The following is a 144,179-nucleotide window of genomic DNA, read 5'->3' on the forward strand; positions in this document are numbered from 1 at the left end:
TTGAAACTATGGAGAAAGAATGTACAACAGCAGTATTCTTTGATCTTTCATGCTTCCACAATCTGTATGCCATACTGCAGGTATGACAGCCAAAATTGACTTCCAACTTGCTGTGGACCTTGAGACACTTGGATTGCTTGCAGCCACATTTGTAGGTTGTGGGTTTGTTTTTGTATCAGAAAATTCGTAGTCTGCTCACAAGTTGGAAGATTAGTTGGGTGGGCTTAGTCAATTAAAGCTTCCTCCACTTTGTTCCAGTTCTTAATGGTACTCAAAAATTACAGTCTCTTTCAGCACACACCTCAGCAGTAACACTAAGTAGGAGTTGTTATTGTTGTTGTTGTGCTTTTTATTGTATATTTTATATAATTAATAAAACAGTGCTTGTATAAAAGCTCACACAAAGTTGAGAGAGAACACAAAATTTCCAAAAATTTCCTGGGTTTGTGGTACATTCAGTTTTCTAAGGGAGCACTCAAATCAATTTGACAGGCAGACAAGATGTGATCTCTCATTGCCTTTGGGAAAACTATTCTTGTTATTTACTCCTCACAGTAGTCACTCTGATATCCACTTTGTGTAGGGTCTGCTCTTCCTAGAATATCAGATGTTAAGATTGGATCTACAAGAGGCAAGGAACCCCCACAGTGATGACAGCCCCTGGGCCTTCCCTCCCACTTCAGAATGACTGAGTGACCTCCATCCTGGGATCTTCAGGTCCCTCTGGAGGAGACAAGAAGCAATGGCTGGGGAAATGGTATAAACTGAGGCAATGTCTACAAGAGTCCAAGTGACCACACTGTGATATGATCAGGCCAAATCCAGTTTCCACTAAGCAGATAGCAGTGTTTGGAAGATGATTGCAACAGATATGAACCACTCACCCTGTAACTTAAAAGAAAAAGAAGGTTTGGGGCTCAACATTGAAGGAGAAGGGCGCTGAGCACTAATGATACTAGACACTTATTCCAACAAATGTTTGCCATCAAACATACATGGCCATATGAAATAAAGCAGGATTCGAACACTGTACATTCAATACTATTTTCATACATTCTTTAACAACTTAAAAACAGAGGATAACAAAACCAATATCACCTACTGTAACATATTATTATAGGGGAAATCAGAATGTTGGGGCTAGTTTTAGTCTTCTGGATACAAGGCAAAATAATCCAAAACACAAAGAATTTAGACAAGGAACAAGGAAAGCAGTTGCCAAACAGATTTCATGAAAGACATTAAATTCTAAAAAAAAAAAGTATGTTATATTTACATTACTTTATGAAAAAAGATGCACCAATTACCTATATGGATGGTTATGCAAGGATACCCTTACAATCCAGTAGGGGCAGGAAACAGGTTACAGAGTGTACAGCTCTTTTCACTGAAAGGAACAATGGTGTTGCAGGTAGGGATGACCAGAATCCCTACATAGTTAATGTATTCAGGAAAGCAAAATACAGGTTCCAAGAAGTTAATACACTCTACATTACAAAAAGCCCTGCTTAGTTCCTAGAATCCACCATTTCTATCATGTAAGTAGATAGGACTTCTGAAAATCCAGTGAACAATTGTTTTTCTGATATTGCAAGGCCACACTCTATTCTCTAGAAAGCAGAACAATTTTCACATGGCTTAGAATCCTCTTGGTTACATCCTCAAACCTAGAAGAAATGCCATGGAATTCTTTCAGACAAGTAGAAGCAGTGACTGTGTGTGTGTGTGTGTGTGTGTGTGTGTGTGTGTGTGTGTGTGCGCATGTGTATGTGTGTGTGTGTGTATGTGTGTGTGTATGTATGTGTGTGTGTGTGTGTGTGTGTGTGTGTGCGTGTGCATGTGACTAAGACATTATAGAAAGGTTAAGTGAGGGAACCAGGAGTCTTCTGGCTGCCACCATTACCTTCTTTCTGGTTACAAGAAGATGGTCTTGTTGTGTGTAGAGACCTTGATCTCACTTTTTAGTAAAGAAATATGTTTGTAGGTTTAGGCATGTGACAGAGTACTATAAAAATCTCTGTGAACTTCTCAATAATTTAGGTTTACAATTACAGCAAAAATAATCAGAAAATGACAATGAATAGAAGCTTTCTAAAATTCAAAATTGTTATTTTTTTAAAATAATCTAGTACAGGCAAAATTCGATCATGTTATCTGCTAGAACTAAAGTTCTTGTATATATTAGAAAATTCATATTTTATTTATATCATTTCTTTGTGTTAAAGTAGCAAAATATCAAGCCATTAAATTATTACATCTGTAATGTGTAAAACCCACAAGGATTACCCTGGACATCTCAATTAATCTTCTAGGTCAATTATGTGATGGATTCAGTTTGGGAAATACTGTTTTCTTTTCTTATTAGGCATCCTACCCCAGTGCAGAAGAGAAAGTGATGCACACCTCCATGCTAAGGGTGGGTCAGGGTAGGATGGCAGAACTTACTGGAAGTTTTGAAGGAAAAGATTTGAGTTGGGCTGGGAAGGTGCATGAGTGCTCCATTTAAGATGGTTTGAGTCCTTCCAACATCTGTAAAATAGACCTATACTTGGGCATTGGAGGTTCAAGACCATGCTTTTCATGGTAGGAGCTAACACTGAGATCTGGAGTTATTGACTCTGTGCAAATGCATGGATATTAAACAATTCTTTATGAACCCAAAAGCAACTCACCCATAAATTACAGGAAAAAAATGCCCCTACATATTGTGTTACAATGTGTCTGTTCATCTAAGCCAGCATCTGTGTATGGAGATAAAATAGAGCTGTGGCTCACATGACAGCCATAAAAATCTATGTCTGCACATCTATCTATACTAATATCATCTTTCCTTGTTCTCATCTACACAGTGAGCACCACATGGAATGACAGGCAGACTGAGCTACAGGAAGCCTTTCTGGAGGCCACAGAGGAAGGGAATCTCATGTATAGTAAGAAGGGCCTAGACAATACTTATACTTCATCCCATCTGTTTAATCTATGGAGCCTTTAGACTCTTCAAAATTCAGATGTCAAACACAAGGTTAGTAAAACTGGATACTATGCTACCTGAAGCCAGAGTTACACAAACTGCCTAATATCCCATTTCAAAAAGAAAAAAGGAAAAAAAAAAAAAGGAAAGAAAGAAAGAAGGAAGGGAGGACGGAAAAGTAAAAGAAAAAAAAAAGAAGAGAAAAAAGCATATCTATCTAAAGTCATCTTGAAGAGTCTGAGCAACTGAAAGCAACTGAGGTAATCTCAAATATTTTAAGTCTTTTACCTAAATAAAATGGCTTCCAAAGAGCCTAATCATTTTCTTTAAATTTTTTTTATTTTAGTTACAAAAAATAAAGATAAAACTTCAAGTTGTAAAATATGGAGGGAGAAATGAGTTGCTAAGTTTTCAATCTGTTGTTTATGAGAGACAGGTCTCATTATTCAGTCCTGAGTAGCTTGGAATTTGCTATGTAGACTAGGCTGGCCTCAAACTCCTTCGCCCTCTGCCTAGAGGTGTGGACAGCCACAACTAAACTAAACTTGAATTTTGAACTTTCTAGGTCCCAGCACTTGGGGCCATGCACATGAGTCTTGTGTTGCTGCTGGTATGAGCCCCATGGGTGCTCTTAGTCCCTGCGCCGACAGCACTAGCCCAGCTTGCCCATGACCTCCAGAGTTCATATGTGGTAGTTTTTCGCTCAAGTATAAAACAGTTGCAGACAGTGGTGGATCAGCCTGATGCGGGCAGGGTCCAGCTGCTTCTTCCCCAGGGTGCTGTTGTAGCAGTACTACTTGTACAGGTTTTCATGGGTGAATTGTTCTGGGATCAGGTGCTGCAGCAGATGGGAGGCAAAGTTGACAATGGACAGGCTGATCTCATAGATGCTGGGCAGCAGCTTCTTGCTCATAAAGCAGTCTGAACTTGGTACCTCAAAGTCAAACTGGAATCTCCAGCTTGCCAAAGTTAATGGGCACCAGCCAAATCTTGGAGTGCTAGCCAGGCCACTAACTTTCCTGCTGCACTGCTGCAAGGTAGAAGTTGTTCTCTACCTTGACAACTGAGATGTCCTCTGGAAGTTTAGAGGAGCTGTGGCACTTTTCCTGAGGTGCCTCACTGCCTCCCTCTAGGGGCAGACCCTCCAGCTCATCACTGATGCCTGGGAACACTTCTGCAGTCAGAACTCCTCCTATTCCAGATCGGGAAAGTAGATGTCTATGTAGTTAGGGATGATCTGCAACCTCTGGGGATCCAGCTCCTGCTTACTGCCATTGACATAACAGCTGTACTTTCTGTGGTTGAGCAGCTCCGGGAAGAGCCAATGCAGCAGGAAGACAGTGAACTCACCTGAAGAACTCGGAGAGGTCCTGGTGTCCACCACATGCTTCAAGGCAATGGTGTTACTGAGGTTCAGAGACAGCTTCTTCTTGGTTCTTGTACAAAAAGTGACCTACATCCACTTAGTTGGCTTCAAAGTTTTGGCCTGGCCATCTGTCTGTCTGTCTGTCTGTCTGTCTTCCATTTCCCTCTGGGCCCAGAAGCATCTGAAGAACTCATTCATCTGTTTCAACCACTCAGCCTGCCACACAGCTCTGTCCTTAACAGAGAGATAATAGACCTGCACATAGTTGCAGATTAGCTATAGGGGCAATGACACTAGCTTCCACTTGATGGAAAAGCCACAGGCATGGCAGACACAGTAGAAATACATGTTGCTAAAAAGATCTGGGAATAGCTTCAACAAGTAGTCAAGAGGCTAGGTCATCCTAGGACAGGATCTGCTTCATGATCTACTTGCTCCAGCTCTGCAGTAGTGATCTAATTCTCAGAGAGAAGCTAGGCCTTGGCCACTGGCACAGAACGGCTCTCTGGCTTCTTGATACTGAGATAGCTGTCCACCTGGGTATGAAGCTGGGACGTGGTAGATGTGAGTGTGTTGAGCATATGAAACATCTTCAGGATCAGGAAGTACATTTTGGTGTTCCCCAAAAATGGGAACTCCAGCATCACATTCCTGTTTCTGAGACTTTTTCAGCATACTAAGAGGAGATAAGCGTGTTACTGGACCCCCGCCCCCTTTGCAAAGAGCTAGTAGGGGCTGAGCAGGTCTTCAAAGGAAGGCTTCTTCTTCTCTATGATCTTGTGAGAGATGACCTACAGAGACTTTGTTGGAAGGAGTGGTGACCTCAGTGGATGGCTCCTCTTCTGCAGGCCACAAACAGCTCTCAATCCCAAGCCTGCCCTTCACGAATATCCAAGGTACAGACCAGGAGAGAATGCATTCCCCTGCCTTTGAGAGTCAGAATTAGATATTACTTTTATGTTGTTACATATTCACAAACACCCCAGATCTTGTAAGACTGAGATGGTATGAAAAATTTTGTATACTTGTGGCAAAAATATCTGTTTTGGACATGATTTGTACTCCATCTTTAACCACAATTAGTATTTTTTAGAGACTTTACATAAATGCACTGAAATGCATTGATATCAATGTTTATTAGGATAGCTAGACTTAAACGAAATCAGATACTAATAAATATGGATATGCATCATAGAAATTGTTTTAATAATTCAGAATGTGTCTGTCATAATCTGTTTTGTACTTTTTAAATAAAATGCCACAGAAAAAGCAATACATAGAGAATATAACTGTGTTGTCTCAGGGCTCTAAAGATTGAGAATTCAAGGATCGGGCATCTTGGGATGTTCTTCTAAATGTCCTTTTAAAAGAATAAGTCAGAGTTCAAAACAGAGAGTATGAGAGTAGAGAAGCAAAATCGATGGAGAACCCACACCCTACCCATGAACTTCTCCCAAACACCATTTCATTTGTCTGTTTATGAGTGTGGACAGAGTTTTGTACTGAATATGAAATTTATGAAACAAATTTAGCGAGAACTAATCCAGTAAATTCACACCATATTACCTGATCACTAGACAATAGCTCTCAAGATTTCTTTCATATCTCCCACAAATGCTCAGTAAGAAAGATGATGATCCAATCTCCATGTTTATTACTAATCAGAGAGGCAGAGGCAGGGGCAGGATCACAACTCAGACTTTTGTATGTAGTTGAGATTTCATGTCAATGTTCAGGAGTATACATAGCATGTGGGAGTTTACTTGTAGGGGCCAAACGACAAATTTGTGTGTCATTCTTTAAGTGCCTTCTACCTTTGAGACAGGCTTTTTCATGGGCCTGGAGTTTCACTAAGCAGGATACACAAGCATACCAGTGATCTGCCAGGGATATTCTGCTTCCATTTTCCCTCCTCCCATTGCTGGAGTTATTAGTATGAACCCATATGGCCAAATATATTAGAGGGCTCTAGAGATGATCTAAACCAGATCTTCCCACTTGAAAGGAAAACAATTTTCTAATTAAGCTACCTCTCCTGCTCTTAACTTAAGTGTTTTAATAAGATTTTTAAGACAAGATTATTTTCATAGTTTCTTAAAACTATTAAAGAAAATTTGTTCCTCAAGCCCTCACCAAAATGTTGGATCTCTATTCTTAGGAGAAAAGTATGCCTACAGTTCATCTTATATAAAAACAAGTGCTATGTTTGCAATATTCTTTTATCTGTTGTGGATTTATATATTTTATGATATTTATATATTTTATAGATACTTTATGGCCCATATTTAGTGATGTATTTATATGATCAGAGACTTTTAGGAATGAACTTCATTATGCATTTAAGCAACTCAGGAATGTAAGGAGTCCAGTGTATATACCATTCATTCTTGTTGTAAGCCTTTAACTACAATGCCAATGTAAACAAAGAAATCTTTTTTATTTTTTAATTGTCAAAAACCTTCTTCAATCGTCTTTATTTTACAGCAAGAGGAAATTTTATTCTTTTTTATGTATGCACTGTAGCCATCTTCAGATCCACCAGATGAGAACATTGGATCCCATTACAGATAGTTGTGAGCCACCATGTGGTTGCTGGGAATTGACCCTAGGATCACTGGAAGAGCAGTCAGTGCTCTTAACTGCTGAGCCACTTCTCCAGTGCAATATGTATATATTCTGATATATTATTTGTATTTATTTATTTTAAGCTCCAGATATTATTCCCATCTCAGTCAACAGTCCAAATGTTCCACATACCATACCTCCTCCCTAACTCCCTGTCTCCACAAGGATGTCCCCACATTCCTCCCCAATACCACCAGACCTCTAAACTCCCTGGGGCCTCCAGTCTGCTCAGAGTTAGGTGCATCTTCTTTTACTAAACCAAGACCTGGCAGTCCTCTGCTGTATATGTGTCAGGGCATTATATCAGCTGGCATTATATCATATTATATATTATGCTGCCTGATTGGTGTTCCAGTGTCTGAGAGATCTCTGGGGGTCTAGGTTAATTGAGACTGCTGGTATCCCTACAGGATTGCACTTCTCCTCAGTGTCTTTCAGCCTTCTCTAGTTTAATAACAGGGGTCAGCTGATTCTGTCCATTGGTTAGGTGCAAATATCTGCATCTAACTCTTTCAGCTGCTTGTTGGGTCTTCCAGAGGGTAGTCATGATAGATCCCTTTTTGTGAGTGCCCCATATCCTCAGTAATAGTGTCAGGATTTGGGACCTCCCCTTGATCTGGATCCCACTTTGGGCCTGTCACTGGACCTTCTTTTTCTCAGGCTCCTCTCCATGTCCATCCCAGCAGTTCTTCCCAACAGGAAGAATTATAGGTCAGAGTTTTGCCTGTGGGATGGCAACCCCATTCCTCACTTGATGCCCTGTCTTTCTATTGCAGCTGGGCTCTACAAGTTCCTTCTCCCCAACATAGGGCATTTTATCTAAGGTCCCTCCATTTGAGTCCTGTGAGTCTCTCACCTCCCAGGTCTCTGGTACATTCTGTAGTTTCCCCCTAACCTCCTACCTCCTGAGGTTGCATGTTTCCATTCTTTCTGCTGGCACTCAGGAATTTCAGTCATTTTCCCCCACCCAATACCTGATCATGGTCCCCTCTTTGTCCCAGCCCAATCCCCTTTTCTTCTCAGGTCCCTCCCTTCCCCCTTGTGGTTGCTTTATTCTCCCTCTCAAGTGGGACTGAGGCAACCTAAGTTCAGCTTGTTGAACTTTTTGAGTTCTATGGACTGTATATTGGGTATTCGCCCCCCCCCTTTGGCTAATATTCACTTATTAGTGAGTACATATCATACATGTCCTTTTGTGTCTGAGTTGTCTCCCTCAAGATGATATTTTCTAGTTCCACCCATTTGCCTTAAAAACTCAGAATGTCATCATTTTTAAGATTTGAGTAGTATTCCATTGTGTAAATGAGGCACATTTTCTGTATTCATTCTTCTGTCATGGGACATCTGGGTTGTTTCCTGCTTCTGACTATCACAGACAAGACTGCAATGAACATAGTGGAACATGTGGCCCTGTGGCATGGTGGGGCATCTTTTGGGTATATTCCTAAGAGTGGTATTGCTGGGTCTTCAGGTAAATCTATTTCCAATATTCTGAGCAACATCCAGATTGATTTCCAGACTGGTTGTACCATTTTGCAATCCCACCAGCAATGGGGGAGTGTTTCTCTTTCTCTACATCCTAGCCAACATGTGCTGTGGCTTGAGGTTTTTGATCTTAGCCATTCTGATTCATATAAGGGTCTTTTTGATTTACATTTCTCTGATCACTAAGGACTTTGAACATTTCTTTTGGTGTTTCCCAGGCATTCAAGAATCCTTGGCTATGAATTCTTGGTTTACTTCTATACCCCATTTTTTGATTGGGTTGTTCAGTGATTTTGATTGGTTATTTTTTGGTGATTAGCTTCTTGAACTCTTTGCATATTTTGGATATTAGCCCTCAATCAGATGTGGGGTTTGTGAAGACTTTTTCCAAATCTGTTGGGTGCTGATTTGCCTTATTGGCTATGTCCTTTGCCTGACAGAAGCTTTCAGTTTCATGAGGTCCCATTTATCAACTCTCAACCTTACAGGATAAAGGTCTGTTCTGGAGTTCTGTTTAGGAAATTTCCCCCTGTGTCAATGATTTCAAGGCTCTTTCAAATGGCTGGCCTTGAACTCAGAAAACAGCCTGCCTCTGCCTCCCAATTTTCTCTTTCATTACATTCAGTGTATCAGGTTTTATCATGAAGTTCTTGATGCACTTGGACCTGAGATTTGTGCAAGTGACAAATACGGATCTATTTTCATTTTTCTACATATAAAAAGCCACTTAGATGAGCACCATTTGCTGAAGATGCTTTCTTTTTTTCCATTATATATGTTTGGCTTCTTTGTCAAAGGTCAAGTGCTGGTAAGTCTGTGGTTTTATATCTAGGTCTTCAATTCTAGTCCATTGATCAAGGTGTCTGTCTCTGTACTAATACCATGAAGTTTTTATCACTATTGCTTTCTAGTAAAACTTGAGGTTAGGAATGGTGATTCCCCCAGCCATTCTTTTATTGTTAAGTACTGTTTTCTGTTTTCACTATTCTGTTGGGTTGTTGTTGTGATTGTTGTTGTTGTCCTTTCCAGATGAATTTGAAAATTGCTCTTACCATGTCTTTGAAGAATTTTATAGGGATTTTCATGTGGTGCATTGAATCTGTAGATTGCCTTTTGTAGTATGGCCATTTTCACTATGTTAACTCTGCCAATCCAGCAGCATGGGAGATCTCTCCATTTTCTGAGACCTTCGATTTTCTTTCTTGAGGGACTTGAAGTTATTGTCATACAGGTCTTTCACTTGTTTGGTTCCATTTACCCCAAGATACTTTGTATTTTTTATGGCTATTGTGAAGGAAGTTCTTCCCTTAATTTCTTTCTCAACCTGTTTAACCTTTGTATAAAGGAAGGATACTTATTTATTTGTGTTAATTTTATATCAAGCCACTTTACTGACATTGTTTATCAGCTGGGCAAGTTCTCTGATAGAGTTTTTTTTGTCCCTTATGTATACTATCATATAATCTGAAAATAGTGATACCTTTATTTCTTCTTTGTCAAATTTTATTTCCTTGATCTTATTTTGTTGTCATACTGTTCTAGCTAATACTTCGAGTAGTATATTGAATAGATATGGGGAGATTGGGCATCCTTGTCTTGTCCCCACCTTCAATGGGATTGTTTCAAGTATGTCTCCATTTAATTTGATATTGGCTGATTGTTTGCAGTAAATTGCTTTTATTATATTTAAGTACGGGCCTTGAATTTCTGATCTCACCAATACTTTTAACATGAAGGGGTGTTGTATTTTGTCAAATGCTTTTTCTGCATCTAAGGAGATGATCATATATCTTCTTTTTTCCTTTGAGTTTGTTTGTATAGTGGATTACATTAATAGGTTTTCATACATTGAACCAACCTTGCATCCCTAGGATGAAGCCTACCTGATCATGGTGAATGAGAGTATTAATGTGTTCTTGGATTCAGTTTGCAAGAATTTTATTGAGTATTTTGCATAAATATTCATACACAAGTTTGGTCTGAAGTTCTCTTATTTTGGTTGGGTCCTTGTGTGTTTTAGGTATCAGAGTAACTGGGGCTTCATATAATGAATTAGGTAGTGTTACTTCTGTTTCTACTTTATGGAATAGTAATATTGGTATCAGGTCTTCTTTGAATGTCTGGTAGAATTCTGCACTAAATCCATCTGGCCCTGGGCTTATTTTGATTAGATTTTTAATGACTTCTATTTCCTTATGAGATATGGGCCTGTCTAGATAATTTACCTGCTCTTGATTTAGCTTTGATATGTTATATCTGTCTAGAAAACCATCCATTTCATCTAGATTTTCCAGTTTTTTTGCATGTAGGCTTTTGTAGTAGGATCTGATGATTTTTTGAATTACCACTGTTTCTGTTGTTATGTCTCCCTTTTCATTTCTGATTTTGTTAATTTGAATACTGCCTGGGGGCCCTTTAGTTACTTCGGCTAGGGGCATCTATCTTTTTTATTGTCCCAATAACAACCTTTTAGTTTTGTTGATTCTTTGTACTGTTCTCTTTGTTTCTATTTGGGGGATTTCAGGCCTAAGTTTGACTATATCCTGCCTTCTAGTCCTCTTAGGTGTGTTTTCTTCTTTTTGTTCTAGATCTCTCAGGTGTGCTGTTAAGTTGATAGTGTAAGATCTCTCCAGTTTCTTTACCAAAGTGCTTAGTACTTTGAATTTCCTTTTTAGAAACACTTTCATTTTGTCCCCTAATTTTGGGTATGATGTGTCAACATTTTCATTAAATTCCAAGAAGTCTTTAATTTCTTTTTTTATTTCTTCCCTGACCCAGTTATCACTGAGTAGAGAGTTGTTTAGTATTCACATATATGTGAGCTTTCTGTAGCTTTTGCTGTTATTGAAGACCAACCTTAGGCCATGTAAATCTAATAGGATGCATGGAATTATTTCAATCTTCTTCTATTGGTTGAAGGTTGTTTTGTGATCAATTATATGGTCGATTTTAGAGAAGGTACTATGAGGTGCTGAGAATAAGGTATATTCTTTGGTTTTAGAGTGAAATGTTTTGTAGATATCTGTTAAATGCATTTGGTTAAAAACCCCTCTTAGTTTCACTGTGTCTTTACTTAGTTCCTGTTTCAATGACCTGTCCATTTGTGAAAGTGCGGTATTGAAGTCTCCCACCATTATTGTGTGGGGATCAATGTGTGTTTTGAGTTTTAATAAACTTGCTTTTATGAATGTGTTTTCCCCTTACATTTGGGCCATAGATGTTCAGAATTGAGACGTTCTCTTGGTGGATTTTCCCTTTCATGAATATGTAGTATCTTTCTTCATCATGCTTGATTAACGATTGGTTGAAAGTCTATTTTATTAGACATTAGGATGACAACTCCAGCTTTTTTCCTTGGACCATTTGCTTGTAAGACCTCTTTCCATCCTTTTACTCTGAGATAGTGTCTGTCTTTGTTATTGACCTCTGCTTCTTGTATGCAGCAAAATGCTGTATCTTGTTTGCTCTCCAGTCTGTTAGCTTATGTCTTTTTATGGGTGAGTTTAGTCCATTAATATTGAGAGATATTAAGATATTAAGACAGATGACTATTGGTTTTTGATATGTGTGTTTTGGTAGGTGGTAGTATGTGTTTGTGGTTCACTCCTTTTGGCTCCTGTTGAAGTTACCGATCCATAGCCCCCACAGGAGAGGCACATGGCTATCAGTCATGTAGAAACAGCACCAAGACTTCCCCCTTGCAAATAAGGTTTCCCCCAAACTCTCAGTCCAAGCCAATGAGAGGTACCTGCTGTTGAACCCTGAATCACCCCAGAACTGTATATAAATTGATTCAGAGAATTAAAGGTGCATGAGAACTATTCCTTCCTTCGTCTGAGTCTTTTTTTTTTTTCCCAAGAGCTGTATGTAACACTTGGGAAGAGATCTTCTCTCCCAAAGAGCCACCTGAGGTCTGGCTGCACTCCACACTGGATAGTCAGCTTCCTCTTGGCCCAGCCCTATCTGACCCAGTTCAGAGAGGCTTGGAATTACCAAGAGATCTGGAAGACACAGCTCCCTGCCTGCACTCACTTCCCTTTGCTGGAACCCTCCCATCTGGCCTGGACAGAGATCTCCGTGAAAAACCTCTGGTACCCAGGCCCATATTTGACTCCCCAGAGTGGGGCTTGATCAGACATGATCACATTGAACGGATACTGCGGGAAGGTGAGCCCCCACACTTCTAGAAACAATCTGTCTTTTCCTACTGTGCTTTCATTCAGCAACATCAGGTGGATTTTGACAAGCTAAATGGGCAACTGAAACCTCCTGGCCAGAGCTACTCTCTTGTCTTGGCCGAAGGTCCCTCTGGCCTCTCTCTAAATCCTGACAGCCTGCAACTGTGTTGGCAAAGACTCTTTTTCTGGAGGAGCTAGAGAAAGTACTCAAGAAGCTAATGGGGTCTGCAACCCTATAGGCAGAACAACAATATGAACTAACCAGTACCCCCAGAGCTCGTGTCTCTAGCTGCATATGTAGGAGAAGATGGCCTATTTGGCCATCATTGGGAAGAGAGGCCCCTTGGTATTGCAAACTTGATATGCCTCAGTACAGGGGAATGGGAACGCAAGGACCAAGAAGTGGGATTGGGTGGGTAAAGGAGTTGGTGGGGGAGGGGATGGGGGACTTTTGGGATAGCATTTGAAATATAAATGAAGAAAATAGCTAATTAAAAATATATTAAAAACCAACCAAACAAAAACAAAAAACAAAAAACAAAAACAAAAAACAAAAACAAAACCTGGTAATGCAGCAGCCACTTAAGAACCACAGGGCGGCTACCAGTTCTTAAATCTTCGGGAAGGCTTAGCATTTTGGACCTCTGTGGAATCCCCCAAGCCAAATAGGCCAAGGGATCATTCCAATTGGACAAGTGCTTCTCCTCTTTTCAATCGAGTGCAACACACCATTACATTAAAAAAAAAAAAAATCACTCCAAGCTAGGGAAATACGTGCCCTACTAAAACACCGAGGAATAAAGGTAGCTAAAAACCAAGCCTCCTCATTTTGGGAGGAAGTCCTTCAGATAGCACTATGCATGATGGATCAGAGTAGCTTCTCTCATCAAAAACAAAGATACCCGAGAGGAAAAAACACCCTCCTGTGATTTTTTTGCCAATCTTAACCACAATTAGGTAGTGCATAGGGCTATCTAAATAGGACAGACTGATAGCAACACAGCTGCTGAGTGCCTTCAGTCAGATAAACCCAAAGATCAAGGTTCTTAAAACCACTCCATTTCAGATCTCACAGCCCTTACCCAATTAATAAGAGAAATAAAATCCATCTACCCACCCCTGCCTCCTTATGCCTCAGAGGAAAAACTAATTAAACCATCTGCTTCTCTGGCCCCTATGTCTCTCACTCAAAGGTAAAGCTCCATTATAAAACAAACGAGCTACCACCTTCACCCCCCCCCCAGAGAGAGGTGTCTCTCCTCCCCCTTCTCCAAGCTGTAAAATCTAAATACCTTCAAAACTCATAGAGGAAGCCCCACCTAACTCCATAGTCCCTTACCCTCAACCATCTACTATCCAACAACTTTGTAATATTTGAGACTCTCTTTGCAAAAACTAACCTCGCCTCTCAAGCTACTCAGGAGTCCAATACAAAACTAAAATCCTGCGGGGTACCACCAGGATTCAAGACCTAAGCTCAACGGGAGACAAGGCTGTCTGTGCTTAGTCTGTTGCCCCACAGATCTACCTTGTATGTTTTAGCCCTTTTCTCTTGCAGCTTTTAATAATCTTTCTTTGTTCTATGTGTTTAGTGTTTTAAATACTATATGAACAGAGGATTTTTATTTTCTGATCCCATTTATTTGGTTTTCTGTAGGCTTCTTGTACTTTTGTGGTCATCTCCTTCTTTATGTTGGGGTAGTTTTTGGTCTATGATTTTGTTGAAGACATTTTCATGTCCTTTGACCTGGGAATCTTTGTTCTCCTCTATTCTGATTATTCTTAAATTTGGTGATTTCATTGAGTCCTGAATTTCCTGGATGCTTTGGGTTAAGATTTTCTATATTTTGAATTTTTTTTGACAATTGTGGCAATCTCTTCTAAGGTATCTTCTATACCTGAGATTCTCTCCTCTGTATCTTGTATTCTGTTGGTGATACTTAACATCTGTAATACTTTACTTCTTATTTAGATTTTTCCATTTCCAGGTTTTCTTCCATTTGCGTTTTCTTTGTTGTTTCTACTTCTACTTTTAGGTCTTGGACTGCTTTATTCAATTCTTTCACATGTTTAATGGTGTTATCCACTATTTCTTTCTGTGAGTCATTTATATCCTCCTTAAAGGACTTTATTATTTCATGAAAGATTATTTTAGGTCAGCTTTCTAATTTTCAAATGTGTTGGTGTACTCAGGGCTTGCAGTGGTGTAAGAACTGGGTTCTGATGTTGCCCACATGTATTGGCTTCTGTTGCTTATGATCTTGTGCTTGCCTCTTACCTTCTGGTTGTCCCTGGTGTTTGCTGGTCTGGGTGACTCTGTCTGGAGTTTGCCCCTTTCATCCCTGGGTTGCTTAAGGTCTCCTAGTAGTCTTGTGATTCTTGATATGGCAGACCACCTGTGGACCCTTCTAACTGGGAACACTTCAGAGGGCAGATAATCTGTTTATCTGTTGCCCTGGCTGCAGTATATCTCCTGGGAGGCCTCCAGACTGTTTGGTCTTCAGAAGAGCAGTCTGGCTGTTGTCCTGTTTGAAGATGTTCTCCAAAGGGGTCTACTGATTGTGGTTTCTGTTTCTCTGTGTGCAGCAGAATTCCAGGTAGGCTTTCAGTCTTTTGGGTCAGTTGTTCTGCATGCCACAGAGCTCCCAGCAGGTCTTTAGACTGTGTTGTCTGTTGCACAGTTGCCCTGTGTAAAGAGGAGCTCTTGGATGCTTTCAAGCTGTGGCGCCTTCATGGAAGCAAACAAGCTGGTGATCTGTTGATGTTGCCTTGTGTGTATCAGATCTCCTGGGATGCCAGTTGCCTTGTGTGCAGCCGATCTTCATAGATGTCTCAGGCTGTACTCTCAGTTGCTCTGAATGCAGTGGATCTTCTGGGCTGGCTCAGGATGTGGTGTCTCCAGTGGGCAGACTCTCTAACAGTCTGTCCCAGAAGAAAGAACAGTGAAGAAAGGGTGGAATTTTACTCTTAATGTATAGAATTGAAAGAAAAAAATTACATGTAGCCTTTAAAAGATGCCCTTTTAACAGTTATTAATACGAATGTGAAATAAGACCCCCAAATACCAATTTAATAATGGTTTACATACAGCTGTAATTTATTCTGAAATGTTCATTTAGTTTGGGATAAAACTCATGTCTCAATAATAAAAGAGCAGCCATCTCATCTCAAATTCCATGATATATAACAGTTATAGCGTAGCAAAAATTCTACCTCCTTTTGATAAAATATAGCTCAAATAAAATAGTTAAATTCCATGCTTTACAGTGACACAGATTTGAGTACAAAATTGTGTGAACTGTTACACTGTAGCTATCTCTATGCACACCAGGTGACCATAACGTCATTAATCACTACTTCTGAAATTGAACCATCAGATTCATTCATGCAGCAAAGCAAAGCAGGCTGGGTAAATATATTCATTGGAAACCACATTACTGTGAATTTCACAGCCACATGATTAATTATGACATTAGATTGATTCACAAGGACTAATTTTTTGCATTAATTTCCAATTTCTCCCTGATGTAAGTTTATTTGATAATCTAAAAATGATTGATAGCAGCAATATATCATATAGTTTCTATCTGTATTGTCATTTTAAGACAGGCAATAATTATACAACAATGGAATGGATGTTACAAAATACATGTAAAACACACTGTACAAGTATACTTGGTTTTACCATTTTTCCTACCTATCAGGAGTGTTTCCCAAAATGACCAGTGAGGACAAAGTGTACTACCAAATATGGTTACCAGAACATAACCCCTCTAACAAGAACCAAACCTATTTACAAAAATTTTCAACCGAACAAAGAAATGTTAATATGACTATTCTAGAGACTTCAAAACAATCTTCACTTCAATTATACATGAAGTTTCAGAAATGAATTCACAACTTTATTTCAGGTTGTAGTGGAATTCAATTATTTCATAAAGTGTAGCCATGCAGCAAATTCTGTGCTCATTTTAGAATAATTTGCACATTGATACTGCTTGTGTAGTTAAAAGGAAATGTTTAAATTTCCCCATTGTAAGCAATTTTTGAAGGGTCACTCTGTTCTCTAAAGTGAGAATTTTTTCATTCCAAAGGAAGCTATTAGCTCTATCTTCCCTGGATTTAATTTTCCTCCTCTTATACTTGAATTAAAAACACTAATGCCTATTTTGACAAGTCTTAATCACAGGCCTGGAGGAAGTGAAGGCTCCTCCATGGATTTGTTTAAATGATTCATTTATTGCAAGTTCCTCCTTCTAGGTCTTTTGAATAATTAAGGATGAGCTAAAGAAATGTAAAATCTGTTACTTATATGTCTTCAGTTAACATGCTCACCAAAATTGGGCATTCTCACATGCCTTTTCACAAACTATAAAAGAAAAGAGATGCCTGTGGAATGGGAATGAACTAGCATTTGCAGTTTCTGAGGCACTAGATGGACTTCCAATTTCATTTTTAAAAATGTATTTTAACTTTAATACTTTTTAAAATATTTTTATAAACATACAATAAAATGTATGTGTTTAAAGGTACCCACCAGGGCCAAAAGATGGCATCAGAACAACAAACTCAATGGGAAAATCACAGTTCATTTCACAAAATTTCCAGGTTGTGTAGAGAGTATTAGAAAAAGTAACAGGTGAAATATTCTGCTTTGAAGAAATAATAATCCAGGGTGATACATGGTTTTCCTGAAAAAGAACATAAAACAAACAAACAAAATTATACTAAAATAGAGGGATAGCTCATGGGAATCTAGACAATCTACAATCACTGCTGCATTTTGTTGCTAAGATCCAGTAAAGTGATTTCTGCTATAAATTACCTTAACCTGTGAGAAAAACCTTCACAAAGAACATTTTGCTATATGACACCATACTGAACACAAGAAAAAAAAAAAAACACGAGGAAAAATGTATGTGATTAGTTTTGAGCAATCACTTACTGATAGTCAGATTAAGTCCAAATCTTTGTTAGGTTTGGATAATAAACTCTGAGGATAACTTAGAGATCTTTGACTTTACAGGTCAGTAAGAGTTAGCCAAAGAAAATCTGTGTATCCTTCACAATAGATGATACTGTCACATCTGCATCTAGGGAGGAATTTGCTACAAGTAGAAATTTCTTTGTTCACTCCTGTAAACAAAGATCCTACCCCCCCAAATAGGTCATCAATATTTGTTAAAGGAAGAAGTTTAACTGGGCTATGTTTAGGGAAGACATAGAACAAACATTTGGAAAAGGAAAGAACAGACTGTGTGCAGGTTTCAAGGTGGCAATCATCTAAATGAAATTCAGAGACAGTCAATTAAGGTTAGTTAGGTGGTAAAGAACTGCTGTGAAGTGCCAGCAGCAAAGAGTCTTGGAATTTTTTAGTGGAACAGAACATGCCTCCACTTTTTCCTGTAGCTTTTCCTACCCTACCTAAGCTCTGGAACAAACTATGCTACCAGACCCTACCCAGAGAATATTGGCACATTTAATAGGCAATATTTGTCTTCTACCTAGAGCAGCATGCTGTTATCAATACTCTTAGCTCCACAACTCTCTGCCTGCACTTAACATCAGTTCTCAGTTACATTGTGTCCCAGCTCAACTACTCCATCCAACCACCTGTAGAAGTGAACCAAGGTCAATATGCCCAAGATCTCCTATGGCTTCTTGGTTTTTCTCTCTCCAAAGCATTGCAAATTCTCCATTTATTTCTTTCCTAAGTCTATCTCTTCTTGTGGGGACCAAAATAGCCTACCTATTCCTTCTGTCCAGCAATTGGCCCGTGGCTTCTTTACTGATAGGTCAAAAATCAATAGGGGAACAGGACCTTAGCATGAGAACCAACTCAATACTCCATGTCTGTGGGGTAAGTAATATGGCAAGCACAAAAACTAGACAAAGGAAACAAATTCAGATAAACAGTGTCTGATATTGTAGTGCAATAAGATGCATGTATTTGCTTTTGTCCCTCCTTCTTGGTACAGAAATTCAAATGCCTTTGGAATTCTGTGAGTGATAGGGCATGAGGAGCAGTCCCCCGCCCCCACCTCTCTCTCTCTCTCTCTCTCTCTCTCTCTCTCTGTGTGTGTGTGTGTGTGTGTGTGTGTGTGTGTGTGTGTGTGTGTTTAACAATCTTTTCCAAAACAAATGAATTTCGGCCAATAGAGAGACAAAGAGACAGATGGTGGGTTCTGAATAGCTTTAGGATAGACTGGCCATCAGAAGAAAAATGGTGGTTAGATAATGAGAATATTCTACTCTATCTGTCACCCTCCAATGACAGATCCAATGATTAATTATCCATGGCCAACATAATCCTGTGATGAAATATCTGTAAAACAACAAAACAATTGAGTGTAGAGCATTACTCTTGGTGAAAATACTACAGTGTTTCAAGTGCAGATTACCTAGCAGTGTGGAAGTTTGTTGTGTATCCTCAAAGTTTTTATCTTTTATAATACATGCAATAGAAGACTGCCTTTTTTAGTTCCATGTAATATTCTAAAGAAAATTTTAGTACTCAAGATGTAGGTTATGGAATTCTCTCATTTATAACCAGGGAGTCAGATTAATGGAAGAACTAGAAGTTGTAAGTGAAACCTAAGGTAAAGACAGACTTAGGAGACTGAACCTTTAACCTTTGGGCTTTCTCGAAAGATAGTGTCATAATTGAGTAGACATATACCCACTTAATGCTGGTGATTTAGAGAATTGGTTGTTGTTCAGAGTACAACACACATATTTGTTTTCAGATGTATCTAGTGAATAGAAACAAAATAACTATTTTAAAATAAATATTATGTATCTGTATGCAAAATATTTTTGTACAGTATTTAAAATTCACCCATGTGTTATTCAAATGCTGATTTCTTTACCCTCTTGTTTTAATCAAGACAAGATTATAATGCTTGTACCAAGAATCTCCTGTCTCAAGTTTGTGGAACACTTCTTACTATTTATTCTCTGACTACCGAATGGCTGGGCAGAAGAGAGAATAGGTCAGGATGTTCAGCAGCCAGAAGAAGGAGAGAGAGATAGAGTCGGAGATTCAGAATAGTAAGGAGGATGAACATTTTGGCAGCATGAGGAAAGGGTCTAAAGAGTGATCATGAAAATGCACCTAAATCCCAAGGAGCCAGATCAATAACAATACACAAGTATCATGGGATGTAGCTGGGAGGTAGCCAGATTAGAATAAAAAGGACAGCTCATTTAACTGCTCACCTATTAATGTACAGTTTTATTTATTTATTTATTTATTTATTTATTTATTTATTTATTTATTTATTTATTTATTTATTGAGACAGAGTTTCTCTGTGTAGCCCTGGCTGTTCTGGAACTCACTCTGTAGACCAGGTTGGCCTTGAACTCAGAAATCCACCTGTCTATGCCTCCCAAGTTCTGCCAATCTCAACAATTTTAAAAGTCCAAAGTTCAAAGTCTCTTCTGAGATCCATCCAATCACTTAACTGTAATCCTCAAAGCAAGACAGGAAACCAGCTGGGATAACTCTGCATCTTCCATGTCTGATGTCAAAGCAGTCTTCAGATCTCCAACTCCCTCTACAACTTTGTTGAATGCAACAAACTTTTTTTCTGCTGTGCTGATTCCACTCCCTTTTATCAGCTTTCCTCAGCAGATAGCCCATGGCTCTGCCATCTTGAGTATCTTGAGGTCTCCATGGCAACTTCAAAGTTATAGCTTTTTTTTTTTTTTTTTATGAGACAGGGTTTCTCTGTAGAGCCCTTGATGTCCTGGAACTCACTGGACATCACCTGGACCATTTGCTTGAAATTTATTTTTTAGCCTTTTACTCTGAGGTAGTGTCAGTCTTTGTAACTGAAGTGTGTTTCCTCTATGCAGCAAAATGCTGTGTCTTACTTACATATCCGGTCTGCAAGTGATGGCTCCTTTTACAGAAGATCCTAGTTCAATTCCCAACACATATACTAAATAATCCAAAACCTTCAAGTGCCGTCCCTGGGAACCAGTTGCAATTCTCTGGTGCATAAAGGTATCCTCATCCACATTGCAGGCACACATGGCAACAGCCAAGTGTTTGCATGAGTGCACACACACACACAGAAAGAGAGAGAGAGAGAGAGAGAGAGAGAGAGAGAGAGCGATACAGTAAAAAATTAAATCTTGATGAAGAAACCTGAAAGAAATAACTTCACAAAGAAATTTACATCATTGTACAAGATCCACTATTAATGTCAAATTTTCCACCAGTTATATTTTATTTCTGGAACTTTCTGGATGTCTGTGGCGAAGAAGTTTTATCTTCAAATGTCAGTGAAATCTCTGAACAGACACATGCTCATATTGTAGTTCATTTTTTCATATTCTTCTATGCAAGCTAAATCTCTAAACCACAATTCAAGAAATAGTTTTCTATTTTCCACACTCACTGGAAACTATGTGCAAAAATTACTGAGTGTGGATATTTACCCAATCCTACCTTGTTGAAATCCCATCATTATGCTGAAGTTTAAGTCTAGTAGTGTTCTTTCAGTAGTTACTTCTGTGGTTTGTGGGATAAATTTTTTAAATCCATAAATGTCTCCACTCTTGACTTCTATGAAATGTTATATCACTCAATGGAAGTTCTTAATATAGTGATCTAAATTATAAGTAAACTGAGATCCGGGCACCTTCCCTGCCAGAGGATAGGTGTCCTAGCGGCCCAGGAGGAAATTGCCAGAGCATCTGCTGGAGACATCTTGGTTCCCAGACTCCACCAAGACTAGTCTGCACAGGTGAGAGTGTGGACTACAGAAGCTAACAAGTTCTGGGGCAGGTCCTGTTTCGGGCCTTCATCTTCTGCCAGTAGGCAAGTCGAATGCCAGATATCTGTGCACCTTCCCTGAAAAAGGAGAGCCTGCCTGCAGAGAGTGCTCTGACCACTGAAATCAGGAGAGAGCTAGTCTCCCAGGTCTGCTGGTAGAGAATAACAGAATCATGAGAGGAACAAACTCTAACCAGAGACAACTATAAGAACTGACTACAGAGTTTACCAGATGTCAAACAGCAGACATAAGTTACTAATAGAAACCAAGATCACTTACTATTATCAGAACTGAACACTCCCACCTCAGTGAGTCCAGGGCACCCCAACACACCGGAAAAACTAGACCCGGATTTAAAGGCATATCTCATAATGATAGTAGAGGACATCAAGAGGTCTTTAAAACTCACTTAAAGAAATACAGGAGAACACTGCTAAAGACTAGTAAGTCCTTATAGAATAAGAGAAAAACACATCAAAACTGGTGAGGGAAATGGACAAAGCCATACTAGACCTAAAAAGGGAAGTAGACACAATACAGAAAACACAAAGTGAGGCAACGCTGGAGATAGAAACCCTAGGAAAGAAATCCGGAACCATAGATGCCAGCATCAGCAACAGAATAGAAGTGATGGAAGATAGAAACTCAGGTGCAGATGATTCCATAGAGAACATCAGCACAACAATCAAAGAAAATGCAAAATGCAAAAAGATCCTAACTCAAAACATCCAGGACACAATGAGAAGACCAAACCTACAGATAATAGGAGTAGATGAGAATGAAGATTTTCAACTGAAAGGGCCAGCAAATATTTTCAACAAAATTATTGAAGAAAACTTCCCAAACCTAAAGAAAGAGATACAAGAAGCCTACAGAACACCAAATAGACTGGACCAGAAAAGAAATTCCTCCTGACACATAATAATCAGAAGAACTAATGCACTAAATAAAGATAGAAGATTAAAAGCAGTAAGGGGAAAAGGTCAAGTAACTTAGAAAGGCAAGCCTATCATTATTACACCAGATTTTTCACCAGAGACTATGAAAGCCAGAAGATCCTGGACAGATGTTATACAGACACTAAGAGAACACAAATGCCAGCACAGGCTACTATACCCAACCAAACCTTCAATTACCATAGGTGGAGAAACCAAAGTATTCCACAACAAAACCAAATTCACACATTATCTTTCCACAAATCCAGGCCTACAAAGGATAAAACAGAAAACAAAAACAAAAACAATACAAGGACAGAAACCACATCCTAGAAAAAGCAAGAAAGTAATCCTTCAACAAACCTAAAAGAAGACAGCCACAAGAACAGAAAGCCAACTCTAAAAACAAAAATAATAGGAAGCAACAATTACTTTTCCTTGATATCTCTTAATATCAATGGACTCAACTCCCCAATAAAAAGGCATAGACTAACAGACTGGCTACACAAACATTTTGCTGCTTACAGGAAACCCATCTCAGAAAAAAGACAGATACTACCTCAGAATGAAAGGCTAGAAAACAATTTTCCAAGTACATGGTCTGAAGAAACAAGCTGGAGTAGCCATTCTAATATCGAATATAATTGACTTCCAACCCAAAGTCAACAAAAAAGACAAGGAGGGGCACTTCATACTCATGAAAGGTAAAATCTTCCAAGAGGAACTCTCAATTCTGAATATCTATGCTCCAAATACAAGGGGAGCCACATTCATTGTAGAAACTTTAGTAAAGCTCAAAGCACACATTGCATCTCACACAATAATAGTGAGAGACTTCAACACACCAATTTCACCAATGGACAGATCATAGAAACAGAAACTAAGCAGGGACACAGTGAAAGTAACAGAAGTTATGAAAAAAAAATGGATCTAACAGATAAGTACAGAACATTTTATCCTAAAACGAAAGGATATACCTTCTCAGCACCTCATGGTACCTTCTCCAAAATTGACAACATAATTGGTCACAAAACAAGCCTCAACAGATACAAAAATATTGAAATTGTCCCATGCATCCTATCAGATCACCATGGACTAAGGCTGAACTTAAATAACAATGTAAATAACAGAAAGCCAACAATCAGGTGGAAACTGAACAACACTCTTCTCAATTATACCTTGGTCAAGGAAGGAATAAAGAAAGAAATTAAGGATTTTTTTAGAGTTTAATGAAAATGAATCCACAACATACCTAAACTTATGGGACTCAATGAAAGCATTTCTAAGAGGAAAACTTATAGCTCTGACTCCCTCCAAAAAGAAACTAAAGAGAGCACCCACTAGCAGCTTGACAACACACCTAAAAACTCTAGACCAAAGGAAGAAATTTCAACCAAGAGGAGTAGATGGCAGGAACTAGTCAAACTCAGAGGCGAAATCAACCAAGTGGAAACAAGAACTCAAAGGATTAACAAAATGACAAGCTGGTTCTTTGAGAAAATCAACAAGATAGATAAACACTTAGCCAGACTCACTAGAGGGCACAGGGAAAGCATCCTAATTAATAAAATCAGAAATAAAATGGGAGACATAACAACAGATCCTGAAGAAATCCAATACACCAACAGATCCTTCTACAAAAAACTATACTCAACAAAATTGGAGAACCTGGACAAAATGGACAAGTTTCTAGACACTTAACAAGTACAAAAGTTAAATCAAGGTCAGGTTAATGATCTAAACAGTCCTATATCCCCTAAAGAAATAGAAGCAGTCATTAATAGTCTACCAAACAAAAAAACCCAGGACCAGATGGGTTTAGTGCAGAGTTTTATCAGACCTTCAAAGAAGATCTAATTCCAGTTCTTCATAAACTTTTCCACAAAATAGAAGCGGAAGGTACCCTACCCAATTCATTCTATGAAGCCACAATTACTCTGATACCTTAAGTACAGGAAATCTCAACAAAGATAGAGAATTTCAGACCAGTTTCCCTTATGAATATTGATGCAAAAATACTGAATAAAATTCTTGTTAAAGAATCCAAGAACCCATCAAAACAATCATCCACCCTGACCAAGTAGGTTTCATTCCAGGGATGCAGGGATGGTTGAATATACAGAAATCCATCAAAGTAATCCATTATATAAACAAACTGAAAGACAAAGAACACATTATCATCTCCTTAGCTGCAAAGAAAGCATGTGACAAAATCTAACACCCATTCATGATAAAAGTCTTGGAAAAATCAGGAATTCAAGGCCTATAACTAAACATGATAAAAAGCAGTCTCCTGCAAACCAGTAGCCAACATCAAAGTAAATGGTGAGAAGTTGGAAGAAATCCCACTAAAATCAGGGAACAGACAAGGCTGCCCACTTTCTCCCAACCTATTCAACATTGTACTTGAATTACTAGCCAGAGCAATGTGACAACCAAAGGAGACCAAGGGGACACAAATTGGAAAGGAAGAAGTCAAACTATCACTTTTTGCAGATGATATGATAGTATATATAAGTAACGCTAAAAATTCCACCAGAGAACTCCTAAACTTGATAAACAGCTTCAATGAAGTAGCTGGATATAAAATTAACTCAAACAAATCAATGGCCTTTCTATACACAAAGGATAAACAGGCTGAGAACATAATTAGGGAAACAACACCTTTCTCAATAGTCACAAATAATATAAAATTCCTTGGCATGACTCTAACTAAGGAAGTGTAAGATCTGTATGATAAGACTTCAAGTCTCTGAAGAAAGAAATTAAAGAAGATCTCAGAAGATGGAAAGATCTCCCATGCTCATGGATTTGCAGGATCAATATAGTAAAAATTACTATCTTGCCAAAAGTAATCTACAGATTCAATGCAATCCCCATCAAAATTCCAACACAATTCTTCAACGAATTAGAAAGGGAAATCTGCAAATTCATCTGGAATAACAAAAAACCTAGGATAGCAAAAACTTTTCTCAAGGATAAAAGAACCTGTGGTGGAATCAACATGTCTGACCTAAAGTTGTACTACAGAGCAATTGTGATAAAAACAGCATGGTACTGGTATAGTGACAGACAAGTAGACCAATGGAATAGAATTGAAGACCCAGAAATGAACCCACACACCTATGGTCACTTGATCTATGACAAGGGAGCAAAACCATCCAGTGGAAAAAAAACAGCATCTTCAACAAATGTTGCTGGCACAACTGGAGGGTATCATGTGGAAGAATGCAAATTGATCCATTCCTATCTACTTGTACTAAGGTCAAATCTAAGAGAATTAAGGAACTCCACATAAAACCAGAGACACTGATACTTACTTATAGAGGGGAAAGTAGGGAAAAGTCTCGAAGATATGGGTACAGGGGTAAAATTCCTGAATATAACAGCAATGACTTGTGCTGTAAGATCGAGAATCAACAAATGGGACATCATAAAATTGCAAAGCTTCTGCAAGACAAAAGATACTGTCAATAAGACAAAAAGGCCACCAACAGATTGGGAAAGGATGTTTACCTATCCTAAATCAGAAAGGGGACTAATATCCAATATATATAAAGAAAACAAGAAGGTGGATTCTAGAAAATCAAATAACCCCATTAAAAATGGGGCTCAAAAACACCCATGGAAAGAGTTACAGAGATAAAGTTTGGAGCCGTGACGAAAGGATGGACCATCTAAAGACTGCCATATCCAGGGATCCATCCCATAATCAGATTCCAAACGCTGACACCATTGCATACACTAGCAAGATTTTGCTGAAAGGACCCAGATATAGCTGTCTCTTGTGAGACAATGCCGGGGCCTAGCAAACACAGAAGTGGATGCTCACAGTCAGCTATTGGATGGATCACAGGGCCCCCAATGGAGGAGCTAGAAAAAGTACCCAAGGAGCTAAAGGGATCTGCAACCCTATAGGTGGAACAACATTATAAACTAACCAGTACCCCAGAGCTCTTGACTCTAGCTGCATATGTATCAAAAGATGGCCTAGTCGGCCATCACTGGAAAGAGAGGCCGGTTGGACTTGCAGACTTTATATGCCCCAGTACAGGGGAAAGCCAGAGCCAAAAAGTGGGAGTGGGTGGGTAGCGGAGTGGCAGGGGAGTGTATTGGGGACTTTTTGATTAGCATTGGAAATGTAAATGAGGAAAATATCTATTAAAAAATATAAAAAATAATGGGGCTCAGATCTAAACAAAGAATTCTTACCTGAGGAATAGCGAATGGCTGAGAAGCACTTGAAAAAATGTTCAACACCCTTAATCATCAGGGAAATTCAAATCAAAACAACCCTGAGATTCCACCTCACACCAGTCAGAATGGCTAAGATCAAAAATTCATGTGACAGCAGATGCTGGCAAGGATGTAGAGAATGAGGAACACTCCTCCATTGTTGGTGGGATTGCAAGCTTGTACAACCACTCTGGAAATCAGTCTGTAGTTCCCTCAGAAAATTGGACATATTACTAAGGGAGGATCCTGAAATACCTCTCCTGGACATATATCCAGAAGATGACCCAACCGGTAAGAAGGACACATGCTCCGTTATGTTCATAGCAGCCTTATTTATAATAGCCAGAAGCTGGAAAGAACCCAGATGCCCCTCAACAGAGGATAGGATACAGAAAATGTGGTACATTTACACAATGGAGTACTACCAAGTTATTAAAAAGAATGAATTTATGAAATTCCTAGGCAAATGGATGGACCTAGAGGGCATCATCTTGAGTGAGGTAAGCCAATCACAAAGGAACTCACACAATATGTACTCACTCATAAGTGGATATTAGCCCAGAAACTTAGGATACCCAAGATAGAAGAGACAATTTGTTAAACACATGAAACTCAAGAAGAACGAAGACCAAAGTGTGGACACTCTGCCCCTTCTTAGAATTGGGAACAAAACACCCATGGAGGGAGTTATGGAGACACAATTTTGAGCTGAGATGAAAGAGTGGACCATCTAGAGACTGCCATATCCGGGGATCCATCCCATAATCAGCCTCCAAACACTGACACCATTGCATACACTAGCAAGATTTTGCTGAAAGGACCCAGATATAGCTGTCTCTTGTTTCTATGCCGGGGCCTAACAAACACAGAAGTGGATGCTCACAGTCAGCTATTGGATGGACCACCGGGCCCCCAATGGAGGAGTTAGAGAAAGTAACCAAGAAGCTAATGGGATCTGCAACCCTATAAGTGGAACAACAATATGAACTAACCAGTATCCCCTGGAGCTCGTGTCTCTAGCTGCATATGTATCAGAAGATGGCCTAGTTGGCCATCACTGTATAGAAAGCCCATTGGTCGTGCAAACTTTATATGCCTCAGTATAGTGGAACCCCAGGGGCAAGAAGTGGGAATTGGTGGTTTGAGGAGTGGGTGGGGGAACATGTGGGGGACTTTTGGGATAGCATTGAAAATGTAAATGAAATAAATACCTAAAAAAAAAAAAGAAAAAAGAACGAAAAAATTTTATTGGTCTTGTTATATCTGAGTATTTTTAATTTTTCATTTTCTAATTTACCTGATTAATGCTTTCTGTCTGCTTATGTCTGCAGCCCTCTGTCTGTGTTCGCAGCTCTAGAATTCTGGTTATGAAGTCAAGGCTGGGCTTGGTTTTTTGATCCTCATGTTTAACCTCCTGTGTGCTGGGATTAGGTACACACTTGGCAGTCTCAGTTTTGACACATATATCATCTCAAACTCTCTTAGGGCCCCGCTCCTGCTGTCATATATTGCTAACTGTGAACTTTTGGCCTTTGTATCTTTTGGTCTCTGGACTTTATTAATAGAAAGCTGAATGTGTGGCATAGTTAATTACCCAGGAAAATAATATGATCAGTGTCTTATTTAGTCATCATTAAAAATATAAGTAAACTAAACTTCAACAGTTGAATTATACTATTATAAATCTCTCAAACATTCACCAGGAAGGCTAATCACTTCTGAAAAACAGTCCTATGACAGGCTTCCACACCTGGAATATATTCCTCTCCACGGTAACTTTCCACCATTTTATTTTAAGTTATGATAACTTAAAATTAAAACATTTTACGCATTTTAATAAATAAAAAACATAAATAGTTCTGATGACTACATTTACCTTCTACTCCTTTATATTTGGACTTATATGCCATGTCCATCTTATAGCTACCAAGAGTTAACTTGAAGAAATTGCAATTCTATTTCATCAGTATCAAGGTATTACTACGTTTAGCCCATAGTCCTTTGCTTTTCACACAGTAGCTTTCTTTGTTGTGCTAAGTCACATATTATGATCCCTACAGTCTTATTTTCAGGGGTAAAAGTTCTTTATTCCCCTTATTTTCATCAGGTATTTTGTACAGGCTTAGATATGCTTCAAGGCCACATTCAGGCCATCTGATAAGATAGTACTCATTGGCCATTATCTTTGTTAAATTCCCATTAAGTGTCTTATTAACATTGATATTGTTGATGGAGTATTGATACATCTCTGACTATTTAAAGCCAACAGTCACTCAAGTAAATGACATGGCAGCCTTTCATTAATTATAAAAGCTTGAATTTAGCTGGCTTTCTCCCAACTACTTCACATAACTTAAATTGAGTTGTTTATACAAATCTATATTCTGTTTCATTGCTTATTACCTCTCCATTCACAGTACAAGCACTTGTTTCTTCTTCAGTGTCTGGCTGGCAAATTCCCTCTGCCTGATTCTTTTCCTTAGTTCCTTTGTTAACCTGGAAGTCCTACTTATCCTTTCTGCCTTGCTATATGCCATCATCTCTTTAAAAACAAAACAGAAGTGTTGGAGGAAGTGTCTACAAAATATGATGCAACAAAACAAACAAACAAAAAAAGAATAGCGATAACCAACGTCTGGGCTCTAATCAGATATCTGCCAGTACAGAAACTACCATTTGACTAATATAAAGACCACATTTACACTGTGTGCAAAAGCTACCCCAACATTTGTTTATTTATCCATATTTCTAAATCATTCAGAGAAATGCTCATTTAACACATGAACACATAGGTTTTCTTTTTTTCTTTTTTTTTTTTTTTTTGGTGGGGGGTTCAAAGCCAGGCTTTATAGTCATTTGCTATTGATAAAACAGATATTACTATATTTCTACGGCCAAATTTGATTTGAAAGTATCTTCTACTAAATATCCTAGAGTGAAGATGATGTGAACTCTGTGCCCCCAAACTCCAAAACATTTTATATTCATCCAATGGCTTCTATCTTTATTAATAACATGTTCCAAGTTCTGGAATTCTTGAATTCCCTTCATTTCTTTGCCCTTTTGATATATAAAAGACCATAAGAAAGGATTGTAGCACATATTATTCACAAACAAATAAATGTACAAGATGAAGTTGAAAAACAATATGAGCTACAGACCAAGAGTTATGCATAAAAATGTTTACAGAGCCTTAAGTACTTTGAACATCATTAGAAATCAATGTCTTTCAAAAGGAACATTAGTCATGTAACCCTTTTGAGTATTTATTTCCACAGAAAAACAGGCAACTGAGAATTTGCATTTATCAGAGTTTAATGATGTCGGAAAATGGATTATATATAATACAACCAAACAGAATGAGATATAAAGTTATTTTATCTGAATTTTAATCCTCTGTAAATGAAAAATTATAAATATATTGGAGAGAATTGTCAGAAGATGGAAATCTGTGTTCATGTCTTCTTCTGCTCCTTCCAAAATTCCCTTGGAACTGACACTAACCAAATGAATGCCACAGTACATCGTGGCAGCTTGGGGACAAACCAGGTATTCACAGAGACCTCACCTGGTAAAGGGGCAATAGTAAATTTTCCTAACATGGGCTTTTTTCACTCAGAAATGTATCTTAAACAGGTATTGCATTTACATAAGAATTTCTTGTATGTATATGCATGTGTATGCATGCTGTCCTTGGTTACTTTATTATATCTAAGATGCCATGACCAAGGCAGATTATGTACAAAACAGTTTATTTGAAGCTCAGTTTCAGAGGGCTAGAGTTTATAACTTTAGTAGTGTAAACCATGGCAGCTGGCAGGAAGGCATAGTGTTGGAGCAGTAACTAAGAGCTTACTTCTTGATTGACAAGCATGAGGCAGACATGGGTAGCTAACCTGAAACTGTGTGGTCTTTTGAAACCTCAAAGCCAACTCCCAGTGACAAACCTCCTTCAACTAGATTAGACCTCCTTATCCTTCCCAAATAGTTCGAACAACTAGGGAATCAAGGATTCAATATATGAGCCTGTGGTGGTCATTGTCATTCAAACCACTATATATGGTATATGCATGTGTGTGTGTGTGTGTGTGTGTGTGTAAAGGTATATGGGTAGATGAGATATATGTGCTCACATATATGGATACAAATTATGGTTACTTACATCATAAATAGTTACATATGATGGTTAGTTTTAGCTGTCAGTTGATACAGTCTATAATCACTTGGGAAAAGTGTCACAGTAGACACTATTTAACTTAGGTTTGCTTCTGGGCATGTGTGGAGAGGATTGTCTTGATTACATTAATTGATATGGAAAGGTTATGGGTGACCCACTTTGGGAGTTGTCTCATGAACTCTAAAAGAGTATGGAAAGTGAGATAATTGCTAGGGACATGCATGCATTTACTCTCCATGCTCTTTTCTATTCATGTGATCTAGTTAGATGTTTTAAAGTACCTACTTCCTTGACAACTCTGTTATAATGGAGTGTAAACTGGGATTGTGATCTAGAATAAACCCAATTGCTTTTCAACATTTTATTTTATCACAACAAAATGAAATTTGTATAAAGTTACTATGTCTATTCTCAGCTACTCTTCACCTTACTTTTTGAGGCATTCATATTTAAACATGGGGATCAGGCATTATGCACTGGTGGGTAAGGTCCATGGATCACCCTGTCTGAATTCTCAGCACTGACACACATCACTACATATATATTTTGATATGAGTGCTAGAGAGTTCGACTAAAAATCCTCACAGTTGCATGACAAGTACTTCATCCACTGGCCCATCTCTTTAGACCAGGATCATGTTTTTCTAACAGGGATAAAGCAGATACATGTGGTAGTTCTAGTCTTGTAACTTCCTGAGTTGACCAGAAAGATTTGAATTATAGGTATTTCATGGCTCATATGACATAATAAGAATTGATTGATTAAAATAAGAAAGACTTGCTTTTTCTGTACAGTGTGGCTGACACCAAAAGACACAGTTCATTTTTGTTCATTGACATAAAATAGCATCATCAAATAGAAAAGTAAAAATTAATAAATAATCTGACCATTTTATACTAATCATATACTTAAGCATAGGATACAACCATTTTTCGATAGCATAGGAGAAAATATTACCTAATGTATAGCATTTGTGTCTTATGATGCATTAATTTTATTATTAAGTAATTACCTTAGAGAAATTAACCATTGGAACAAAACAATAGTCTTTTCAAAATTCTTCTGCTCAAATAGAATAGAAATAGTTATAATTTCAGTTCATTGATTTAAAACTGTAAACACATGAATTAGATCTGTATGCATTACCTATGAGATATTTTATATGAAGATTTACTAAAGAATAGAGTAGTAGAGGAAGCAACATATATATGAACCTCAATCAAATAATTACTTTGTGGAGGGAAATATTAAGAATGAATCAAATTATATCTTTAAACATACCCCAAACTTTATGCCTATAAATAGAAATGGCCTTAAACAGATACAACAAAATTCACAATTTTTCCTCCCTCTTGTCTCTTCATAACACCCCACTCTTTCTTTTCTTCTACTTTTTTCTCTCTCTTCATCTCCTACTTTTCTTACTCTTGTGTGTTGGTCTCCCTCTTACTGTGATTCCCTCCATTTCTGTCTGCATTTCTCCAGCCTCTATCACATTTCCGTCCTGCTTTTCTTTCTTTTGCAGTACTGCTAATAAAGCCTAGACTCTTGTACACGCAAGTGAGTACTTTTTCACTGAATTATATTGTTTTGTAGCCAACAAAGGAACATGTATATGAGTGTGTCTATAAATGCTCTTCCTGAGAGTGTTAAATGGAGAGATAAGATTATCATGGGTGGTACCAAAAGAGATAGAAGTAGGAGAAATACTAGGTGCTGCTTATTTTTTATTTCATTTGCTTCTCTTTGGTAAGTGTATCTACCTTGTTGCTACTTCTGCAGCTACTGAAATTACTACCATCTTCTGCTGCCATCAGAACTAACATTGATTAAAGACTTCCATCCTTCAGGAATCTTTCAGATCTTCAGTGCCATTTTGGAACTCTTGTGGCATCCACACATGTATACTGAGCTCCTGTGTTCACAAACTTTCTGTTCTATAGTCATCCATTTGTGTACTGTTAAATCTGTGTTATTGATATGATATATCATAAACCCCTTATAATAATTTTCATTCTATTCATTCTATTAATCTACAGATTCCTAAACCCCCACATACCTATCTTCCTGATCCTTTTCAAATAGTTGTTCAAACACTATCAGCTAAGTAAACTCTTTTAAAATTCCAATCCATTCCATTTTAATTATTTTCTTATCCCTATCTTCCTTAATCTTTTTATATATTTTCCTCATTATAGCTCTTATCTTACAATCTTCTATATATTTACACTTGTGCTTTTAACTTGATTTTGCTTCTTGATCTGTAAGAACATCCATGCAGTTGATGCTTCTTTTTTTTTTTTTTTCAGATGGAACTAAAGCTGTATTTTAAGAACCCAATTCTTTTTTTTTTGATTTTTAATATTTTTATTACATATTTTCCTCAATTACATTTCCAATGCTATCCCAAAAGTCCCCCATAGCGCCCCCCACTTCCCTACCCACCCATTCCCATTCTTTTGGCCCTGGCATTCCCCTATATTGGGGCATATAAAGTTTGCAAGTCCAATGGGCCTCTCTTTCCCTTGATGGCCGACTAGGCCATCTTTCGATACATATGCAGCTAGAGACAAGAGCTCCGGGGTTCTGGTTAGTACATCATGTTGTTCCAACAATAGGGTTGCAGATCCCTTTAGCTCCTTGGGTACTTTCTCTAGCTTCTCCATTGGGAGCCCTGTGATACATCCAATAGCTGACTGTGAACATCCACTCCTGTGTTTGCTAGGCCCCGGCATCATCTCACAAGAGACAGCTATATTTGGGTCCTTTCAGCAAAATCTTGCTAGTGTATGCAATGGTGTCAGCGTTTAGAAGCTGATTATGGGATGGATCCCTGGATACGGCAGTCTCTAAATGGTCCATCCTTTCATCACAGCTACGAACTTTGTCTCTGTAACTCCTTCCCTGGGTGTTTTGTTCCCAATTCTAAGAAGGTGCACAGTGTCCACACTTTGGTCTTCATTCTTCTTGAGTTTCATGCATTTATCAAATTGTATCTTATATCTTGGGTATCCTAAGTTTTGGGCTAATATCCACTTATCAATGAATACATATTGTGTGAGTTCTTTTGTGATTGTGTTACTTCACTCAAGATGATGCCCTCCAGGTCCATCCATTTGGCTAGGAATTTCATAAATTCATTCTTTTTAATAGCTGAGTAGTACTCCATTGTGTAAATGTACCATAATTTCTGTATCCATTCCTCTGTTGAGGGACATCTGGGTTCTTTCCAGCTTCTGGCTATTATAAATAGGGCTGCTATGAACATAGTGGAGCATGTGTCCTTTTTACCAGTTGGGACATCTTCTGGATATATGCCCAGGAGAGGTATTGCTGGATCCTCTGGTAGTACTATGTCCAATTTTCTGAGGAACCGCCAGACTGATTTCCAGAGTGGTTGTACAAGCTTGCAATCCCACCAAAAATGGAGGAGTGTTCCTCTTTCTCCACATCTTCGCCAGCATCTGCTGTCACCTGAATTTTTGATCTTAGCCATTCTGACTGGTGTGAGGTGGAATCTCAGGGTTGTTTTGATTTGCATTTCCCTGATGATTAAGGATGTTGAACATTTTTTCAGGTGTTTCTCTGCCATTCGGTATTCCTCAGGTGAGTATTCTTTGTTCAGTTCTGAGCCCCATTTTTTAATGGGGTTATTTGACTTTCTGGAGTCCACCTTCTTGAGTTCTTTATATATATTGGATATTAGTCCCTTATCTGATTTAGGATAGGTGAAGATCCTTTCCCAATCTGTTGGTGGTTTTTTTGTCTTATTGATGGTGTCTTTAGCCTTGCAGAAGCTTTGTAGTTTCATGAGGTCCCACTTGTCAATTCTCGATCTTACAGCACAAGCCATTACTGTTCTATTCAGGAATTTTTCCCCTGTGCCCATATCTTCAAGGCTTTTCCCCAGTTTCTCCTCTATAAGTTTCAGTGTCTCTGGTTTTATGTGAAGTTCCTTGATCCACTTAGACTTGACCTTAGTACAAGAAGATAGGAATGGATCGATTCGCATTCTTCTACATGTTAACAACCAGTTGTGCCAGCACCATTTGTTGAAAATGCTGTCTTTCTTCCACTGGATGTTTTTAGCTCCCTTGTCGAAGATCAAGTGACCATAGGTGTGTGGGTTCATTTCTGGGTCTTCAATTCTATTCCATTGGTCTATTTGTCTGTCACTATACCAGTACCATGCACTTTTTATCACAATTGCTCTGTAGTAGAGCTTTAGGTCCTGCATGGTGATTCCACCAGAGGTTCTTTTATCCTTGAGAAGAGTTTTTGCTATCCTAGGTTTTTTGTTATTCCAGATGAATTTGCAGATTGCACTTTCTAATTCGTTGAAGAATTGATTTGTAATTTTGATGGGGATTGCATTGAATCTGTAGATTGCTTTTGGCAAGATAGCCATTTTTACAATGTTGATCCTGCCAATCCATGAGCATGGGAGATCTTTCCATCTTCTGAGATCTTCTATAATTTCTTTCTTCAGAGACTTGAAGTTTTTATTATACAGATCTTTCACTTCCTTAGTTAGAGTCACGCCAAGATATTTTATATTATTTGTGACTATTGAGAAGGGTGTTGTTTCCCTAATTTCTTTCTCAGCCTGTTTATTCTTTGTGTAGAGAAAGGCCATTGATTTGTTTGAGTTAATTTTATATCCAGCTACTTCACCGAAGCTGTTTATCAGGCTTAGGAGTTCTCTGGTGGAATTTTTAGGGTCACTTATATATACTATCATATCATCTGCAAAGAGTGATATTTTGACTTCATCTTTTCCAATTTGTATCCCTTTGATCTCCTTTTGTTGTCGAATTGCTCTGGCTAGGACTTCAAGTACAATGTTGAATAGGTATGGAGAAAGTGGACAGCCTTGTCTAGTCCCTGATTTTAGAGGGATTGCTTCAAGCTTCTGACCATTTACTTTGATGTTGGCTACTGGTTTGCTGTAGATTGCTTTTATCATGTTTAGGTATGGGCCTTGAATTCCTGATCTTTCCAAGACTTTTATCATGAATGGGTGTTGGATCTTGTCAAATGCTTTTTCCGCATCTAACGAGATGACCATGTGGTTTTTGTCTTTGAGTTTGTTTATATACTGGATTACGTTGATGGATTTCCGTATATTGAACCATCCCTGCATCCCTGGGATGAAACCTACTTGGTCAGGATGGATGATTGTTTTGATGTGTTCTTGGATTCGGTTAGCAAGAACTTTATTGAGGATTTTTGCATCAATATTCATAAGGGATATTGGTCTGAAGTTTTCTATCGTTGTTGCGTCTTTTTGTGGTTTAGGTATCAGAGTAATTGTGGCTTCATAGAATGAGTTGGGTAGAGTACCTTCTGTTTCTATTTTGTGGAATAGTTTGTGAAGAACTGGGATTAGATCTTCCTTGAAGGTCTGATAGAACTCTGCACTAAACCCATCTGGTCCTGGGCTTTTTTTAGTTGGGAGACTATAAATGACTGCTTCTATTTCTTTGGGGGATATAGGGCTGTTTAGATCATTAACCTGATCTTGATTCAACTTTGGTACCTGGTATCTGTCTAGGAAATTCTCCATTTCATCCAGGTTCTCCAGTTTTGTTGAGTATAGCCTTTGGTAGAAGGATATGATGGTGTTTTGGATGTCTTCAGGATCTGTTGTTATGTCTCCTTTTTCATTTCTGATTTTGTTAATTAGGATGCTTTCCCTGTGCCCTCTAGTGAGTCTGGCTAAGGGTTTATCTATCTTGTTGATTTTCTCAAAGAACCAGCTCCTTGATTGGTTGATTCTTTGAATAGTTTTTCTTGTTTCCACTTGGTTGATTTCACCCCTGAGTTTGATTATTTCCTGCCGTCTACTCCTCTTGGGTGAATTTGCTTCCTTTTGTTCTAGTGCTTTTAGGTGTGTTGTCAAGCTGCTAATGTGTGCTCTCTCTAATTTCCTTTTGGAGGCACTCAGAGCTATGAGTTTTCCTCTTAGAAATGCTTTCATTGCGTCCCATAAGTTTGGGTATGTTGTGGCTTCATTTTCATTGAACTCTAAAAAGTCCTTAATTTCTTTCTTTATTCCTTCCTTGACCAACGTATCATTGAGAAGAGTGTTGTTCAGTTTCCACTTGAAGGTTGGCTCTCTATTATTTATTTTGTTATTGAAGATCAGCCTTAGTCCATGGTGATCTGATAGGATGCATGGGACAATTTCAATATTTTTGTATCTGTTGAGGCCTACTTTGTGACCAATTATGTGGTCAATTTTGGAGAAGGTACCATGAGGTGCTGAGAAGAAGGTATATCCTTTTATTTTAGGATAGAATGTTCTGTAGATATCTGCCAGATCCATTTGATTCATACTTTCTCTTAGTTTCACTGTGTCCCTGTTTAGTTTCTGTTTCCATGATCTGTCCATTGGTGAAAGTGGTGTGTTGAAGTTTCCCACTATTATTGTATGAGGTGCAATGTGTGCTTTGAGATTTACTAAAGTTTCTTTAATGAATGTGGCTGCCTTTGTATTTGGAGCATAGATATTCAGGATTGATAGTTCCTCTTGGAGGATTTTACCTTTGATGAGTATGAAGTGTCCCTCCCTGTCTTTTTTAATGACTTTGGGTTGGAAGTCAATCTTATCAGATATTAGAATGGCTACTCCAGCTTGTTTCTTCATGCCATTTGCTTGGAAAATTGTTTTCCAGCCTTTCATTCTGAGGTAGTGTCTATCCTTTTCTCTGAGATGAGTTTCCTGTAAGCAGCAAAATGTTGGGTCTTGTTTGTGTAGCCAGTTTGTTAGTCTATGTCTTTTTATCGGGGAGTTGAGTCCATTGATATTAAGAGATATTAAGGAAAAGTAATTGTTGTTTCCTGATATTTTTGTTGTTAAAGTTGGCATTTTGTTCTTGTGGCTGTCTTCTTTTAGGTTTGTTGAGGGATTACCTTCTTGTTGTTTCTAGGGCGTGGTTCCTGTCCTTGTATTGGTTTTTTTTCTGTTATTATCCTTTGAAGGGCTGGATTCGTGGAGAGATAATGTGTGAATTTGGTTTTGTCGTGGAATACTTTGGTTTCTCCATCTATGTTAATTGAGAGTTTGGCTGGGTATAGTAGCATGGGCTGGAATTTGTGTTCTTTTAGTGTCTGTATAACATCCGTCCAGGATCTTCTGGCTTTCATAGTCTCTGGTGAAAAATCTGGTGTAATTCTGATAGGCTTGCCTGTATATGTTACTTGGCCTTTTTCTCTTACTGCTTTTAGTATTCTATCTTTATTTAGAGCATTTGTTGTTCTGATTATAATGTGTCGGGAGGTATTTCTTTTCTGGTCCAGTCTATTTGGAGTTCTGTAGGCTTCTTGTATGTTCATGGGCATCTCTTTCTTTAGATTTGGGAAGTTTTCTTCTATAATTTTGTTGAAGATATTTGCTGTTCCTTTGAGTTGAAAATCTTCATTCTCATCCACTCCTATTATCCATAGGTTTGGTCTTCTCATTGTGTCCTGTATTTCTTGGATGTTTTGAGTTAGGATCTTTTTGCATTTTACATTTTCCTTGATTGTTGTGCCGATGTTCTCTATGGAATCTTCTGCACCTGAGATTCTCTCTTCCATCTCTTGTATTCTGTTGCTGATGCTCGTATCTATGGTTTCAGATTTCTTTCCTAGGGTTTCTATCTCCAGTGTTGCCTCATTTTGGGTTTTCTTTACTGTGTCTACTTCCCTTTTTAGGTCTAGTATGGTTTTGTTCATTTCCATCATCTGTTTGGATGTGTTTTCCTGTTTTTCTGTAAGGACTTCTACCTGTTTGATTATGTTATCCTGTTTTTCTTTAAGGATTTGTAACTCTTTAGTAGTGTTCTCCTGCAATTCTTTAAAGGATTTTTGTGCTTCCTCTTTCTTGTCTTCTGCCTGTTTAGCAGTGTTCTCCTGCATTTCTTTAAATGTGTTATTAAAGTCCTTCTTGAAGTCCTCTATCATCATCAGGAGATATGCTTTTAAATCCGTGTCTAGCTTTTCCGGTGTGTTGGGGTGCCCTGGACTGGGCGAAGTGGGGGTGCTGGGTTCTGATGATGGTGAGTGGTCTTGGTTTCTGTTAGTAAGATTATTACGTTTACCTTTCGCCATCTGGTAATCTCTGGGGTTAGTTGTTATCGTTGTCACTGTTTAAAGATTGGAGCAGAAGCTGTGTTCCACTCACCAGCAGTCCCAAAATCCTGCAGCGGGGGGTCGTGGGTAGCTGGCGGGTGTCAGGCAACCCTGCTCTCCTGCTACCCCGGCGCTGATCCGGCCGGATGAGGCCTGTGGCCCTACTCAGGCCGGTTTCTGCTTCCCTAACTAATGCAGTCTCAGGTCCCGCGCGCAATTGGATTGGAGCAGAAGCTGTGCTCCACTCACCAGAAGTCTTAAGATCCTGTGGCGGATGTTGTGGGTAGCTGGCGAGTGTCAGCCGACCCTGCGCCCCAGCTGCCCCGGTGCTTTTCTGACCGGACAGGGTTGTGGCCCTATGTAGGCCGGATTTCTCTCTCCCCAACCAGAGCAGTCTCAGGTCCCGCGTGATTGGACTGGAGCAGAAGCTGTGTTCCACTCACCAGCAGTCCCAAAATCCTGCAGCGGGGGTCGTGGGTAGCTGGCGGGTGTCAGGCAACCCTGCTCTCCTGCTACCCCGGCGCTGATCCGGCTGGATGAGGCCTGTGGCCCTACTCCCAGTTGATGCTTCTGTTATCATCAGGTTCACTGAGGAAATGACTTCTGTTACATAGTATTTCTTATTTCATGGATGCACTGATTCCCTAATTTGCATTAATAAATATTCCATTTATTGAACCTACCTCGAATTCTTGGGCTGAAACCTACTTGATCTTGGTGAATGATGGTTTTGATGTGTTCTTGGATTCAGTTTGCAAGAATTTTACTGAGAATTTTTTCAGGAATATTCACAAGTGAAATTGGTCTGAAGTTCCCTTTTTTGGTTGCATCCTAGTATGGTTTATGTATCACAGTACCGTAGAATGAATTAGGTAGTGTTCCATCTGTTTCTTTTTTATGGAGTAATTGGACAAATATTGGCATTAGATCTTCTTTGAAGGTCTGATAGAATTCTGCACTAAATCCCTGTGGTTCTGAGATTTTTTTGGTTCAGAGTTTTTAAATAACTTCTATTTCCTTAGGGGATATAGTCCTGTTTAACTGCTCTTGATTTATCTTTGTTATATTGTGTCTGTCTAGAAAATCATTCATTTCATCTAGATTTTCCAGTTTTGTTGAGTATAGGTTTTTGTAGTAGGATCTATTTTTTTTTTTTGAAATTTCCTCTGTTTCTGTTGATATGTCTCCCTTTTCAATTCAGATTTTGTTATTTTTGATACTGACTCTAGTCCCTTAAGTTAGTTTAGATAGATAGGTGTTTATCTATCTTGTTGATTTTCTGAAGGAACCAGGTTTTGGGTTTTTTGTTGACTCTTTGTATCGTTCTCTTTCTTCTTATTTAGTTGATTTATGCTTTGAGTTTGACTATTTATTGCCTTCTACTCCTCTTGGGTGTGTTTGCTTCTTTTTGTTTCAGAAGTTTCAGGTGTGCTGTTAAGTTGCTAGTGTAAGATCTCTCCAATTTTTTACCAGGGCACCTAGTGCTATGGATTTTCCTATTAGCTCTTCTTTAATTGTGTCTGATAAGTTTGGGTATGATGTGTTAACATTTTAATTGAATTCATAGAATTTCATTGAATTTCTTTCTTTACTTCTTTCCTGAACAAGTTATCATTGAGTAGAGAGTTGTGTTTCCAGGTGTATGTGGGCTTTCTATTGTTTTAGTTGTAATTTAAGATGAGCCTTAGGACATGATGATCTATAGGATGCATGGAATTATTTCAATCTTTTTGTATCAGTTGAGAATTGTTTTGTAACCAATTATATGGTCAATTTTGGAGAAGGTACCATGAGGTGCTGAGAAGAAGGTATATTCTTTTATTTTAGGGCGAAATGTTCTATATGTATCTGTTAAATACATTTGGTTCATAACCTCTCTTAGTTTCACTGTGTCTCTGTTTAGTTTGTGTTTCATTGACCTGTCCATTAGTGAGAGTGGAGTGTTGAAGTCTCCCTCTACTATTGTGTGGGGTTCAATGTGTGTTTTGAGCTTTAATAAAGTTTCTTTTAGGAATGAGGGTGCCCTTGCATTTGGGGCATAGATGTTCAGAATTGAGACTTTCTCTTGGATTTTTTCTTTGATGAATATGATGTGTCCTTCCTCACATATATTGATAATGTTTGGTTGAAAGTCTATTTTATTGGATATTAGGATAGCAACTTCAACTTGTTTCTTAGTCCCATTTGCTTTGAAAGTCATTTTTCCAGCCTTTTAATTTGAGGTAGTGTCTTTCTTTGTTATTGTGATGTGTTTCTTGTATGCAGCAAAATACTGGACCCCATTTTAGTATAAAGACTGTTTGTTTATGCCTTTTTATAGGTGAGTTGAGTCCATTAATATTGAAAGATATTAAAGACAGGTGATTGTTAGTTCCTGTTATGTTTGTTTTTGTAGGTGACATCATGTGCATATGGTCCTCTCCTTTTGTCTTTGTTGTGAGATGATTAATATCCTGTCTTTTCTTTGGTGTAGGTACCCTCCATGGGTTGCAGTTTTCAATCTAGATTCCTATGTAGAGCTGGATTGGTAGATAGATACTGTTTGAATTTGGTTTTGTCCTGGAATATTTTGTTTTCTCCATCTATGTTAATGAGAGTTTTGCTGGGTATAGTATCCATGGCTGGTATTTGTGTTCTCTTAGAGTCTGCATGACCTCCACCAAGGCTCTTCTGGCTTTTAGAGGCTATCTTGCAAAGTCTGGTATAATTCTGATAAGTCTACCTTTATATGTCACTTGGTCCTTTTATCTTGAAGCTTTTAATATTCTTTCTTTGTTACGTGTATTTATTGTTTCTTCACTCACCTCTATTCCAATTATTCTTAGATTTGGTATTTTCATTGTGTCCTGAGTTTCCTGGAATTTTTGGGTTACATGTTTTTCCTGTTTTGAATCTTGACAATCTTGTCTATGGTATCTTCTCCACCTGAGATTATCTCCTCTATCTCTTGTATTCTGTTAGTGATGCTTATGTTTATAAATCCTGACTTCTTTCCTAGGTTTTTCATTTCCATGTTTTCCTCCATTTGTGGTTTCTTTATTCTATCTACTGCCACTTTTAGGTCTTGGACCATTTTATTCAATTCCTTCACCTGTTTGAATGTGTTTTCCTATATTTCTTTAATGGATTTATTTCTTTCCTCTTTAAGGGCTTCTACCTGTTTGCCTGTATTTCTTTCTTTCTTTCTTTCTTTCTTTCTTTCTTTCTTTCTTTCTTTCTTTCTTTCTTTTTTTTTGTTTGTTTGTTTGTTTTGTTTTGTTTTTCGAGACAGGGTTTCTCTGTTTAGCCCTGACTGTCCTGGAACTCACTTTGTAGTCCAGGCTGGCCTCGAACTCAGAAATCCACCTGCCTCTGCCTCCCAAGTGCTGGGATTAAAGGTGTGCCCCTCCACCACCCGGCTTACCTGTATTTCTTTCAATGAGTTATTTTATATCCTCCTCAAAGAACTCAATTATCTTCATGAGATGGGATTTTAGATTAGCTTCCTGATTTTCAGGTATGTTGGTGTATCCAGGGCTTGATGTGGTACAAGAAGTGGGTTTTGATGATGCCCTTGTGCATTAGCTTTTTTAATTAATTAATTAATTAATTAATCAATTAACTTTGCTTATGTCCTTGCACTTGCCTCTCACCATCTGTTTATTCCTGGTGTTTTCTTGTCTGTGTGACTCTGCCTGTAGTTTGCCTCTTTGTTCCTTGGTTGCTTCAGGTCTTCTGGAAGGCTGTGACCCTGGCTATAGCAGACCTCCTATGGGGCCTCTGACTGTGGGGTCTTCAGAGGAGCAGTCAAGCTGTTGTCCTGTTTGAAGCTATTCTCCAGACGTGCCTATGGGCTGAGGTTTCTGTTTTCCTGTATGAACTAGAACTCCAGAGAGGCTTTCAGTTTGTTGGATCAGTTGCCCTGCATACTCCTGGGAGGACTTCAGACTGAGATATCAGTTGCCCAGTTGCCTTGTGTGCAGAGGAACTCTTGGGATGCCTTCAATTGTGATATCTTCAGAGCAGCAAACAAGTTGTTGATTGGTTGCCCAGTTGCCCTGTGCATATCGATTCTCCTGGAATGGCTCAGGCTGTGGTGTCTTCAGGGGAATAGACTAGCTGGCAGTCTGCCCTGAGAGAAAGTAATGACCAGAGGAAGAATAGAATTTGGTCTGTGGCTGTTTTGGTGGGTGATGGGACCTGACTTAACTGGGCTCTTAGCAGCTGCTGTGGACTTTGGGAGGATACTTAACAATTGCCCTGAATGCAGCTGATTTTCTAGAATGCCTCAGGCTGTGGTATCTTCAGGGGAGCAGACTAACTAGCAGTTGGCCCCTGCAGAAAGCACTGGCCAGAACGACTAAGCCTTTCTAAATCAGAACTCAGGAAGGTTGGGAGACCCAATAGAACTTCATGGCAACTACAAAGGTCATGTCATAACTGCAGCGAGGGAGGTAAGTATGTAAAGGAATGTAATTATCTCTCCAAGGGATAATCATTCCTTGTAACTCTTTAGCATAACTTAAGGTATGCTCTCCTTCTGGAGGTGCCCTTTGGTCACCAAGTGATTTACCTACCAAATGAAATACCTCTTAAAGCAGGTAGCAATGGCTAGTCTCCATGGAGATGTAGATTTCATTCTCACAGCAACAAGTACCTTTTGCTTGCCCTGTTCCTGGCTTTTTCTCAGGGGCCTGAAGTGAAATAGAGTTCCTATGGTGAGAAAGGAAACTGGCTACCTCTGCTGGTCTGGATTTGTATCTCAATCGATATCTTGTTTCAGTTCTGACTGTAGCGTTTCTTCTCTGATTTGATTTTTTTAGAGGCTTTCTTCTTGCTCTGTGATAAACCTTCTTTTTCCTGAAAATCCATTAAGGCAAGGTTTGTGTTTCAAATCTCTGTACACACTATTCACCTGTAAATGTTTCATTACTGAATGAATAAAAGCTCTAATTGATGGGCACAAATAAACTCTATCCAAGCTCAATATAACCAGACAATTCCTCATAGTTAATGGTGAGTCATGCAGAAGTGTTTGTCTTTGTGTATTTTCTGCTTCCTACTTGTTGACCACTGTCTCCAGCTGAACACATTTTTCAGTTCTATGCTTGAATAAGAACATGTGTGAAGTACTAGATTAACATGATATTTGCTGGAAAAACTCTCTTTCTCTATATATTTGTCTCCCTGACTCTTACTCTGTTTTGGTCTATTTATTCCAACTCTGTCTTTCTGTATCACCCCCCACCCCCTTCTGTTTGTGTATATGAATGTCTGTGTGTGTTTGTGTATGTATGTGTTGGGAGGGGGTGTTTGTGTCTGTGGTCCACATAAGTGTAAGTGCTTATGTTCCTCTTTATGTGGACTCAGGTGTGTATGGCTGTGCATAAAAATGTGTGTAGAGGTCAGAACAACTTCTCATGATATCCTTCAAGCATCTTCCCCCTTAATTTTTGAGGCAAGGTTTCTCACTGTCTTGTTACTCACATCGTAGGCTTGGCTGACTGACTCCCCAGGGATATGAGTGCCTTTGCCCCTCTGCCTCTCCAGTTCTGGCATTTTAAGTTCCTGCCACCAAAAAAATCTCAGGACCAAGCATATAATTTCCTCATGCTTATAAAGCACTTTACTAGGTGAGCTAGTCCCTGGACCCAAAACACATTTTGAAGTCATTTAAACAACTGGGAACTACGCGTATTCTTATTCTTGTCCATTCACAACATGATGGGATCCATCCTGTATGATGTATTAGTGAGTAGTTCTTCTATTAAGGTTGATATGCAAACTAAAATGCAAGGGGTCATCAGATTTTCTGGGTATACACATGTTGCCTTTTTCTACACATGCCTTAAAGTCAAACAGTGTTTTCATAAGAAATATAAGTCACTGTTTTCTCAGCGAATAAACCTATTAAAAGGACATCTATACTAACATGTACTTCATGGATAAATGTGTTTGAATTATAAAATTAAGCCAGGTAAGAATACTACTGGTGACTTCTCTGGGCAATGAGATGGATGGGATGTTGGTAAAATAGTCTGATTAGTTTATATATGAGGGAAGCAATGGAAAATTTTAAGACAGTAATAATTGGAATTATTTTTAAAAAGATAAACTTTTGGAGAGAGAGAGAGAGAGAGAGAGAGAGAGAGAGAGAGAGAGAGAGAGAGAGAGAGAGAGAGAGAGAGAGAGAGGACAAATCTGGTATAGTAGTGTGTATACTAAAGCCTTTATGTCTGCAGTTAAATGAAATGTATACTAAAGCCTTTGTGTTGGGATTTGAGTGAAATGTTTCAGCAAATGCTTTGTTATGTTTGGGTTAATCAGCAAAGGCTGAAAAAAATTCTTATGAAACTGTTCAAACCATGAAGAAAAGTTGTCGCTCTAGAAGGTCAACCACTGGTAGTACATGAGAGCTTGCAGCTGTACTACTCTCAGTCATAACACACTTCTGGCAAACCTGGAGTACATACTTGTGATTATTGCTACCTGTGGTCAAAGGGGACTGTGATTTGTGTGGGATATTTGTTCACATGCACAGAAAAGGGTGCGATAACTTTGGTAGATTCAAATTTTCCCAGCCAATATTAACCTTGTATGATATTTGAATAAAGTAACTAGAGTGAGCTAACCAGATGTTGGTCTTCCCTGACAGGTTGTACTCAGAAAAAATGAAGTTTTAGCATCATGTTGAGATTCCCTTTCTACTGCAGTTTCTATGAGAAAAACCAATCAATAATCTGTGAATGAGGATGTCTGTAAGCCCTCCTGTATATCCATCAGTGCTGATGGACGCAGGGATAAGGCCTTTCTACCACTCAACTATCATCAGCAGCACATCCTCATAGGATGAAGTTTCCTGAAACTCCAGTGCTTTTGCTCTGACAGCAATGCACTCAGCAGACCCTCAACATCATGGGTGGGCAATAAATGGAGTGAATATGAATAAGGAGAAAAGAGCAACAGTGGTGGATCCCCTATGACACCTCATCTCTGTCCCATTATTTTATTTAAAATTATATACAAGGACTGGATACCCATAGCTTGCTAAACAGCCATTCTAGATTATTTAAATATGCACACACAAGGGATCAGTCCTCAGGATTTACTTGTTAGATGCCTATTGTACTTGTAGAACTGCAGGGGAATAAAGAACCCTGTCTCAGAAAGCAAGACTGAAAATGCTTGTGGATTGACTGACAGAGTTGCCTTTGTCTTCCACACAAACACACTTCGAAGCATGCTGACATACAAGGGAATGCAGAAAGACAGATAGACACAACGGACACACACAATGCAAATATAATCACAAGATAATTCTCTCACCCACACACACACACACAGAGATAGAGACAGAGAGAGAGAGACTACATAACAGTCTCTAGCTAATAACCTTAAATATATAGATCCATATGAATATGTTTCAAATACAGCAGGATTGTTACACACCAAATATAACAGGAAGGTCATAGTATCCCGACACCTCCACACCACGACATGAAGCCATTTATCTAACAAGAGAGACACTCTTCTTAGAAGTCAGCTGGCATCTATCCTAAAGTACACAGAGCAAATTTGAAAAGTTGGAGCATGGAGTATTGTGTTAACAATATTGGCAGCCTGCACTCCCTTTGAAGACCTCACAGTACAGAGTGTTATGATCCACTTGGGCACTTGGGTGCCCATTGCAACCCAATCAGCTTCCCACTGAAGTTGTATCACACACCCTCACCTAGTCCCTCTTCCTCTTCTGTATTATTCCTTCAGTGGGGTTGATTCCAATGGTCTTCTGGAAAAGACAGCTTATGCCATTTTGAACATACTACCTTAGTTAAGTAAGAAATGCAAGTTTTGGAGCTAAAACCATCCAGTGGAAGAAAGACATCATTTTCAAGAAATGGTGCTGGCACAACTGGTTGTCATCATGTAGAAGAATGTGAATCATTCCATTCCTATCTCGTGTACTAAGGTCAAGTCTAAGTGGATCAAGGAACTTCACATAAAACCAGAGACACTGAAACTTATAGAGGAGAAAGTGGGGAAAAGCCTTGAAGATATGGGCACAGGGGAAATATTCTTGAATAGAACAGCAATGGCTTGTGCTGTAAGATCGAGAATTGACAAGTGGGACCTCATGAAACTGCAAAGCTTCTGCAAGGCAAAAAAAAAAAACATCAATAAGACAAAAAAACCACCAACAGATTGGGAAAGGATCTTTACCTATCCGAAATCAGATAAGGGACTAATATCCAATATATATAAAGAACTCAAGAAGGTAGACTCCAGAAAATCAAATAACCCCATTAAAAATGGGGCTCAGAACTGAACAAAGAATTCTCACCTGAGGAATACCGAATGGCTGTTCTATTCAGGAATTTTTCCCCTGTGCCCATATCTTCAAGGTTTTCCCCACTTTCTCCTCTATAAGTTTCAGTGTCTCTGGTTTTATGTGAAGTTCCTTGATCCACTTAGACTTGACCTTAGTACAAGGAGATAGGAATGGATCAATTCGCATTCTTCTACATGTTAACAACCAGTTGTGCCAGCACCATTTGTTGAAAATGCTGTCTTTCTTCCACTGGATGTTTTTAGCTCCCTTGTCAAAGATCAAGTGACCATAGGTGTGTGGGTTCATTTCTGTGTCTTCAGTTCTATTCCATTGGTCTATTTGTCTGTCACTATACCAGTACCATGCAGTTTTTATCACAATTGCTCTGTAGTAGAGCTTTAGGTCCGGCATGATGATTCCACCAGAGGTTCTTTTATCCTTGAGAAGAGTTTTTGCTATCCTAGGTTTTTTGTTATTCCAGATGAATTTGCAGATTCACTTTCTAATTCGTTGAAGAATTGATTTGTAATTTTGATGGGGATTGCATTGAATCTGTAGATTCCTTTTGGCAAGATAGCCATTTTTACAATGTTGATCCTGCCAATCCATGAGCATGGGAGATCTTTCCATCTTCTGAGATCTTCTATAATTTCTTTCTTCAGAGACTTGAAGTTTTTATTATACAGATCTTTCACTTCCTTAGTTAGAGTCACGCCAAGATATTTTATATTATTTGTGACTATTGAGAAGGGCGTTGTTTCCCTAATTTCTTTCTCAGCCAGTTTATTCTTTGTGTAAAGAAAGGCCATTGATTTGTTTGAGTTAATTTTATATCCAGCTACTTCAGCGAAGCTGTTTATCAGGCTTAGGAGTTCTCTGGTGGAATTTTTAGGGTCACTTATATATACTATCATATCATCTGCAAAAAGTGATATTTTGACTTCATCTTTTCCAATTTGTATCCCTTTGATCTCCTTTTGTTGTCGAATTGCTCTGGCTAGGACTTCAAGTACAATGTTGAATAGGTATGGAGAAAGTGGACAGCCTTGTCTAGTCCCTGATTTTAGAGGGATTGCTTCAAGCTTCTGACCATTTACTTTGATGTTGGCTACTGGTTTGCTGTAGATTGCTTTTATCATGTTTAGGTATGGGCCTTGAATTCCTGATCTTTCCAAGACTTTTATCATGAATGGGTGTTGGATCTTGTCAAATGCTTTTTCCGCATCTAATGAGATGACCATGTGGTTTTTGTCTTTGAGTTTGTTTATATACTGGATTACGTTGATGGATTTCCGTATATTGAACCATCCCTGCATCCCTGGGATGAAACCTACTTGGTCAGGATGGATGATTGTTTTGATGTGTTCTTGGATTCGGTTAGCAAGAACTTTATTGAGGATTTTTGCATCAATATTCATAAGGGATATTGGTCTGAAGTTTTCTATCGTTGTTGTGTCTTTTTGTGGTTTAGGTATCAGAGTAATTGTGGCTTCATAGAATGAGTTGGGTAGAGTACCTTCTGTTTCTATTTTGTGGAATAGTTTGTGAAGAACTGGGATTAGATCTTCTTTGAAGGTCTGATAGAACTCTGCACTAAACCCATCTGGTCCTGGGCTTTTTTTAGTTGGGAGACTATAAATGACTGCTTCTATTTCTTTGGGGGATATAGGGCTGTTTAGATCATTAACCTGATCTTGATTCAACTTTGGTACCTGGTATCTGTCTAGGAAATTCTCCATTTCATCCAGGTTCTCCAGTTTTGTTGAGTATAGCCTTTGGTAGAAGGATCTGATGGTGTTTTGGATGTCTTCAGGATCTGTTGTTATGTCTCCTTTTTCATTTCTGATTTTGTTAATTAGGATGCTTTCCCTGTGCCCTCTAGTGAGTCTGGCTAAGGGTTTATCTATCTTGTTGATTTTCTCAAAGAACCAGCTCCTTGATTGGTTGATTCTTTGAATAGTTTTTCTTGTTTCCACTTGGTTGATTTCATCCCTGAGTTTGATTATTTCCTGCTGTCTACTCCTCTTGGGTGAATTTGCTTCCTTTTGTTCTAGTGAAATGTTCAACATCCTTAATCATCAGGGAAATACAAATCAAAACAACCCTGAGATTCCACCTCACACCAGTCATAATGGCTAAGATCAAAAATTCAGGAGACAGCAGATGCTGGCGAGGGTGTGGAGAAAGAGGAACACTCCTCCATTGTTGATGGGATTGCAAGCTTGTACAACCACTCTGGAAATTAGTCTGGCGGTTCCTCAGAAAATTAGACATAGTACTACTGGAGGATCCAGAAATACCTCTCCTGGGCATATATCCAGAAGATGTCCCAACCGGTAAGAAGGTCACATGATCCACTATGTTCATAGCAGCCTTATTTATAATAGCCAGAAGCTGGAAAGAACCCAGATGCCCCTCAACAGAGGAATGGATACAGAAATTATGGTACATTTACACAATGGAGTACTACTGAGCTATTAAAAAGAATGAATTTATGAAATTCCTAGCCAAATGGATGGACCTGGAGGGCATCATCTTGAGTGAGGTAACACAATCACAAAGGAACTCACACAATATGTATTCACTGATAAGTGGATTTTAGCCCAAAACTTAGGATACCCAAGATATATGATACAACTTGCTAAAAGTATGAAACTCAAGAAGAATGAACACCAAAGTTTGGACACTATGCCCATTCTTAGAATTGGGAACAAAACACCCATGGAAGGAGTTACAGAGACAAAGTTTGGAGCTGTGATGAAAGGATGGACCATCTAGAGACTGCCATATCCAGGGATCCATCCTATAATCAGCTTCCAAATGCTGACACCATTGCATACACTAGCAAGATTTTGCTGAAAGGACCTAGATATAGCGGTCTCTTGTGAGACTATGCTGGGGCGTAGCAAACATAGAAGTGGATGCTCACAGTCAGCTATTGGATGGATCACAGGGCTCCCAAAGGAGGAGCTAGAGAAAGTACCCAAGGAGCTAAAGGGATCTGCAACCCTATAGGGGGAACAACAGTACCGCGGAGCTCTTATCTCTAGCTGCATATGTATCGAAAAATGGCCTAGTCAGCCATCACTGGAAAGAGAGGCCCATTGAACTTGCAAACTTTATATGCCCCAATACAGGGGAATGCCAGGGCCAAAAGAATGGGAATGGGTGGGTAGGGAAGTGCGGGGGGGGGGGGTATGGGGGACTTTTGGGATAGCATTGGAAATGTAATTGAGGAAAATATGTAATAAAAATATTAAAAATTAAAAAAAATAAAATGGAGGAAATAAAATAAAAGAAAAGAAAAAGAAATGCAAGTTTTGGCTGAGAGGATAGCTAAAGCAGTAAGTACTTCTGCATAAACATGAAGACCTTGTTTCAACTCCCAAAACCCACACTAAACAAACAAACAAATAAACAAATTGCTGAAATCTTCTTGTGATTTAAACCCTGGGGCGGTAGAGACAAGTGAATTCCACAGGTCAGCTTGTGTAGCTGAATTGATGAGCTCCAGAGGGACTTGTGAGTATGTGTACACATGTGGGGCCCTGAAAGGCAGCCTGTTTTGGTTGAATGAGGCTTGCTCAGGAGACCCAGTAGAACAATCACAAGGGACTGAACAGTGAACCACATTCCCAGAGACAGGTGCCTGACACCACAGCGCCCCTGACTGCATAATTCTGTGACCATAAGTCACTCAGATAAAGGTCCATGCTTCTGGCATTCTGGCTAAACTCCACCCCCACAGTTACCTGACCACAGCCAGGTATGCTCCTCCCCACAGTAACCTGACAACAGCAAGATAGCTCAGCCCACTATAAAAGGAGCTACTTGGCTCCTCCTCACTTTCTTAAACTCTCACATCTTGGCCTCCTTCTCTCCCTTCCTTCCCCCTTCTCTCCACGTGGCCATGGCCAGTCTCCCTTTTTCTCCCTTCTCTCTTTCTCTCTGCTTTTCAACAATACAGCTCTAAAATCATAGACTATATCTGCTCATCAAGGCACACACACCCCTCCCCCATGCTTGAACAATGGAATAGGAAAGGCCCCTTGGTCTTGCAAACTTTATATGTTCCAGTACAGGAGAATGCCAGGGCCAGGAAACAGGAGTGCATGGGTTGGGGAGCAGGTTGGGGTGAGGGTATAGGGGTCTTTTGGGAGAGCATTTGAAATGTAAATGAAGACAGTATCTCATAAAAAAAAATTAAAAAAAAAAAAGAACAACGTCCAACCTCTCGCCAGAAGGCCTTCCTGAGCTCCAGCAATGGACAGACCAAGGACTCTCACCCATGTGGGAACTACCAAGTACCCCCTCCCTCCCTGCACTCTCCTCCCTTTTATCCTGGGGATGACTAAGCTGCCCCTGGGGTCCCCATTTTGTTCTCAGCTCTTCCAAGGTGTCCAGTGGTGTCTGGGATGCCTGAGACTGAGAACCTGTTATCTCAGGCCTCAGTGAGGCCCAGAGACCTTGGTCTGCCAATTTTCACCCCCTGGCAGGCTGGGTTCAGTGGCTTCTCACAGCCAGACACTCACCCAGGGCTGTGTGGAAAGTGGCAGCACACCTGCTCAGAGCACTGGGACTCTGGTGGGACATGGGTTTTCTCCAACTCCCTTTATTCCCCCACGCCTGGTGCCCTACATACATACACACACTCACACCAAATTGTTGAGAAAGTGCTAGAGCATAAAATTTATTTTATCCATTTGGGCTTCTTTGTAACAAAATATCCTAGAGATGCCTAATTCTCTAGATGCCTAGAGATGCTTCTCAATTCTCAGGGCAAAGTGTTCAAGAGCAGAGCACCAAATGACTCAGCATGCATGGCAGCTTCTGGCTGTGTCCTCGTTCTTTTTGAGGAAGTAAGGTATCTCTTCCAGGTACCCAGAGAAGGGGATTATTCCTACTTATGACTTAGTCTCCTAAAGGATTCACCTCCTAATACCAGCTGCCAGGTGGGGACATTCCTCAGCATCTAGAGTCACTTTTATGACTTGCTGTTTGGTACCATTCAGAATACTCTTTAACATTTCACTTTCAAATTTCCAATGTTTGGAGGGAATGCATTCCTTAAAGGGATTCACTCATATTGATAAATTCAGAACTCATCAAATATTGTCTCATGTTCACATTGTTATACAAATGTGTGTGTGTACATGTGTAGATATGCATGAGGAAGCTATAGTGTGTAATTTTAGAAACATGGCTGCTACACACAAGAACAGCCACAGCCATACCACTGTCTCACTCAGCCTCACCATTTACAAACTCATCTTTTCTCAAGAATACCACTTATTCCTTGAGCTGGCTTTGCCAATCTGCCAACAATTGCCTTTCCTGGAAATACTGGAGCTGCTGTTCACACTGTAGCAGCTAACCAATCTGACTGCCCATTCTCTTCTCCTGCCCCATTTATCCCCAAGGAAGGAAAAAAATGAAGACGTTTATTATTTTAAAACTGACCAGACAACTCAATAGCTGGGTGTAGAACTTCCTATCCTAATCTTAACAATAGCATTTTCCATCCTCCTTGGCAGAGGCTACCTATTATATGTGTCCCGAGAGACCTACATGTCTGCCACTTCCTATCTGCTTCACAGTCTGGTCTGAATCCCCTATCCTGTCTGTGTCCCCTTCTCTTCCTCCTAGATTCCAGAAATCCCACCTTTTTTTCCCCTACAGAAGCAATTAGTTTCTGTCATCCTTATTGTTAAAATCAAGAAACAATTAGGGAACCAGATTTTACTATCAGCTCCTCCCCCTATACCTCATCTTTTCTGTTCAAATAATAAAAGCAAACAAACAAAAAACTTCTCCAAGATATAAATTGCAAAAAATCATAACAAGTAAATTACACAGTATGAGGTATGAAAGACATATAGCTCACAAAATTTTCAATTTAGATAAAGTACTCTACCATATCTCCTAACTGATATAGTTATGATTCTATCCATGGATTATGTTTAGAATTTTAGTCTATAACATCACTTGAAAAATATGCTATCCACCCTATAAATTCTATTAAGCAACTTAAGTTTGATTATTAAACTAAAACCAGTCTTCAACCCCATCATAAATATGAGAATGACAAAATATTACCTGAAAATATAGGAAGCACTAAACATAGCTTCCAAAACTAAGCCAATGTAGAGACATCTGACTGTCTGGACAGTCCCCCAATTTTAGAATCCAAGGGCATCCATCTCTGGCCTTCTGTCTGTGGATCATCTATCTTTCAGAAAATCTGTACAGAAAATTGAATGGCCACTGGCCCTGCCTCAACAATACAAGGAGTTGACTATTCTGCAACATGTGTCTCTCTCTGGACAGTATTGTCTGTAGATGAAATGGGCGATGTTTGCCCAGTGGCTGTACTGCCATAAAAGCAACCTTCTGAAGGTGATGGTGCACAGCATCCTCTCAGAACTATAAAGGAGAAACTGGCAGGCTCAGACAAGTCTCTAGTCAAATGATGTTTTTTTTAGGAATGAAATGTCTTAACTGTCATATTCTTTGGACCGCTGATGTTTTTGAAGACTATCTATTGATGGAGTGTATATCTGAACTGTTGCCCCTTAACTACTCTCAGATATTTCTCATTGGAATATCTTGAAAACACACTTTTATAATTAACTCAGAGGCATGAGTTTGTAATATGCACCTCATATTTCTAAATTAGCTAAAAACAGTTTTTAAAAGCAGTTAGAAGGACTGAATCTAAGCCTCATTTTCTAATGAATTGCAGAGATACAATGCCTGTCTAAGAGTAACAATATTAATCTCAAATTTTCTTTATCAATATACAGATTTGTACCAATGAAAACTTTAATTCCATATCAAAAAATTCTATGCTAAGGTAAGACAAATAACTTCAACTTTGCATCAATTATAAATATTTCAACCAACTAAGATTATGGCTGCACAATCAATTTGACATATCTCCTCCCTGTTCAAAATTATGATCATCCTAAATTTCCTATAATGACAATAAATAGAATAACCATTTCTAGATTCACAAACCCAGGGAATAAGACTCACCAATCTCCATGGCTTCTTCCTGCTGAACAGGGTGATAAAATGTCTTTAAAGTGGAAGGGAATGTAGGGAAAATAGGAGACTTGGTTAAGCCATAAGAAAGCCAAACTAGCAATTGTTAGTCAGTCTCTGATGCCTAAAGTTCTGACTGGATTCCATTTGAAAGGATGAATGAGGCAAGATGACCTGGAATCCTTGATGACAGGCCTCCAAACAGCTTACTTCAGCATGTCTGAGGATGAATCTCACCAAACCTATACACTTTGCAATATACAAATATCAAGACAGAATTTAATACCATCAAGATAATCTGACTGGATTGTGTTAGTCTATGTAGGGTGCACAGATTAGTTAAGAATAAAATTCTGCTCCTTGTTTGAGCATGAGAAAGACAGCTCTCTTTTTATTAGCCTATTTTAATAATTACTAATCATAGGCCTTAATTTATGCCATGTGAATGATAGCACAAAGTATCTTTACCTGTCCTGTTTGATTCTCTTGAATTTTTCCAGTTCTAGACAGAGAGGGTTTCTCTCTGCAATATCTGATCCATGTAACTCTAGAAGGGGTTCAGAGCCTCCTTTCCTGTAGTCACATATATAAAGCCTTTCTTTTGAATTAGTAAGTTCTTTAGCCAGTAACCAACCAAACAAACAAACAAAACAAAACACAACAAAGCAAAACAACAAAAACTTTTAGCTTTACTTCTCTTCCAGAGGAATAATAAAATAATCTCAGAACTCAAAATCACTCTCATTTTGATAATTAACACAATTCTAAACAAATGAAGTACACTAAACAAATACTGAGTAAAACTATTCTTAGTTTTTGTTTTTTGTTTTTTGTTTTGTTTTTTTTTCTAATCTGTCATGCCAGGATATGTAACCCAGCATTCCCATGGGTCCCAGGTTGAAAGAAATTGAGTTATCCTGTAAGACTTCGAGACTTTCCTAAAGCATTTTCCTTCCTTCCTTCCTTCCTTCCTTCCTTCCTTCCTTCCTTCCTTCCTTCCTTCCTTCCTTCCCTTCCTCTCTCTCTCTCTCTCTCTCTCTCTCTCTCTCTCTCTCTCTCTCTCTCTCTCTCTCTCTCTCTCTCTCTCTCTCTCATACAGTCTCCCTGTATCTTTTATTGGTGGCAGCAGCCCTTCCTCTCTGCCTGCCCCCAGCTCAGCCTGCCCTTGCACAGCCAGGGCTCCCAGGACCTATGGGCCAAATCTTCCTGCACTAGTTCCAAACCCTGGGAAGAATACCCCACATGGCTTAGGCAAAATCTGTATTCACTTTTAACATTAAGAACAATTAAACCAAACTTAAAATTCTACCCTCTGATTACCTGATGTAGGAAGCAGGCAGCTTTTACTGTCTGGATCTCTACTTCAGAGCAGCCATCTTGTCTCTTTTCACAGCAGGGGAAATCTGATCCTGTGAACTGAGCCTGCCCCTATGCTTCTCTGTTAAGATTCTAGTGTGCTGGAGCCACATGACTCTGCTCTTCTCAACTGAGAAACTAATTCTCCTAACTGTGATCCATTCGAGAATCTTAAATTAATAGTGAATTCTCACCTATCAAGTTGTGAATCATATGTAGCATGTAGTTTTAGAAGCATACTTGCTCTTTTGTGGGAGCTTTCATTGAGCTCCCAGCTATGCTCAAAGACAAGCTGTTCCCATGGTATGGTCTCAATTAGCCCTGCTAGTTGCCAGCTGGTGTTTTCTTGAGAACATCACCAGTTCCTCTGATTTGCTTTGCCAAACTCCCAACAATTGCCCTTCCTGAAAACATTGGGAGCTGCTGGTCATGCACTGTTTGCTAACCACCATGGCTGCCCACTCTCTTCTCCTGCACCCTTTAGCCCAAGGAATGAAAGCACTTCAAACATTTATTATTTTAAAACTGACCATATGTCTCAATGAATGGACAAAGAAATTCTTATCCTATTCTTTATTTTATTTTATTTTTACTTTCTTGCTCTAATTTATTTTACTGTTTTATAGAAATAATTGGTTTTTTTAGATATTTTCTTCATTTACATTTCAAATGCTATCCCCTTTCCTTGTTTCCTCTCTGAAAGTCCCCTATACCCTCCCCCCCTGCCCTGCTCCCCTACCCACCCACTCCTGCTTCCTAGCACTGGCATTTCCTTGTACTGAGGCATATAATCTTTGCAAGACCAAGGTCCTCTCCTCCCATTGATGACCAGCTAGGTCACCCTCTGCTACATATGCAACTAGAGACAAAGTTCAGAGCTGAGAAGGAAAGAAGGACCATCCAGAGACTGCCCCATCTGGGGATTCATCCCATAAACAACAACCAAACCCAGACACTATTGCATATGCAAACAAGATTTTGCCAACAGGACCCTGATATAGCTATTTTTTGTGAAGCTATACCAGTGCCTGGCAAATAGTCTTTATTGGTACAAACAAGAAACAATTAGGGAAACGGGTTTTAGCATCAGCTCCTCTCTGTACAGGAAGCTGTACATGCACATGTATGACCATCCATATGGAAGCCAGAGATCAACATCAAGTATCATGCTTCAAATGCTTTATATCTTGTATTTTCAACAGTCTCTTCCTGGCCATTGGCTCACAAAGTAAGCTAGGCTGAGAATTTCATGAGCCTCTGGGATCTCTCTCTCTTTCTTCACTCTCAAATTATGGGAATACAAATAATTAATATCACCTGCAGTTTGTTGACATGGGTTCTGAGAATTAAATTAAGCTTCTTGTGTTACTGCAGTAAACACAAGTTTTGGATTGAGCTGTTCCACTTGTCCCCATTGCTTTTAGTTAATGAAATGTCATTTTGTCTCTAATTTAAGAGTTTTGTTGTCTATGATGTTCCAAGAGGTCAGCCAGTCTTAAAAGGAGAATCAATCATCTATCTGGTGATGGAGACTTAACAGCCTTGCAATCCTTATGCCCATTACATATTTTCTAATGGAAACAGTGAAATGTCTAAAATTATTACATGAATTGTGCTTTAGAAAAAGGATAATAGACTGGTATATGGGGCTGAAGAAATGGCTCATTAGTTAAGAGCACATACTGCTCTTGATGAAAAACCCAAGTCAGATAATTTACAACCATCTGTAACTCAGGCTCCCAGTAGTTTCTGAAAAATAATTAATACCACCTGCAGTTTGATCCAGTGATCCAGTCCTCTCTTCTGGACTCATTATGAACTTGTACTTGTGTACACATATGAGCATATAAAATACATATAGATATAATTATAAACTAAATCTTTAATTATGAAAAAAGCAATACAAATAGTATCTAAGAGTTAATCTGACTCTTCAGTAAGTAAAATGTCACTTTAAACAGTCATAAGTGGAAGAGCACTCTGCAAAGAAAAAGGCACAACCATAACCAAGAAACATATAATAAATAAAAATAGAGAAAAATAAAAAGAACAATTTAGAATTTATTGAACATCTTCTGTGTTTCTTATATATATAGGAAAACATAAAGCTTGAAGATGCCTAAGATTACTGAAAACCATGGTTAAATTCATAACAATAACTGACCAAATGGGGGCGAATTCATAAAAGGGAGTTAAGCCCTGAGGGAATCCTAAATGTAAGAAACTATGTTCTTTGAGCCCCATTAATCATGAAGACCTGAAAAGTTATGATATTGTTCATATGTGAAATAGCCCCCATAGACTTGCTGCCAAATGTATGTCTGAATTGATAGTTATGTATTAAATGAGTACAACTTTCTCAAAACTAAAAAAAACAAAACAACAAAACAAAAACAAAAAGAAAAGCAAACAAAAACAAACCAAGCAAGCAAACAAAACAAAAACAAAAACAAAAGAATAATAAGTAAGGATGGCTCCTCAGGCTTGTCACCAGAGTTTTATTCCAGTCTCCACATGTATGCATGCATATGAATGAATATAAATAGTATGTAACAGCACAGACACACACAGGCACACAGACACACAGACAGACAGACACACACAGACACAGACACACACATAAACACACACACACACACACACAGGAAAACTAACACCAGAATAATTATACCACGGGCATATGTTGTAACATAGGAAGGGAAAGTTTGGAGCATATATTAGAAAGGCTTAAATGCCAGACAGAAGAGCACAAGAGCTCATAGCTGGAGTGTCACATGGAGTTTTAAACATTCTATTCCTGTGCAATCAGTCGGATAGGGGCAGGAATGTTTCCAGAAAATGCTTCAGAGTATTGCTGTTATCAAATGTCACATGTTTATAATATTACCAAAGTTTGTACTGGTTTGATATGCGAAAGGCTTATTTCCTGGCTGCATGCACATCATCGCCACATGTGTCAGAATATATTGCTATTATTGTATAACTTCTGTAATCATCACAGGATTTCTGGATAAATGAAAAGTAAACACATATTTTTGGTCAAACTCTTGAGACATGAACTGTGTGTTTTTATGTAGTTACTGATACTCTTTTCAATATATATCACGTTAGCATTTCAGATTTCAACATAGAAGACCCTGTTCTTTTTCAAAATATCCATAAGCATGATTTATAGCTATGCATTTTTTAATATATTTATTAGATATTTTCCTCATTTACATTTCCAATGCTATCCCAAAAGTCCCCAATACCCTCCCCACCCCAATTCCTTACCCACGCATTCCCACTTTTTGGCCCTGGCGTTCCCCTGTATTGGGGCATATAAAGTTTGCAAGTCCAATGGAACTCTCTTTCCAGTGATGGCTGACTAGGCCATCTTTTGATACATATGCAGCTAGAGTTAAGAGCCGAGGGGTACTGGTTAGTTCATAATGTTGTTCCACCTATAGGGTTGCAGATCCCTTTAGCTCCTTGGATACTTTCTCTAGCTCCTCCATTGGGAGCCCTGTGATCCATCCAATAGCTGACTGTGAGCATCCACTTCTGTGTTTGCTAGGCCCCGGCATAGTCTCACAAGAGACAAATTTCAGCAAAATCTTGCTAGTGTATGCAATGGTGTCCATGTTTGGAAGCTGATTATGGGATGGATCCCCAGATATGGCAGTCTCTAGATGGTCCATGTTTTCGTCACAGCTCCAAACTTTGTGTCTGTAACTCCTTCCATGGTTGTTTTGTTCCTATCCTCCACTATACTGCACTTCTCAGGAAATATTAGAGATGTTTCTTTAACATGTCTGTCTATCATAATCTTTCTTATTTACCTTTGACTATAAAACTGTAACTGTATTCTTTCCAGCTTCTACCTATTATAAATAAGGCTGCTATGAACATAATGGAGCACATATCCTTATTACAAGTTGGGACATCTTCTGGGTATATATACCCAGGAGAAGTATTGCTGGATCCTCGAGTAGTAAAATGTATAATTTTGTGAGGAACTGCCAGACTGATTTCCAAAGTGGTTGTAACAGCTTGCAATCCCACTAGAAATGGAGGAGTGTTCCTCTTTCGCCACATCCACGCAAGTATTTGCTGTCACCTGAATTTTTGATCTTATCCATATTGAATTGTGTGAGGTGGAATCTCAGGGTTGTTTTGATTTGCATTTCCCTTATGATTAAGGATTTTGAACTTTGACTTTCAGGATAGCATTTGAAATGTAAATGAAGAAAATATTTCCCATTAACATACGAGAAGCCTACAGAACTCCAAATAGACTGGACCAGAAAAGAAATTCCTCCTGACACATAATAATCAGAATAACAAATGCACTAAATAAAGAGAGAATATTAAAAGCAGTAATGGAGAAAGGTCAAGTAACATATAAAGACAGGCCTATCAGAATTACACCAGACTTTTCACCAGAGATTATGAAAGCCAAAAGAGCCTGGACAGATGTTATACAGACACTAAAAGAACACAAATGACAGCCCAGGCTATTATACCCAACCAAAGTCTCAACTGCCATAGATGGAGAAAACAAAGTATTCCAGAACAAAAAAAAAATTTACACATTATCTTTCCATGAATCCAGCCCTTCAAAGGATAATAACAGAAAAAAAAAAATACAAAGACAGAAACCACGCCCTAGAAAAAGCAAGAAAGTAATCCCTCAAAAAACCAAAAAGAAGACAGCCACAAGAACAGAATGCCAACTCTAAAAACAAAAATAAAAGGAAGCAAAAATTACTTTTCCTTAATATTTATTAATGTCAATGGACTCAATTCCCCAATAAAAAGACATAGACTAACAGACTGGATACATAAACAGGACCCAACATTCTGCTACTTACAGGAAACCCATCTCATGGAAAAAAGACAGACACTACCTCAGAATAAAAGGCTGGAAAACAATTATCCAAGCAAATGTTCTGAAGAAATAAGATGGAGTAGCCATTCTGATATCGAATAAAATTGACTTCCAACCCAAAGTTATCAAAAAAGACAAGGAAGGACACTTCATACTCATCAAAGGTAAAATCCTCCAAGAGGAACTCTCAATTCTGAATATCTGTGCCCCAAATGCAAGGGCAGCCACATTCATTAAAGACACTTTAGTAAAGCTCAAAGCACGCATTGCACCTCACACAATAATAGTGGGAGATTTCAACACACCACTTTCATCAATGGAAAGATTGTGGAAACAGAAACTAAACAGAGACACAGTGAAACTAACAGAAGTTTTGAAACAAATGGACTTAACAGATATCTACAGAACATTTTATCCTAAAACAAAAGGATATACCTTTTTCTCAGCATCTCACAGGGCCTTCTCCAAAATTGACCATATATTTGGTCACAAAACAGGCCTCAACAGATACAAAAATGTTGAAATTGGCCCATGCATCCTATCAGATCACCATGGATTAAGGCCAATCTTCAATAAAAACACACATAATGGAAAGCCAACATTCATGTGGAAACTGAACAACACTCTTCTCAATGATACCTTGGTCAAGGAAGGAATAAGGAAAGAAATTAAAGACTTTTTAGAGTTTAATGAAAATGAAGCCACAAAATAACCAAACCAATGAGACACAATGAAAGCATTTCTAAGAGGGAAACTCATAGCTCAGAGTGCCTCCAAAAAGAATCTAGAGAGAACACACAAAAGGAACTTGAAAACACACCTAAAAGCTCTAGAAAAAAGAAAGAAAATTCACCCAAGAGGAGTAGACTGCAGGAAATAATCAAACTCAGGGTCAAAATCAACCAAGTAGAAACAAGAAGAACTATTCAAAGAATCAACCAAAGGAGGAGCTGGTTCTCTGAGAAAATCAACAAGATAGATAAACCCTTAGCTAGACTCACTAGAGGGCACAGGGACAGTATCCTAATTAACAAAATGAGAAATCAAAAGGGAGACATAGCAACAGATCCGGAAGAAATCCAAAACACCATCAGATCCTTATACAAAAGGCTATATCAACCAAGCTGGAAAAACTGGACGAAACGGAAAAATTTCTAGACAGATACCAGGTACCAAAGTTAAATCAGGATCAAGTTAACGAGCTAAAAAAATAATAGCCCAAAAAATAATAGAAGGAGTCATTAATAGTCTCCCAGCCAAGAGAAGCCCATGAGCAGATGGGTTTAGTGCAGAGTTCTATCAGACCTTCAAAGAAGATCAAATTCCAGTTCTGCACAAACTATTCCACAAAATAGTAACAGAAGGTACTCTACCCAACTCATTCTATGAAGCCAAAATTACTCTGATACCTAAACCACAGAATGATCCAACAAAGATAGAAAACTTCAGACCAATTTCCCTTATGAATATAAACGCAAAAATCCTCAATAAAATTCTCGCTAACAAAATCCAAGAACACATTAAAACAATCATCCATTCTGACCAAGTAAGTTTTATTCCAGGGATGCAGGGATGATTTAATATAGGGAAATCCATCAACGTAATCCATTATATAACAAACTCAAAGACAAAAACCACCTGATCATCTCCTTAGACACAGAAAAAGCATATGACAAGATCCAACACCCATTCATGATAAAATTCTTCGAAAGATCACTAATTCAAACATGATAAAAGCAATCTACAGCAAACCATTAGCTAACATCAAAGTAAATGGTGAGAAGCTGGAAGCAATGCCACTAAAATCAGGGACTAGAAAAGGTTGCCCCCTTTCTCCCTACCTATTCAACATTTTACTTGAAGTCCTAGCCAGAGCAATGTGACAACCAAAGGAGACCAAGGGGACACAAATTGGAAAGGAAGAAGTCAAACTATCACTTTTTGCAGATGATATGATAGTATACATAAGTGACGCTAAAAATTCCACCAGAGAACTCCTAAACTTGATAAACAGCTTCAATGAAGTAGCTGGATATAAAATTAACTCAAACAAATCAATGGACTTTCCATACACAAAGAATAAACAGGCTGAGAAAGAAATTAGGGAAAGAACACCCTTCTCAATAGTCACAAATAATATAAAAATCTTGGCATGACCCTAACTAAGGAAGTGTAAGATCTGTATGATAAGACTTCAAGTCTCTGAAGAAAGAAATTAAAGAAGATCTCAGAAGATGGAAAGATCTCCCATGCTCATGGATTTGCAGGATCAATATAGTAAAAATTACTATCTTGCCAAAAGTAATCTACAGATTCAATGCAATCCCCATCAAAATTCTAACACAGTTCTTCAACGAATTAGAAAAGGAAATCTGCAAATTAATCTGGAATAACAAAAAACCTAGGATAGCAAAAACTCTTCTCAAGGATAAAAGAACCTGTGGTGGAATCACCCTGCCTGACCTAAAGTTGTACTACAGAGCAATTGTGATAAAAAACGGCATGGTACTGGTATAGCGACAGACAAGTAGACCAATGGAATAGAATTGAAGACCCAGAAATGAACCCACACACCTATGGTCACTTGATCTTTGACAAGGGAGATAAAACCATCCAGTGGAAGAAAGACAGCATTTTCACCAAATGGTGCTGGCATCCCTGGTGGTTATCATGTAGAAGAATGCTAATCGATCCGTTCCTATCTCCTAGTACTAAGAAGAAATCTAAGTGGATCAAGGAACTTCACATAAAACCAGAGACACTGAAACTTATAGAGGAGAAAGTGGGTAAAAGCCTCGAAGATATTGGCACAGGGGAAAAATTCTGAATAGAACAGCAATGGCTTGTGCTGTAAGATCGAGAATTGAAAAATGGGAACTAACGAAACTGCAAAGCTTCTGCAAGGCAAAAGACACCGTCAATAAGACAAAAAGGCCACCAACAGATTGGAAAAGGATCTTTACCTGTCCTAAATCAGATAGCGAACTAATATCCAATATATATTAATAACTCAAGAAGGTGGACTCCAGAAAAAAAAAAAAACATTAAAAAATGGGGCTCAGAGCTAAACAAAGAATTCTCACCTGAGGAATACTGAATGGCTGAGAAGAACCTGAAAAAATGTTCAGCATCCTTAATCATCAGAGAAATGCAAATCAAAACAACCCTGAGATTCCATCTCACACCAGTCAGAATGGTTAAGATCAAAAATTCACATGACAGCAGATGTTGTTGAGGATGTGGAGAAAGAGGAACACTCCTCCATTGTTGGTGGGATTGCAAGCTTTTACAACCACTCTGGAAATCAGTGTGGAGTTTACTCAGAAAATTGGACATAGTACTACCAGAGGATCCCGCAATATCTCTCCTCGGCATATATCCAGAAGATGTCCCAACTGGTAAGGACACATGCTCCACTATGTTCATAGAAGCCTTATTTATAATTGCCAGAAGCTGGAAAAAACCCAGATGCACCTCAACAGAGGAATTGATACAGAAAATGTGGTATATTTACACAATGGAGTACTACTCAGCTATTAAAAGGAATGAATTTATGAAATTCCTAGGCAAATGGTTGGCATCATCCTGAGTGAGGTAACACAATCAAAAACTCAAATGATTTGTACTCACTGATAAGTGGATATTAACCCAGAAATTTACTATAACAGAGATATAAGATACAATTTGCAAAACACATGAAACTGAAGAAGAAGGAATACCAAAGTGTGGATACTTTGCCCCTTCTTAGAATTGGGAACAATCACCCATGGAAGGAGTTAGAGAGATAATGTTTGGAGCTGAGACAACCGGATGGACCATCTAGAGGCTGCCATATCTAGGGATCCATCCCATAATTAGCCTCCAAATGATGACACCATTGCATACACTAGCAAGATTTAGCTGAAAGGACCCTGATATAGCTGTCTCTTGTAAGACTAGGCAGGGGCCTAGCAAAACTGTAGGTGGAACAACATTATGAACTAACCAGTACCCCGGAGCTCTTGACTCTAGCTGCATTTGTATCAAAAGATGGCCTAGTCGGCCATCACTGGAAAGAGAGGCCTATTGGACATGCAAACTTTATATGCCCAAGTATAGAGGAACACCAGGTCCAAAAGTGGGAATGGGTGTGTAAGGGATTGGGGGGAGAATGTATGGGGGACTTTTGGGATCTCATTGGTAATGTAATTGAGGAAAATATGTTAAAAAATATCTAGGATCCGAGGGAGCCATCTTGGTTCCAGGACTCAGCAGAAAGCAGCCTGCACAGGTGAGACTGTGGACAACAGAAGCTAACAGCTTCTGGGACAGGTGAGAGCTACAGAGCTTCTGAGGCAGCACCATTTTTGGGCTCCAGACATCCAGCCACCTTCCCTGCCAGAAAACATGTGTCCACCTTGCCCTGGATTCTTTTGCATCAGTATCGGGGGAAGCCATCTTGGTTCCCGGACTCCTCAGAAAGTAGTCTGTACAGGAGAGAGTGTGGACTACTGAAATTAACAGCTTCTGGGACATGCCAAAGCAACACAGCTTCTGGGAAAGGTCCTGTTTTGGCCCTTCATCTTCGGCCAGGAGGAGGTCCAAACACCAGATAACTGTGCACCTTCCCTGTAAGAGGTGAGCTTATCTGCAGAGACTGCACTGACCACTGAAACTCAGAGGAGAGAGCTAGTCTCCCAGGTCTGCTGATAGAGGGTAACAGAATCACCAGAGGAACGATCTCTAAAGAGAGACAACTATAACAACCAACTCCAGAGATAACCAGATGGCAAAAGGTAAATGTAAGAATCTTACTAACAGAAACCAAGACCACTCACCATCATCAGAACCCAGCACTCCCACTTCACGCAGTCCAGGGCACCCCAAGACACCCGAAAAGCTAGACCCTGATTTAAAAGCATATCTCATGATGATGGTAGAGGACATCAAGAAGGACTTTAATAACTCAATTAAAGAAATACAGGAAAACACTGTTAAAGAGTTACAAGTCCTTAAAGAAAAACAGGAAAGCACATCCAAACAGGTGATGGAAATGAACAAAACCATACTTGACCTAAAAAAGGGAAGTAGACACAATAAAGAAAACCCAAAGTGAGGCAACGCTGGAGATAGAAACCCTAGGAAAGAAATCTGGAACCATAGATGCAAGCATAAGCAACACAATACAAGATATAGAAGAGAGAATCTCAGGTGCAGAAGATTCCATAGAGAACATCGGCACAACAATAAAAGAAAATACAAAATGCAAAATGATCCTAACTCAAAACATCCAGGAAATCCAGGACAAAATGAGAAGACCAAATCTACGGATAATAGGAGTGGATGAGAATGAAGATTTTCAACTCAAAGGGCCAGCAAATATCTTCAAAAAAATTATAGAAGAAAACTTCCCAAAACTAAAGAAAGAGATGCCCATGCACAAACAAGAAGCCCACAGAACTCCAAATAGACTGGACCAGAAAAGAAATTTCTCCTGACACATAATAATCAGAACAACAAATGCACTAAATAAAGATAGAATAATAAAAGCATTAAGGGAAAAAGGTCAAGTAACATAAAAGGCAAGTCTATCAGAATTACACCAGATTTTTCCCCAGAGGGTATGAAAGCCAGAAGAGCCTGGACAGATGTTATGCAGACACTAAGAGAATACAAATTCCAGCCCAGGTTACTATACCAAGCCAAATTCCCAATTATCATAGATGGAGAAACCAAAGTATTCTAAGACAAAACCAAATTAACACATTATCTTTCCATGAATCCAGCCCTTCAAAGGATAATAACAGAAAAAACCCAATAGAAGAATGGGAACCACACCCTAGAAAAAGCAAGAAGGTAATCCCTCACAAACGTAAAAGAAGACAGCCACAAGAACAGAATGCCAACTTTTACAACAAAAATAACAGGAAGCATCAATTAATTTTCCTTAATAGCTCTTAATATCAATGGACTCAACTCCCTAATTAAAAGACATATACTAACAAACTGACTACACAAACAAGACCCAACATTTTGCTGCTTACATCTCAGAGAAAAAGATAGACACTACCTCAGAATGAAAGTCTGGAAAATAATTTTCCAAGAAAATGGTATGAAGAAACAAGCTGGAGTAGCCATTCTAATATCTAATAAAATTGACTTCCAAGCCAAAGTCATCAAAAAAGACAAGGAGGGACACTTCATATTCATGAAAGGTAAAATCCTCCGAGAGGAACTATCAATTCTGAATATCTATGCTCCAAATGCAAGGGCAGCCACATTCATTAAAGAAACTTTAGTAAAGCTCAAAGCACACTCTGCACCTCACACAATAATAGTGGGAGACTTCAACACACCACTTTTAACAATGGACAGATCATGGAAACAGAAACTAAACAGAGACACAGTGTAACTAAGAGAAATTATGAAACAAATGGATCTGACAGATATCTACAGAACATTTTATCCTAAAACAAAAGGATATACCTTCTTCTCAGCACCTCATGGTACCTTCTCCAAAATTGACCACATAATTGGTCACAAAACAAGCCTCAACAGATACAAAAATATTCAAATTGTCCCATGCATCCTATCAGATCACCATGGACTAAGGCTGATCTTCAATAACAAAATATATAATAGAAAGCCAACATTCAGGTGTAAACTGAACAACACTCTTCTCAATGATACCTTGGTCAAGGAAGGAATAAAGAAAGAACTTAAGGACTTTTTGGAATTTAATGAAAATGAAGCCACAACATACCAGACTTATGGGACACAATGAAAGCATTTCTAAGAGGGAAACTCATAGATCTGAGTGCCTCCAAAAAGAAACTAGATAGAGCACACATTAGCAGCTTGACAACAAACCTAAAAGCTCTAGAACAAAAGGAAGAAAATTCACCCAAGAGGAGTAGACTGCAGGAAATAATCAAACTCAGGGTCAAAATCAACAAGTAGAAACAAGAAGAACTATTCAAAGAATCAACCAAAGGAGGAGCTGGTTCTTTGAGAAAATCAACAAGATAGAAAAACCCTTAGCCAGACTCATTATAGGGCACAGGGAAAGCATCCTAATTAACAAAATCAGAAATGAAAAGGGAGACATAACAACAGATCCTGAAGACATCCAAAACACCATCAGATCCTTCTACAAAAGGCTATACTCAACAAAACTGAAGAACCTGGATGAAATGGAGAAATTTCTAGACAGATACCATGTACCAAAGTTGAATCAAGATCAGGTTAATGATCTAAACATACCTATATCCCCCAAAGAAATAGAAGCAGTCATTAATAGTCTCCCAACCAAAAAGTGTCCAGGACCAGATGAGTTTACTGCAAAGATCTATCAGACCTTCAAAGAAAATCTAATCCTACTTCTTCACAAATTTTTACACAAAATAGAAACGGAAGGTACTCTACCCAACTCCTTCTATGAAGTCACAATTACTCTGATACCTAAACCACAAAAAGACCCAACAAAGATAGAGTACTTCAGACCAATTTTGCTTATGAATATTGATGAAAAAATCCTCAATAAAGTTCTTGCTAACCGAATCCAAGAACACATCAAAACAGTCATCCATCCTGACCAAGTAGGTATCATCCCAGGGATGCAGAGATGGTTCAATATATGGGAATCCATCTACTTAATCCAGTATATAAACAAACTCAAAGACAAAAACCACATGATCATCTTGTTAGATGCTGAGAAAGCATTTGACAAAATCCAACAACCATTCATGATAAAAGTTTTGGCAAGATAAGGAATTCAAGGTCCATACCTAAACATGATAAAAGCAATCTACAGCAAACCAGTAGCCAACATCAAAGTAAATGGTGAGAAGATGGAAGAAATCCCACTAAAATCAGGGAGTAGACAAGGCTGTCCACTCTCTCCCTACCTATTCAACATTGTATTTGAAGTCCTAGCCAGAGCAATTAGACAACAAAAGGAGATCAAGGGGATACAAATTGGAAAGGAAGAAGTCAAAATATCACTTTTTGCAGATGATAAGATAGTATATATAAGTGACCCTAAAAATTCCACCAGAGGAGACCTAAGCCTGATAAAAATCTTCAATGAATTACATGGATATGAAATTAACTCAAACAAGTCAATGGATTTCTCTATACAAAGAATAAACAGGCTGAGAAAGAAATTAGGGAAACAACACCTTTCTCAATAGTTACAAATAATATAAAATACCTTGGCATGACTCTAACTAAGGAAGTAAAAGATCTGTATAAGAACTTAATGTCTCTGAAGAAAGAAATTAAAGAAGATCTCCGAAGATGGAAAGATCTCCCATGCTCATGGATTGGCAGGATCAAGGTTGTAAAAATGGCTATATTGCCAAAAGCAATCTACAGATTCAATGCAATCCCCATCAAAATTCCAACTCAATTCTTCAATGAATTAGAAAGGGCAAAAGGCAGATTCATCTGGAATAACAAAAAACGTAGGATAGCAAATACTTTCCTCAAGAATAAAAAAACCTCTGGTGGAATCACCATGCCCAACCTAAAGCTGTACTACAGAGCAATTGTGATAAAACTGCATGGTACTGATATAGTGACAGACAAGCAGACCAATAGAATAGAATTGAAGACCAAGAGATGAACCCACATTCCTATGGTCACTTGATCTTTGACAAGGGAGCTAAAACAATCCAGTGGAAAAAAGACAGCATTTTCAACAAAAGGTGCTGGCACAACTGGCTCTTATCATGTAGAAGATTGCGAATTGATCCATTTCTATCTCCTTGTACTAAGGTCAAATCTAAGTGGATTAAGGAACTCCACATAAAACCAAAGACCCTGAAACTTATAGAGGAGAAAGTAGGGAAAAGCCTTGAAGATATGGGTACAGGGGAAAAATTCCTGAATAGAAGAGCAATGGCTTGTGCTGTAATATCGAGAATCGATAAATGGGATCTCATAAAATTGCAAAGCTTCTGCAAGGCAGAAGACACCATCAATAAGACAAAAGGACCACCAACAGTTTGGAAAAGGATCTTTACCTATCCCAAATTGGATAGGGGACTAATATCCAATTTATATAAGGAACTCAAGAAGGTGGACTCCAGAAAATCAAATAACCCCATTAAAAATGGGGCTCAGAACTGAACAAATAATTCTCACCTGAGGAATAACGAATGGCAAAGAAGCACCTGGTTAAAATGTCCAACGTCATTAATCATCAGGGAAATGCAAATCAAAACAACCCTGAGATTCCACCTCACACCAGTCAGAATGGCTAAGATCAAAAATTCACGTGACAGTAGATGCTGGCGAGAATGTGGAGAAAGAGGAACACTCCTCCATTTTTGGTGGGGTTGCAAGCTTGTACAACCACTCTGGAAATCAGTCTGGTGATTCCTTAGAAAATTTGACATAGTACTACCGTAGGATCCAGCAACACTTCTTCTGGGCATATATTCAGAAGATGTCCCAACCGGTAAGAAGGAAATATGCTCCACTATGTTCATAGTAGCCTCTTTTATAATAGCCAGAAGCTTGAAAGAACCCAGATGCCCCTCAACAGAGGAATGGATACAGAAAATGTTGTACATTTACACAATGGAGTACTACCCAGCTATTAAAAAGAATGAATTTATGAATTTCCTAGGCAAATGGATGGACCTGGAGGGCATCATCCTGAGTAAGGTAACCCAATCACAAAGGAACTCACACAATATGTACTCACTGATAAGTGGATATTAGCCCAGAAACTTAGGATACTCAAGATAGAAGATACAATTTGCTAAAAGCATGAAACTAAAGAAGAACGAAGACCAAAATGTGGATAATTTGCCCCGTCTTAGAATTGGGAATAAAACACCCATGGGAGGAGTTACAGAGACAAAATTTGGAGCTGTGATGAAAGGATGGACCATCTAGTGATTGCCATATCCAGGATCCATCCCATAATCAGCTTCCAAAAGCTGACACCATTGCATACACTAGCAAGATTTTGCTGAAAGGACCCAGATACAGCTGTCTCTTGTGAGACTATGCCAGGGCCTAGCTAACACAGAAGTGGATGCTCACAGTCAGCTATTGAATGGATCAGAGGGCCCCCAATGGAGGAGCTAGAGAAAACACCCAAGGAACTAAAGGGAACTGCAACCCTATAGGTGGAACAACAATATGAAATAGCCAGTACCTCGGAGCTCTTGTCTCTAGCTGCATATGTATCGAAAGATGGCCTAGTTGGCCATCACTGGAGAGAGACTCCAATTGGACTTTTAAACTTTATATGCCCCAGTAAAGGGGAACGCCAGGGCCAAAAAGGGGTAGTGGGTGGGTAGGGGAGTGGGGGGTTGGTATGGGGGACTTTTGGGATAGCATTGGAATTGTAAATGAGGAAAATACCTAATAAAAAACAATCTAAAAAAAAGAAAGAAAAGAAAATATTAAAAAAATAAATTAAAAAAAAAAAGAAAAAAGAAAAAAAAAGTGAAAAAAAATTGTAAATGATAGTAAAGCATTCCAGATTGCAAATGTTACAGAATGAATCAATAGAAGATTAATTTTTTAGAAAGAAGAGGAGCAAAAATTAAGGATAACGTATAAATGATTATTTCATCTTTGTGTGTTTGCATGAATATATATGCATTCATGTGTATGTGCTTCCTTGTTTGAATGCATGTGACATGTGTCAGGATGCACATGTGGAGTCAGAGGAAAACCTCAATTGAAAGAGAGCTGTACATATATGTTTGCTCAAGCTTGCCTTCCACCTTATTTAAGCCTGAGTTCCTTTGTTCATCACTGTGTATGCTAGATTCACAGAGATACTCCTGTTTGGCTTTAATCTCCCCATAGTGAGTGGCATTAGCTCCACAGACCTGTGATACTGTGCACAGTTTTATGTGCTTTGGAGCATATTGGATTCAGGTCTTCAAGAGGAGTGTTAGCAAATGAGTCATTGCCTGAATCCTGATATTTTTATAGGTTTGAAATTTCATAAGCAAATTAGAGTTGTAGATGAGAGCAGTGCTTTGTATTGAGATTAGCTCCACCTGCACTCCTAGAAAATTCTGTGTACAGCAGAGACATCTGCCTTTTGACCTTTCCTGAGAAGTCTGATGAATGCCAAATATTTGGAGAGAACTAAATGTCAGAGAAAAGAAAACAATTCAGGGTCTGGTAAGATGGCTAAATGGATAAAGAGTTATCTGTACAAACATGCAGACCTGTGTTGTGATCAACAGCATCCATGTAAAAGCCTAAGTCTGGGAATATAGTTACAGCATTGGGTAGGTAGAAGAAGAAGAGTCTCCAGATATCAATGCCCAGACAGTCGAGTTCATTGGTGAACTTCAGGTTCAAAAAGAAAACCTAATTTTAAAAAATGGAGGTAGAAGTTGGATTAGGAAAACAGCACCTGATTTTTGGCCTTTGACCCTGACATACATATGGATACACATCTGTACATGCACCTGTATGCATGTGTGCATACACATGCATAAAACTGACTATAACAACTCAAAACTACATATATTTTATTTTTCTTCTTACTATTAGTAGTCTTTTGATGAACTGAGGGAATGGAGCAGAGTTCAGGTTATAGTAAGATGCTATTTATTCATACAAATCAACATGTGTGCACCATCAAACAAGATGTGTAGCAAATCTTGGAAAAATGGTGTCAAGACAGTACAAATTATTTGTATGGTCTGATGGAGTTTCACTGTACCAAAACTCTTGCCTAAACCTGGTCCCTACACAGTGTATCTTGACTCTCAACTTCATGGAATGTAGAGTCACCACAGAAACAAATCTCTCTGCATATCTGTGAGGGTATTTCTATATTAAAATAATGATGTTGAAAGACCCTCCAAAATATGGGTGGAAGTACTCGATTGTCTGGTGTCTTGGAATACAGAAAAATAAGGAAGTGAGTTGAAAAGATTATTTTTCTTTCTTTCTACTTCATAGTTGTAAATAGGATACACTACCTGCCCTACATTCTTACAAGTCATGTGTTCCATACCATGATGAAATGTACATCCTGGAATTATTTGCCAAGATAAATCTTTCCCTGACTAAACTATGTCTTGTCATGTGTTTGGGCACCTCAACAAGAAACTTAACCAAAACTATACTCTGACACCTGTATAAGAAGCAATTAATATTCTCATAAAAAGGCATTATCATTCTCATAAAATATATAAATCATCAAAAGATGCTTGTCAATAAATAGAGACTCCAAATTCTTCTTATTTCTCTTGTCTTTCTTCCATATGGTCCCACTTACCCTTGAGTTTTCTACCATGACTTGAAGCAATATGAGGCTCCACACAGAAGCTTAGTAAATGCCAACACCATATGTGAGCCAAAAGAAAAATCTATTATTTGTTTCCTGTATTTATATGATGCATGTGTGTGAGGAATGAACACATGGGCACATGTATGTTAACTTATGCCTAGATGCACCTGTGGGGGATGGGGCACATTTGGGCATCTGGAACAGAGGCTAATAATAAACAGTCTCTTCCTCTATCTCTCACCACATCTTCACTTAGGCTAGAATTTTTCACTGAATGTAGAACCTACCCTGGGAATACTATCTAAAATTCCAGAGAGTATTGCTAGTAAACCACTATGCTTTTTGTAAGTTGTATATGGGTTTAGGAGATCCAATCATTGGTCCTTGCATTTCTACCGCAAGTGTTTTAAATCTTGAAAAAGCTTCACAGTTCTTAAACTTCTATGCTATATGTAGGAAAAAGTTTGCTGTTTCATACAGAAAGAAAGCAGCTGTTAATAATTCTTAGCAAATGTTGCATACAGTTGTAGACATACTTCCCTATTGTGTTTTCACTCAGAGTACCAGCACATTCATGATTATAAGATGCTAAGAAGAAATAAGAACTGAAGCTTAGAGTATAGGCTTGAATGGCTGGTATCTCAGAACTTTGGGAATATAAAACTGCACATATGAAATATTAATGAAATTCTAAAGAACTGTGAAAGCAATAAGAAAAATATAAAGAAAATGAATACTAAATGAAAAACTAATATATTCTAGTGAAAACCAAGAGAAAAGTCCCCAGTTAGGAGATAAATTATTTTTGTAAAAGTATAAATAAATGCGATAATACACAAAATACTAAATAATTGATGAAATGTATTCTATGTCCATATGTGCTATTTCTAATTCCCCTACTATTCACAGTAAACTGGTCACAAACACACATATTGTAAAAGAACTGGACAAAGCCAAGAGAGCAAAAGAGGCAAGAAATACTTTAAAATATCTCAGAAAATGAAGCTGAAGAGATGGTTTAGTGGGTAAGTACACATGCTACATAAGCTCAGAGACAAGATTCAATCACCAGTACCCACATACCACTTTGAGCACAGGGACACATGCTTTTATGACAAGAAGATACTGAGGTCTGCTGTTCAGTCAGCCCATTGAAGCCTACAACCTCAAATACACAAAAAGACCCAGACATCAAGAGAAATGGTTGAGTGGTATAGAATAAGATACATGATGTTTTCCTCTCACTGGCATGGGCATTAGTACACACACCACACACACACACACACACACACACATACACAAAAACAAATACATCTTCATACCATAAACTCACACACAAAATACATAAATCTTGAAATTATATACTACTGATTAAACCATTTCCCATTCCCAATAATTACCACATGCTTTGATTTACTCTATGAGGTACACAATATATCCTAGGTTTTTGTTTGTTTGTTTGTTTGTTTGTTTGTTTGTTTTTTGTTAGTTTTAATGAGGAGTGTTTCCTGTGAGTGAGTTCCTATAGGATGAACAATAGGCACATCAAATCTTTTACCTTACTCAAAACATAACTGCTTTTGGTTACATAAGATGAGTTTTTTTCCAGGCTCTGCTAAGGCATTATTATTAATGGGATTGAAATTTTTTAATGAATTTCCCTTATAGTTGTATTATAGAATTTATGAACAACACTATGATATAGATGCTAAATTTCTATACAGTTGTCCTTGATGAAATACCAAAGTATTGAGGCAAAGTAACTGTAAAGATTAAACAAATTATCTAGATATAACATAGATCATTCATGAACCGGGTCTGCCTCCATAATTGCTTCTATTTGTCTAAGGTTCTCTCTCTCTCTCTCTCTCTCTCTCTCTCTCTCTCTCTCTCTCTCTCTCTCTCTGTGTGTGTGTGTGTGTGTGTGTGTGTGTGTTTGTTTGTGTGTGTGTGTGTGTGTGTGTGTGTGTGTGTGTGTGTGTGTGTGTGCAAGAGCAAATGAGGAAATCACAAGTTAAAACTGGCTCACTGAACTCAGAAGTTCTTTGACTTTTTTTCTGGATACAAGCTTTCTCATTAGCCTGGAACTTACAATAAGCTATCTCACTGCCCAATGAGCACCAGAGAGCTACCTGTCTCTGCCTCTACTACCTCAACACTGGGGCAACAAGTACACACTACCATATCCAACTTTTATATGGTCTTTAAAAATTAATCTCAGATGTGATGTTACATGCTAAATATGAGCCATCTGCACCTCCCTTTAACACTGAAGAATTAAGCCCACTTATCATTTTCCAGTCTCACATAGACTGAACACATAGATGAATTTTATGATAGAAGTTCCACAGAGTTGACTGCTTGTTGGGAACAAAAAAAAGTGGGGGAGCCCCGGGGGGGGGAGTAGGGGAATTGGGGGAAGGGGAAATATGCCACATCCGGCCAGAGTTCCTGTTCTCTGGGCAGGCAGACTCGGGGAGACTGTCAGATGCTTTTCCACAGGGCCCCAGGTGAGCATGCCTGACCCATGAGGCTGGGGTGGAAAAGGGGAAGTCCTGACTGGGGACCCCCGGAGCTACTTTGTTAGTGTCCCGGGGTTGCAGGAGAGAGGAAATAGGGGAAGAAGTTCCCAACATTAACCAGGGTGTGCAGCGGGCCTTGAGAGAGCAGAGACTGACTATGGTTTAAGAGCTTTACTATAGAAATGCAGGGGGAAAGAGAGAAGGGGGAAGGGAGAGAGAGAGAGAGAGAGAGAGAGAGAGAGAGAGAGAGAGAGAGAGAGAGAGAGAGAGAGGGAGAGAGGGAGGGAGAGAGAGAAGGGGAAGGAGAGAAGAGAAGAGAGGAGAGAGGAGAGGAGAGGAGAAGACAAAGAGAAAAGGAAGAGGAGAGAGAAGACAAAGAGAAAGGAGAGAAAGGAGTGAGTTGTAAGAGACAAAGGAGTAAAAAAGTGAGGTGGGGGTTGAGCACCCCTTTTATGGTCTTCACTGTTGCTAGGTAACTGGGGAGGAGTTTAGCCTGAAGGGCAGAAGCTTGGGCCATTGCTTACATGACTACTGACCATGCTTCTCTTGTGAGGGCTGTGGGAGGTGATACCTTAGGCAGGGTCCGGAGTTCCAGGAGCATGAGGGAATATCTACTGTGTCATGTAGGTGAATTATGACCATTGGTGTTCAGACCTTAGCTCGACTGGAGACCAGCCTGCATTTCCCTACAATTGCTCACAGGAAATATTCTCTCTCCTATGAGGGCTGTATATGGAACTGTCAACACAATAAGTTGGAAAGCTGAGCATGTGCCCAAATCATAATAAAACATAAGTACAGAAACACTCTAAAAAGTCCTAGCATGCTTTTATCAGTGTGATTGATTCCAAAAAGAAAGTACTTTAAGGAGAAAAGGTGTGTTTGATGAGATGGCTAAGCAGGAAAAGCATTTACTACACAAGCATGAAGATCAGGGATTAAGTAAGCAGAACCCACATGAAAAGCTGACAGGTATGAAGACCACCTGTAATCCCAGCACTTTGTAAGGCAAACACAAGAAATCCCTGGATTAAGATATCCAGACATAGGGGCTGGTGAGATGGCTCAGTGGGTAAGAGCACCCGACTGCTCTTCCGGAGGTCCGAAGTTGAAATCCCAGCAACCACATGGTGACTCACAACCATCCGTAATGAGATCTGACACCCTCTTCTGGAGTGTCTGAAGACAACTACAGTGTACTTACATATAATAAAAAAATAAATAAATCTTTAAAAAAAATAAAAAAAGAGAATTCCATGCGATCTTAAAAAAAAAAAAAAAAAAAAAAAAAGATATCCAGACATATTAGCTTAATGAGCCAACTTGAGATCTTGTAACATACCCTGGCTTCATGTACAAAGTGTAGAACAGTCAAGGAATTCACATCATATCAATGTTCAGTTTCTATGGGTGCACGAACACACAGACAAACAGAAACACAGACACACACACACAGACACACACTCACACACACACATCCATGTATGACTACCAAACACATAGAGCCACTGAAAGAATAACATGTGAAAAGACTTATTTTGAGTTACGTTTTCAGAGGTTGCAGTCCAAAGTCATGTACTCTCATTGTGCTTTGGCTTGCAGTAATCCAGATCACCTGGGCAGAATAGAATATCATTGTAATTTTCTATGTCTCATGGCTACAGGAAAACAGAGAAAGAAAAAAAATGAAGAGAAGGTATGGAACAAGCATTATCAACCCAGAGCATATCCCCAAAGTCAATGTCCTACCTTCATAGATGCCTCACATGAAAACAATGACTTTATGTTATGAATCTAGAATTTGATTATGAATACATTTTAGTATCCTTTATGTGTAGCATGTATGTATGTATGAATGTATGTATGTATGTATGTATGTATATATGTAAGCATGTGGACACTCCTATTCATGGAGGCAACAGTTTTTGAAGGGCAGTTCTCTTTTTACCACAGATCGAACCTATTTTCTATGTTAGGCATAAAGTGCCTTTATTCACAAATCCACATCACTAGACACTCCAAGTTTTATATCCTTTCTTTGAATTCCCGTTTTAATCTTCTGAGTTTGCTAAAAATGCTGTTACATGTAGCTTTTCTCTATCCTACCTAATCTCTAGGACAAGACATGTTACCAACCCCTGACCAGTTTCCCTTGAATCTACAGGTAAAACCACAGCACTATTGTTCATTTTCAACTAGCCTGCTTGGCACAATTTTGGGGTGTAACTATCTTCTGCTTAGGAAAGCATGATGTTATCAATACTCTTAGTTCTGCATATCCAACCTGCCCTAAACTTTAGTGGCTAGTACCATCGAGCACCTGCAAAAGGCCCTTGACAACCCACCTGTAGGAGCAGGCTGTATGACCACTGAGTTTTGAGCTCTAGCATGGCTCTTCAAGCCTTCCATCAGAAGCATGGGTAAACACTGTCTCTCATTCCTTGCATCTCCATTTTTGTCCAGGGACCCAGAAGTCCTGCCTGTACCTTTCACACATCCATTGGCTCATGGCTTTCTTTGCTGACAGTACAAGATTCAATTGGGGAGTAGGAACTGAGCATCAGAACTGCCCCAACATCCTTCTTCCATAAAAGGTAAGTCTTAGTAAATAAATCAACAGATTCTCCATTTTGTAAGAGAACTTCTCTGCTTGCTATGGACATTTGTGTATGTGTTTCCTGGAGTTAGCTAAACTCCAAGTAGCTTGCCTGAAGAATGATCTTGGTTTAGAGGGCTTTAAGGTGTTAACTTTAAAAATATAATTCCATTTTTCTTTAACTCGGTGTCTTCTACATCTGTATATATTAATTCTTTCATTTTCACACTTCTGGTCAAACCAAGTGGCCCTTCATCATCTTCAACATTTACCCTAATCATATTCCATCATCCAGGGGTTCATGTTCAAATTGTTTCCTTGGACTCTAAGTTTCTACACACTACTTACTGTCTCTTGTTTATGCATGGATTTAGTCATTAGTCAAATTAATAAGTAGGCTTTAACCTTATAGTAAATTTAGAAATGATTAAACCTTAGCTATAGACAATATGAGGACATTTTCAAATACTTAGGTCTGGGAATAATGAAAAGTCTCAATACACCAAGTGCTTGTCATACAAGTTCAGATTCCCATTACCCTCATGAATGTTGGGCATCACAGCACACTTCAGAGCTAAGAGAGGAAGGACAAATAAGGACTTAAAGATCATTGATCAGACACACTGACCAAGTTATCTTTCTTCAGGTTCAGTGAGAGGCCATGACTTAAATAACAAGGTTTAATGATGGACCCTGTTTTAACTAATGAGAGATTCCATGAGGAAACATATTTTAAATAATAAGTTTCAAAAATGAAATCTGCCTTAACTAATAAATTGTTCAAGAAGTGACCCTATCTTAAGTAGCAAGTTAGAGAAATATCAAGGAAGGCATCAGATATGGATTTCTGGCCTCGACACTCATGTGTACATATGTGCACAAGCACTGATAAGCACATGTATATGTATGCTTATGCACACACGTACATGCCATGTTACACACAGTGAGGGTGGAAGAAAAAAATAGGAGAGAGAGAGAATATGAGTCCAGTAAACTACCAATTTTTTGCATCTAGTATTTATTTGAAGCATCTAGTTAATCTACCCTCTACTTCTGACATATTTTAGACTCATTGAAATCAATTTAAATTTTTCTCTGAATATTTTGTTTTCTCGTGGAATTACATAGTAGTTCTTGTGAAACAGGTGCTCCAGCATCAACTTTTTGTCATATTTTCTTCAACTTTCAGTGCTCACTGCAAAGGGGATTCTCTTTTAACATGCCAGCCACATCAAGTAAAGAGGATCCTAACTGTACAAGTAGTATTGATTTTCAGTGAAGAGATCCTGGTAAATGGGTGAGTTGCTACCCTTAAGGGAATTATGGGTAAAAAGAGACTCCTGGCCAAAGGCAAATAACAACTATTCTTGAAGATCTTCATTAAAAATGAACAAGTAAGAGATGCAGAAAACACCTGTCTTCTCCCTAGATGGAACCACTGTAAATCACGATGACAGAGATGTTTTGAGCAGTGGTCTAACTTTCTTGTTTTGAAACCCTTGCTCCTTGTCTATCTACTTGAGTCCACAGTATGCTCAGTCATTGCCACCTACACTGGGAGAATGTGTGTGTGTGTGTGTGTGTGTGTGTGTGTGTATGTGTATTTGTAAATTGTCTGATATATGTTGATATTCAAACTGGTATTATTGTACTCTTTTCTTTTGCAAAACTGTGTTCTTCAAGGGACAGTTGTCAAATAGAGAAGTAAAGTGTTTATTGTTGACCATCTACAATGTGTTCAGTGTTAAACCATTCATGCAATCACAATCATTTCCAAATCCAATAGGTCTATCTGTGTGTCATGTAGAAGAAGTAAAGTTATTACTGGGGATAAAGAAAATATTTTGAATATCATTGATTTTGTAAAAGAATTATCTAATAAACCACATGCAAAAAGAAAGACATTTCCAAATCCCTTCATAGTACCTGTGTTCTTTCCCTACTTTTAGAGAGGGGCTGCCTTAACTTAGTCAGGGGAGAGGGATAAATAGTATTAACAATTGTGTAAATAGCCATAAAAATTTGTTAACTTACAATTATATATTTTATACTCCCAATTACACTCCTACACACACACACATACACACGCACACGCACACGCACACACACACAAATAATTTAAATAAAGTTATGCCATTTAGTGTGATAATGCTCCATCAAGTGTTGTAGATGAAAGAGCAAACCAAAACACCAAGACATGGTGCTATTTTCACATGTTTGTCAGGCATTGCCCTTGGTTGCTTTCTATAACATAATATAAGACCTTATTGCTGAAAATACCACATACTTAAAAACAGGACTTAGAGAAATGGAATTATAACTGAATTAGAAGCATCCACCCTGACGACTAGCATTTGCAGTATCAGAAATGTCTATGTTGCTTGCAAAGGTGCAAACAATGAATAGTCTTAATCAGCTAGAAAGGCTATGAGTCAAACAAATTGCTAGAACAGCAATTATATTCAAATGTCCAACAGTGGCATGCATGTCCTGATTAAAAACAAAAAAGAACTTTTTACTTAAACACTTTAGCCCACCTCAATAACCCTATCAGATTATATATATATATAATATATTGGCATGCATTATATATATATTATATATTGACATGCATTATATATATTATATATATCATATATATGCATATATAATGACATGCATTATATATAATGCATGTCATTGGAGATATCTCCAATGATGTGTGACTACTCAGGTTATGGATAATAGATGAGAACCTGCTGGAAGACATCGTCTCAACCATGGCCTTGTGGAAAATTTCTAGCTTTCATAAACAGCCCTGAGACAACCTTTTGGGTCAAAACAAAGAATATTTGTGGGTGGAGAGGGCACTGTGACCATTGTTTCCAAGAAGAGAACATTGACACCTGGCCCTCGGAGAACCCCTGGGCTCTTTTCCCCTCCTTTGGAACTTCCTCTTGAATAAAGTTTTTTAGAGCTTGATCAAACAAACTGCCTTGCTCTCACTCTTTGCGTCTCTTGTCCCTCTCACTCTCTCCCCTATCCTAGGTCCCTGCTGATTATCCCTGCAGGTCATATCAAGAACCCACTACTGGCACATTTCTAAACCAGTATAATTTCCAAATATATTCTAGACATAAATCTTTATATCCACAGATAAGTTTAGCTCTATACCTTCAGCATAGAATCTTATTTTTGTTGTAGGTAAGTAACTATAGAGAAATCACCAACATATCTAAATGAAGAGAACAACTAACATTGGAATACCAAATCACAACTGATATACCTAAAACACAAAATCTATGCCTACAGCTCAGGGAACATCATAAAAGAGAGAATGAAAACACTCTAGCATCCAGAGGAGCAGGACATTTGTGGAGAGATAATCTCTTCATTCTGTGACAGTGACATCCTCTTCTTGTGTGTCTGAAGAAAGCTACAGTGTACTTACATATAATAATAAATAAATCTTTTTTTAAATAAAGTCAAGTAAGTCCTAGGCAATGATGATATATCATGATGTTCTAATATGGACATAGAAAAATCTCATAATGCCATAGATAAAGTTTTCGAGGCAACTAATGGGCCCAATGTGAGGGGGGAATCTGACTTCTTCAGGGAAGAACCTTCTGATACATTATTTAATAAGAAGTGCTCAACCCTAAATTCAAACATACACAAGGAATAGTAAAGAAACTTCACAACTTTTATTTAACCATATGTTTGACAGTGTGTGTGTGTGTGTGTGTGTGTAATAATTTAAAAAGAAGCCATGAATTTCAGAGCAAGGAAAAATAAGCAGAGTTAAAAGGGGAGTAAATTGTAGTTATTCATTTAGTGTTTCTGTTTTTCAAACATGATCTCACTCATTCAAAGACAGGCTTGCACTCCCAGTGTTGCTGAAAATGACCTTGAATTGTTGACATCTCTTTTTCTACCTAAGTGCTGGGTTTATAGGTAAAGACCACAATTACTGATTTATATGGTCTAGGAAAGAATCCACATCATTGTGTATGTGAGGCAAACAAACTGAGCCTTATTCACTTAGTTAAAGAGGAGAAATTATGTGAATTGATATGTAAGACAAATTTTTATTCCTTGCCTGTAGTTAAAGGATGCATAGTGAGTTTAATTTTCTGTTAAAATAATTTGACTACAATCTTTTATTTACAGGAAACTGAGGGATAGATTTTACTAAATGCATTCATTCTTCACTTGGACCTACAGATATTTGTTGTTTGCTAAAACAGTACAAAATTTGATATTTTTATCTTCATCTTTAAGACTGTCTTCTTTGCAATCTTATGATTTGGATGAGAGTCCTGTTAAACAACATGTATAAACATGTTAAAAATTTGAGGAGTCATATTAGTTATTCTTTTGATGTTGTGATAAAGCTCTAGACAAAGCAACTCAGAAGATGTAGTTGATTTGTGCTCATACTTCTAGAGGGATAAGGGCTCATTACCTGGAAGTATACTAATTGATATTAAGAATTCTTCTTCTAGAGTTGCTCCCTTTCTCCCCTTGTACATTCTTACAATTCCATGGCTGCTTCTGTTTTCCTCTTTTTATTCTGCCTTACAGTCTAAATCCCAGAAAATCTAAACCCCAACTATGTCTTTTCTCTGCAACAATTGGCTGCTGGCATCTTTATTTATCAATCACAAATAACTGAGGGCAGAGTCACTCAGGCTACCCTGCAGACTCCAAAACTTGGAGGACAGCACTTAATATTACAGAAAACAATAAAAGAAAAACTTCAACATGGCAACAAGTAGTAGGTACAGTGGCAGTAACAGGAAGCTAAGAGTTCACATTTTCAAATATGAGCATGAAAAGGGGAAAACTAGAAGTAGATAAGTATTCTTAATCTTAACCCCATTCCCAATGATGTACTTTCTCCTGAAAGGCTATACTACCTAGACCTCCTACCAAATGCACCACTAAAGAAGAAGTATTTAACCTCCAAGAACTATGGGGGAGTGTCTGCTTCAACCAAGTATAGAAGAGTCATTTTAAAACCAACATTTCAGGACAAAGGCCCTAAAACAAGGGTAACTAAGATTTTCCTAAATGTATAACTAGAGCATAATAAATGATCAACTGCTAAGTTTTATCACATGCTCTTCCAGACCCCATGAGTTTCACCTATAAGTCTCTTGTCAGGAGATGTATGTGGACTTGATCAGAAGAACAAAGGAAAAAAATGTAAGTGAAAAACATCATGAGCGAAACTACCAAGTCATAGTGAATCACTACAAAATGAAAATTCTCCATATGGGAGTTTTGAATGGTCCCCTGACCTCTATTTTTTTGGTTCTGGGCTTGCTCTTCCTTCCACAGGGGCTTTGGAGACCCCAAGAGGATTATTCTTCCATGTGGAGGCCACAAGAACAAACAGTCTGTAACAATAGTAGTGTGGAGAGCCATGCCGCGAGCAATCGCCATTATAAGATGGTGCTGGTCTCCGCTGTGCCTAACTAGTAAACAAGCCTTGTACGCAAGTGCGAGAGTGAACTCACGCCTAGTCACTGCCCATCTCAGGGCATAGTAATGATGTGATGGTAGAGCAACAAATCAGGAGCTGACACGCGACATCAGGTGCTGAAACGCCATGGCTGAAGGCTATATAAGCAATGCCATTTTCCGGGGTCTGGGTCTTCCCTTCTGAAGAAGCAATAAAGCTTTTTGCTGCAGAAGATTCCGGTTGTCCAAGTGTGTTCTTGCCAGCGAGAATGATAGCTTGGGACAAGTGGCACCGAGGAACCAGGGAACTTTATACCATCACACCAGTGCAAGGGAGATCCCCCGTTCGCGGGGCGGAATCAGAACTGCAGGACACTAAGGCTCTGTAAGCTATGTACAGTCTTGAAATTTCTCCAGAATTAGACACCCTTTTGATTGTTTTCACGGTGATTGTTCTTCCATTTTGTTTTCGTTTTGCTTACATCACTGGAATTGCTGACTGGTTCTCAGTCGTGGTCAGGCCTGGACAGCGAACAGTATGGGAATCTCCCACTCTGTAGTAACAGTCTTATGGTCGATCTTGAAGTAGTGTGGCCTGAAAATCACCACTAAGACTATAGAGGGATTTGTCAGGGAGATAGACCTTGTGGCACCATGGTATGCTTGCTCAGGGTCATTAACTGTCGCCTCATGGGACAAACTGAAAGGAGATCTAGTTAGGGAACAGCAGAACAGCAAACTTAAAGCAAACTTAAACATGCCATTGTGGAAACTGGTAAGATCATGCTTAACAGATGAGGATTGTCAGCAAATGGTTGAAGCAGGGCAGAAAGTTTTGGACGAAATTCAAGACAGTCTATCAGAGACAGAGCAGGGAGAGAGAGTAAGAGCTGAGAGGAAACAAGGTGCACTGAAGAATAAAGGCCTTTCCACGGGCCTTGAGCCCGAGGAAATGAAATATAAGGCAAAAAATGCCCTGGGAGAGCTTAGAAAAAGGGATGGAAAGGGAGAGAAGAAGATAGATCAAGCTGGGGAGGCACATAAGGAAAGGAGCCTCTACCCGCCATTAGATGAGTTCAAGGCACAAGCTGTCAGTAACTCAGAATCAGATAAGGAACTTAGCTCCTCTGAGGAAACAGACATAGAGGAAGAAGCAGCAGGCTATGAGGGAGAAAGTTACCAACAGCAGTCTTGTGGCAAATTGGACCCGTATTGTGGGTCCACCTTAATGCTTCCCCTGCAAAAATCGAGTGGTATCCTAATGCAGTTGCTCAACTAGCACTTCGGGGGATAAAAAGCAGCCATTACTCATTTTGAGAAAGAAGCTCATATGCTAATTGTGCCTTATACTTCTGCTCAAGTTCAAACCCTGGCAGCAACAACTAACGATTGGGCAATCTTGGTTGCCTCCTATTCAGGACAAATTGATAATCATTATCCAAAACATCCAATTTTACAGTTCGCCTTAAGCCAAGCCATAGTGTTTCCAGTAATAACAGCCAAACACCCACTTCTGGATGGGTTAGTAGTGTATACAGATGGATCCAAATCTGGTATAGGTGCATATGTAGTAAATAGCCAACTAACATCTAAACAATATAATGAGACATCACCCCAAGTTGTAGAGTGTTTGGTAGTTCTAGAGGTCCTTGAAACTTTTCCGGGACTGCTCAATATTGTATCTGATTCCTTATATGTGGTTAATGCAGTTAATACGCTTGAAGTTGCTGGCTTAATTAGAACCTCTATCAAGCTTGCTCACATTTTTCAGCAAATTCAGTCAGCCCTCTTACATAGAAGACATCTTCTGTATATTATTCATGTTAGGGCTCATTCTAGCCTTCCTGGCCCCATGTCTCATGAAAATGACTTGGCAGAAAAAGCCACAAAAATCGTGGCTGCTGCTCTGTCCTTGCAGGCAGAGGCTGCAAGGGAGTTTCATAAACGCTTCCACGTGACGGCTGAAACATTACACCTCCATTTCACTTTAACCAGGAAAGAAGCTCGTGACATTGTCACCCAATATCAAAACTGTTGTCAATTTCTGCCTACTTCTCATGTAGATGTAAACCCCCGAGGCATCAGGTCATTACAGGTCTGGCAAATGAATGTCACTCATATTTCCTCCTTTGGAAGAAATCAACATTTACATGTTTCCATTAACACCTGCTCTGGTGTTATGTTTGCTACACCTTTAACAGGTGAGAAAGCCTCTCATGTTATACAGCACTGTTTAGAAGCGTGGAGTGCTTGGGGCAAGCCCACAATTCTTAAAACTGATAATGGGCCAACATATACCTCTACTAAATTTCAGCAATTTTGTCATCCAATGGATGTCACTCACCTGACTGGCCTTCCTTATAATCCTCAAGGACAAGGCATTATGGAACGTTCCCACCGTACACTCAGGTCTTATTTTATAAGACAAAAGGGGGGAGTTGATGACACTCTGCCCTCAGTGCCAAGGGTAGCTGTATCTATGGCACTCTTCACACTTACTTTTTTGAATCTTGACGAGTAAGGTCGCTCTGCAGCTGATCAACATAGCACAGACCCTGATAGACCAAAAGAAATGGTGAAATGGAAGGATGTCTTATCTGGTCTGTGGAAAGGCCCAAATCCTATTTTGATAAAATCCAGGGGAGCTGTTTGTATTTTTCCACACAGTGAAGACAACCCGTTTTGGCTGCTGGAACAACTCACCCGCAAGATAGTAATCAAGGATGCTGTGGAAGATGCTGATCTCCAGATGACTGCTCCTGATCCTAACAATGCTGAACTTGTCTCAGGTTCCTAGTATGATGGGCAAACAGAGATGGGCCATTCTCTCGACTTTCCCTAAACCAATGCCAGTTCGCCATGATGCTATAGTTTTTCCAAAATTCTTTACTACTAATAAAACATTAGATTTACCATATCTACCCTATGATCCTACCCGAGCACCATTAGGAGAAAATCGCTTTTTATTTGAACAGGGTTTTTTATGTTTTCAAATTAATGGACCAGGAAAATGTATTAACCTCACAGCTCAAGCCTTGGGGAAGTTTAGTGAGCACCGAGGAGGTTGGGTGAGCACAACCCAAGATACTTTCAATGCAGATATAACCTTTACAAATTGGACCTTCTGGCAGGAGGCAATTTGGGTTAATGGTACATTTCTACCTCCTAACTTTTCAGACACAGAACGTCCCCACCAACCAAAAATAGCCCCTCATTGTAGCTTGGAAGATGAAGGGCTGATCCTGCCTTGGTCTGGTTGTCAATCCTCCATCACTCGTTGGGCAGATCAGAGTAAAACCTTTCCCTTTTCTCCCAACATGATGGCTGACCCAGAGAAGGAATTTGTTATGAAAAAAAGGACTTTTCATACAGGACTTTAGAATGCATCCCTTTCACAAGTGGGTGCTTTGTGGAGTCAATGGCAGTTGTACAGAACTCAATCCTTTGATCTTTATCCAGGGAGAAGCAGTGGAAAGGCTTCTTTTATTGGTATCTCAAGATCTGCTCAGTATTGGGGAATATATGCTGCCTCCCTGGACTCTTATGGATATACTAATACCAGTGTAGAGATCACTGGGTTCAATAAAACTTTGGTAAACCAGATTAATTATCCACCTACCCCAGTCTGTGTTTACCCCCCTTTCTTGTTTATTCTTTCAAATGATTCATTTGAAGTCTGTTCCAATGATTCTTGTTGGATTTCTCAATGTTGGCATGTAACAAAGGGCACCCACGCCATGGTGGCACGGATCCCAAGTTGGATCCCTGTTCTGGTGGAAACACCCTCCACCTTATCCCTATTTCAACAAAAAAGAGATTTTGGCATTACTGCTGCCGTAAGCATAGCAATTTCAGCCAGTGCAGCTGCTGCTACAGCTGCAGGGTATGCTATTGCTAGTACGGTTCAATTGGGCACAAAATTAAATCAGCTTTCAACAGATCTGACTGATGCCATCACTGTCCAAACTTCTGTTAGTACCAAGTTAAAGGGAGGGCTGATGATTTTGAATCAGCGCCTTGACCTGGCGGAGGAACACATAGGCATCCTATACCAGTTGGACCAGTTGGGTTGTGAAAGAAAGTTGGGCGCTCTATGTATTAGCAGTGTACAATATGAAAATTTTGCTCATGCAGCTAATCTGTCTAGACAGCTTTCCTTGTATCTTGCAGGAAATTGGTCCGAGGGATTCGATGAGACTCTTGAGGCCCTGAGGGTGGCAGTTTTAAAGATCAACTCAACGCGATTGGACCTGTCATTGACAGAGGGCCTCTCCTCCTGGATTTCATATGCATTTTCTTATTTTAAGGAATGGGTGGGGGTAGGTTTATTTGGTGTTGCCACCTGCTGTGGACTTGTGTTCATGCTCTGGTTGGTTTGCAAGATCAGAACCCAACAAACAAATGACAAGGTTATGATAGCTCAAGCACTTGGTGCCATTAAGCAAGGGGCCTCCCCCGAAATCTGGCTATCTATGCTCAAGAATTAGTTGACATTGGTGGCTGTCCTCTTTTGTAGAGTTCGCCCTAGGTCATTTAGTAGTTACTGTCACATAGCACTGCAGTATCCAGGGACGGGCAACTTTCCTCATGCACAGATCAACCTAAGACACCGGGCCTGGTGGCGATAGGGTTACCCTATGACGGGAAAGGCTGTGACATTAGAGGAACGACCTAAAACAGGAGCCACAGCGGATGGACATAATTACACAGACCTAGTCCAGCCTCATTTTAATAAAATAAAAAGGGGGAGATGTGTAGAGCCGTGCCACGAGCAGTCACCATTATAAGATGGCGCTGGTCTCCACTGTGCCTAACTAGTAAACAAGCTTTGTACACAGGTGCGAGAGTGAACTCACGCTTAGTCACTGCACATCACGGGGCATAGTAATGGGGTGATGGGCGAGCAACAAATCAGGAGCTGACATGCCACATCAGGTGCTGAAACGCCATGGCTGAGGGCTATATAAGCAACGCCATTTTCCGGGGTCTGGGTCTTCCCTCCTGAAGAAGCAATAAAGCTTTTTGCTACAGAAGATTCCAGTTGTCCGAGTGTGTTATTGCTGGCGAGAACGATAGCTTGGGACATAGTAGGATACCAATTCCTTGCGTGAGGCACAGATAGCAGGGATAATTGACAGCATGTACATGGTCCTCATGGCTAAAGGACAGCATAAGTGTATAATCAAAAGGAGCCAGGACAATATGACACCACTAGAGGCCAGCTATCCTAATATAGCAAGCCCTGAACATCCTCACAAAACTGAAGCACAAGAAGATAATCTAAAAATCCAAATTTATAAATATGATAGAGATCTTTAAATAGGAAACTTATAAATCCTTTAAAGGAATGCATGAAAATACTTTTAAATGTAGAGTCCTTAAAAGAAGAAATGAATAAATACAGATCAATACAGGAAAATAAGACGAACAGGTAAAAGATATGAATAAATCTGTCTCAAAACTGAAAGTAGAAAGAGAACCAATGAAGAAAACAGAAACTGAGGCAATTCTGGAAATGGAAAACCTAAGAAAGAGAAGAGGAACTAGGGAAATAAACATTATCCAGAATTCAAGAGAAGGAAGAGAGAATTTCAGGCATAGAATATGTAATGGAAAAAAAATCAACAAATACCTCAACAAATTCAAGCACTGATATGTTTATGACAAAAACTTTTAGGATATTAAAGGCATTGTGAAAAAAAAATACGCCTAAGAAAAATACTCATAGAAGATGGGGAAAAGATTACTATTTCAAAGGCCAAGAAAATATCTACAACAGAATTATAGAAGAAAAATTTCATAACTTAAAGAGATGCTTATAAATGTATATCAAGCTTACAAGGCACCAAATTGATTGGACCAGAAAAAAAATTAAATTAAAATACTGAAAGTACAGAACCAACAAAGAATAATAAAAGATGCAAGGGAAAAAGCCATGTAGCATTTAAAGGCAGAGATTTCAGAATTATATCTGACTTCCTAGGAGAAATTCAAAAATCAAAAAGGGCCTGGGCATATGTTTGCAGACCCAAATGTACCATATATGTTAGTCAGTCTAGACTATTATACCCAGCAAAACTCAATTACAACAGGTGGAGAAAATGAGATATTTCAGCACAAAACCAAATTTAAAAAAATATATTTCCACTAAACTACAAAGGATCCTAGAAGAAAAATTACAAACCACTGGATCTAACTGCACTCAAAAAAAAAAAAAAAAAAAAAAAAAAAACCTACAAGAAGGAAACACGCATACACCACAATCACAAATATCAAAATGACAGGAATTAACAATCACTGGGAATTTATATATCCCAATGTAAATGGAACCATTTTACCAAAAAAAAAGAAAGATCTATTCTTTTGATAAATACAGAAAACATATCTCAATAGAGAGGATAATAGATATTACTTCAAAGTAATGGACTAAAATTAAAGGGTTTTCAGGCAAGAGAATCCATGCAACAAGCAGGAGTACCCATTCTAATATTTAACAAAATAGAATTTCAACCAAAATTAATCAAAATTTATCAGCAAGCATAGTTCATAATAAAAATAGTAAAGATCTACCAAGAAGACTTATAAGTTCTGAACTTATATGCCCCAAATGTAGTACAACCAAATAAAATTTATTCTCTACTAGCTTACAAATAAATGAGACTCAGACTATGGTTATTTTATTTGGCTTTGACAATTACCTGTGTGGGGCAGGGGGTGTTAATCCCTTATCTACTCTTTGAACTGTTGGCCAGGTTACCTCCCCAGTAGTGTACCCCAGAAATTTGCCTTTCTCCTCACCATGTGCTGATTGTCCATCAGCCTTCATGACAGCTTCCTCTCTCCTCTCTTTCTTCCTTCTCCCATCGGATCTCTCATTCTCCAATGGTCACTCCAAACCCACCTGCCTCTAATCCCTACAGTAATTGGGTGTAGCCAACTTTATTTAACCAAAAGTTTTAAGTAAGAAACAATGTTTGCACAACAAAAGGTTGTAATCCTGGATGAAATTTAGGTATAGAATTTTGCTTTACAATACATAGCAATAGTCCACACCTCAACAATTCCTGTTTGTTTTGTTTTGTTTAATAATCTAAATAAAAAGGCTCTGTCTCTTATAATAAGAAACCCCATACCTTATGATCAATTTTGGAATTATAATGAAAATTATTAATAAAAGGTATATTAAAATTACAATATGTTTATATTTGGCAACTAAGGAGAAAGTATTTTATTATCTATCCATCCTGGTAAGTTCAGAATTCTCTATCTAAATCAATTTTTATCCTAGCTTGTATTATGCTTCTAAAATTACCTTCTTAAACTTAGAGCATCCTTTCAAATCCTAAACAACTTAAGCATAGAGTAAGACTGTGACTATTTAGTCTTCAACCCCAGGGAAGGAAATTAAGATTACCTGAGTATGAAGAAAGCACATGGATACAGCTTCCAAAAATGTAGAATTGGCATAGAGAGCTGACTGCCATGACAGGCCTCAATATTTTCTATATTTGTGGAGCAATTTTCTCCAGTCTCTGGCACAGAATATCTGACAGACTGTGAGGTAGAAATTATGAAATAATTGTTTATCCTGTTTTGGCAGAGCTTAGCAATTGACTTAGCTACATCCATTTGTCCTTTTTGGTTGGTATTCTGTCTACAGATAAATTTAGAACATTTTTTTAAATTTTGCCCAGTGGTTAACTTGCCAAAATTGAAGTAACTCTATTTGAAGGCTTTTTGATGCTAATCATCTTCTTTCAAGATTGATGGGGCTATGCGCTGACTTGTCTCAATGTCAAAAGTGCCTTAAATGAATAGAAAACATCTTCAAATGCCATTCTCCGTCAGTCTCTGAGGTTTTGAAGATGATCTATTTATTCACAGCATATCTACACAGCAAAAGTTGCTTGTCTCCAGATAACTGTTATCTTAACAAGGTACTCTGTATATTCCTGTGATAATCTAGACTAGAGTTTAACATGTCATGAGTTTGATTGACAGGCTAGTAAATTACATTGATTTATTAACCTATAAAAAGTTTGAACTAGCAGGTATTTAAAAGAATAGGGTTAAAATTTGTAATTTAAATGAGTTGCATAGGCACAAATCCTATCTAAGAAATGGAACATAAACATATTATGTTGTAACAAAATTAATCTTAAATTTTGACTCAATATGCAAAGATTTATATCATTGAAAATTTTAAACCTGTATCAATATATGAAACTCTGTAATAATATAGCATAATGGCTATAAAGTGTTTTTGTTTCAAGAGTAGTTTGAACAATCTACAATTATTTGTCTAATTTTGTTTTTAATAATAATTTTATAACTCATCTTTTTGTTATCACCTCCTGTTCCCATTCCTAGGAAACAAAAACAGTAACAGCTGAGTCTAAGCTTCTTATTTTGTTTCTTCCCCATCTAAATCCATAATTATTTGTAATCATCTCTTAAAATAACAACATATCTATAATTTATAAAATGAACCAAAATATTCACCCCAACTTAAGGGATTGGGGTGGCAGGCTTTTAAAAGTTGTTTCCTGCCGAATTGTGATGAAGAATTGCTGTTTCAGGGTGAAAAAGGACAGTGATAAATGGTTAAATTAAAGTGAAGCTAGCTGAAACTATTTGTTGTCCAGTCTTTATATTTTGAAAAAGTTCAGGGCTTAAATGAAGTTCTGGTTGGAAGCTTCTGAAAGGGTAGGCAACACAAGGCCACTGTAGATTAACAGCCTATTATAAGTTGTTCTTGAAACAAGTCTCTAGAAACAGCATCAGTTGAGACAGTATCAGAAAGGGAGCCAGCCATTTCAGCAGACCTAATGGTGAATCTTGTCAGGGCTACCCTCTTGCTGTTTTATTCTATAATGTATAAACCTAACAAGAAATATTTAATTCTATAAAGATATTTATAAGGAAGATGCAAGGTGCATGGACCAGTTAAAAAATGAATATTTTCTTCTTGTTTGAGAAGATAAAAGACTACTACCTTTTTAATGAATTAGTTTAATATAAAATTTAATATGGTTCTTCATTTGGGCCAAATGAAAGGATGCAATGATGAATTTTGAGGACTCTATACTCAGCATGATCCTTTAGCTATGGATAGTTGAAGTATAGCTAGAGAGATTTTTTATGTCTCAGTCAGTTTTAGAGCTGCTCTCATGGTGAGGAATCAGCAAATTTTGTTACATGTACTGTTTGGTTTTCTTGATTTTCTTTTCTTCCTGTTTGCAACCAACAAATTCTGGGTGCCATGCACGAACAAGTTTGATCCTTATTACGTTGGAAACAATCAATATATATATATATATATATATATATATATATATATATATATATATATATATTCTGTTAACAAAAAACATCAGATCCTATATTCCAAAATGACATGTTCTTGGTCCTACAACTCAATGTCTCCAAAGGTTAGATTTGCTGGTCTCCATCTGCATCATGGAGCTTAGGCTGTTCCACAGTTGGCTGTACACATGTCCCACCAGTAGAGAGCTACTCTTCCAGGAGTGCTGACAAAGGCTTAGAGGCTCATAGGAGGGGCAAGCTCCATCTGTAGACTGCTAGACCAACTAACAGCCGAGGTAACCAGGTGGCAAAAGGCATGCACAACAAACTTACCTACAGAAACCATGTCTAATGCCATGATCAGAACCCAGTTCTCCCACCAGAGCAAGTCCTGGATACCCCAACACACTGGAAAAGCAAGATTTTGATTTAAAATCACATCTCATGATGCTGATAGAGGATTTTAAGAAAGACATAAATAACTCTCTTTAAAAAATACAGGGGAACAGAGGTAAAGATTTAGAACCCCTTAAAAAGGAAATACAAATATTCCCTAAAGAATTATAGGAAAATACAATCAAACAGGTAGAGGAATTGAACAAAACCATGTAGGATCTAAAAATGGAAGAAGGAACAATAAAGTAATTACAAAGGGAGAAATTACTGGAGGTAGAATACCTAGGAAAAAGATCAGGAGTAATAGATGCAAGTGTCACCAGCAGAATACAAGAGACAGAAGAGAGAATCTTAGGTGCAGATGATAACATAGAAAACATTGACACAAGAGACAAAGAAAATGCAAAATGTAAAAAGATCCTAACACAAAATATCTAGGAAATCCAGGACGAGAGAAGACCAAACCTATGGATTATAAGTATAGAAGAGAGCAAAGATTTCCAAATTTAAGGGACAGTAAATATCTTCAACAAAATTATGGAAGAAAACTTCCCTAATCTAAAGAAAGTGATGCCCATAAACATACAGAAAGCCTAGAGGACACCAAATAGACTGGACCAGAAAAGAAACTCCTCCTGTCATATAATAATCAAAACACCAAATGCACCAAACAAAGAAAGAATATTAAGAGCTGTAAGGGGAAAAGTTCAAGTAACATATAAAGGCAGACCTATCAGAATTATATCAGATTTCTCGCCAGAGACCAAGCATTGGACTGAGCATGGGATAGCCAATGGAGGAGCTTGATCAAGGATTCAAGGAGTTGAAGGGATTTGCAGCCCCCTAGAAGAAACAACTATATGAACCAACCAGTAACCCCAGAGCTCCCAGATAATAAACCAGCAACCAAAGAGTACACATGGAGGGAACCATGGCTCCAGCTTCATATGTAGCAGAGGATGACCTTTTCAGTAATCAATTGGAGGAGTAGTCCTTGGTCCTACCAAGGCTTGTTGCTCACTCCAGTGTAGGGTAATGCTAGGACCAAGAAGTGGGAGTGGGTGGGTTGGTATTCAGGGGTATTGGGGAGAAGATAAGTTGTTTTCTAAGGGGGAAACAGTAGAAGTGATAACATTTAAAATGTAAATAAAGAAAATATGTAATAAAAAAGAAATATATTGGTTGAATTTAGCACCTTTTTAATTTAGTTCTTTTTTATTACAACTACCAAACTTATAACCACTTTCATTTTGAAAATGAACAATTTACAATTACAAAAAAAAAATAATTTAAAGCAGTTTTTATTATTAATTGAGATATGGTTTTTCTGCATTAGCCTGACATGGTCTGGGTTTATTTACAGATTAGATTGGCTGCAGACTCACAAGAAACCAGCTGTCCTTGTCTTTGTCTCCTAAGCATTGGGATAAATGGCATGGTTTTATTCATTCATCAATGTATCCTTTAAACATTTATATCAATTTTTATTTATTTCTCCCTTTTAACCTTAAAATGTTATATCAATTTCCACTTATTTCTCTCTTATTTGGAGAGTAACATCTCTGTAGATAAATATGCTTATTGTTGTAGATGAGCCTGGTGCTGTTTGTATTTTGATGTTAATTCTGCTCTCCTGGGAGGGGTTGTGGATGAAGAGTGCATACTCAAGTGAGTTGTTGTAAACCATCCACTAATGAATAATGGAGCCAATCACTGGGTTAGTAGGAGGGATGTCCAGATTGGATGGAAGAAAAGAGGAAACAGGAGAAAATTGGGAGTTTTTGTACTGGGATAGTGTAAGGACAAGATATAGTAGCCCTTAGTGTCTCCCAGTTTCAATGGTGGGTCCTCCAGGGTTCTCCACTAGAGGATTTAGATTTTACATACTTACAAGATAACCCAGACACTATTGCATATGGTAGAAGATTTTGCTGAAGAGACCCTGTTATAGCAGTCTCACATGAGACTACACTAGTGCCTGCCAAATACAGAACTGAATACTCACAGTCATCTATAAGATGGAACACAGGGCCCCCAATGGAGAAGCTAGAGGAAGCATCCAAGGAGCTGAAGGGGTCTGCAACCCTATAGGTGGAACAACAATATGAACTAACCAGTACCCCCAGAGCTCTTATCTCTAGCTGCATATGCAGCAGAAGATGGCCTAGTCGGCCATCACTGGGAAGAGAGGTCCCTTGGTGTTGCAAACTTTATATGCCCCAGTACAGGGGAAAGCCAGGGCCAAGAAGCAGGAGTGGGTGGGTAGAGGATCAGGGCAGGGGAAGGGTATAGGGAACTTTTGGGATAGCATTTGAAATGTATATAAAGAAAATATCTAATAATAGAAAAAGAAAAAGAAAAAAGAAAAAAAAAAGATTAGGATTCTAGTTGTAGTGCCCAGAGATCGAGTTATCATTGCTTTTTAACTAATTCTGTGTGACATTTTTCTTCACACAGGAGTTCATCTGGGTTCAAGAGAGAAATGTACAGCAACAAATTGTGAGTTTGCCAGATGTGCACCACAAAGGCTGTGGGGTATTTGAAACATGGGGCTGAACTGGCATGGTAACAACCCACCAGTGGGAACTTAGTGAGCTAGGTGGAGAAATTTTTTAGTTTGATTCAGAGAGTCTCCACGAGATAAGAACTGGAAAGTGAGACTGCTGGGGCTGAGAGTAGATGGGTGTAGCATGGAAACTTGATGAACTCTCATACAAATTTTTTGATTTTTTGTTTGTGGAACATGATCAGCATTCATAATACAGGCATCTACAGAGGGGTATTAAATTCTGAAGTGAATTTAATAAATGCATGAATTTAAAAAAAGTGTCCAGTCATTTACCTCAACATGTAGCAAAGCCCAAATATTGACAAACTTACCCTTTTATAAATTGTTCTTTCCCTGAGTCTTTTATCCTAAGTCACCTTGGATTCCATGACCAATAGGCCTATTCAGTGAAGATACTTTAAAAATCATAAATTAAACCCAGAAAGTAGCAAAACTCTTTCCACAAAGTTTTTGTTTTCTTTTGTGCTTTCTTATTTCATTTTATTTTGTTTCAAGACAGGGTTTCTCTGTCCTAGCTGTCCCAGAACCCACTCTGTAGATAAGGCTGGCCTTGAAATCAGAGATCTGTCTCCCTCTGCCTTCCAAGTGCTTATATTAAAGTCAAATGCCACCACAGCCTGGCTGCCTACACATTTAAAAAATATTTATTTGTCTGTATGTATGAGAGTATGTTTGAATCCATGTGCACATATGTGCTGGTGATTGTGCCTACAAATGCTTGCAGAGAACAGAGAGGGTGATAGAAATTTCTCCTCCAAATATTCCTTTAGAGGCAGATCACTTCCATAAATCTGGGATGCAAAATTTTCCATTGAGGCTGGAAACCAGAGAACTCTATAAATCCAATATCTCTGTTTTTCTTGAAACAATGATTACAGGTATGTGCTGGAGTCTTACCCTTTTATATGAGCTCTGGAATCCAAACCCCAGCACTGGAAGTTGTGCAATACCTCTGCTAACATTCTGAGGCATTTCTCTAAATCTCCAGCAAAGTTTTGCAAAATCCATTATGAAGTAATAATCTACTGGACCACATTCTCACCTGGGTTTGTTATGCAAGCCTATGCCCTGGCTTTTACCACTTTTCTGTATGACCTGGAAATGCTGTGAGCACCGATAAGACAAGGCTGAGGAAGATGGCTCCTTGGTTGTTTCCTAGTTGAGGCAAACTGATAGAATTCTTTCCTTATTTTGCCATGGGCTTTATAATTTTATCTTTTGGAAAAAGACCGTGGTGGTCTATTAGAACCCAGAGTCTAGCCTTTGCTCTATAATTCCAGGATTGTATTGAAATTAATTTTGATTTCCAATGTTTGTATATGATTTTTTAATATTACATATTTGAAAAACTTCAAGTCTCATAAAATCTAAATCCATCTCAGTATTAACCATAAGCTACATTCTTATTTAAAAGATCAACAGTATGTAGAATTAGAATTTAAAAGATCTACATATGTAGAAGTAAAAGTTGTTTGACATTTTTGAAATAATTACTCATGGTGTGGTTTAGGGAATCACCTCACAAAAACATAATTTAACATCAAGAGGAGGAAAGGTCATACACTGTAAAACTAAGTTGACTTCTTTTCCTTAGCCTGTTTTTGACAAAGGCCTTAGTTGTATTGAAAGAGATACTTGGAAGAGACACTTGAGGAGAAGAAAAGTACATAAATCACCCTGACTTGGCATATTTTCCTGTTGATACATTAAATGAACCAACAAAAGCCAATGTAAGGGAGAAATAATATATTTCAACTTATAGTTCATGAATGCAGTCAATCATGACAGAGAATCATAGCACTAGGAGCTGAGATAGCAGTTCTCATCACATCCAGTCAGTATGCAGAAAAACAAATGAATGCATGATAGTGTACCCCTGGTTTACTGTTTTGTACTGGGCAGGACCCTTTGCCTAGAGAATGTTCCCACCTACAATTAATGCAGGTTTTCAACATCAACTAACTTAATCAAGATTATCCCCCCCACAGGCATGTCTATAAAATTTTAGATACTGTGAAATTAACAATTCACAATAACTATCACACACACACACACACACACACACCCCAAAACTACCACAACTACCACTGGATCCTTGATACTAGGTTTCTTTTCCATCAAAAGCATAAGGAAATGTTGTTGGTCAGAATCAAATCAAATACACACACATACACACACACACACACACACACACACACACACACACACACACACACATATATATATATATATATATATATATATATATATATATATATGCCTTACCATTGTACATAAAAGTCTGATATAGAAAAGTTAGTGTGAGGAAGCAGGTTCATTTAAAGTTGTCTGAGAATAAATTAGAACAGGTTATTTGTCTTAAGTCTTTATCCCAGGAGGTTTCAGGACATATAGTGCTTAGATGAAAATAAAAATGGGAGATGGCATAGTACAGAAAGATAATTGCTAGCATGCTTAAGTGCTAAATTAGATCTTAATTATCCATATATGGGCTTGTGACCCTCTTTGCTGGTGGTGTTCTTTTTCTATAATCCATAGAATTGCTGTGATGGGCATAATTTCAGTTTCTAGTGAGTGAATTTATTAAGTAATTGATAAATGAACAAAGTTATCAAAGAATCAATGTAAAAGAACAAAGACAGCGTGGTAGATAGATGCAAGCAGCAGCTAAAAATCAACCATCACATTTGCCCAGACACTTAGAATACTAAAGATACAATTTGCAAAACACATGAAACTCAAGAAGAAGGAAGACCGAAGTATGGACACTTTGTTTCTTCTTAGAACGAGGAACAAAATACCCATGGAAAGAGTTATAGAGAGAAACTTCAGAGCTGAGATGGAAGGATGGACCATCCAGAGACTGGCCCACCTAGGGATCCATCCCATAAACAACAACCAAACTCAGACACTAGTCCATATGCCAGCAAGATTTTGCTGACAGTACCCTGATATAGCTGTCTCTTGTGAGACTATGCCGGGGCCTAGCAAACACAGAAGTGGATGCTCACAGTCATCTATTGAATGGAACACAGGGTCCCCCATGAAGGAGCTAGAGAAAGTACCCAAGGAGCTAAAGGGATCTGCAAACCTATAGGAGGAACAACAATATGAACTAACCAGTATCCCCGGAGCTCATGTCTCTAGCTGCATATGTAGCAGAAGATGACCTAGTTGGCCATCAATGGGAGGAGAGGCCCTTGGTCTTGCGAAGATTATATGCCCCAGTTCAGGGAAATGCCAGGGCCAGGAAGTGGGAGTGGGTGGGTTGGGGAGCAGGACAGGAGCAGGGTATGGGGTACTTTCAGAGAGGAAACTAGGAAAGGGCATAGCATATGAAATGTTAGTGAAGAAAATATCTAACAAAAATATATAATTTAAAAAATGATTTTACAGCATGCAGCAGAAACAAGTAGAGTAGGATAATGCTTCAGTCGTTCATAGAAGAAGGAACAAAATACTCAAGGGAAGAAATATGATGACAAAGTGTGGAGCAGAGACTGAAAGACAGGCCATCCAGAGACTGCCCCACCTGGGGATCCATCCCATATCTGGACACCAATCTTAGACACCATTGAGGGTGCAAACAAATGCTTGCTGAGAAGAACCTGATATAGCTGTCTCCCAAGAAGCTCTACCAGAGCCTGACAAATAAAGAGGTGGATGCTCACAGCCAATTATTGAACTGAACATGGGGTCCCCACTGGAGAAGTTAGAGAAAAGACTGAATGAGCTGAAGGGGATTGGAACCTCTAATGAAGAACAATAATATGAACCAACCAGATCCTCCAGAGCTACCAGGAACTGAAACACCAACCAATGAGTACACATGAAGGGACCCATGGCTTCATCTGCATATGTAGCAGAGGATGGCCTTGCTGGGCATCAATGGGAGGAAAGGTTATTGGTTCTGGGAAGGCTCAATGCCCCAGTGTAGGGGAATGCCAGGGTGGGAAGACAGGAGTGTGTGGGTGGATGAATGAGCACCCTCATAGAAGCAGGGGGAGGGAGAATGGGAAAGGGAGTTTCCAGATGGGAAACCGGGAAAGTGGATAACATTTGAAATGTAAATAAATAAACTATCCATTTATATATATATATATATATATATATATATATATATATATATATATATGAAAGAGAGAGAGATCACTTAGACATAATTAAAACTAGGTCTTGCAAACACCCAGACGAAGTTGACAGGAAAGTTAGAACAGTCAGCTAGATATCCTGATTAAGATTTCTCTCCATGCATAAGCGCTTGGATTCCTATTCTCAGGGGGCATTTTTTTTTATCATGGACTAAATAATACTAACTTTCATTCTAAACACTTTGAATTCTAGGAGATCTCAAAGACACCAATCTCCATTGATCAATTTTGCTGTTTTCTTTTATCCTTGGCAGAGTTAGGGAGGCATTTTTCCCCAGTAAAGGGAGTTTTGGAGAACATGAAAAAAAAGCAACCTGGAACCTCACAAAGGGGTGCCACCTGATCCCTAAGGTCCACAAGTATGAAAAGCAAAAGATAATTTAGTAATTTGTACACTACAGGTGGAAAACATTCCATGGACTCTCTTCTCCTATGTTAGTTAATTAGAAGTGTACCTGGAGTATCAAGGTTCAAATTTCCAATTTAGATGGCCCCTATACTCTAGGATGCTGTTTCATTATGCCAGGTAAAGTGCATGCACTGTTGAAACACAGAGCAAAAGATTTGTTCTATGTATAGTGGAGAGAGGAACAGATAAATGGGCTCATTTATCCAAGTTCATTTTGCAGGCACTAATATGGGCTTTATGATTAAGTAAAGGAGGAATCAGAGCCAGCAGCATGAGGTATCGAAATTAAGCAGTTCTGGTGATGAGTGACATGATTGAAACTTGCCTCCATTATGGTTCTACAAGAGGTTCTCAAAAAGTTGTTAATTTCATTGTTACTCAAGAAAATCAGCCTTATTAATACAATCAGATTACTAATGAAGGATGTGAAGATGGACCAGTTTTTAAAATAATTATGGAGATCTGAGTTTGGATGCCTAACACTCATGTAAAAACCTGTGTATAATAATGCTGTAATCTCAGTGCAGCAGAGATAAAGACATGAAGATATCTGGGGCATCTTGTAAACCAGTGTAGTAAACTTGATGAGATCTGCAACATTCCACAGGAGACCTTGTCTCAAAGTAAGTTACAAAGTGTTAGAGGGAAGATATGTCAAGTAAACCTCTGGCCTCTATGTGCACATATATACTTGTATGAACAAGCACACACATCATGAGAGGGAAATTATTCATAGTCACACCAGCTTTAGGTTAGTGACTTTTCTTTGTGACTTTGAATTTGTGTAAGGATGAATTAAATGTATGTCACAAAAGCAAAGAAAAAGTACCATTGACAAACAAAAATTCGAATAGATAGAAGGGAAATGAAGGTTCAAGTGAGTAAGAGACTTTTCATATGAACCATTGCTTTCTGATTCACAGCTATGCAGAATCATTGTGAAATTTTGGACTGAGATAGCCTGTGGTCTGCATCCTGATGCACTAAAGTATTATTTAATAATTTCCAAAATTAAGCTGAAATAATTTACTCTATCAGTTTGTACTTGTCAGCTTTGGTGAAGAATTACTTGGATTGCTCTGGTCAGTCATACATCTATTTTTGTTCTCAAGCTAACCATCAACCTTAACGTCGTTTATATTAGCAAGAACAACAAAAACAAACAAACAAACAAACAAAAAACCCACTGAATAATGTTATACCATAAAGCTTCTATCTGCCCTTCTCTGTCTTTCAGACATGCCCCCACCAATACACACCTGCTGTTTTTCACCATGGACAGAAAATTGAAAAAGCACGTTGGGGCTCTGCAATTTTCCTTTGCTTGCAGATGCGAGCAAGTTGAAGAAAACTTTGAATTCTCAGTTTAATCTTGTGAAGGTCTTATATGTTTTAGGATAAAGTGAAACTTACCTTACCCCTGAAAATCTATGTAAATCAGAAACTCCGTTTTTCCTATTGAACTCAAATCTTCCTCTCTCTTCAAGAACCCATTATACTATCTACATTTTAATATCCCCACTCTTCAAAGGCTCTTCATGTCTGCCTATGGTCCTGAGCCTGCAGTACCCTAATTTTTTCCAACATCTGGAGTCCACTAGGCTGCCTGTTGCCATGAGCAACAACAATCTTCTGAGGGAAAGTTTTTGTCAGCTTCCTTTCTGTGGACCTGCCATTTCATTTAATAGCTAACAAAACCTGTCATTAGTTTATGCATAGTTGGCAGCAGTGGCTTATGGAAGTTAAAATCCACTGGAAAATAGGTTTGGCTGTTGTAGATTCTGGGAAGCAGACTTTGTTCTCTCCTATAATTTCATATTTATTTCAAATTATGTACACTGTTAGCTAATGAAGGTAGGTTAAAGATATCCACAGCACCACTGGTGAAAATATGCTTAATGTTTATACTGTGATCATCAATTGCTGTTCTTAGCAGCCATCTTCCCTAAAGCATATTCCAGGAAATCGCCAGGAATGACATTAAGATCAAAAAGTTCCTGAGCCACATTACAGACCACCTGCTTTGTAGAGCAGGTCTCATTACTCTTCACAGATCAGGTGTTTTGCATAACAAAAGAATAGTGGATCAGGAATGCAACAATGCTGTAACATAGTTCAAAATTTTGTAAGGAGAGCATTTAAGTCATAGACAATGAACAGATTTCCTTTAGGGTAATTTATGGTCCTGGAATTGAGAATGAAAGCTTAGTATATGTGCCAAATTATGCTTCCTCTGACCCAGAAGCATTCAGGAGGGCTCTAGCACATTGACACTCCCTTAATTGTGATTTCAAATTCGGGTGGAAAACAAGGTGGCAGGTGTGAAGAGGGGAATGTTTTGTTTTCATTATTTTTTAATTCCCCCTCCCCCCCCCCCCCCGCCCCAGACTTTGTGGCATCTGGCCACAAGAGTAAAGGAGAGATTTACTAAAGCAGCTTAATATTGAGTGAGGAACTGCAAAGGAACCATAGCTCCTAATACCTTGTGACCTCTTTTGAATTTGATTCATTATCTCTAGTCATGTTACAGAATACAAAGCATATAATAACTAGCGTCGCCAAGAGATTAGTTGCCCAAAAGCAAATGTGTAGGGAAACAGACTCCACTTATATTCAAATATTGAAAACATCGTCTTCATTCACCTATAAGATATATGTTTATAAACAGTGCATAGCAGAATTTTCCCTTATATATTGTACGGAAAATATCCTGAAGACTCACTATTGACTTTGTCATCAGTATAGATGCAATCGTGGTAGAGTGCAGCAATAAAAGGGCAGGGAAAGACAAGGGGAGGGTGATGGTAGTTTGAGGAAAGAAAGTCAACGAATTGACACCAAGCAAGGATGTCTAAGGGTATGTTTCTCTTCTCCCCTCTCACCACATGGCTATGGCCCCCCTCTGCCTCTTTACTCTTCTCTCTCTCTCTCTCTCTCTCTCTCTCTCTCTCTCTCTCTCTCTCAGTCTCTCTCAGTCTCTCTCTCTCTCTCTCTCTCTCTCTCTCTCTCTCTCTCTCTCTCTCTCTCTCTCTCTCTCTCTCTTTCTGCTTTTCTACAGTAAAGCTCTAAAACCATGGTCCCGTTTCTGATCATCAAGATCTGCCATGCTAGAGCAACTGAGCAGGCTGCACTCCAGCCAAGGCCACCAGCCAACCCAAGCAGCCCACCGAGCTAGCCAGACTCTCTGTCCCCCATGGAAACCTGCTAGAGTTCTCCCCCACCCTCCCTTTAGCCCGATTGAGAGTCTGTTCTCAGCTCTTCTGTGATATAAAGGGATCTGGGATGTCTAAGAGAGAGAGAACCAGTCTTCTCTGGCCCCATGAATCCCGTGGACCCCCAAACAGGCTCTTCCCAGGTTCTCAGTGGTCTGTGGTGGCCTGCGCTTCAATCTCCTCTCCCCAGCGAGGTTCTGTGGCCTGTGAGGTCCCATGGCAGTTTTCTCAAGCTCTGATGGGATGAGGGTCTCTGCCACCCCTTCATTTCCTCGGTGCCCCAAATAGAACCACAGGTATGTCCTAACATGCCTGTTTTACTTGGTTACAGAGATGGAACTCAGGCTTTACAGATACTGGGGAATCATTCTATCCACTGAGTGAGTTCTTAAGTTTTCTTCCATGAAAAATATCTCCGCATTCTGCTAGTGATTCTTGTGGTTTAGATCCTGAATTTTAAAGATGGAACAGAGCAGAAGCCATTTCCTTCTATCAGGGACATCAGGAGCATAAAATTTGTACATATAACTAAGCTCTCTTTGAGCAAAAGCATCCTTTGAAAAGGTATGCATACGGAAAGGTGCGACCTCTCCTGAATATTCAATTTCCAACTGCCACACTCCTCATCCTGCCCACTATCAGAATTACAGAATCTGAGATCCATAAAACCAAGATCTTTGTTTTCTTGAATTTCAAAAGACATTGGCAAGCAGGAATTGGAGGAAAGGGGTTTATTTACACTTCATCAAACCCTGTCAGTGTACATTTTAGAATTTACAGAAAGCTATTAAACAAAGATTAGAATGCCTTTAAGTTATAACAATGAGACAAGGTAACTGTTCTGTATATGTATATATAGATGTTTATGCATGTGTGTGTATGTGTGTACTTATATGTGTTTATAGAATTTTGTACTTGTATATAGTAAAATACAGTCACCACTACTGCCCATTTTTCCTTCCAATTGGCCCATAGCCCCCAAAATATTTCTATGTTTCTATGCTATTTTCTATATACATGACTTACTGGGTACAATTTGTGCTGTCAACATGAATTTAGATCAATACTGGAGCATGTACAAAAATATTAATGGTTACATTCCCAAAAGGAATGATTTTCCCTCCTTGTACAACCAGCCAATATCTTCTTATTTATAAATGCAGTCCTCTGAACTTCTTTCAATCCATCCTGAATATTTGCTGCCTTGAATTGTGAACCTAACCAATGCTGTTGTGCGTTCATGAGTGAAAAAGCTAGGTCATATCCATAGGACAGTGTAAGAGTTTCTGCTTGGATAGAAGAGCATTCTTGAGTTTGAAAACCAGGAACCATATAGCTCTGAGGGAAGGAAGGGCATCCTTCTTCTCAAGTGTGGAGGTATGAATCCAGGGATAGCTGCCTTCTATACCCCTCCATGGGCATGTGCACCCATATGTTCATATCCATGTTCAGACATACATATGTACACATAATTGAAAAGTAAATCCAATTTTTAGAATATGGCATTGTTCACTTTATACAATCTCAAAAAAAAATAAATGACAATGCAGTTTTCATTTAAATTGCACTTGAGTTTTAGAGAAACTAAAACTGAAACAACTGTAGAGAAATCTATGAACAAAACACTTGCTGCTTGTATCCTTCTTTAACTACTCATATGGGTCACTATTGGTGTGCTAACAAATGTTTCCTAGACTCAGTTTCCTCATTGTTATTACAATGCTATAGGACATTATTAGTTTCTTAAGGTAGATATCAAATCAGCAACTTAAATACAAAATCTATTGAAGTTGATATTTCAAACAGAGAATCCTCATCCATCTGTGTTGAAACCTAAAACAACTGTGAGCATAAATTCTAAATAGCCATGCTGCTTAGAGGCAAGGTGTAAGAGAGTATGTGCAGCCTTATCATTCAAGGACTGGAATGGCATGTAGAAAATAACATTGAGATTTCCAGGTTCTTTGGTCCCAAACAAAGAATTAGCCCAGAGACTCATGAAGTTTGATAAAAAGTAGAGACAATGTATAAAGAACAGAAACGTTTTCCCAAGTGGGTAAATGGTCAGAGAGCTGGGAAAGGTGAGAACCTATAAAACTATTCAGCCAGAAATAGTAGAAAGCCTCTAGAAGTCATTTGCATAGCACCGACCTCCACATCTAGAGATTTGTGATTTCTTACACTCAAATTCTGTTCTTTACTTGTAGCTCAGATAAGAATGAGTCTTCAGATCTCAGTCAAATAGCATCTTTAGTGTGTTAATCAGATGCTTCTGTTTTCCAGTCCTACTTTTCTTAGTTTGGTTCAAGAATGTATGAGTCCCTACCTCTGGCTCCCAGCTCCAATGGTTACTACATAGTCTCGGTAGTAATTGGTGGTTTGGTAGCAGTAACTGATTCTATTGTAGCAATGATTGTTACTATGAATTGAGGGGTCATAATAAATCACTGAAATTGAAGCAAGTCAATTTGTCAGAATTTAAAGTTTGAAATGAAATTTCAAAGTGTCTTAATGTCACTTGCAAATGATAAAAACACAACTAATTCAGACAGGATTCATTTAGTTATTCTAAACAAAGAAAGATAAAAGATAAATCAGCCTACTTTGCCAAAGGAACATAATGCAAATTATCAATTAAATGCTTATCATTTTGTCAAGTATATATCTCAGAGAAAAGAGCTGCAGAAAAGCAACTGTAGATTTGTATGTAGTGAGGAAAAAAAATTGAACAATTCCTAATCAGAACAAAAAACTAAGGAGAAAAACAACATAAAATGGTGTGTGTGTGTGTGTGTGTGTGTTATGTCTTCTTTAATTGCTTTCAATATAATATGAATGCAAATGAGTGAAAATGCATGTTGAATCTGTATGTATGTGATATATGTGCACATGTGTCCATATTTGTGTCATATCAATTCCCAAGCTTGTATGCTAATGGTAGAGGAGATCATTGCTTTCCCTGCTTTACTCTAAATCTTGTGTCCTTCTCACTAATCCTGGAAATAGACTGGTAGCCAGAAAGCTTCAGTGATCTTTTTGGCCTAATTTCTCGTAGATCTGGGACTAGACATGTGTAGGCAGCCACTTCTAACTAATTTTAAGTGGTAATTATGAGTTTGAGTTCAGGTCCTCATGTTTTTTCATTACAATCTCTTGGCTACTAAGCCCTCTTTACAACCCTATATAGAGTTTTTCACTGGCTTTGGTGATCCCAAATTTTTCTGGGGAGTCCAAAATATGTTTTTATCTCTACCCTGCCCAATGGGGCCATTGCAGGTGCACATTACGTCCGGCTATTTACAATGGATTTTTGCCTATCTTATTGTAGCTCCTCAGGCTTGTTCAGCAAGGACTTTACCAATTCATCAGTTTTGCAGAACAGAATTTTTCAACTTTACAATAAGGTCATGAATGTATGAAGCATCATCTCCTTCCTGTAAGACCACATCCAGAAATCAAACACAGTGATGCTTCTTGAGGGAGTGTTTGAATATTCACAATGACTGTGCTGGGCTCAATAAATACTCTCAAGTCATATTTCAGGTTATATTTGGTCCCAAATCACTTCTTGTGAACTTATGTTTCACTACCAAATATTTAAGAGATTTTATACACATATGGATAGAAAACAACAACAACAAAAATGCAAACAATCAACAACAACAAAAAACCCCCCACATAACTAAATTGGCAAGAACAAGGCGAGGAGTGGTCTAACCTGCCTAGGCATACAAAAGATTTCACCTATTGCAAGCTCCCTCTTGCATTTTTGTATATTCATCTGTTCATTTGAATGATAAATCAGTTTTGTTTTTTCATTTCTTCTACCTTTTTCATCATGTGAAGGTAGAGGCTTGTTGATACAGGACTAGTTTTTCTTATTGAGGTTTGTATTTGGAGATGTGATCATCTCCAGGTCCTTGTTATGTGTCTTCCAGCATTATAGACACCCTGTCTGAAAACATAAGTTGAAATAAACTCTGCCATAATATGCCTTGTTAATAGTGTTTTAATCCAGCAGCAATAAGTAACTAACATATTAGGTATGGTAAACCTAATAGATGTTAGATGATAAATGACAGATATATAGACCATTGACATAAGGATGAGTGTGTAGATTAATGAAGAGACAGGCAAATAAAAGTGGATTCACAAATGATTAAGGACTAATTGTGATTACTTGTCAAAGGTCATAGGCTCTTGAGGACCATATATGCCCCAATAGAAATCATAGGCAACTAGGAATTTTTATATATCATGTGAAGGTGTAGTCAACTGATATTCAGTTGTTTTTTTGAAAATGTTATTTTTCATGTCTAAAACTTTACAACTATGTCTCAGAACAGCTTGTTCTTCATGTTTGTAAATACAATATTGATGATTCTTTCCTAAACCATTTATTAATGTAATTACATTTGTGTGTTTGTTTGTTTGTTTTTGGTGTTTTGTTTTGTTTTGTTTTGTTTTTGAGACAGGGTTTCTCTGTGTAGCCCTGGCTGTCCTGGGACTCACTCTGTAGATTAGGCTGACCTCGAACTCAGAAATCCACCTGCCTCTGCTTCCCAAGTGCTGGGATTAAAGGTGTGTATCACCATGCCCACCCGAATTGTGTTTTTTTTTAATAGTGGAACTATGAAATTTTTTATCTTCCATTCTTTTCTTACTCTTTGCTTTGTTTACAATGAACATGCATTTTTATATACTTGTGGAAAACATTTGGAACTTGCTGGGCATTGGAATTGCTTAAATTGTGTATTTTATACCATGTTTTTTTTTCTAGAGATTTATTGGTGCTATACATTTTTAAAGATATTTCATATTTTCAATAAAATGACTGACTGACAGTTAATAAATTCCTCAAATGATGCTTAGCTTTAACATTACCAGGGTTTCTCACATAGTGATTCATTCAATTTAGAATACACTTGTTTATCATAAACTATTATAAAGGAATTATGCAAAGCTCTGCCTATAGGTCAGATTTGTAAAGCTGTACAGACTACTCCAATGATATTGTTATTTTTATACCATTGTTTCATCAACTTTATGTGTTTTGAGACATAGTCTATTATAATCCACAATGGCTTCAAGTTCTTTATGAAGCCAAGGGTGACTTTGCATTTGTGATTCTGCTATCTCCAATTTCTTAGTACAGCACAAGAATTTGAAGCAAGCATTATTGACTGGGCCTGGTGGGACACATTCTTTTTAACACATTCTGTATTTTATTTTAACCATGTATGCTATTTTAACATTATACTAACACAAGAATCCAATATGTTGACCAGTGAGTAAGACAGATTTAAATTAGATGCTGGCAACTATGGTGTAGCTCCCAGATCCTAGAGGTTTCAGTTATGGTGGATACTCCTTCAGGCCCTGTCTCCAATTTGCTGCAATATCTAAGCACCATAAACCTCTACTCAAGTCTTCTTTTTTGTCTTCAAATGATAAACTTAAATGTATTTTTGTCTATATGTAATTTCACAAGACTATTCCCCATAATCCCAGTACTCAGGAAAAAGAGGCAGACAAATTTCTGTGAGTTTAAGTCCAGCCTGGATTATATAAGAAGTTGTAGGCAGTTACTGTTAAACAGTAAAAATTTGTCTCAAAAGAGGAAAACCCATACTTTTGATGTTTCAGAATTGGCTGTAACTTAGTGGCTATATTTGTGGGGTCAGTGAAAAGTCCTGGGTTTTAGCCATAGTAATGCAGGGAAGAAACATAATGGAAATGCAAATAAGGTATTGTGAGATTTCTCAATGGGTAAAGGCACAAAGGCTATTGCCTGAATTCAAATGCCAGAACCCAGAGTGTAAAGAGAGAACTAACTTCCAAAAGTTATCCTCTGGCCTTTTGACTCATACATGACATGCATTTCTACATGCATGTATATGCACATATGGGCAGGCAAACACACTAATTACTAAATAAGTAAAGGTAACAAATACAAATAAGGTATGTTTTATACATGGAGAATATATTTTTATTAAAAGCAGTTGGGCAATATCAGAAATGAAAAATGACATTATTCAAAAGAACATTTGAGTACTAGCTAGCCACATTCTAGCATACCATTACCAAATCCCCAGTTCTTATCATCTGTATTGAAATTTGTGTAATTCATTCATAGCCCTTGAGAACATATAAACATTTGTCTGTACCTGGGCACTCTGACAAATCTGTGAATGAATGCAAGCTCCAATGATCACGGTAAAGATAAAAACAATTGTTTAGGAATTCAACCTATTGTACTCTGATTTCTTTGAGTACTTGTGAGATACAATCATTTCCAAATTTCTCCAGATGATGAAATATCAAGCTTAAAGCCATTGTTCTATACTTACTGAATATAAGTCTGTCCATTAAGATAGAAATAAGGTCATGTGGATACCATAGTTAACACATGTTTATAAGGATATTGTTAACTTCCTTTCCACGATTAAGTTAAATCTAAGGTTTTTAAACTTTCAATATGCAGCATTAGTCAGGTAATAGTAACTTAAGATGCTGTTATGTGATACTATTCCTTAGGAGATGTAAACAAAAATTTACCTATCTACTTGCCCCAAATTGGACAGTACCAACAGAATGAAGTCCAAGTCATTGAACCAGAGTGTTGTGGTTATATACAGTAATATGAATTAGGGTTTACTTTCAGGAGCTAAAAAGAAATGGTAAAAGTAAGTGCAATTTTATATGATGTTATATTAAATCATTTAACTGGCTAAAAGGAAAACAAATTAATAGATGTTAACATATTACAATTAATACTATGGCTCAAAAGTATGAAGAAATAATAGCAAACTTGAGCAGAATAATGGGGAAACTATAAACACAAATATTAAAATACTGTCGTTCATTAATTATTAGAAGTAAATAGTTTTTTTAAAAAAATTGGGGTTGGGACAATTGATCAATTGTATATCATTATCCTAATGTATAAGAATCTGAATTCAACCATTAGCAAAAAAAAAAAAAGAAGAAGCAACACCAAAAAAAAGTATAATGAAGAGAATACTAACAAGAAAATGTCAATAGAAAGCAGATGTTATAACCATGACTACATGCTCTGTGATTTATCTACATATAAACGCTCTAATATATCAAAGCAGAAAGTATTTGAGCCACTATACAATTCTCAGGTACTTTGAAAATTTCCATACATTTGTATGCACAGAACAAAATATCTTGCCCTCAACATTATGCCAAAATATATGATTTATATAGATCACAAACAATAATCTAGTAAATATGTTTACAGGTTTGTGCTACTTATTAAAAGTCTGTTTTCTGATTATGACTGAGTAATATCTTGATCTGAGTACAAAAGAATGGTTTTTGGAGCCTACTGTAGTTTGGGACATATACAGAGACGCACAATAAGACAAAGTGGAGGGAATTAGAGGCCTTGAAACAGTCCTAGATGTGCTATCTCCATCAAATTCCTTACTCTGGAATTGGGGGACTTTGCAGAAGAGACAGACAAATTGTAAGAGTCACTGAGGATATAAGATACCAAGGAAAGAGGTTTTCTGGACATAATAGAGCTGATGTACATGTGAACTCATAGAGATTGTAGCAACATGCACACATACCACATCTAAACCAGATGGGGTCTAGAACTGAGAGAAGTGGATCCAAACTCCCATATAACACCTGGAAGCTATCTCCATTTGATCTCCAACTGGTAGCTGTCTACAAAAGAAAAATTCGTTTTCTTCAGTGGCATATCAATGTGTATACAAACCACATTTAATTGCAGGTCTCATGCTCAGCAATAAACAGCCAATACAAAACTAACTCAATATTATTTTTGGAGGTTTTTGTGGGAGTGGGTTGATAGGGGTAAAGAGTTACTCATGATGATTTGCCTGTTGTTTGTTTGTTTGTTTAATTCCCCCTACAGGTCTTTTGCTTACATCTTTATAGAATTTATATGTTTGCCCATATGTGTGTCTATAGGCCTGTATGTGTTTCTTGTGCAGTTCCTTTGGCTCTGTTTTCTATTTGCTTGTTTTTTTTTTTTTTTCTAGTGATGTTGTCACAGCTGCTCCAACCTTGGCTTACCCTTGACGATATAGTGCAGTGTGGGGTGGTGAGCTGTGATAGGCTGTCTGGTCCCTGGTCAAGCTCAGGCTTAAAACCCCCGGTGACCCAGAAGGTGACCATAGCCTGCAAGGGATGGTAGGTGTTTTGCAATGCTCCTGGGCCCCTGGCTCCTGTCATGTAGCTATGACCCCCTACAGCCTCCTCCTGCCCCTAGAGAGATTGTGGCCTTCAGTCACATAGGAGCAGCACCAAGCCCTCCCACATGCAGATAAGGTATTCCCAAGCTCTCAGATCAAGTCAATGGTTGTTACCATTGACCGGCTCTCAGACCCTGACCCACCCCCAAAACAGTCTATAATAATCCTAACCAGAAGGAATAAATGTGTGAGAAATACTCCATCCTCTGAGAACTTCTGTTGTAAGAACTATAACACTGCCGCTTAGAAAGAGGTCTGTTCTCCGGAAATGCCACCAGACGCTCCTCATTCCTCACTGGCTAGTTGGCCTCTCATTGGTTCAGCCGGGCCAATTCAGCACAGGACGATATGGAGCAACTAAGGTGGCAACAGTGGACACTGAGGTGGAGCCAGCTGCAGCAGGGGAGGCAGGGGGATAACTCCCCCTGCTTGCTCACACTCTCTCCCCTTTGTGTGAACCCTCTCACCTGCCTGGTTCAGAGATCTCCATGGAAAGCCTCCAGTACACAGGCCCACAGTGCAGGACCTCTATCTTGAAGCAGAGGGGGCAGAAAGACCATCAGCTTAATGAGTTCCACTTTGTGGGTGAATACCCCCCGCTGAGCCATGGCTGTATTGACCAATACTGGAAAGAAAATGGTCTCTTAGTAAGGACACACCCTTTGCCATCAGTCTTCTTAGCATGGGCCAAGAGCTTTTGCTTCATCTTTAGCTTTTCTCCAGCCTGTATTTATGTGCAAGCTTATGCAGATACATAGTTTTTGGCAATTCCAGGTTCTGGGTGCAGTGTTTAAAGGCAGGAAGTACTTGTAGGTATTATTAGAGCATTGTCCTTTGCCGCTGAAGCCTTATGTAGCAGGGATATTTGACTGAAAATATGAGGTCCCTTTTGGGCTGGTTGTCCTGTCAAATGCTGAAGTGATTATGCCATTTCTCAAACAGAGGATTTACCACAGTTTTATACTCCTGCTTCTTCACTGCTACAGATGCTGGAGCCATCTTCTACCCCTAGAACTTTTTTCTTTAGGATTAGTACTCAGATGGAAGAGAGAGAGAGAGAGAGAGAGAGAGAGAGAGAGAGAGAGAGAGAGAGAGAGAGAGAGAGAGAGAGAGAGAGAGAGAGAGAGAATTGTAGGTAGTATATAAGGGCCTGACAGATCCCTAGAACTTTATCCTGCTTTCTTATACAACTCAGGACTATCTGTCAGGAGTGACACTGCTGACAAGAGAATGAGCATTTCCACATTAATTGTTAATCAAGAAAATATTTGGTAGATATGTCCACATCTTAATCAGAAGGAGGCAGTTCTTCAGTTGAGATTCCCTCTTCCCCCATGATTCTATTTTATATCAAGTGAATAAAACCTAACCTACATAACTGACCCCTTGTCAATTAGACACAGAGATACCACCATTCAATCATAACAGTCCTTTCTTCTTTATTCCCAAGATTTTATGTTAAAATCATAATATAAAACATAATGTAATTCTTAAAGTGCCACAAACTTTTTCTTTAATGTTCAAATACTCTAAAATCAGCCGGGTGTGGTGGCACACGCCTTTAATCCTAGCACTCGGGAGGCAGAGGCAGGCAAATTTCTGAGTTCAAGGCCAGCCTGATCTACAGAGTGAGTTCCAGGACAACCAGGGCTATACAGAGAAACCCTGTCTTAAAAAAACAAAAAACAAAAACAAAAACAAACAAACAAACAAACAAAAAACCCTCTCAAATCTTAGTCTATTTACAATACTCAAATTCTCTTAAAAGTGGGCTCCTGAAAATTTAAATAAAGGAAATGTTTTTTTTTTTTTTGTACCAAAGGTGAAGAACCAGGAAAATAAATAACAGTGAATGAAATCCTGCATCACAATGTCCAGACCTCACTCTTCATCTTCTGTGCTACAAAGGGCTTATGCAGCTCTATTTCTCTGGTTCTGACATTCACAATATATATCTTTTTTCACAGTCTTGAGCCAGATCCACTACACATCTGTCACTGTTTTTGATGGTCACTGGAAAAATCTGTTATCTCCTGTATGCTGGGATCTCCATTGTGACTGGACTTACACCATTCTAGTGGTTGTTCTTGCTCCTTTACACACTCTACCACTACACAAGGTGCCATGTCTAAGCTTCTCTCCATGACTCATTCAATCCTGTGTGTTCTGTGACGGCAAAACTAGTATCATGTAGAAGAATCTTGCATATTACCAAATTTGGCTGCCAACTTGAGAAGTCCTTGGCTACTTCAGGATTACAGATCCTGTATACTGATCCTGAGTTGGGTGTGTGGGCAGCGGGGGTGGGGGGTTGGGGGGGTGGGGGTGGGGGGTGGGGACTTGGCAGATTTCTTTTTTTTCTCAGTGACATTGATCTCTTATTAATCACAGGAAATAAGGAGAGATAAATGCTGATGCTCAGATTGCTTTTTCTTATTATTCAGCCCAGAATTCTAGCTCAAGGAATTGTGCCATGAACATTAAGGTAAGTCTTGTCATCTCAGTTAGCATAATGTAGATAATCCCTCACAAACACACCCCGATATTTGGTTCCATGATGATTCCAAATCCTATCAATCAAATTACATTTAGCCATATGGCTAGGCTCTTCTCTGACTTGAGCATCCCTTAAAATAATTCGTTTATTCTAATATACATTTCTTTCTCTAGAACAGAAGTTGGAAATACTTTTGGTAAAAGGTCAGAGAGTAAATATGTTAGGCTCTGTAAGTCATGTGATCAGTTTTGTTATCTCTGCATGGGTGGATTTATGAATACAAATAAACCAGCTTTCAACCCAACTCTAGCTTGCATATTGAAATTTAAAACTTGCAGATTTTTTTATGTGTCAGGCAATTGTGTTTTCCCTTTGAATATTTAAGCCATCTAATTCTATAGAATCCATTTGATGCCCAGATCTAAGCAAAGCATGCACTTTGGGCAACACTGATCAATACACTATAGGTGATCCCTGGAATGTCATGAACCTATCCATTGTCAGTGAGTTTCCTTCTTTATTTAATAAAGTTTCCGTAATCTTTCTCTACACTAATTTTCACTTATATTTGTAGTTGTCTCTTGCATATGTTGGTACTAATAATTATGTCAGCCCACTTGCAACCAATCTCTTTCTATTTCCCTGAGATCCTGTACCTTACTGTTCATAACTTTTATACATCTTGGCTTCCCTAAATGCACAGAGAACCTTTGGCAGCTCGTTTTCACATCCTATCACAGCCACTTCCATCTGGATGAAGGTCTTTTTATAAATCATAAATTTATTTTGGTCTTACTGGACAATCTACTACTTTCACACATCAAAATAACTTTCCTCCTTGCATTCCTAATTGCACAGTTCAAAGAAGGAGTACCTCGATTACTTCATACCCGAATCGCCTAAGCAAATCTTCTGATCTTAGAGGTTCATTTGTCATGCTGAAAGCAGATGGAACAGTGTGATCACTGTACTGACACTTTGATTGATCTTATCAGCCAGAGTTCTTCCTGGAGGTTACATTTTCTGTGAAGCATATGACAGAATTAATCCACAGCTTACACTACAGTTTTCCTTTGACACTTGGCTCTAAATACAGCCAGACAGATTAAAAACAACTTTCCCCAGAGACTTGATACTCTCTGACAAGTGACTCCACCATGTATTTTCTGGTATTCCGAGAGAAGTAGACTTCAGAAAAGGTTTTTCCTCCTGATCATGAACTATAATTTTTATTCTGGGCTCCTGCCCTGAATTGTGTCTTTTACAGAATGAACTCTTCAGTATCTTTCTACTGAGCTGTGAGATAATTAGTAATCTATTAGTTTATATACTCAACTCCCTAAGGCTTTATCACATTAAAAAGGAAAATCAAATAATTTAAATATAATAATGTCTGTGAAAGTAAATCTTTCTAAGATATAAGACAGTGATAGACAAACTGCTTTTACATTGGTTCTTGGGGATCTGTACTCAGATTCTTATGCTTGTGTATTAAGTGCTTCTCCCTTTGAACAGTCTTCCCAGCTCCCTTTAAAAAGTACATGCAGTGTCCACACTTTGGTCTTCGTTCTTCTTAAGTTTCATGCGTTTAGCAAATTGTATCTTATACCTTGGGTATCCTAAGTTTCTGGGCTAATATGAACTTATCAGTGAGTACATATTGTGTGAGTTCCTTTGTGATTGGGTTACCTCACTCAGGATGATGCCCTCCAGGTCAATCCATTTGCCTAGGAATTTCATAAATTCATTCTTTTTAATAGCTGAGTAGTACTCCATTGTGTAAATGTACCACATTTTCTGTATCCATTCCTCTGTTGAGGGGCATCTGGGTTCTTTCCAGCTTCTGGCTATTATAAATAAGGTTGCTATGAACATAGTGGAGCATGTGTCCTTCTTACCGGTTGGGACATCTTCTGGATATATGCCCAGGAGAGGTGTTGCTGGATCCTCCAGTAGTACTATGTCCAATTTTCTGAGGAACCGCCAGACTGATTTCCAGAGTGGTTGTACAAGCTTGCAATCCCACCAACAATGGAGGAGTGTTCCTCTTTCTCAACATCCTCGCCAGCATCTGCTGTCACCTGAATTTTTCATCTTAGCCATTCTGACTGGTGTGAGGTGGAATCTCAGGGTTGTTTTGATTTGCATTTCCCTGATTATTAAGGATGTTGAACATTTTTTCAGGTGCTTCTCTGCCATTCAGTATTCCTCAGGTGAGAATTCTTTGTTCAGTTCTGAGCCCCCTTTTTTAATGGGGTTATTTGATTTTATGGAGTCCACCTTCTTGAGTTCTTTATATATATTGGATATTAGTCCCCTATCCGATTTGGAATAGGTAAAGATCCTTTCCCAATCTGTTGGTGGTCTTTTTGTCTTATTGACAGTGTCTTTTGCCTTGCAGAAGCTTTGCAATTTTATGAGGTCCCATTTATTGATTCTCGATCTTACAGCACAAGCCATTGTTGTTCTATTCAGGAATTTTTCCCCTGTACCCATATCCCTACTTTCTCCTCTATAAGTTTCAGTGTCTCTGGTTTTATGTGGAGTTTCTTAATCTACTTATATTTGACCTTAGTACAAGGAGATAGAAATGGATCAATTCGCAATCTTCTACATGATAACAGCCAGTTGTGCCAGCACCATTTGTTGAAAATGCTGTCTTTTTTCCACTAGATGGTTTTAGCTCCCTTGTCAAAGATCAAGTGACCATAGGTGTGTGGGTTCATCTCTGGGTCTTCAATTCTGTTCCCCTTCTTAGAATTGGGAACACAACACCCATTGAAGGAGTTACAGAGACAAAATTTGGAGCTGTGATGAAAGGATGGACCATCTAGTGATTGCCATATCCAGGGTTCCATCCCATGATCAGCTTCCAAACGTTGACACCATTGCATACACTAGCAAGAGTTTTGCTGAAAGGACCCAGATATAGCTGTCTCTTGTGAGACTATGCAGGGGCCTAGCAAACACAGAAGTGGATGCTCACAGTCAGCTATTGAATGGATCACAGGGCCCCCAATGGAGGAGCTAGAGAAAGCACCCAAGGAACTAAAGGGAACTGCAACTCTATAGGTGGAACAACAATATGAACTAACCAGTACCCCGGAGCTCTTATCTCTAGCAGCATATGTATCAAAAGATGACCCAGTAGGCCATCACTGGAAAGAGAGGCCCATTGGACTTGCAAACTTTATATGCCACAGTACAGGGGAACACCAGGGCCAAAAAGGGGGAGTGGGTGGGTAGGACAGTGTAGGGGTGGGTATGGGGGACTTTTGGGATAGCATTGGAAATGTAAATGAGGAAATTACCTAATAAAAGATGAAAAAAAAGTACATGCAGGACTTAGTGAATTAAAATGTCCTTCATTGCAATCATAGAAGCAAATATGTTGACTATTATCATCTAATATTATACTTATTTTAAAACTTTTATAAATAAATACAGCCTCCCAGTACATTGTATTCATACATAAAGCCCTCTCTTAGCTCAAATAATGGAATTAACAAAGATGAAAGACCAAGTGTCTGTAGACTATTCACCAAACATGTTGAAACCCACTGTCCTCTTCAGCTTCTTCTCTCTATGATGACAAGGAAAATAAAACATGTCTAATGAAGTGTTGCTGCTAACTCACTAACAGCTTCAATTCTCATGTCTTCCCCCAGCTATTGGCAAAGACATCCCATGCTCAATCATGACTGGAGTCATCCTGCTTTCAGAGCAAAGTTTGACATGTTCTCTGTCCTTTGTCTGTCTTGGCTATAAGTTGAAGCTCATATGTGTGAATAAGTTTCCTAAACATAAAATAAAGTATAAATGAACTTGTCAGGTGTGGGAACTAAAATGGGGTATAGGGGTAGGAGGAGGAGGGGAGGATAGCCCTTTTCTGGCCAGAGTCCCTCCTATGCTCTGGTCTGGAAGAAACAGAAGGGCTGCCAGATGCTTTCCACTTGGCCTGGGTGGGCATCTAAGCCACTGACAGGGGTGGATGGACAGGGGGCATCCCTCAACCAGGGGCTTCGAAGTGACACCCTGTGCACCAGGGTTATGGGAGAGAGGGCTGAAGGAGAGAGTTTCCCACACAGGCGAGGGTCTGAGCAGTGGGCCTTGACTGAAGAACAGGAAGACCGTTCATCAGGAGATTAGAAACAGCTCATTGGGAGAAAGCCTATCCCATCTTCCAAGCACTACAGGCCTTGAGTCCAGGAGATAGCCTATGGTTTTAGAGCTTTATTGTAGAAAGGCAGGGAGTAAGAGAAAAGGTGGAAAGAGAGAAAGATACCAGCCATGGCCAAGAGGAGAGAAAGGGGGAAGAAAGAGAGAGAAGAAAGGCTAGAGAGTAAGAGGGAGAGAGAGGAAGGGAGTGAGAGGAGAGAGAGGAAGAGATTGAGAGGAGAGAGGAGAGGAGAGAGGAAAGTAAGGGGAGTAAGAGAAGTAAGAGTAGTAAAAGAGTGAGGAGGGGTCAAACAGCCCCTCTTATGGTGTGTTGCTAGGTAACTGGGGAGGAGTTTAGCCTGAAGGTCAGAAGCTTGGGACATTGCCTACATGACTACTAACCAGGCTTCTCTTGTGAGGGCTCAGGGGGGTGTAACTTCAATAGGAGCCAGGGTTCTAGGAGACATGAGGGAACTCATTCAGTCCCATGTAGGTGAATTATCACCACCGGGTCTCAGGGTTCAACATCTATCCTCAACTCAAACCAGGCTGTCTGTGAATAGCCAAATGCCCCACAGACAGGAGGGAAAAAAAAAACCAGACAAGCAACATAATATATTAGAGGTTTTGATTGTAGTATTTGTCACAGAGAATAGCAGATGCATTGGTGTTCACAACACTTATAATTTAGAAGCAATAACTACACAGTTGACAAATAATGTTTATATAATTTATCATTTGTCATTTTTTCACAGTTATAAAATCATCAGTACAAAAATAATGACAACTTGCCAGTTACACATATCCACTTACCTATGGACAAGCATGTCCTTTTTCACTTTGCAAATTAAGATGGCTGAGAGGTAAGATGGGGAAGGAAAGGTGTGGTGTAGTGATATATTAGAAAATAGTAACATGTACATATTGACACAAAACAAACTATCTCCTGTCTAGTACAACAGAACCACCCAGTAGCCAACTTCTGAAACCTCAAAACCTTTCAATTTTCTTCTTCATAACAATCTCAACTGTAAGACTAATTTCTTTCTTTACTATTATTTTGTCTGAAGATAACTAATCAAATAGAAGTACAGGGGTTATATTAATCTTACACTCAATCCAAAGGTAATTGAAAAGTAAATGTGGTCAAAAACAGTATTTGTACTACGTGAAAATGAGTGGGAGAAAAAAAATCTCACTGGAAATTGACATGGAAAGAGATGAGTATGTAGTCCTGGAGAAGACTTAGTGGCCCAAATGAAGCTGTACAGCATGAGGACCTGAGTTATAATGTAGTGATGCAATGTAGTGATGATGAGGGGATGGAGACAGGCAGACTATGGAGCTGATTGGCTCTCCTGACTAACCAAATCAATGAGAGCCAGATTCAGTGAGATGCTTGTATAAAAATAAAAGTTGAAGTGCGATGGAGGAAGAATTAGACATTGACGTCTGGCCTCCACTTGCACATACCTGGGTATATATCTTCATAAACACTCACCCACATTGCACAAAAAGCACAAGGAAAAGAAGAAAGAGTAACATACCATAGTAACAACAGATTTGGATTATTCAAAGAACCAAGAGAAGGCTTGAACAAAGGCCTGATGAGAACGTATCATGAGAAAAAAGTGGACAAGTACAACGGAGACTGGTCTAGGTGACTTCAGGAACCAAGGGGGTTGAAGAGAGTCCCCTTAGCAGATACAGCTCATCTTTGTTCACATGTTTACAAAGAGTTGTCAAGAAGCTCATGTATCAGTCTTAATAGTGGAAACTGGTAGGTGTAGAGGAAACTTGATTCCCCCTAATTTTGGCAGTTACATAAAAGCAAGGATTCATTGGGAACTTATGAAGTTGTTTCCCCTCTAAGCAACTTTCCTTATCACCAACAACAGGGACAAAGGGTTGTCTGTGATGGCTATGAATATACCAAATTGCATGATGGCCTATAGTTTTCCTCAGTATCACAGGTAACTGTAACATATTTCAGAGTACTTGCTGATGTCCTGGTTTTTATTAACCTCCATCTCCATATCTACTCTAAACTTACTCCAGCACAGCAGCTTCTGTTCCCCCAGCTTCACACTCTACTCACAACCTAATATTTTGCCTATGCTCTCTCTTAGTCTTCTCTTCCTTGCCTGCCTCTCTCTCTCTCTCTCTCTCTCTCTCTTTCTCTCTCTCTCTCTCTCTCTCTCTCTTTCTCTCTCTCTCTCTCTCTCTCTCTCTCTCTCTCTCTCTCTCTCTCTCTCTCTCTCTCTCCCCTTCTCCCTCTCTATTTCTCTCTCTCTCTCTTTCCCTCCTTCTCTACTCTAGTAGCAAAGTTCAGTCTGCTAACCTTGTTCAGTCTGCTTTCTCTCTCTGCTTTGGATTAATCAAGGTGCCTCTGATTATTCTTTCCTATATATATATATATAATCATAACCTTCCCCTTAACCCACTATGGAGTAGTCATTTCATTAGTTTGAACAGAAACTTCCATCCTTTCCTTGGGATACAGCTCTTAGTTTTAGAAGAATCCATTGCTCTGCATTAAAGAATGGAAAGCAATAACCATTTGTGAAAGGTCTCTAGTGCTCAAGGGGGATATTGGGGGAGATTGTTCTTTTGGGTAAGTGAGTTAATGGAACAATTTTCAATACTATATAATGGCAGCTTTAGGAAGGACTGCGTGAGGAGAATTCTGCCATTATCATGAGTCAGATATCATAAGACAGATCTGAGAAGGAGGTCATGATGCAGAATTTGGGATTTTCAAGTTGCCCTGCTTGAAACTCATAAAACCTGTTGATGGTCAAGCTATCCCTAAATCTTAGGTGGCAGATGAGGGATGAAGGGATTTTCAGTTTTAAGAATATAGTAAATAGTTTTGTAATTATGTGACTTTGAAGATGGGAGAAAGTGAGTAGGCCAGGAAAATTTGCCATTATATGAGTCTGCCACAAGAAGCCTGGCCCTATAAAATTCCTTGAGAATAGGAATTAGAATACCTATCATACTCCTGGAATTCAGTCACCTTGGGAAATATCTTAGGTTCCATCAGAGAGAAAAACTCACAGTCAGTAGACAGTCACAACAGTGACAGTAGAGATACTGTAAGTGTGCAAGGTCTGAATTTTTCTTTGCCTAAAACCTAATATTAAGTTGTCCATTTCCATCAATCCATCCATTTTCTTTGTTTCATTTCTCTATCTCTCTTTCTTCTTTCTTTCACTATTTTTACTTCTTTTTTCTTCAGTCACTCTTTTCTTCCTTACTTCTTTCCAATTCCTCCTCCTCCTTCTCCTCCTCTTCCTCCTCCTTCTCCTCCTCTTCCTCCTCCTCCTCCTCCTCCCCCTCCTCCTCCTCTCTCTTTTGGTGAGTATGTATTTAGAATCTTACTTAGGTGCCCTGGTTAGCCCATATCTCTCTATATAGAGCAGGTTAACATGAAACTCATATAGATTTTTCTGTAGGGTCTAATTCATAGAACTATTGTGGAGCATTATGAAGTAAATCCTGCCTCCAATGAGGATTCTCAGCTTCCCAATTTTACTATGTGCTGAGTTAACAGGAAGAATGATTTTCCTTCTTTGTGTTTAGATGACAGAATGCCAAAACTGGTGCCCAGCCTCTTGGAAATGGATGAGATCTCTAGGTACCATCACAATGTTTGTGTTAAAAGAAATGTGTCTTTGCCTTCTGTTGAAAAACCATATGTGCTAGCTATGGGTATCAAAATGAGATAATTAATTTGAGAATGGACAAAGTCCAGGAATCACATCTTTGTTTGCAAACAATCATGTTGCAGCCAGTGCTTTAAAAAAATAAAATCCATTTTCTCTGAAACATTTTTGTATATTGTGACAAAATCTCTTCAACATGGATGAAGCTGGATGCTGACTTAAGCAGATATTCCAGCATATAGCACTGTACAGTTTCTACAAGTTGCTGGAAACATTTCACAGAGCTGTTTTAATCTTCCCTGGTAACATGTACAAAGCAGACTCAATTTGTAACTTAACAAATTTGGTCCAACACACATACACACACACACGAGTGTTTCCTTTCAATTTATTGGAAATTCTTTTCAACAGAAACATAATCCCTGGGCAGATGATGCTGGGATCTGTAAGACTGAAGACCAGAATATTAGCTTCATCCAATCAAGTGGTAGCATGGGTTGGTTCACTTCTCTGTTCTCTTGAATATTTGTGTGATATGTCTATCTGCTTGAATTCCTACATTCACTTCCCCTCAATGATACACAGAGACATGGCAAGATGAGAAAAATAAACACTTTCCTCTCATGTGTTACTTTTTTTTTTAGTTTTATTTTCACAACAGAAATAATCAAGAATTGAATGTCCTAATTAGAAAATTGAGGAGATATGTATGAAGCTTTGGATCTGGGACCCTAGTGGTTCATTCTTATTATGAACAAACACCTGACTAGAAATAAGTCAAAGGAGGAAGGGTTTATGTTGACTCACATTTTAATAAGGGATACAGTCAAGCATGGCAGAAATAGCACAGTCTCAGGACCGTGACATGGCTGTTAACATTCTTTCTGTAGTTAGAAAGTTAAATAGGACCAGGTTATAAAACCTTATGATCCATCTCCATTGATTGATTTCATCCAGTAATGAACCACCTCTTGAAGGTTCAAACATTTTCTGAAACATGATCACCAGCTGGAGAGCAAGTGTTGAAAAATATGAGTTGATGAGGGAAATTTTACAATCAAACTTTACCGTCACAAGCCTGCACGATGATTTCCACAAATTTCCTAAGTAGGAAGAATGTTATTTAGTAGGTAAACTTCTCTTGTTGAATTTGTAGGGACATATAGTGATATTGGATGGATATAGACAATCTTTATCCTCCATCAAGACAAGGAAATCTGAGGGCACAGTCTATCTTTTTCCCTCCCAACTGATACCAAGTTGAGTACTACTTTCTTTGTACCACATTCTAATTTCAGTCTATACTGGGCTCAAACTCTATATTAAAATTTGACTGTCCATGTCCCCTTTACACAGAATTATTTTCCTACTCTATCTCTTGAAATGCAGGACTTAACACTCAAGCTAAAGATTTGATGCTGGCTCTTTATAGTCTGTCCATGCCATAGTCTCCTTCGATGATTTATGCTCAATTCAAAATCTTTATGTTTAGCCTCTCTTTCCAGGACTTTTGTGTGGCTAACTTTGAAAGTTCTCAAGCCAGGGAACAGACATAACAATAATCTCAAATGTCTCACACTTAAGTCTTAAGAGTCCATGCTTCTTTGTTTGATGCCATGAGGATTATCAGATATAAATAGTTGTGTTTGAAACAATTACATAAATGGGCCCAGGATATGACTCAATGAAGAAGGTGCTTGTAGTTCAGTCAAAAGTATCTGAGTTAAAATTCCAGTTATAGGCATAAAAGCTCATCATGGTAGTATGCTCTTGAAGCATGGTATAAAGTAAAGACAGGGTAATTTCTGGAACCTTGCAGGCCAGCTAATTAGTTACATGATTAAGGACCCCAAATGATAATTGTCTTCTGACTTCCACACTAATACCATGGCATACACCTGCACTCATACATAAGAATATACACATATATGTGCAACATACATGTGAAAAGACAGCAAAATAATTGTATATAAAATTTTCCATGTTGTCAGTAATAAGTAAAATCGAGGGAAATACTGAAATACAATTGATGGAAAATAAAATTTAATTGTTCTTACCCATATCTTCAAACTGAGAGCTGAGACAGGAAAAAGATTGAGTCAAGTTATCTATGACTGAAGCAGCAGACCATTGGGCTTGTACAAAAGCAGAAATTGAGAACCACTGGGCAATAAGACCACATCGCTGGCAAGTATAGTCAGTGAGTCTGCTGAATAAGTACCTGGAGGAGTTCACATTTGCAGTATGACAGGGCATAATTTTAAGGGCATATAGAAAGAGGGAATTATATTCTTTATGATTATGGATTCTGTGACTCACTGAATCACATGGGTCAGTACACATTAATATTGTTGTTCATTAAACTGTTCCTAATCACAACTGATATTATTCTTATGCTTCCAAATTCAGGCAGAATGGGCCAGTTTATTCTTCTTTGACTAGCAATCCCCAAGATTCAAGGAATTCCCCCCTCCCACCTGTGAAACATGAATTTCTTCCCTATACAAATATTTGCACAGATCAGCCATGAGAAGTCCTTTAGGTTGGTGGAACTTACCTGACTGCATAACCTTAAGTGGAATAGGATAAGGTATTATAGGGAAGCAAAGACTGGCTTTCAAACTCCCATCTAGAGGTAACAGAGTATACTTTTATTAAAATGGCATTTGTCAATGTGAGGTTGTCTGTCATTTCAAATTGGGAGAAAATTTCAGTTCTCCCATGCAAGCTGGAAGACATGGACCAGAACCCAGTATGTACCAACAGTCAAAATATCAGCACAACCTTCAAAAATTAACACTTAGGAAAGAGACTTTTTATACTCAAATTACTGTGGTAGACATTCTGAAAGTTACTGCCCCAAAAAGAGGGTTCAAGAGCAGCTCAATGCAGATGTTTAGGGATGTTTGTATTGGTGTGCTGTTAAGAATAAATGGTCAAATTAGAAATGATCTTACCTTTTGCAACCCACCCTTACTTGGACAATTCCAAGCAGCTATATGTGCTCAACAGACAACCCACTGACAGTTCAAACTTAAGAATATATTAACTCTGTTGTGTGACTTTATCTAGATAGATATGTGCAAATGTCTGCCTATTCATCCCAGATAGAACATAGACTATTCTACCTGAGTCTGGCTTAAGGAACTGAAAGAGTTAATTACTGGACACCTGAACTCTCCATGAACTCTTCAGCTCAGAGTTCTCTTACCCCTCCCATCCAGAGATAGTTCCCGGAGCACTCCTGAACTTTTTACCCCAAGGTACCCCCTCCCAATTGGAAACTGCTCCAGGAACATTTTTTAGATAAGGGGTCTCCTGGAAAAAACCTAGTCCTACCCCTCCCAACTGAAGACTATGCCAAGAACATTTTTGAGATAGGGGCCTCCTGGTAATGTTCCAATAGATCGAGTACATTGCCAAAATATAGGACACGACCCCTTAGTTATGTAAAGCCCCTTGGCAGAACACCTTGGTGACGTAAAACTTGTACTTTTTACCTGGCTATTTCCTATAAAAGCTTGTGAAAAGTTTGGGCTAATTGCCGAATCTCCTCTGCGAGTTTCGACCCCAGATATCTGGTATATGTGCTTTTTATGTTCTTTCTTGTCATTGCTATATTAAATCTTACTCTCTTCGGTCTCAGTGTCTTCTTGGGTGCGCGGCTGACCCGAGGCTTGAGTAAGTGCCTCCCTTTGGGAGTTTTGGAGTCTTTCATTTGGTGCATTGGCCGGGAATCAGCGCGTTTACCCAGAAGTCCTGGACCCGCTCAGAAGTAAGATTTACTGTTCTGCTTTGGTCTAGTGTCTGTGTTCTGTTTACTGTGGGCCTGGGAGAGGCCATCTGAATCTGTATCTGGTGCGATCGCTGTTTTGGGTTTGCGTGACGCTCTGTGCTCAGTACGAGCACCAGAGACCGTGCTCCGGGACTGTGGGCCTGGGAGAGGCCATCTGACTGGAGACCAAGCAGGTCTCAATAGAGAGCACGGGGTGGGTAGGATAGACGTGTCTGGTGCCCACCGTCCGATCACCCTGGGGGACGCCCCAGGAAGACAAGGGGAGGGTCAAGGACGCTTGGCGGACCCCTCTGAAGGCCGAGAGACCATCACTTAGGTGGAAGGTCTAAGCCAGCCGGCCTTGGAAAGGCCATCTGAATCTGTGCCTGTGGGCGACGGGAAGTCGCCGCTGTTTTTGGTTTCTTTTTGTCTGAGTCTCGTGTCTGCTCTCGTGTCTGCTATTATTCTAGAAATGGGACAGTCTGCTGGGTGTGTAGGTGTGGAACTGCTGCATTTGTGTATTCTGAGATTGTGGGTTTATTCTGGCAGTGGCTGTGAGAGGACGACTGTCTATGGCCTCACGGTCCGCACCCCAAAAGAGATGTTCCAAGGGAGACCCTGGAAGGAGTGCCCAGGGTACAGAACAGTCAAAAAGACCTGGCTGTTGCCTGGCAGAGTGAAAGAGAGAGAGTGTACTCTCTGCCAGAACGGGAGTGGATGTAGAATCCCACCCCTGTCAGGAAAAAGAGTCAATGTGAAATCCGACCCCGTCAGAAAAAAGTGTTTGGCTGGTTGTGTAAGTCCAGGCGTGGACGAGTGTGCTTGTTTGTGGCCACATGACAAGACTGTGTGTGTGTGTGTGTGTGTTAACCCTTTGTCGACTGTAGATTTGGACTGACGTCAGGACAGAATTAGTCAGCAATGGTTTTAAAAAAGAAAAAAAAAAAAGGAGAAAAAGAACCATCAGGCCGGCCTTGCTGCGGGGCCATCGTGGGGCAAGACCGGCTGCCACCGGCCGACAGGGGCAGCGCAAGGTCCGCACAGGCTGGGGAGCCCCAGGCTGTTCAAAAGAGAACCTAGATGCAGAGCCGGCTTTGGCGGCGCAGTTATGCTGGTGGTGAGTGCGGCCGCCTGCCGGTCCCGGAGTGGCCGTGAAGCCTGCCACAGCTGGGGAGGGGCCGACTACAGCCGCCGTCCCTCCTTTGGCCCCCCCAGAGTCTACCCGCACTCCCTTGTGCCTGCCTGACTGCGTGCTCCCTCCCCAAAGACAGTGCAGAGAGCACAGGGCGTCTATCAGTTAGTTAAATAGTTAAATTGCTGCCTCTGCCTGCCAGTGTTTGTTTGCCACTCCCACATTTCCGCCGCGGCGCGCGGCGGAGACGACTCGGCGCTTGGCTCTTCCCTGTCCATTCGCCGTTACTGAGAAAATCCTGGTTAGTTTCTTTCCCTCCGCTGACTAGTATGCTCGAGTTCAGCGGGTTGCTGCGTCTGATCTGAGGACGCCACAAGGTTCCCTGGTTGCTTCTCATTTCCCTGTCCCCTGTATCCTGTCTCTTGTTAACTGTTAACAGAAAAAATTGTGTTCATTTTGAAATATCAGTGGTCTGATGTGAAAACTGCACTCCCTTCTCTGCCCCATGTGTTTTCTCTTCTCAGGCACTGCCCTGAGCTGTGTGAGTTTGTTCTAAGCTCCGGTGAGGGAGACATACAAGGTAAGGAGCACCTGACTGCCAGGCTCTGTTGAGGGTCTCATGTCTGTGGGACTAGCAAATGTCCCATTAATCTGACCTAGGTTATGAAAAGTTACAAAAGTTAAGAGAAAGATAGAGGTCTGCAAAGAAAAATTGAGAGCAAAGCTTCAGCAGACTCAAAAGAAATAGGTTAACAGTAAAAAGAGGTAAACTATGAAAAAGTTAAGTGACAGAATATAGATGTAATAATTAGATCCATTGCAGTTAAGAAACAGGAGCAAAGAGAAATAAATGACAAAGACTAGAACCTCGCAAAGTGACACTTGCTAATAATACTAGCACTTAGAGATGATCTGTAAGAAATAAGGAGCCAGAAAATTTTCAAAAAAAGATAAGAGAAATGAAATGCTGGTCACAAAAGTCAGGGAGACTAGAAAACTTAGTACCTGGCAACAAAGGCAAGCCTTTGGCTAAAGATCAAAGTGTTTACTGTCCTAACAAAAAGAAGAAGAGCCCCCCTCAAGACAAAACCCTTCACCTGTTTGTGGCTGAAAGTAAAGAGATAGCAGAAGGGGTGCTAACACAGAAGCTGAGTCCTTAAAAGAGACTGTGTTTTCATATTCCTCCACTAACCAATGCAAAGCAAGTTTAAAAGGTTCCTGGACACTGCAGGCCTTTGCAGACTGTGGATTCCAGGTTTTGCTGAATTAAAAAGATAAACAGCCCTTCGTATAAGAAATAAAGAACAACCTTGGATGGCCTTGGATGCTATTGAGACTGCCCTAATGTTGTCCCCAACTTTGGGACTCCTAAATGTGACTGAGAACAAAAATATTGCTAAAGAGGTTCTTACTCAGAAATTGGGACCCTAAAAGACCAGTGGCACTTGAAAAATTAGACCTGGTGACTGAGGGATGGCCTGCTTGTCTGCACATAGTGGCTTCTAGTCAGAGACACATGATTCAATTGTTTCCCTGGCTGATGGACACATTATTAGAGCTTTTTTGACAGAACAAGTGACTTTTGCTTCCCCTGCTAACCTGCTGAGTCTTCACCTACTCATCGAAGGAACTTTGGCTCAGAAGGCTGAACTCCTGGCGCTAACCCAAGCCCTGCGGTTGGCTGAAGGCAGAGACATCAAAGACAAAGAAAAAATTCTGGCCCTCCTAGAAGCTCCTGAATGAACTGGGTGAGTTGGGATATCGGGTATTGGCTAAGAAAGCTCAGCTATGTCGTACCGAGGTGCCGACGACGGAAAGCGGTGGCTCACCGAAGCCAAGGAAAAGACTGTGATGCTGATCCCAACCCCCACCACCCCGCGCCAAGTACGTGAGTTTCTGGGAACGGTGGGCTTTTACAGACTCTGGACTAAAAAAAAAGTCCCATTCACCTGGACTGAGGAACACCAAAAAGCCTTTGACAGCATAAAGGCAGTCTTGCTTGCAGCCCCCGCTCTGGCTTTGCCAGATCTGACTAAGCCTTTTACCCTACACGGATGGCAGTAGCCTCATGGTTAAAGGTAAGCGGAAGGCGGGGACAGCAGTGCAGCAGTGGACAAAAAGCAGGTGATCTAGGCCAGCAGTTTCCCTAAAGAGACTTCAGCCCAAAAAGCTGAACTTGTGGTTTTGATACAAGCTTTATAAATGACACTGACAGCGGGTATGCTTTTGCCACTGTATGGAACAATATGCAGACAAAGAAAGCTGTTGACATCTGCAGAGAAAGACGTTCTCAATATAGATAAATGAGACTGCTCACATAGTCATCAAGAAGATTATTAAAGAAAATTTTTCCAAGGTTCAGAGTGCCAAAAGCAATAGTGTCAGATAATGTTGCCCAGGTAAGTCAGGGTGTGGCCAAGTATTCAGAGGTCAAAAATTACATTGTGTGTATAGACCTCAGAGCTCAGGATAGATAAAAATTAGTTTAAAACTCTAAGACAGACCTTGACAAAATTAATCGTGGAGACTGGCATGGACTTCGTGTTCCTTCCCTATGTCCTATCTCTTGATTCAGTTTTACTCTGTTTAAGATCCTTTATGAAACTCCTATGCCCATCATAGTCTCAAATGATGTGTTTAAACCTATGTTGTTAATAATGCTCTGTATGCTAAGTTAAAAGGGCTTGCAGGTGATACAGAAAAAAGTCTGGTCACAACTGGTTACAGTGAACGAGCTGAATATCCCAAGGACATCTCACCAGTTCCAGCCAGAGATCTGATCTACGTGCACCTGCGTCATGCCCAGACCCTAACTAAATTAGTTATTGAGACTGGCGGTAAAGACTGGGTGACCCTCCTTCCCTTTGTGCTTCTCAGAGTCCGAAACACACCTGGACGTTTTACTTCTTTGACTGAGTCTAGCAGGATATTGGATCCCTGTGTTGACTCTTTCTCACCCTCTGCTCTGTTTACCCATTTAAAGGCTTTGGAGGTTGTCAGAACACAGATCTGGGACCAGATCAAAGAAGCTCATGCACCTGAGACTACAGCAGTTCGGTCCTTGTCAGATGACATCGCACCGGCACTCTTGAGCCTCGGTGGAAAGGACCATATCTGATACTGTTAACAACTCCACGCCTCCCACGTCAAGAAGGCTCCTAGCCAGGGTAGAGGCAACCATGAAGACAACTGGACGGTGGCAACCACTGACAATCCTCTTAAACTTCGCTTGTGTCGTGGGGGCCACCCTAAGCCTAGGGAACGACAACCCTCTTGCCCCGATTCAACAGTCATGGGAAGTGCTTAATGGGGAGGGAAACATTGTATGGGCAATCACTGCAGCACATCCCCCTTGGACTTGGTGGCCTGATCTCACACCTGACATTTGTAAGTTAGTAGCAGGATCTCCCAATTGGGACCTCCCTGACCATACTGATCTTAGTAACCCACCCCCTGAACAGCGGTGTGTTTCAGGTGGAATAGGGAACATGTATGAGTGTTCAGGGCAGTTCTACCGAGCTAATCTTAGAGCTGCACAGTTTTATGTTTGCCCTGGTCAGGGTCAAAACAAAGAGCTTCAACAAAAATGTGGGGGGGCATCAGATTACTTCCGTGGCAAATGGACATGTGAAACGACAGGGGATGCCTACTGGAAGCCTTCCTCTGACTGGGATCTAATCACGGTAAAACGAGGTAGTGGTTATGATAAGCCATATCAAAGAGAAAGAGATCCCCATAAATATCCAAACTATGGCAACCTCCATCCAAATGAGGCCGCCATAGGAGCTTATGGGTGTGCTACTGAAAACAGCCCCCCAGGACCATGCAAAGGTAAATACTGCAACCCCCTACTTATAAAATTCACTGAAAAAGGAAAACAAAATCGTTTAAGTTGGCTTAAAGGAAATAAGTGGGGTTGGCGTGTATCCAGTCCACCGAGAGACCCTGGGTTCATTTTTACAATCAGGCTGACTGTGACAGAACAGGGTCCCCCGATAGTACCAGCTCCCCCACAAGTCCCGGCTGTACCAGCTCCACCAACTCCACAGCCCAGAACAGTGAGACCTTCCCTATCGACCTTAGTTTCCCCACCGCCCCTAGATACAAAAAGCCGTCTGGTCAGTCTAGTTCAAGGAGCTTTTTGGTGTTAAATAGGACTAATCCTAATATGACTCAATCATGTTGGTTATGCTATGACTCTAGGCCCCCTTATTATGAAGGAATTGCTCAGATCAGGACTTATAATACTACTTCAGATCATTCTCAATGCCTTTGGGGAGAAAACAGAAAGCTGACTCTAGAAGCAGTTTCAGGAAGTGGACTCTGTTTAGGCCAGGCACCTCAGGATAAACGGCACCTTTGTAATCAGACCCAGAACATCCAGCCTAGCAAAAGTGGTCAGTATCTGGTGCCTCCCATAGACACAGTATGGGCTTGCAATACCGGTCTCACTCCTTGTGTATCTATATCTGTTTTTAATAGTTCCAAAGACTTCTGCATTTTAGTTCAGCTTATTCCTAGACTCCTGTATCATGATGATAGCTCCTTTTTAGATAAGTTTGATCATCGGGTCCGTTGGAGAAGAGAGCCCATTACCTTAACCCTGGCAGTACTTTTGGGATTGGGAGTAGCAGCAGGAGTAGGTACAGGGACCGCTGCCTTAATTCAGACCCCCCAATACTATAAAGAATTACGTACAGCTATGGACATTGATATTAGAACTATAGAACAGTCTATAACTAAATTAGAAGAATCTTTAACTTCCCTGTCTGAAGTAGTGCTGCAAAATAGGAGGGGATTAGACTTATTGTTCCTTAAAGAAGGAGGACTTTGTGCTGCCCTAAAAGAAGAGTGTTGTTTTTATGTTGATCATTCAGGAGTAATCAAAGACTCTATGGCCAGACTTAGAGAACGCCTAGATATGCGTAAAAGAGAGAGAAAAAGCCAACAAGGATGGTTCGAAAGCTGGTTTAATAAGTCCCCTTGGCTTACCACTCTCCTCTCCTCCATAGCAGGACCCTTAATTATACTTATGCTTTTGCTCACTCTCGGCCCCTGCATTCTTAATAAGTTAGTGGCTTTTGTCAGAGAAAAAATAAATGCAGTGCAGGTTATGATATTAAGGCAACAATATCGGGTCCTTCAGGAAGCCGGTACCCAGCTCTAAGATTAGAGCTTGTCCCTAAAAGAAGGGGGGAATGAAAGAGTTAATTACTGGACACCTGAACTCTCCATGAACTCTTCAGCTCAGAGTTCTCTTACCCCTCCCATCCAGAGATAGTTCCCGGAGCACTCCTGAACTTTTTACCCCAAGGTACCCCCTCCCAATTGGAAACTGCTCCAGGAACATTTTTTAGATAAGGGGTCTCCTGGAAAAAACCTAGTCCTACCCCTCCCAACTGAAGACTATGCCAAGAACATTTTTGAGATAGGGGCCTCCTGGTAATGTTCCAATAGATCGAGTACATTGCCAAAATATAGGACACGACCCCTTGGTTATGTAAAGCCCCTTGGCAGAACACCTTGGTGACGTAAAACTTGTACTTTTTACCTGGCTATTTCCTATAAAAGCTTGTGAAAAGTTTGGGCTAATTGCCGAATCTCCTCTGCGAGTTTCGACCCCAGATATCTGGTATATGTGCTTTTTATGTTCTTTCTTGTCATTGCTATATTAAATCTTACTCTCTTCGGTCTCAGTGTCTTCTTGGGTGCGCGGCTGACCCGAGGCTTGAGTAAGTGCCTCCCTTTGGGAGTTTTGGAGTCTTTCAGAACCAGCGAGTTTATTGGGATTACTTACAATACCAAAGATACAAAGGCACAGCACCACCAAGAAGCCTACATGGCAACTCACTGAAACTGTATCTCTGAATTTCCCTGCATAGCCTGTAGTTGGCTCCATCAGATAAGCCCCAAATGTAGCAGAGAATCCTGTGGATCCTTTAGCTCACAGAAATTGCTCAGTTTCTCTCAACTTCCAGAGTTTTCTTTGGCTATTTAATTTGATGTAGAGAGAATTATTTAATTGGAACAGATTCTCAACATACCTTCTAGTAACTATGAATTAAATGATGTTAAATCAGGGAATTTGAGGAAGCAGTTCTCCTCTATGGTGACCCATAAAGTGGCTAGACCAAGAAAAAGCACACAAACTGTAAGTCTTTGACAGGTGAGCACTGACTCAAAATTGACAGACAAATGATAGACAGGTAAGTAACATATAATGATAGAGTGATAGCAGATATAGGTGACTTATAGATACATTGAAATATGATTGACAGATAATACATAAAAGATAAGAGAAAGAAAGATTGATATGTATAGATAGGTGAAAGATAGATGATATATAGATATATTAATAGATAAATGATAATCATGTAGATTGATAAATATATGGATATGGATACATGAGAGATGAATAAATGATATATAAATAAAATTATAGATACATGAATAGATTTGAAACCAGTGGATGTGAGCTGAACCCCTCATGTGTCCTCACAGCATCTAATGAGATGCACATCACTCATTTCTCCCAATCAGAATGGCCACACAGAATGAGTTGGAAGGCATATGAATAGAAATGACATTTGTCTGAGCCCAATAGTCGAAAGTCATTAATATTGCTAACAGGCCAGATGTAAAGTTTGGCCCAACACCACCACCAGATGCATCCTCCCAGGCAAGCTGAAGTACTTTCTAATGAAGCCTATAAGCCAAAAACACTGCATCCACTTCTATTCAAATAACCTGGCCACTTAGCTAGAAACAGACCATCAGGACAAGAACTATGTCCTAGGGAACCTTTTCAGGAAAAATGAGTGCAGTTGTGAGCTGAGTCCTGCAGTCCAATCTGGCCTACAGATGGTATACTTTTGCAAAGGTGAGGGGAAGCAATTTGCTTGATAATCTAGACCAGCTTTTGAGTTAACTAAATTCAATAAGGTTTTGTAGACAGTTATATGTCCCTCTTCTTAACTTTGCATAATGTTTAATCTTGATTACTAAGTTGATGAGATTTAAAGTCACCATGGAAATAAACATGCAGGTATAATAGTATTTTGACTGTACTACCTGAGTGGAAAGTCCCACTATAACTGTGGGTGATTTCATCCCATGGGCTAATGACCCAGACTAAATAAAAATCAGAAAGTCACCTAGGCAAGAGTAATCACCTCTCTGCTTCCTGACTGTGGATTCAATGTGATAAGATATTTTACTATCTTTCAGTCACAATATCTCCACCCATGATGGACAGTACCCTTATACTGGTAGCCAAAATAAACATTCCTTCTGTTTTATCTTTATTTTGTTGGTTATTTTGTCTTGGCAACTAGAAAAATAACTCATTCACCTTATAATAAGAAAAAAAAAAAAACGAGAAAGGAATGATTCCTAAAACTGACTAAAAAAGGTTCATTTTGGCAAGACTTTGCTAATAGACTCAAACTGCAAAAAATCAGAGAAGACCTAAGACCTCCTAAGATTTTCTTAAGAAATTATAAGACACTGTTCCCTATAGGAACTGAAATGCACACTATTTTGTTCCTTAGAGGAAGACACCAATGCTGGAAGGTTTATGGTTTTCCTCATGGTCCAGAAGTTGACAGAATTAAGGTTGGAACCTCTAATTATGAAGACCATATTGCTAAATCTCACTCAATGAAAGCTGAGTTCTGAAAATAGGCTTAGACTATAACTAATAACTAGTAAATTTCTTAGCCCTTACAGAGAATAAGTCATTTAGCCTTCATACCAACATTTGAGTTAGTTGCTAATATATACTTATTTGCAAAAATGGGCATACTCATAAATAATATGAGTAAAAAATCAGTTTAGACTTACACAAGAAAACAGAGGAGGAAGAGTGAGAATCTGAATTCTATGATGGTCTTTGTTCCTTGTCCTCTACATTTCATTAAATAGTCGGAGTTGGTATCAGGTCAAAAAGCACTGCCAGGCCTTTGTTTGAAAGTGTTATTGAGATTTTTGTTCTGGCTCATATCAGGAGTTTTCCATCTCAGCTATCTCTGCACTTTGCTCTCAATATCTACAGAAGGAAAGCTTCAAAGCTAAGGTGGGTATAGAGTTCACAAAGATAAGTAGAAGTGAAAGAGATGTGAAAAACAGAGACAATGATGATGACAGAAAAATAATAGATAGATAGATAGATAGATAGATAGATAGATAGATAGATAGATAGATAGATAGATAGTAGATAGATAGATAGATAGTAGATGGATGGAATAGAGATGATCACTAGATTAGACAGAAAGACCAAGTGATAGATGAAAGAGATAATCACATATAGAAATATTTTAAAAATTGTGTAGATGGAAAAACATACAAAAATACACACACACACACAGACACACACACAGACACACACAGACACACACACACACACACACACACACACATATATATATATATATATATATATATATATATATATATATACAGAGACATATAGAGCAATACTTAGATACATATAATTGATATCAATACTTTTAAAACTTCTTCTCAAAGAGGATTTCCCACAGGTCACAGAGTCAATTGTTCTACTTCTAATTCTACATGCCAGAGAAATGACAGGCCTTCATATAGCAATGCTTTCTTGGTAGAAAGAATACATCTGAGTTCCTATATCTCCTAATTTCATTGGTATTAACACTGTGAAAGTTTGATCCAGACATAGCAATGCTGTTAACATCAAGAAACTACTAATTTAAGGATTCACTCTTATTGGCTGCTATGGGGAAAAGAACAGAGGGCCTGAGCTGAAAACTAAAGAAAGTGTTGAAATTTGGGTTTCAGATGTGATCCTTAAGAGGCTAAGAGTTCTCTAAAACAGAGCAAATTAATTTCTACTTAAGCTTGACAAAGAGCATGGAGTCAGATTTAATTAAATTAAGAATAAAGAAATATTTTTAAGATATGATAAAATGTGTATAAATTGAAATATTTGGTGGTTTTAGTCTGGATACCTGAGTATTAATCATGATCATTGTCTACTGTGCTGTCCCACTCCCTCAACAGAAGAAGAAAGAAAAAGAAAGAAAATAACAATGCCACAGAGATTTTCAGTGGTGAATGCAAAAAAAAGTGTAATATCAACTGTATCCCAAAGCAATGCGATAAAGATATTTTTGCTTCTTGGGACTGTGTTGTATGTCTAATTTTTCCATTAAGACTTTCATGGCAGAAACCAAATACTCACTTTTACAGTGAGAGTTGACTAGGCACACTTGCCTGCTGGAAGGGGATTGAAAATAAATATGGGTATTTAACACTTTTATGATATCAACTTTTGGCCATGAAATGAGGATAACTATGGCTTTGTGACAGCTTAAGGCATTTGGTTTCACTGAAAGAAAATGAAACATTGAAATGAAAAAAAAAAAAAAAAAAAAAAAAAGAAAACTGGAGGATGCTTTCTCACTAATTGGAATCCAGGCAACAATTGCACAGTGATACTGAATGCTTGCTGCTTCTTATGAAAAGATCTTCTTTATTCTTGGAAAATAAAACCTTACTTACTGTAGAACATCATTATCGTTCCCAAGAGGAAAAACGGAATTAAAATTAATTTCACCTGAATACATTGCATTTGATTCAAGCATCTCCTAAATTCTGCACAACTTCTGGCTATAGATTCTCCTCTAATATTCTCCTCTTTTAAATTCACATTATTTTATAGTTGAGGAGTATGTTGTAGTGGTAACTTTGAATTCAATTTTAGTTTCATTAATCAGAAAATAAAATCATAATAAAATAAAATAGTGGTTAGTAAGTTGGCTTAACAGATAAAGGTGCTTATCCCCAAGTCTGAAAAGCAAGATCCAGAAACTACATGGTGGATGGAGAGACAGATTGCTGTAAGATGTCTTTGGAACTCCATTAGTGAGCCACATGTATGAAATTGCATGTAAATATACACGCAAAATGCATACATGTTTGCAATTGCATGCCAATATATACATACATGCACAGATATATATGCACAAAATAAGTAAACAAACAAATGCATAATTTTTTTTAAAGAAGTTAAGTATTTTTCCTGAGAATGTGTAGTCCACTTAGAATTGTTCTTATTCTTATATGGCCAGAAAGTAGAGTGTCTGAGACTTAGGGGTATATTAACACACAACTTGTGAGAAAGGACTTTGATAAATAGGAATTGATTATTCTAGGGAGGCAGAGTAAATAGCTAGAAGGGCTAAAATCAGCCTGCAAATTGCTTCCTGCTCAAGCATAAGATCTCCTGTTTATGCCCCAGTAATGGTATTTAAAAATCCAACCAACCAAACCAAACCAAACCAAACCAAACAACACACACACACACACACACACACACACACACACACACACACAAACAGCCACCACTTAGAACATTGCATGCACTTGTAATCTCAGGACTGCAAACAAGAGTGTTCTTATAAGTACCATCCAGATTATCCTAATTGGTGATCTTTATGTTCAATGAGAGATCTTTTGAAAATTAATTAACTAATTAATTAATTAAATGTTGAATAATTGAAAGAGACACCCTGACATTAACTTTCTGGTCTTCATATGCATGTACATACATGGGAACACTGACCCACATATACACATGCACACACATGAATAATGATTTATTGACTATTGATGTTCTTTTGAGTTATATTTTTTCCTTAAAAATATACAAAACATCCTTAATCATCAGAGAAATGCAAAACAAAACAACCCTGAGATTCCACCTCACACCAGTCAGAATGGCTAAGATCAAAATTTCAGGTGATAGCAGATGCTGGCAAGGATGTGGAGAAAGAGGAACACTCCTCCATTGTTGGTGGGATTGCAAGCTTGTACAAACACTTTGGAAATCAGTCTGGCGGTTCCTCAGAAAATTGGACATAGTACTACCGGAGGATCCCGCAATACCTCTCCTGGCAACAAGGTGTAGAATTTTTTCCTCAAAGCCCACCAATACTTTCCTCTAGAACAATAATCAGATTAGGCTCAATTTATTGGCATGGACCCTCAGAGTGGAGATTTTTTTTTTTAAATTAAATTCTAAATCTCACAGTTTTAAAAGGTGTCAGAAGTTTGTTTGAATGGTTTGCTCAAATTTTTTTTTTAATATTTTTTATTACATCTTTTCCTCAATTACATTTCCAATGCTATACCAAAAGTCCCCCATACCCTCCCCCCCCCACTTCCCTACCCACCCATTCCCAGTTTTTTTTTTTTTGTTTTGTTTTGTTTTGTTTTGTTTTTTTGTTTTTTTTTGGCCCTGGCGTTCCCCTGTACTGGGGCATATAAATTTGCATGTCCATTAAAAGATAGCCTATTGAAAATGAACTGGAGATACCTGATAACACTTGGATTAGTGTTGCTGAAGGTATTTTAAGGCTCAGGTAAATTGCAATGCTTGAGTGTATGCTTTTTGTAAAACCCAATCCTTCACAATGGGAAGGCTCAGAAGATAAATCTTCATGAATTCTTTAAGACACAAACTGATGAGATGGGCACCAGCATATCTGAAGAGTTTTGTTCTTACCCTTTTCCTTGTGCCAACCTTAGGGTTGTAGATGCTGCTGCCCGATTGGATGAATTAAATTCAATGGGTTGAATTGGGTCCAGAAGTAGTAAGGGTCAAGTGGCAGCGTTAAATCCCCAGAAACAAGGTGATTGTAGTTATTATAGTGGACAGTGCAGACAAAACAACATTTATAATGACCTAGCCCATAATGCTCATCACAGGAGAGAAAAATTGTATGATGGCATGACTTGTATGGACCTTTGGTACTGGCTAATCAATTGTGTTATTTCATGGCATGAAATAGATAGGAAGCCTACTGCATATCTGTTTGATATGTATAAGCAGAAACATTCTCAATCAAATGAAAGAAAGGTCACATTAGATCATGGCAAAAGGCAACTTGGACAGTGAATCAATTTTCAGACTTTTGCCAGTTTCCAGACACAGAACCCCTTGAATGAAGTGATGGCCAGGTTCCTCTGAGGGAGAATTTTAATAATACACCTAAAAGCTTTGCTGGTAGCCTTTCTCCAGTTCTTCCCCAGAGGGACTTACAGCCTTTTACAAGGGTAACTGTACATTGGGGAAAAGGAAATAATCAAACTGTCTGGTGTCTATTCATTTCTGGTTCTGAATTGACCCTGATCCCAGGAGATTCCAAGAAACATTGTGGCCCAGTTAAAGAAGGGGCTTATGGAGGAAAGGAAATTAATGGAATTTTGACTGACATCCTACACACAATAGGTCCAGAAGGTCCCTGAACATACCCTGTGGTAATTTCCCCAGTTCCAAAGTATGTACTATAAATAGATATACTTAGAAGTTGGCAGACTTCTTGCATTTGTTTCCTGACCTGTGGAGTCATGGAACCAATTATGGTTGGAATGGCTAAATCAAAGCAATTGGTGTTGCCTCTGCCAAAGAAAATAGTGAGTAAAAACCAGTATCATATTCCTGGAAGAATTGCAGAAATTACTGCCACCATCAAGGACTTGGAAAATGCAAACATGATGGTTCTCAATACATCTCCCTTTAACTCTCCTATCCATCCATTGAAGAAGACAGGTGAATCATGGAGAATGATGGTCGACTCTGGAAAACTAAATCAGGTAGTAACTCCAATTGTAGCTGCTGTACAAGATGTAGTTTCATTACTTGAGCAAATTAACACATCTCCTGGTACCTGGTAGGTAGCTATTGATATAGCAAATGCCTTCTTCTCAGTACCTGTCCATAAGGACCACCAGAAGAAATTTACATTAAGATATCAAGTCTTACAGTATATAGTTTTGCCTCAAGGATATATTAACTTTCCTGTCTTGTGTTATAACATAGATGGGATCTTCATGGTCTGTCTAGTTCACAAAATTTCACATTGGTGCACTATATTGATGGCATTATGCTGATTGGACCAACTGAGCAGGAAGTAGTAACCATTTTGGACTCATTGGAAACACATGCATATCAGAGAATGGGAAATAAATACAATCAAAATTCAAGATTCATCTAACTCGGTGGACTCTTACAATTCATTAGGGTACAATAATGACACAAAAGTGCACAGGATGGCATAATTTGATATTGTGAAGGTACTATAAGATACTGAACTGCCCCAAACTGGAATTTGATGACTCATTAGAGTACAGTGATTTCACAACATGGCAAATTGATAGTCCAACAGATCACTGGGAATGACCCATATTGCACTGTAATGACAAAATAGGACATGGTAATGACCCAGTAGAAAAGAGGGATCACACAATATTAAAGAGTCATGGAACAGTAGAGCATCAGAAGATCACAGTATAGCACAGAGAAATCACAATAGAACACAGTGATGATACTCTGGAATATCTGATTGTTTTCTTTTCCCCATTGTAGTCTTTTAAAAGGCAAGAGATCCTGTCTCTCCTCAGGAGAACCAGGCAGTCTATTCATCCAAGGGGATCTGGGTCTGCAAATAGCCTCAAATCTGGAAATTGGTTCATGGGCCAGTATTCCTTTTGTCATTATTATAAAGTTTGCTTCAATTGACTAAAAATATTCCTGCTTATACAGATCAAATAAAAATGCAGTAGGCTTATCTACTTCATATCTGGAAACACCATGATTGTGTAGACAATATGAAAGAAATCTAAGAGTCATTCAACTAAAAATTCATTAGCCTGTGCTAATGATTACACATTAAGCCATTGTTAACATTGCTGTGTTTATCCTGTCCATTACAATAACTACTATCATTGTGCCTTTGACAATTCAATGCTGCCACTTATTACCTGCTATTTTGTGGTTCATTTAAAAACACTGTATTTAATTCATCCAATTAATCAGTAATATCTCCACCACGAAAGTCTGAAAAAAGGAAAAGGACAACAAAGTTGGTGCCTTTCTCACCATTTTTCATCTTAAAGAATTAGCGAAGTCCATGACTTCTGGGCCTTCCCATTGTCTACAGTTAGTTTTTTTAGCATTTCCCTGAGCAGTAACATTCCTTCATTAACAATAATTCAAAGGATAATAGGGGTCACCAATTCCTTTCCATTAGGCAATGTTTTGAAAAATGTTTCAATTGTGTTTTTTTTTTTTAAGTTTTGACATTTTTTTTTAAAACTGTGGGTTCTTTCATAATTAAATTCTCCTCTCAGAGAGCCCACACCAGTAAATTCAGCCATTGTTGTTGTTCTTATTGTTGTTCCTTCCACCATCATGCCACACCTTTCTAAAATAAATAAATTAATTAATCCTTATTTGCACAACATATTTTATCCCACCCCCATCCAGTCCACCCTATGACTGTTCCACATCCCATAACTCCTGCCCATCCTATTGCCTCCTCTTGGATGTCCCCACCCCCCACCCCACCTGACCACTTAATTTCCTGGGGCCTCCAGTCTCTTCATGTTTAGGTGCATCATCTCTGAATGAACATAGAAATAGAATTCCTCTACTGTATGTATATTGGGGGCCTCATACCAACTGATGTATGTTGTCTGTTTGGTGGTCCAGTGTTTGAGAGATCTCAGGAGTCCAGATTAATTGAGATTGCTGGTGCTCCTACAGGATTGCCCTTCTCATCAGCTTCTTTCAGGCTTCCCTAATTCAATAACAAGGGTAAGCTGCTTCTGTGCATTGGTTGGGTGCAGATATCTACATCTGACTCTTTCAGCTGTTTGTAGGGCCTTCTCAAGTGTGGTCATGCTAGCCCCTTTTTGTGAGTGCTCCATAGCCTCAGTAATAGTGTCAGGCCTTGGGACCTCCCCTTAAGCTGGATATCACTTTGGGCCTCTTGCTGGACCTTCTTTTCCTCAGGCTTCTCTCCATTTCCATACCTGTAATTCTTTCAGATGAGAACAATTATGTGTTACAGTTTTAGTGTGGGATGACCCCTTCCCTCATGTGATGCCCTGTCTTCCTGCTTTTTAATTTTCCTCTCCCTACTGTTGGGCATTTCATCTAAGGTTCCTCCCTTTGAGTTCTGAGAGTCTCTCACCTCCCAGGTCTCTGGTGCATTCAGGAGGGTCCCCTCAACTTTCTATCTCCCAAGGTTGACTCTTTCCATTTTTTTCTGCTGGCCCTTAGGGCATCAGTACTTTTCCCCTTGCTCAATACCACCCCATCAACTTTCTTTCCCTGGTCTCTCCCTCCCACCCCACTTGTGATTGCTTTCTTCTCCCTCCCAAGTGGGACTGAGGTGTCCTCACTTAGGCACATCAACTTGTTGACATTTTTGAGTTCTGTGGACTGTATCTTGTGTATTATGCACTTTTTTCCCTTTGACTAACATTCACTTAATAGAGAGTACATATTATTCATGTACTTCTTCTGGGTCCGAGCCACCTCACTTAGGATGATATTTTTTAGTTCCATCCATTTGCCTGCAAAACTCAGGATGTCCTCCTTAATAGCTGAATAGTATCCCATTGTGTAAATGAACCTCATTTTCTGTATACAGTCCTCTGTTGTGGGGCATCTGGGTTATTTCCAGCTTCTGGCTATCACAGATTGGGCTGCTGTAAACACAGTGGAACATGTGTACCTGTGGTATGGTGGGGCATCTTTTGGGTATATTCCCAAGAGTGGTATAGCTGGGTATTCAGGTAGATCTGTTTCCAATTTTTTGAGGAATTTCCAGATTGATTTCCAGAGTAGTTGTACCAGTTTGCAATCCCACCAGCAATGGAGGAGTGTTCCTCTTTCTCTGCATCCTAGCCAACATGTGCTATCACCTGAGGTTTTCATTTTAGCAATTCTGATTCTTGTAAGGTGAAATCTCTAGGTCTTTTTGATTTGCATTTCTGTTTCAACAGTATTCAAGGATGGTATCACAGTTACCTATTATACAAATACTCATACCTATTTTGCCATCCTTGTAAGTAACAATGTCATTCCAGAGACAAATTGTTCAATTATAGTATTCTACGTTGATATCCAATGGTTCTACTGAGCCTTGTGTTCTATTGTGCCTTTACTGCATTTTATTGAGTGAACACTACTCACACTATTTTCATAAGAGTGACTTACTGTACAATCACATATCATATTGTGCAATTAGAATGTCTCCTTGTGTTATTAGTATGTACTATTGTGTAATTACACTGTTCTATTGTGCCATCACTGTGTTCTATAGAGTTATCACAGTGCACTACCATGCCTTCATTAGGCCTATTTGTGCCACCACAATACCTTTCTATTTGACTTCTCTGTTCTACTGTACAAATACAGTGTTTTGTTTTGCCACCATGTCACTGTCATATGGCACAATGATGGTATAATAGGCCAAAGTAGGAAATACTATGGCACTGTGTTGACACAACAAAACATTCAGTAGACACAATTACAAACTGTGATGAAAAAACTGGGTAACCTCATGGTACACTTGTCACCCTGATCCACCATAAAACATACTGATGACACAAGACAGGACTGCTGTGGCACAATATCTCACTGTCATTACTAAATAGGTCACAGTCTTGTCTAGAAAAGCAATGATTATACAGTAGAAGAGTATGGTGACACACTAGATAACACCAATGGCACATGTTCTAATTTTTGATGCGATGTTAGGGCAGTATAATTGTTCAGTAGAACACAATGATAACACAATAGGATAGTGTTGTAGGATGATATGGCACAGTGATGGTAAAATATGAGTGATAATACGGGAGTATACATGGATAACAGCATAAAATATTGTGATGATACAGTTTTGCACAAAGAATGGCACAACAGGCTAATCCAATGGCTCAAATGATACTATAACTGCCTTTAGGACATGGAAGGAATAAATGAGAAAAAAAAATTTTTACACAGGAAGAAAGTGAGATCATACAATAGGATGTGATTACTGTCCAATAGAATGTTATGATGGCCAAAATACATTTTGTAATGGCAAACCAGGGTATTTTATACCCAATGAGGCATAATGATGGTATTATGGGATACAATGATGGAATAGTAGGACATGTTTATGACATCATTGGACACAATAATAGCATATTAAGAAAAAGTGATGGCAAGAATTGATAAAGCATTCACAACATAGGTAACAGTTTGGCACAATATAACAGAATGTCAGCACAATTTGCCACAGTGATGGCACAAAAGAGCACTGTGATGATACAATAGGACACTATAATGACACTATAGTTAGAACACTATAGAAAATTGTGATGACATAATAGGACACTAAAATATTAGGCTATAGTATAGTACAATAATGACCTATTTTATGTCGGTAGGTTACACTCATTTCCCATGTCATCATAGTGTGCTCAGTAAGACAATGAAATTTCATGATATGGCATTATAATGACTCAATAGGACATAATGATAGCACAGTAAACTAAAGTGATGG

General features: G+C 38.9%; 1 pseudogene; it reads right to left on the minus strand.

Moving 5' to 3' along the window:
* Positions 1-3,413: 3,413 nt before the first annotated feature.
* LOC110295929 (BEN domain-containing protein 3 pseudogene) lies at positions 3,414-111,551 on the minus strand (annotated as a pseudogene).
* Positions 111,552-144,179: the final 32,628 nt, after the last annotated feature.

This window comes from Mus caroli, unplaced genomic scaffold, assembly GCF_978045245.1.
Source record: "Mus caroli unplaced genomic scaffold, Mus_caroli_1 scaffold_1, whole genome shotgun sequence".
NCBI lineage: Eukaryota > Metazoa > Chordata > Mammalia > Rodentia > Muridae > Mus > Mus caroli.